The sequence below is a fragment of the Tursiops truncatus genome, chromosome 5, assembly GCF_011762595.2.
Source record: "Tursiops truncatus isolate mTurTru1 chromosome 5, mTurTru1.mat.Y, whole genome shotgun sequence".
NCBI lineage: Eukaryota > Metazoa > Chordata > Mammalia > Artiodactyla > Delphinidae > Tursiops > Tursiops truncatus.
This window is the reverse complement of record NC_047038.1, coordinates 5,624,160-5,768,338: the sequence shown is the minus strand read 5'-3', so window position 1 is coordinate 5,768,338 and position 144,179 is coordinate 5,624,160. Positions and strand designations below refer to the sequence as shown.

The window sequence follows — 144,179 nt, the reverse complement described above, 5'->3', positions numbered from 1 at the left end:
CATCATTGTTTTCTGTCACCCAATTTTTCTTCCCATTGATTGATTGGTTGATTTTTGTGTTTCCACAGATACCTAAATAAGGAAACACGAGCATAATTCTCCTCCGGTTTTACACAAGTGGTGACGTACTACACAGTATGTTTTGCACATTGCTTTTTTTTTTTTTCCACTTAATGTTGTGTTTTGGTGAGAGGTGCTTTCCTATTAATACACAGAGTATGGTATCATTCTCTTATATTCTCTTATGCTTAACATTTTATGGCAGGGTTATAAATAGTATATTTTAATCAGTATCTTATTGATGGAAATTTAAGTTGTTTCTAACTTGTACCATTTTGAGCAATGATACAGTTAACAGTCTAATAATACGTTTTTGCACATACGTACTATTATACCTACAGAGTAAATTGGAATTGTTCTATGAGAGACTATGAAATTCTGATAAACATTTTCAATAGTCCTGCATGTCTGTGTTGTAGAAATTTATATTTTCTCAAGCAGTGTGTGAAGTGCTTATTTGTCTCCCATTCTTGATAACACAGGATTATCAAACTTTCCTATCTCTGTCAATCTTAATAGGTAAGAGATGCTCTTTAAGTGTAATATTAATTTTCATTTCCTTTATTATGATTAAGGTCGAGTACCATTTCTTAGTTTTAAAGGTCACGTATATTACCTTTTTAATGAATTATTTGTTTATATCATTTCCACATTTTTCTACCAGATAATCTCATTTATTTATAGATGCTCTTTACATATTAGGGAAATTAGATCTTTTTTCGGTTAAATGAGCTGCGATTTTTTTTCCAGTTTGTGCTGTTTGCTTTTGATTCTGTTCACAGCAACCTACCTCATTTTCTAGCTGCTCATTAACTATTCATTGAACTTATTATGTCATAAATGTTTCTATATTTGCTATTACAAACAAATATTGTTGCTGTTCGACTTTGAGAATCTCAAGAGCACATATCATTTCTTATTCAATTTTCCATGACTTTTGTACATGAGCACAGTGCCAGGCACCTAAAGGTCAGCAATCACTTTTCTGTGAATGAATTGGTGTTTGCTTTTTTTTTTTTTTTTTTCTTTTGAGCTTAAATGAAGGCTACACTGGAAAGGTTAAATTGGTGTTAACTACATGTATTACATAAACAGCATTTACAGCACTGCTTTGTTGTGGCTCTCTGTTTCCTTTTCCCACTCTATTGATGCTTAACTGAACAATAACAAGCAGAAATTATTCAGCAGATTGGTTTTAACTTGGGGTCCAATTCAAAGCATGTCATGAGAGTGTGTCTGTGTGTGTGAGGGTGTGCGCACATGTGTGTGGGAGACGGAAGTGGAGGAGGCATGTTCACGGAAACATTTAAGGGCCTGAGCTTTTTTTTTTTTAATTTATAAAAGAAATAAGCGCCAGAATACAGCCTCCTGGAACACACTGAAGATTTTGTGCCAAGATTCCTAGTCCCAGAAATCTATTTAGAAATTATAGCTTTGAAGTCAATCAACAGAAAATCCAAGGAAGTAAGAGACTTGCCCTTCAGTGAATCCAACATCAGTCGGGACTACCTCTGTTTGTTCTTTATTTTCCTCCTTGCATATCCTAGATACACATTTTAAGATATCTTTTTTAGAAAAAAAAATGACAATTTAATTTTCTAGGATCAGCCACTTATTCTTATACTACTGCCTCTCAAGTGTTTCTGTGGTTGAATGAAAATACAAGGACGGGGCTGGAAGGAAGGTGTGGAATTCCACACACACGTTCACCCATAACTTTCTCTTGGGTTCAGACCTTAATGAGAAGCCAAGGTGATCCCTCGCTTCGAGGTCTCTGTGCTAGCGTGCGCTGGCTCGAGAGCAGTTCACCCAGACTCACCTTCCCTTTTCGTTTGTTTGTATCTTTTTTTTTCTCTCTTTCTGCCACCGATAACTGCAGAAAGAAAAAGAAACAGTTTTCCTATGGTGCAGTGAATAGCAGTGAAATACGCCAGGGCAAGGACCCCTTTTCTAGAAAATGAAATACAACATATGGAAGGAAACTAAGAACTCTTGTCAAAATTATTCCACTGTGAAACTAGTTACATTCCACAAGAAAATATAATCATGCCAAGGGTTTCTTTCTTCAGTGACTCTCACATAAACTGCAGTAGGAGAAAAAAATCGAATCTTCAGCTTCATAAGCTGTCAGTGCCATTGGCTCCCTAAACCCATTCATATTCGATTATTTTCAGTCCACTGCAATTTCTATACAGCCCTGGTTGATATTTCTTTGGTTCACTGAATAAAACATTCACATCAGCCTATGAGTGTGCTGTCGCTGTCTCTGCTATAATTAACACAGCAACAGATTAAAAAAATACTACTTAAAATAACTGGTGCACAGTTCACTTCCAAACAGAATACACATAAAAAAGATTATCCCACAGAGAGCTGCCAAACGTACTGTAAACTGGAAGGATTTCAATATCCCTTAAACACTCGGCTAGAAGCTAACTGAACCACGTCTCTGCTGTCAGCAGAGCATGAAACCCTGAGATCTGTTTCAGTTCCCATCCAGTCTCTGCCAGTTAAAACTAAAGACTTCCACAGGGTAAAGGCATATTTCCATTTTTACTGGCATTGTCTACTTACTCTTTTCCAAGCAATATATTTCCCTCTCAAGGATGCTTGAGTCTTTTATGAGATGACATTCTGAAAAGCACTATGGTGTAACAAACTTTCCCAACTCTGATCACTTTCCCTCGTCTCTACGAAGACTTTCTTGGGTGCACACGGCTGTGAATGGCACCGTAAAGGAAATCTAATAGACCCTATCCTTTTTCCAATGAGAATGCATCACAGAAAAACACACACACACTCTCTAGAGAAAAAGAGGGAGAAACGAATGCAGACGGTAAATCTGCTCCACTGAATTCCCATTTCTTATCAAATCAAATTCAATTTTCTCAGCATGTCATTCAGAGACTTCCACAGTGTGAGCCTAGATTATCTTTCCAGCCTATGTTCTAGCAATCTCCTGGCTGTATCTCCCACTCCTAGTAAACCAGATTACTCGCAGCTCCTGTGACATTGGCGCTTTCCCATTATTTGATCCTACATCCTATTTAAGCAGAGAATCAGGGCCGGTGGAGTCAACTCGTCTAGGGTATGGGGTGTTAGATGCCTGCTTCAAAGGGAGGGAGGCAGGGGCCTAGGAAGGAAAAGGTGTTCCTTGTAATCTTATCAACAGGCAGCTGGTGTGCAGCTAAGAAAGGGATCTGAGCCCGACCATTTCTCAGAGTCGCTGAGGAGGAAAGTCATGCAGACCGTCCAAATAAGTTGTCAGTTGAAATGAGTGCTGCAGAAATAAGGTTTCTGTGATGAAACCAGGAAGACAGAGATAGGGCAGGAGGCGTTTTAAAGCGGAGGCACTGAGATGCAATCGAAAGCTGAAGGAATGAGAGGAGAAATGAAATGACTTCCTACTAGTGACTGCTCCTCCGGGCGGCTGGGGACAGAGTTAAGGATGTGAATGGAACCAAGTGCCCCCTCAGGGCTCCTATTCATGGCATTCTTTCTGCAAAGAACATCTTCCTCCACTGGTTCCAATCATATCCAGCCTTCACAACCCATCTCAAAGAGCATCTTTTCCATGAAACCTGTTCCTATCCCTTCAGAAGAGGCCACCCCCTCCCTCTTTTTCACTTCATCAGACATGGCTGGTACTTCTTTACGGCCTTCGGTAGATTGTATATTACAGTCTTCCAGTTTACTTGTCTCATACCTTTACTGTATTATATACATTGTGAACTACTCATTTATTCTTAATATCAACTGTAGCAACTACAAACCCTGATGCTTAGTTGTTGCTCAATAAATATTGTTAATATTATTTTACTAACATCTGGGTAGGGAACAAAGATTTGCCTGATCTCTGGAAAAACGAAAAGGGTATCATGGTCCGAACATATCTCTGGGTGTCCTCCCAGCTGTCCAGTATCACTGGCATTCCCACAATATGTTTTAGAGAGATAACTAGTTACGTTCCGCTTATATGGAATATTTATCTACAGTTCCTTATGGGCCTAGTCAATCAATTTGCTAATTTGTCAGAATAAGATTATTCACTATATTCTCAAGGTACCTGGAGGGTGCTTAATAAATATCACTGCAGAAATATAGAGATGTCCGTTTTAATATTCTCTCTTAGCAGAGCCAGGAAGCCATTTCATCCCACCTACAAGTCTGATACCAAGACTAATTTAGGTTATGTTATGATTAAAATTTAGTTTGCTATTTTATTTTAGTCAACAATTATTTCTCACTATATTATCTGTTTGTTAAATTCATCATTTTGAAAATATATGCTTGAAACACATATTTCACAGAAACCAGTGGTAGGAGCCACAGGAAAAAATCTTACACTGCTATCAGGAATAAAATACTTGAATGTTGTCTGTATTAGTTGCTAGGAAGATTGAGGTCAAATTTTCAGCCAAGCTATAGCAGAGCCTATTGGACATTAGGAAATATAGTTTATGGTTAGAAATTATCCCCAGATTTATTTTACTTTTCCTACTTATTTCTCTATTTTCCAATTTTATTACTTAAAAAATTGGTATTTTACAAGTCCCTTTAAATATTTTTTATTTCAACAATGAGGGGCATAAATAATAAACACATAAAATTAATCTACTCTTATGGACACTTCGATATCCTAAAGTCAAATATATTACACAGAAGTATAATACTATTAAATAAAAAAGAAATTGCCACTTAGGTATATTTTCTTAAAAGTAGAATGATTTCAAAACTAGCTGGAGGGTTCTGGAAAAATTTATTGATCTAATTGGCTCCAAATATTGAGGGAAGCCATTTATTCATTTTTCTCTCCTTTTTTTCTCTAAAGGGTAAGGTAAATGAAACTCTTACAATTCACTTTTACAATTCTATCATAAAGTAGAAAGGTGACAAATATTGGCCACCTCACTTTTACAATTCTATCATAAAGTAGAAAGGTGACAAATATTGGCTTTCAAAATTCCTTGCAATACTCACAGAGCTGGAAGACGATAAGAAGTGCAGAGTGGTCCTATTCATTAAGGACCTTGTTTTCCAAGGCTATAGGCATGAATCAAGAAAGTAAACTATAAATATGATACATTGTTGGCCATTCAGCATTTGAAAGACCGACACCTTTAAAATATGTAGTTCTCTCACTAAAATAAGATGAAAACTTAGAAACTGAAGCTGATGAACAGCAAAGTCATTGCAAGTGTGATGAAATTTTGTCATAACTTCTTTTTATTTCCAAAACTTCCCTATCCTTAGTAATGCTATGTTTTGCTTTTATTTGTATACGTTCATTTCCAATTAAAATGTTTCAGAACTTAATGTTTTGACCAGAAACAGTCATTGAAAGGCCAGTCCAAAATATGAAGTTTCACAAAAAACAAAGTCTTTTCCTTAAAAAACTAAAAATAGAATTACCATATGACCCAGCAAGCCCACTACTGGACATATACCCTGAGAAAACCATAATTCAAAAAGACACATGCACCCCAATGTTCACTGCAGCACTATTTACAATAGCCAGGACATGGAAGCAACTTAACTGTCCATCGACAGATGAATAAATAAAGAAGATGTGGTGCATATATACAATGGAATATCACTCAGCCATAAAAAGAAATGAACTTGGGTCACTTGTAGAGACGGGGATGGACCTAGAGTCTGTCATACAGAGTGAAGTAAGTCAGAAAAAAAATAACAAATATCATATATTAACACATATATGTGGAATCTAGAAAAATGGTACAGATGAACCTGTTTGCAAGGCAGAAATAGAGACCCAGATGTAGAGAACAAACATATGGACACCAAGGGGGGAAAGGGGAGGGTGGGATGAATTGGGAGATTGGGATTGACATATATACACTATTGATACTATGTATAAAATAGATAACTAATGAGAACCTGCTGTAGAGCACAGGGAACTCTACTTAATGCTCTGTGGTGACCTAAATGGGAAGGAAATCCAAAAAAGAGGGGAGGTATGTATACATATAGCTGATTCACTTCACTGTACAGCAGAAACTAATACAACATTGTAAAGCAACTATACCCCCATTAAAAAAAAACTAAAATTAAAAATGTGTTTAAACAAACTATGAGGCTTTTTATGAACCAGTTATTTAAATGTGTGGAAGTGAGCAAATGTTATCTTACTGTTGACTCAGAAGAAGACGCTGTGTGGGCAGAGAACGCGGAAGCTGTTTGTGAGGGAAGAGTTTGTCATCTAAATTAATGTGGTAGACTTGCGTCATAAGCTATCTCCACCGCCCTGCTTTATGACTCTGCTGGGAAGAGTCAAGGTCAATATTCCACTCATTTAGAACACACAGAACCTATTTATTTACTAAGGGACTCACATCCCTTCAGGTTGTCAGGATACAATAAGACTCAGGTTAAAAGCTTCTTTAAGAAATCAATTATTCAGGGAAATGAATCAACTACTAAACTTGAACAAATATGTCAAAATCCTGCTTGCTCTCCTCTGCTACTGAATGCCACGACTAGCCTACCCAAACAGAGGAGATGGTCACCTACCAACTCAGATTTCAGTGCGGTTAAAGAGGCTCCTCCCCGCGATGCAATATGTTTCCCTCTTTATGTGTTCGTTGAAGGCTTGATTTCTATTATTTTTCCCCCAAATCCTTTAACAAGGAACAAGGCATTCCTTTGCTCAATTAGACTTAAGAATTAAACTCCTTTATGCAGAAGGAGTGCTGTACTCAATACGGCGACCATGCTCTCAAAAAGCAGAAAGTGAAAGCAGTACCTGGAGACTAACAGAGAACAGGAGACACTGAAAGTGTCAGAAATCAACTTTAGGGGGTCAACGTTTTGCTCCTGGTTTTTGCTGAAGGTAATAACATACTACATGTACCTAGGATAAGGACTGGAGAACTCGTTCTGAATATTTAGACCGATGATTTCTATTTATAGGAAATAATCATGGCTGGTCATAAAATTAACTGAATACTGAACAAATGGACTCTTCATGGCCCTGTGGGCCAGTTTCCAACAGTGAACATAATCTTCCTACCATTTTGTTCCCATAGATGCACAAAGAGCTGCTACTTCGGTTTTCTTGCCCAGAGGATTAGTCCATTCAGTTCATCCATATGGTGCCCTAGATTCTACTGAACAGTCAATGAATTATGTGGGTGAATGGCAGTGGACCACTTCTACATCCTCATTTTCTTTTCCATTATTTGGGGTTTTAAAACTTTAGTTTGAGTTCATTTTGATTGCTAATTATTAAGTCTCTATAGCTGGTTAGAATTGCTGAGAAGGAGCTGAGAAGATGGTGGAAAAAGGCAAGAAGCTGGGAAAAGACTCAAGGTTGGTATGGGCAAGTGACCAGCTGGGTTGCCCATTTCCTAGTGCTCCAGAGAGATCTCTATATTAAACCTTTTCTGCTAAAGTCTTTGCTTCAAAACCAGACTAATTCTCTAACAACTTCTTTCAGATGATTTTTTAAAAATACTCGTTCTGCACCCATTATACAGGAAGCACTGTGACAGACTTTCAATTACAAAAATATTTTTAAAAAAATAATTCCTGTTTTCACGGAGCTCAGGGTCCTTGTGAAGGTCAGCATGAAAGCAATACAGCTGAATAAAAACTATTATAAGAACTGGCGGCAGATTATGAAGAGATGCAACTGTCTCAGAGAGAAGAGATGGAAGGGTTACTTAGCAGGAAAAACAAAGATCGTGAAAAAGGTAGCATTGGAAGGAAGTCTTAAAAAATTGTGATTGAGAAATATAATGTGACTTCAACATTATGAGAACCAGGGAATCACTTCCAATTCCTCACCACCTGAGGGTGCGTAATACAATTGGGGGTCTGTGTTTCCATCCTATGCACTTTTAGCTACTTCCTATTTCTATTTATGCACCGTTAGCTGGTTGGCTGGAAACTATGCGACCACGTGTTCATCCTTACTCGTCTTTCATTCTTTATAAAAAATGACTCAACTTCTATAAGATTCTATGAGATTTTCTCATAGGTCTCTATTTCCCTATAATTTTATCATCTTTAGGCCCTTCCTTGACCATCTGTAGGCCCTATCAATTCAGCTGTAATGGGGCTCTCCAAAGGGCAGAAGTACCAGACCTGGGGCAAATCAAAACTGGTTTTCCTTCTCCCCTATGAAGTACGGTTAAAAAAACATCAATGAAATCTATGAAGGAACTAAACAGAGAGGAGATCTCCCCAAACCAACTGACATGAAGCAGAGTAAGGCCTGCTCCTTCCTCTTGTTGAGGGAACACTGTCATAGAGGAAAGAGGAGGGACTCGGCCACTGGGAGCCTCTCCCACCTTTTCTCCCTGTGCTTTCCATGTGATACAAGGCAGCTAAACCCTTGGTACCCACTTCAGGCCTGGATTCAGGTTGCATCTGTGTGCTTGTAAGAGCCCTCCATTCGGCTGGAACAGAGGAGACTAACTTAGTTGTCACAGCAGATAAGAAAGCACACGCAGTAGCAGTGGAGTTGGCAGAACAGACAAGAACACACGGGTGTTGTGGAGGGCTTTCAGCCGCCTGAAGCAGAAGAAATCAGGCCGAGCTCACACAACACAACCCGGAGCAGAAATGCTGTGTGTGTTCAGCACACATTCATCACCCTTCCCTCTCCACTCATTCATTCTTTAATAACTGTATCCTAGAAATCGATGCTCTATCTCTTCCATTAGTTATATTTTCATTTGCCCAGATGTACTTTTGCTCTCAGCCTCTTGGCGTAAGAAACAGGAGGATAGAATGGCCACTATTCTCCTGAAAAGCAGATTCCATCTTCAGTAGCTTATTGAAAGGCTGACAATAATTCATTCCTACCAACCACTTCCAGAAAGTCAGAGAAGGAACAGCCTAGCGCCCTGAAGGAGAAAGTTAATTTCTCTGGGATTTTTAAATGTACAAAAAGAAAAATCTCTCCTGCAGCATTGGCTATAAACTGCACAAACAATAAATTGTTTTGAAGATTGATTAAGCTCGCAAGAGTTGCTATGACCATTAATTAAAGGCATCAGCAAATTGTACATGACATAAACAGAGCGTTTGTGAAAAATCAACACGCACAACTAAATTTGGTTGTAATCTGTTCAAGCCATCTTAGAAATCTCACGAAAATGGAAAACAAAACAAGTATTAAATGGTACAGACGTCTAAGTATTCTGATTTTCATTACTACTGCACCAGCAGAGTTGGATCTTACATTGTAAAATTTTAGGGTAAATTTTGGTTTAGAATGTGTTCCCATTTTCAAGGATGTAGTTTTCTTAGGCCAAAAACATAGTCTGCAATAACTGTAAGGTTTTTTCCCCCTATATTTTTGTATCTTTGACAATAATACTTTATTTAACCCCTTTCCTCACCCTGTATATCTTCTACCTACCAGAACAAATTTGAGGTGAATGAATAAGCTATCCAATTTAGCAAGCATTTTCTTTTATTTTTTAAGATTTATTATTTACTTATTTTTATTTTTTTTTTTGGCTGTGTCGGGTCTTAGTTGCGGCACGCAGGCTGTTCGTTGTGGCGTGCAGGCTTCCCTCTAGCGGGCCTCTCTCTAGTTGTGGCGTGCGGGTTTTCTCTTCCCTACTTGTGGCGTGCAGGCTCCAGGGCACGTGGGCTCTGTAGTTTGCAGCACAAGGGCTCTCTAGTGGAGGCGCAAAAGCTCAGTAATTGCGGCACGTGGGCTTAGTTGCCCTGTAGCATGTGGGATCTTAGTTCCCTGACCAGGCATCAAACCCGCGTCCGCTGCATTGGAAGGTGGATTCTTTACCACTGGACCACCAGGGAAGTCTCTGGCAAACATTTTCTTTTTTAAGTCTATTTATTTATTTTTGGCTGCACTGGGGCTTCGCTGCTGCATGCAGGCTTTCTCTCGTTGCGGCAAGCAAGGGCTACTCTTCGTTGCAGTGCACGGGCTTCTCATTGTGGTGGCTTCTCTCGTTGTGAAGCACGGGCTCTAGGCACACGGGCTTCAGTAGTTGTAGCACGCAGGCTCTAGAGTGCAGCCTCAGTAGCTGTGGCGCATGGGCTTAGCTGCTCTGCAGCGTGTGGGATCTTCCCAGACCAGGGCTCAAACCTGCATCCCCTGCATTGGCAGGTGGATTCTTAACCACCGCGCCACCAGGGAAGCCCCATGAGCAAGCATTTTCAATCGTTAAAAAGCTGATGTAAAGGTAGCTGAATATAACCCAAGAAAATAGAACGGATCAGTGTAGGATTACCTGAACCGTACATCATCCTAAAGCAGAGGGGTCATCTCTAATCGTTCTTGCACCTCTTCTTATTGCCTAATACAGGACATGGCATAGAACAGGTTCTCAGAATCGCTGGGTGAAAATGGTTAGAGATGAATATTCTTATCTTGTAAGAATACAGTAAATTTTGTTACCCACCTCTTTCAAATGGCCTCTATGGAAGCAGGAGACCATCCTGCCTCTTGGCACTAAGCTTGAAAAGTGGATTTGCCAAGGTCAATGTCAATAAGGCCAGTTACAGGATCATCCTTAGTAATCAGATCTGTGCTGAAAATTTAGTTCTATATGTGTGAATTAGAAGTGATCTTATTAGAGTTTTATTTATTTATTTATTTATTATTGTTTTATTTATTTATTTATTTTTGGCTGCATTGGGTCTTACTGCTGCGAGCAGGCTTTCTCTAGTTGCGGTGCACGGGCTTCTCATTGCGGTGGCTTCTCTTGTTGCAGAACATGGGCTCTAGGCGTGCAGGTTTCAGTAGTTGTGGCACGTGGGCTCAGTAGTTGTGGCTCACGGGCTCTAGAGTGCCGGCTCAGTAGTTGTGGCGCACGGGCTTAGCTGCTCCGCGGCATGTGGGATCTTCCCGGACCAGGGCTTGAACCCGTGTCCCCTGCCTTGGCAGGTGGATTCTTAACCACTGCGCCACCAGGGAAGTCCCAGAAGTGATCTTATTAGGCTTTTAAAGTGTGAGACCTGACCGCAGTTTAAATCAAAATATCTCTTCAAGGAGGAGTCATGTATACAGGAAGAGCGCTGAGGTAGGAGTTGGCTGACAGAACTCTACCTTGACTGGGTCACTCTGAATGAATCTCTTTTAACTTCCTAGGTCTCAGCATGCTCACCTATAAAATGAAACAAGTTGAACCCCCAAATCTTCTATGTGTGTCAGGGTAAAACTTTTTAAGTAGCCTGTTGCCTTTCACCTAGTAAACCAACAATTGTGAGAAATGACCAGAACGGAGGTCTTTAAAATTTACCTTTAATAATTATTTAATAATAACAACAACTGAAATAAAAATGTGATGAAAGGGCGCCTCTTACTTGATTCCTTGCCCACGGCCTTGGCTTTCCTCATTATTTTTTCCTCCTCTGTCTGATGCTGTTAGAACCTGTGCGAGAGTGTGTGAGTGTACTTCTGGTCCCACTTGCACTACCGCGAGGGCTTAGTTTCTTGGATTTCCCCACAAGATTCTATTTGTCTGCCTGTGGTAGCACTTCTGTGATTTTTTAGTAACTGCTTCTCTAATCCTCCAACATCACCCTTCCAGAGCATCACTTCCTCAGCAAGCTCCCACATTCGTCTATAGTCTAATTTCTTCCACAAAACCTAATACATCTTTTATTCCCATGGAACTTAGAGTGGCTCTGTTCTCCTAACTGAAAGCTGATGGGTACAGTGGCATGACACACCATGGGGACCACCAATTATAGTCTCTGACTTGTTGGCATATGTTCAGTCTCTACCTTCAAATCTCTTTGTCCTCAAGAAGGTACCCCCAAGAGAAAAGGACAGTGAACTTCCCTGACAACGTGATACATACATGCAGAATCACTGCATACCTATGTACCTATTCTTTACCAGGTGGAACACAAGGTCTTAAAGATGCTTCCTGCTAAAAGGAGATCCTCGCCTATTCTGCGAGTATGAGAAGAGAAATCGTATGAAAGAGAAGTGCTTCCGGGCAGTTCTCTGTTTCAGCACCACTCCTAAAACCGTTCCCGAAGGGAAGAAGGTGTCAGGAAAATGGTTATCACGTGAAACTCTTGTCCGTGTCCCCAAGATCTTCACACATTTTAAAATCCATTCATTCTCTCCTCAGAAAACTTAGGGTAAAATGCAGAAAATAATGAGAAACTGAAAAATAGATATGAAGGAAGCATTGAGTTAATGAAAGTCAGTATCAATAGACGTAAAACATACTAAAGAATAAAAGTAAAATCCTATTTTATTGACAAATAGATTTCACATTGTTCAGTGACGCAGAAACCTAATCACTAGTGGAAGTGAGGGAAGGTAAGACCTTCATTACTTTGAAAGGCACTCCGTCTTCTTTGTCCTATTGGTTTTCTAGTCCATTTCTAAGTGCCAATGCCCTATCAGATGCTCAAATGCGAAAACTTGAGTTCAGGTAATTGGCAACACTCAGCTGGACTGTTTTTCATTCCATCTTACATTTCTAAATCATGTTTATTTCATAACTTTAAACTCAAGCCAGACGAAATCCCTTGACAAAAGAACTGAACAAGTCCAGATTGATCTCTTAACTGGATCAATAGAAACTTAACTGAAATGGATTGGGGATTTTATCAAACTTGATATAGTAGAACACTAATGAGATCACTTGCAACTCACACATACAGAACTAAATTTTCAGCACAAATTGATCTGATTATTAAGGATGAATGGTCACCTTTAATAATGGATTAAGGTGGTAAAGAATTATCTTCTTATACAAAAATCCTTTTTTTTCTTTTAAACTACTGGAGATTGCTTTAACTTTTCTTCTTATATTGAACTTTACTTGCTTCTTACACGGTCAGGTTTGAGTTTGGGATTGTTTTAATTTTCAGAATTTGACCTGAAGTTTTCAATTCAGAAATATCTTCTGAGGTATTCTCAAAAAGGAATTTTGTAACAGCCAGAAAAGTCACGGTGATACAAATGTACTGCTCCAGTAAACCACAACATCCCTAAAAGCTGTTTGTAAAATAATGCAAATAGTAGTTAATAAAGCCGTGAGTATGACAGAGGATTGTACATTTGAAGTGTTAGCTTTGTCCATTTTGTGACTATTAATATGATAATCCGGATATACATTTCTTAGAAGATCTGTTACACATTAGAATTTTTAAATATTATTCATAAAACAAATGCATGAAAATTTGATGATCAATCTTCCAGTTGGTTGGGGTAAAGACTTAATATAGTGATGAATAAAGGCCAAAAATTGTCTCTCTCTCCAATCCATTTGAAACATTAGAAGATTCATCCATCCAACATCCATCTCTTCATTTCTACATTCAGTGACTAGCTCCTGCAATGGTGTCAAGTGTTGGCTCAGAACGCTCCCAGCAAGCTTCACTTTTCTTCACCAAAGACAAAGAGTGGTACTATGAAATGGTCAGATCCTAGGAGACTCTGTTGGACACTTTGTTAGTGAATGCATGTGAATGTACCTTTTCCAGATCTTTTCTTCCTGGGACCATAGAATAATGTTCCATGACCTAAACCCCTTGAGAAAATCAGTCAGTCAATCTCTGCCTCTCTCTGTCTGTCTCTCTACTTTTCCTCTATCCCTCCCTTTCTCTTTGGTCTCTCTTCAGGTCTTTCACTCTACTGACTCAAAATCTCCCCATCTTACATTAGGTAAATAGATCCAAAGGCAGAGAGCTTCTCTATACCTAAGAAAATGTTCAAACACTCAACCAAGGCTTTGTATCTTGTTCCTGCATTCTCCTTTGCTTACTGGTGGGTGTGCTCTAAATTAGAAATTCTTAAACATACTTGTGCTTCAGCAAGGAAAGAACAAGGTAGAACATGTGGTCTACTTTTTGCTTCTAGGTTCTTAGAACATAGATGGTTTAGATGGAGAAAATCCATCTAAAACGTTCTCTGTCTTTCTGGTTCAGGATAGCTCACAAGAGTTTTATATTGCAGTAGGGGTCTAAAGGCCTAGAACTTCTGCAGTATCTTTGTCCCTTGGGATGCCTTCTCTGTTCAACTTTGTGCCCAGAAGCACACACACACAAAGGTTGATGTGTCTAGTGTAGCTCTGGATATAAATCTGTTCCTAAAACTAATACCACCATAAGGGTCACACACATCTTTCAACACTGGGAACTATAAGAAATATAAAAATGAACAAGATATTACAAATGTTCTCAAGTGACATGGAATTATCCCTGATTTCCCTGAAGTCACTCTCCTCATGCAGGACTCTTAATTTTTATGTTGTTTTTGAAAATAAGTTTATTGCATTTTTTTCTAAATGTAAAAGTAATGATGTGCTTATTGTAAAGTAAATATTTGGAAAATATAGAAAACAAAAAACTAAAAGAAATAGAAACTCATATATAGTCCCACAACCCAGAGAAAATCATTAGGCTTTAGAGAGGAACTACTCTGCGTTTAAGTTGAAAAGTTCTGGAGCTGAAGCGCTAAATTGAAAATTTCTTTCTGTTTCTAGACCAAAGCCCAAATAATGGCCACATATCTTGGATATTCAATGCAAGTAAAGGTCACCATTTCAGAAAGAAGAGTGGTCAAGATATCCAAGAGACATAGAATAGTTACCTCAATTTTTATTGAGTTATTAACTGATCCCATCCCCATTCCACTCACCCATCCTACCTGATTATGTTGGAAGGAATTCAAAAGAGAGAGATGGCAAACATAAATGGTCTAAATGAGAAAGAGGATGCTCCCAGCTACCGACAGTACCAGACCACTCCGGCCCTGCACAGAGAAAGCCCCTACCCATTTTCAAGTGGATGATAAGGCCTCTTTGGCTTTGAGCAACACATCTCCTAAAAGCACATTAAGTGGACTATTCCTACCTCTTCTGCAATAAGGAGTCAAGAGGTTCTGTGGGGAGATAGGGTTTGAGCTCCTTTGAGAGACCAAAACCATAGTCTAGGATGTGACATGAGTATGGGTAAGTAAAGTGGAGTAGTGGCAAAAGTGAATTAATGTGAGATAGTGGACAAAATGAGAGCTGAGGGTCATTGCTTGCTGTTAGATCAAATGGTACTACTTCCCTTCTTTCAGTGACCCTCTTGGAGGGATGCTTCGACATCCCCACTCTGCTGAACCTAGACTTGCTTTGGCCAGATAAATGTGTGTGAAGTGGTGTGAGTTAAAGAGATGTAGAGGTTTTAAGAGCCTATTTGTGGTTTGCCATGCCTCTTTTCTCCTTCCAGCTAGAGATGGTTCCATTACCCTAAGTTCTAAAGGAAATACAAGGAACAGAGTCAACGTGAACCGGTGAAGGATATTAACATGAGAAAAATAAACATTTATGGTTATAAGTTAATAGGACTTGTGTGTCGTTGATTACTGTAGTGCACAATAGCCTACTCTGATGAATACATGCCACGCGCCAAAGATTTCACAAACTGATGAGAGATAGATAATAACAGATGCTACCAACAAGAAGGGGTAGAGCAAACACAACTGTAAGAACTGAGCTGCAAAAGAGATTTGTTTTTTTACGTAAGAGTGAAAGGTGAACTCTGGCCGCTGCATAGGCTCAATTTTTTCACTGTGTATTCGAGTCATAGATTAATGTTACTCAACGTAATACTGTGAGCGTTTCTCCTGTTTTAAACATTTTTGGAAAGCAACATTTTTAATGCTTATGTTCTATCCCATTTATTTACTTATTGTGCCATTGCCAGTTGTCTCCTATTATATACCATTTCAATGATACTCTAAAAAATATCATCTTGATACTCAAGTTTTGAATATGTAATTTTATAACCTCAGTTGACTATGAATTTTACTTATTTAAAATCTCTTTTTGTACTGTCCCTTGCATTAGACTGTAGCTCCTCATATGCACATATTACGTTTATTATTTTCTCTTAATTTCCCTTGACATTTATTTCAGTAAATGACACAGAGCTAATACATATAGTAATTATAACTGGCCAACGAACCCAATAGTGCTACGAACATACTTTTCTCTGACTCTTATAGAGATAACTGACAAGATGGTGGAGTGTTTTCTTAACAATAGCTGCTGTATGGGTGATGTAACTGCATAAACATTTATATTTACTTATAGGAAGGCTAACTCTGAGTTTTATTCTACGTTTGATACAGATAGCCAGGCTCTCATCAAAGTTCTTTAGAAGACAAATTAAGAAAACTGGCAGAAGCCAGTATTTTAATACATCCAAATCCCTATTTCCCTTCTTATTCAATAACTAAAGGCTATTAAACACAGTAAGATTTTACAAAGTCAAGATCATGACTGATTCAAGTGTGGAATAGAAAAGTCTGTGACTGAAAGAAAAACTAAAGTCTATACAATTAATCATCCGTCGATGACACGTATTCACGCAGAAAATCTAGATAATTCCAGCAGGGAGTGAAGGGAAAGAACGAAGCTTCACCCCAATTATCATGTATGCTATACAATTAGATTCTAAATTCACCAAATGTAATGTGTGTAGATAAGATAGAGTGGGGTGATAGTTGAGAATAATAGCCAAATTTCTGACTTGAGCAATGAGGTAGATGGTGATACCATTCTCTAAGAGAGGGAAATCCAGGTTGAGGGGCTGGGTTGAAGGGGAAATGTCTCACATCGTCATGAACATGTGGAAAAAATGTGAGGCCAGGGTGTCTGACGTGTCTATCTGCATTTAACCATTTGTCAGTTTCGTGGTAATTTCTCATGTGTATCAACCTGGTTGGCGCAGGTTGATAAGTATCTACCTGGTATCTAATCCTATTCATTAGCTAGTTACATACTGTTATTTAAACTTACAAGAGAATAGAAAAGCAGTGGAGTAACAGGAAAATGTTTTACCAAGGCAGAAAAGTCGGGAAGATAAATGCTTACACAATAATATGCTTTAACTCATTTGGAGTAAGTGCTGGCCATTAAATACAGTCAAAACAGTTACCATGCTGAGAATTACAGGGTCTTAAACATGCCTTTAACTGACACTTGACATGTTAGAGTGTAATGGTGGGTGGAGAGAGGAGTATCACAATAAATAATTGAAGATAAATTCTAGGCCTCTCAGCAATGATTTCTTTTGTGTTATTTTCACTTCAACACTGAAGGAAATGACAAAGGCATAAATAGAATGAAAGCCGACTTAATGAAGTCTTTTTTTATACAGTTCAGTAATACTGAATCTAAACCAGTTTCCAGACAAGGCAATTTTGGCACCAGAGCCACATCTCAGGACTGGTTTGCTGGGATCGAAACCGAGCTGCACTTCTAGAATTGTCTTTATTAGAATGCGTCAAAAAGGTTAATATCTTCGTATCATCTACTTTTTGTGTTTTTTTGCAACTTGATGGTGTCTGCAAAACCCTTGTCAATTTACAAGATTTATTCTCTCGGTAGGAATGTGCTGCAGATCGGCGTCTACTTAGTTACATCGGAATTTTGAGAGTAGCAATAAATCTAAATAAACACTATAGCCTTTCAAAAGTTAAGGGGCCTCCAGCCCAACCTAGTCTACTTTTAGCTTCTAAGAGTATACTTCGATCTGAGCTGCCAGTGATCCAAATTCACATCGTCATTGCAAAATCAAAGCAAGTCAAAGATTATGCTGTGTTGACCTTCCATACCCCAAGAGTTGTCTCCGAACAAAAGTTGCTTCAAGAAAGGCAGTTGGCCCTGGATATTCATTCTTTCATTTAACCATTTTATTGAGGATCTATTTATTGTCAGACATCACGTTGTACCGATATAATCAAAATACTAACTGCATCTTCCCTATCTCTCTCTGGGACCTAGATACATGGCTTGAATTGCAAATTTTAAAATACTGGGAAAGTCAAAGCCTTTCTCACAATTGATATGATTCCAGAGCCCTACTTTATCTTGAAGTCATCTTTTCCCATACCCATTCATATCTGAAACTTAGCTCCTTTAACAGAAGATATACACACACACACACATCTGCCTATTCTCAAGTTTAGTAATGCTATTAAAAATACTGTATACTCCCAAGTATAGAATTATATGGCAGAATGTACAGCCTTCTCCCGTCTCTCTAGCTCCCTGTCTCTCCCCATTAAAACTCTCTCCTCTTCTCCACTCTCCTTCACCTCTCAAGACCTAAGTGGCAGTGCACTCGATGGTCCTACAGCTCTGTCTCTTGCTTCAACAGTGTTTAGATGCACCAGACCCAGGGACGCCCCTTGCTTCAGTCTCTGCCCACCCTCCAACCTTTTTTCCAGTCTCAACCTTTCGAATCAGCCACTCATCTACCCTCGGCCACCAGGACCTGCCAACACCATTTTTCGATCTTAACTCCTGATTACCGATCAACCATGAGCTCCCAGATTCATCAGAATTATTTCACTGAGGTGGAGGCTGTCGTCAACCACCTGGTCAACAGGCATCTGCGGGCCCCCTACACCTACCTCTCTCTGGGCTTCTATTTCGACCACGACCATGTGGCTCTTGCCGGCGTGGACCACTTTTTTTTTCCGCGAAATGGCCGAGAAGCGAGAGGGCGTCCAGCGTCTCTTGAAAATGCAAAACCAGCGCGGCAGCTGCGCCCTCTTCCAGGATGTGCAGAAGCAGTCCCAAGATAAGTGGGGCGAAACACAGGGTGCTGTGGAAGTCACCATGCTCACGGCAAAGAACCCGAGCTTGGCCCTTTTGGAGCTGCACGCTGTGGGTTCCGCCTGCAGACCCCGCCTGTGACTTCCGGGAGAGCCGCTTCCCGGAGGAGCAGGTGAAACTTATCAAGAAGATGGCAACCACCTGACCGACCTCCGCAGGCCGGCTGGTCCCCAGGCTGGGCTGGGCGAGCATCACTTGGAAAGACAGCCTCAAGGACAGCTAGGAGCCTCCAAAGCCCAACAGCCTTTGAGGAGCCCCTCTGGCGTCAGGGTTTCTGCCCGAAGCCCCTCTCTGCAGCCACTAGGCAGCTTTCTAACTACCCTGGAGCCCTCTCCCAAGCCTTGGACCAAATGGAAACAATAAAGCTTTTAACAGAAAAAAAAAAAAAAAGACCTAAGCAAATTCTTTTCCTAGTTGCATGCCTGACATGTGTGTCTTATTTTATTGAAATGTTCTGACTCAAACCCAAGTCTCTCTCTAGTCTGCGACGTTCTATTTCCCAATAAAATCTCTAATGTATAGAGCAAGGTTGTTCAGTAGAACTTTCTGCCGTGAAGGAAATGTTCAATATTCATCTGGTCCATAGAATAGCTACTAGCCATATGTGACTACTGAACATTTTAAGTGTAGCTAATCCAAGTAAGGATCTGAACTTTTATTTAATTTTAATTAATTAAAGTGTAAATAGTCACATATGGCTGGGGGCTACCATCTAGAACCACTCTAGATCAAGTAATCTTTGCTAAGCATTGGAGTACCTGCTCAATTATCAGGGCTATATTGGCAACCAGATCGTTAAGTGTATCTTTACAGACCTCATTTTCTTCACGTTAAATATTCCAATCTCTTAATGAAAAAATGCCAAGGACTGAATCATCAAACCAGACTCACTTGAACCAGAGTTTCAAACTTTAGTAATGATTTTGAGTTTAAAATTAATCCATGGAACAGGCAAAGAGAAATCTAGAATCCCTAGTGCAGGTCCCCTGATGCTTTCTTATCACATCAATACCTTCCAGCCCTGATGAATGTATGAGATCACTAATAATGTACGTGACTACAGTACCTACACAGAGGGGATCTATTTTAATCCTGAAATTCCTTCACTTTATACCAAATAGCTTTCATAACATTTCCTAGAAGGCCATGGCCACACATCCATAGATTTCATTCCCTGCCCCCACCCCCACAATCCACAGACCATCATAAGCGATCATGGACAGACCAGGTGCATCAGCTCAAAGTATTCCATAGATAAAAGACTCTCCCACTACTGAATGCATCAGTGCTTTCCCCAGGAGTTCTGTAATTAGAATGTCTATATGAAGATTGACTGGGTCACCTTCGTTCTTTCTTGGAGGCATTTTCCAGGTAAAGGAAGAGAATGCATTGAAGACCTGACGCTTAACCATTTTCTTCCTACTCAAGAAACTGTGTTCACTGATACTCTGTTGAGTCCTAACTTATACGCATCCAACAGTTAGGCGGCTATGGGGAGAATGTATTACTGGTTAAGCATTATCCAAGATGTACTTCCATATTTGGTCCAAGTTCCACAATCCCAGGGGAGCACTGAAAAATGAAATCTTACTATCAGCTGCAGGTTACCTGGACTATGGAAATCGACAGTTTTGATGTCCAGTATAGAAGCCACTAGCCACATATGGAGTCCTTGAACGTGGCTAGTTCAAATTCAAATGTAAATACAAAATGTGCACCAATTTTTGAAGACTTAGTATCAAAAAAGGAATGTGACACAGTACATTAATAATTTTTATGTTAATTACATGCTTATATGAAAATATGTTGGATATATTTTGTCAAATAAAACATATTATTAAAATTAAGTCTACTACTTATTTTTACTTTTTTAATGTGACTACAAGAACATTGAAAATTACCTGTGTGGCTTGTCTTCTGTGATTCACATGATGTTTCTATTGGGCAGCACTGTTGTAAAATATTCTATTTCAAAAACCCTTTGCTGGGCTTCCCTGGTGGCGCAGTGGTTGAGAGTCCGCCTGCCGATGCAGGGGACGCGGGTTCGTGCCCCGGTCCGGGAAGATCCCACATGCCGCGGAGCAGCTGGGCCCGTGAGCCATGGCCGCTGGGCCTGCGCGTCCAGAGCCTGTGCTCTGCAACGGGAGAGGCCACAACAGTGAGAGGCCCGCGTACTGCAAAAAAAAAAAAATCCCTTTGCTAGTTAAAGCTCAAAATCTCTTTGTGATCTCTTCAAACTCCCAGGTATTACATTTCCATGGCACTTTTGCCAAATACCTCCTCTATCCACACTGTCTCTGTTTTGCTCTATGTTAGCTCAGCCCCAAATTCATAACCTTTATCAGTTATTAATTTAAAGGATAGGATTTATAAGCGTAGAAACATGATTGACAATTTATGGACTGGAGTTGCATCTTAAGATCTCCTGCCTTCTCTTTGCTGCCTTTCTTTTTATTCTTCATTCATTCTTCCTTTTCCTCTCCTTTCTTCTCAGGAACAAAACAATCTCTCTCTCTTCCTCCCACAAAGCATCATATTTTATTTAAGCATGGTTTTGAGGTCTCTCTCTTTACCTAAATCCAGGCAAAATTTCTCCTTATGATGAAGCCTAGGGAATACATTTTTCTGCATTTTTTTACACTTGCAATACAAAGATGAAAGCCACTGGGGAGATCCTTAGTGTAGTCATAATCTAGAGGGGGATACAGAGAAGTTAAAACAAAAATGAAAATGGAATATGGAAAGAGCCATGATCAAGCTATGTACAAGATGCTGTGAGAACATAGGGAACCGACAACACGAGTTGTTAGTTACACAGATGGATAAACGCAATCACAGCTGTATGGTTTTGGCCACATTCACCCTATGCTCTACCAAGCGACCATGTGACGTCCATCATTCACTCTACCCCAACTTCTCTACTCTGGAGATTTTCATATTTTAAGTACAATTTTATTAAAAAGCCCCTTATTTAAATAAAACTCTATGGAAAAAATGTGAACCTATGACTCAAATAAAAGCACAGTCACTCTGATTTTGGTGAGCAGTGCGGAGTCCTATTCATTCACTCCTCTCTGCTACAGTGAAATGCAGTAATCCCTAGCGGGACTTTGAGGGGCACAGTCTGCTCTGTTGCCTTGGTTCTTGAAATATTCCCTTTACCAATTTTCTGACAAATCCTCCTTGGTCAACGTTGAGGGCTGCTCTTCCAAACAGCCCTAATGGCGGCTCCCTGTGGTTCTCCCCACTCTCAATTTCTCCCCGTGTGTTTTCGTCCAACACGGCTTCAACTCTGCTCCCTAAAGGCTGGAAACATCCAAATCTAAACTTCCAACACGGTTTTCATCCATGCTTCAGGTTCACATAGCAACATACCTGCTGGATAGCTAGACGTCTCCTGTTGGCTTGAAGTTCCACAGGCACCCCCATCTCTACGTGCCCCTCACCTCACACCTGAATGATACCCCTCACACCTGAACGGTTTCTCCTCCAGCATACTTCATCACAGTTGATGACACCTCTTTTCTTAAAGTCAGCCTGGTAAACAGCCGGGCATGTTTTACTTTCTCTTTCACTCATCCCACAGCATCTTCGTAAACTACCGAGTCCTCCTAAATATTTTTTCAACATGTCCTGTGTGGTAGACAGAATAACGACCCGTCAAAGATGCTTCCATCCTTATCCCTCAAACCGGTGGATATGTCACCTTACGTGGCAAAAGGGACTTTGTAGATGTGATTCAGTTAAGGGTTTGGGGATGAGGCTAATGACACAGGATGGTATCATCTCAGTGAGCCAACCCCAACGTGATCACAGTCATTATAAGAGGGAGACAGGAGAGTCACAGTCAGAGATGTGATGACAAAAACCAGGAAACCAATACATCCCTTATCTCAGTCTCTATGTCCATAGCCCTGGTTTGGTTCTTGTCACGTCTTGTCTAGAACACTGTCACCACCTTTTTATTATGACCCTTCTTACACACTGGTCCTCTGGAATCTAGTCTCTACGCACTATAGGGTTTTGTGAAGGCTGCCCCTTGCTTACCCCCCAAGGAATCATACAAAGATTGCTCACCAAGGCCTATGTGATCCCAAATGACCTGGCCTTTGCCTCCTTCTCTGGCTTTATGCCTTTATACCTGCCATGAACACCACCTGAGGTCCTGTCACAGAGAAGAACAAACCTGGCTCCATATTGGACCTGTTCCTTTAGCCCCATCCCTTACACGTGTGCTCTGCTGCCTGTGCTTAGTCACGCTGGCTCTGCACGTTTTGTAAAAGAATGTTGCCTAAAGCCTGAAATATACAGGATAGCCCATTCTCAAGGCTCTGATCTTTAAAGGAATAACACTTTTCCATTCATATAGAGATACAAAGTTGCAGAACAGAGAACAACATTTGTCTCGCTGGAGTTTTATAGGAAGCTTGTGACAGGCCCCACATGGATGGCTGCAAGAACAAAGGATTCCTGCAGCAAGAGGTGTGTCACAACCTGCAACACTCCCTCCCCTTTTACTATAAAAGAAGCCTGCCTGCTAACTCGGGTAAGATGATTCTTTGGGACATTAGTCCACCACCTTCTCGGTCTGCTGGCTTTCCAAATAAAAAGATGGAAAATCCATCTAAGATAGCAAATGTATAGAACAGACCAGGGTTGCCATGGTGTATTTCCAGTTTAAAAGTATAAATTACCTTTGCATTGTATGTTGCGGATAAGACTCATACTTGGTCAATGAAGGAAAAAGAGTTTATAGGATAAGCAGTAATTTAAAATCCATATTCATATTGGAACACAAATGGAAGTCTCTGGAATGATCTCCCATTGCCATATTTATCTTATATAGCTGAAAGGTTAATAAGCCCATCTCAAGGCTTCTTTTCATGTTTCATGTACTATAGAGTTAAATGTAAATTGTGGAGACTATCTTATGATTCATGTGATATTGGTATTTGAAAATTATACTACCTGGAAACTTCCGACTATTAGGTCAAAATAAATAAACTTCAAATAAACTTCCGATTATTAGGCCAGGCAAGGTGAGAAAGTGAGAAAGTTTGTTCTCTGAAATCTAGAAAACAGGACTGAACTCCCTGGAATGAAGCAGGGGATTGCAGTAATCCATGGGTGAGAGGGACTTCTCTTGCTAACATGGTAAGCTAACCATCCTTATTCTTCTTTACCTTTTACTCTCTCTTTTACGGATCTCAGATGCATAAATAACTAAGAAATCTGTGGTAACTTACAGCACGCACTGACAATTATTTCATTGGTACATGCATTTCTATCACAGCTCCTCAATATCAATTATTTCCTGTAAAATAACCCCCCTTCCATTCTAAAAACCGATTTGAATGGAACACATTCTTATTGCATGATGGCAGTTAATTTATTCAAAACTATTGTCGTTTAAAAATACTAGTAAGCGGTTTCTCAGTTCATGATCCTTCATCTTGATCAACCTGGGCAGTCTCTGTCCTGGTTTTGGTGCTGTTGTGCTGTTATTATTGTTATTATTTTCCCCCTACATCTGCATCTCCATGCTTCTTGCCTTCCAAATTTCCCTCTTAGAATGCTTTACCTTCACCTAAAACTCCTGGCTTGTTTTTGCTCTTCATTACCATGTAGTTCAAAGTATTCTGTAAAATATTTTTACTTAAGAGTTTCTTACAGTCTCTTTTTAATATTACAGATATACAGACTTTTTAAAGCTATCTTTTTATTATTAGATAATAAAAAAATTATTAGATTTATTAAAATAAATCTAATAATAAAATAATAAAATAAAAATTATTAGATTTATTAAAATTTTCTAATTTTATTACATTATTATCATAATCTCCAAGATATTGATTCCTTGAGATTTGGTGGGTTTTCACTGAGTCCCAGTAGAAACTCAGTTTTGGTGGATGGTCCGTGGATGCGCAAAAATAATATTTGCTTATTGGATATTAAATATATACATATGTAATTTTATATATAAACACAATTTGTATATAATTAAATATAATTATGATTTTCAAACATTCTAAACTTCATGTCTGTGTCTGTTAAAATTTTCAATTAAAATTCGTAATCCATCCAAATTTCCCTGTCATTCTGTCCACTGCTCACCCCTTCACCCCTACTAAAAACAAGTCCTGAAAGCAAGAAACCAAAAGGAATGTAGAATTGTCAATTAGAAGTAAAATCGTTTTTTACTAGCTACGGCCTTAGGGCAGGATTGTGGAAGTGAGGTCTGTAATTTGAGGTGAATTGCCTTACTATTGGCAGGACGTTCCAGTGGTGAGAGAACCTGGCGAATTACACTTCCATCCTTAACATCTCCCCACAGCTGGATAAGCCATCGTCAAAGTGAACATCATTATCCCACGGGTATCCCAAAGAACCAGTAATACCCATCATCAGTCCTCCTACCAGTGGAGGTTTCTTCTGCTTTTGCCCAGTAAGCAAAGAAAATGCAATGCTTAGGAACAAACTGAAAAGAAAACATTTAGTGGTTGGAGAATAGGAATAATTTTTAATAATAAATTTAATAATAAATTTAAAAATTTTAAATTTTTAAATATTTAAAAAAATTTTTAAATATCTGAAATGTTCCAGGCACTTACCATGTGACTTTTGAACTTTTGATGCTCTGGACTTAATTCCAACTTGCCTCTGTTTCTTCCTAATTGTGAGGACCTCCTAAAGTTGCCATGAGGATTAAATGAGATAGTATATAGTTAGTGCTTAGAACAGTGCTAAAGGCACATAATATGTATTTGTGAAACATTAGTTATTTTTATCTTATTCTTGCCTACATTTCACTCTTTCTATTCTTTCCAACTTCTTGAATGATTCATGCTTTATAGAATGTGTGTGTGTGTGTGTGTGTGTGTGTGTGCGTGCGCGCGCGCGTGTGTGTGTCTAGAAGCCTTTTATCGTTACTAAAATCTCCAGGAATTCTGCTTCCTCAAAACCATTCACCCATTCCGTTATGCAGGAACCTGAAAGCCATGACTGGATTCTGCTTGGGGTTAAAATTTGTCACCTGGAATTGTGACTAAAAGATTTGATTCTTCGTCTGAGTTTTTCTCTTGATTGGAAGAGATGTATAAACTCAGGCATTGTGTAACGAAGGCCAGTACAGGGAAGAATAGAAGTATAATAGAGTCACACAGAGACAGAGATAAGAAATGGAGAGAATGTGGCCTAGCTTCCTGTAGCTTTCCGGTTCCAGACATGTGTTGCTTTCTAAGGCCAGATTGCATTCCTGACAAATGGTTCTTCAAGACATGGTTACATCCATATCCCATTCCCTCTTGTGCTTCGATTACTTGAACTGGTTTCTGTTACTTGCATCTAAAAGAGTCCTAAATAATATAATACAACACATCACAACCACCTTGTTAAGGCTGAAAATTGTCTTTGATGGCTTCTGGGATCAGAAGGTAAAACAGTAATCATTGTTCAACATCTTTTCATTTACCACATACCTGAAACCACAAATCCCAGAATGGCTGTCAGCCTGACCAAAATATGAGAAATAGAGAATGACATCATTGGAAGTGTTCTGAAACTACAATACATCATGCCGTCGTCCAAAACAGACATCCCCCTAGATCCAGAGTCTTAGTAGGTTTTCCTGTTTAGTTCCCCTGCTTTTTTCCATTTCCTACCTAGCTCATGCAAGCTTACTCCATGGGGTTACACGCTTCTCCTCTTACACTCTCTCCAGTGGAAATCCATCAAGTTACATCATCTTCAACTGCCAACTTTATATTTACCCATTTAATCAAAAACTATTTGTTGGGTAATAGACATTTTCCAAGTTCCATGCTTGAGTCAGATTGTGAATAAAAAATAGAAAAGGCATGTTTTCTGAACCCATGAAGGTGCGTTTCTATGCAGAGTACTCTTTTTTTTTCCTTAATAAATTTGTTTATTTATTTATCTATTTATCTATTTATTTTTGGGTCTTCGTTGCTGTGTGCAGGCTCTCTCTAGTTGCGGTGAGCAGGGGCTACTCTTTGTTGTGGTGTGCAGGCTTCTCATCGCTTCTTTTGTTGCAGAGCACACGCTCTAGGCACACGGGCTTCAGTAGTTGTGGCACCCGGGCTCGGTAGTTGTGGCTCGCAGGCTCTAGAGCGCAGGCTCAGTAGTTGTGACGCACGGGCTTAGTTGCTCCGCGGCATGTGGGGTCTTCCCGGACCAGGGCTCGAACCCGTGTCCCCTGCATTGGGAGGTGGATTCTTAACCACTGTGCCACAAGGGAAGCCCCAGAGTTCTCTTAAATGTGATGGGCTGGGCAGAAGGAGCGATGGTTCTTTCCCATAGCTGATATTTACTTCCATGTAGAAGGCACCATGTTAGGGAAACACTCTTAGCCTCATTCTAGAAGAGTAGTGTCTTAATCTTATTGGTGAGTTTGGAAAGAAAAAAACCCAACTGTATGTCTTTTCTCTCTTGGGAGCCATCCTGACCTCAGAGGACATTAATTCTGCTGTGCTGCTCCACGTCTTAAGTTTTACAGGGGTAGAGACCCATGCGAAGAGGCCTGAAATGGTACAAGACTGCCTGCGGTGGGGTGAGTACATCTCTCTAACCCCAGAGTTCAATGTTAGAAAGCCTACTTGCCCATAGCCATGAATCACATTCTTCCATATGAGCTGTACCAGAAATAAAGGCGATATTTTGCTCTCCTATCTGCCTTCCAGTTTCGACTTCTATCTTAATTGATTCATAACTCAAGCAGGGAAGAGAGGTGCTATGTATAAGCCGCCACAAGAACATTAACGATGTGTATCTAAATTCTCTCCTCTCACCTGAGCTCTTGACCTATAATCTGATGATCAGGGGATGTGTACAGATGGAATTTTCACGACCTCAACTTTAGCACTTCGCAAATGAAAACGTGCTGTAATCTCCAATCACCTCATAAAAGGAAATCAGATGTTTACCACCAAAAACCTCTGGTCGGTCACATGCCCCTTTATTTATCAGCTCATTCAGGCCTGACACCACAGAGTCACCTATGACTTCTCTTCCTCTTAATCCTCCAGAGTGAGTCAGGCACGACGTCCTGCTGCTTTTTTTCTCCAGAATTTCTCATTCATCTGCCCTTTTATTTCCCGTCCCAATCTAGACTTCTTCACACCTGTTCACTGCACAAGCTTGCCAGCTAGATTTTGCTGAACCCAGATCTTTCCTCATCAACTCTAGCAGAGTTGACAATCTTGCTCAGTTGCCACTTTGACCATATGATTCCCTTCAGAAATGTGTTCAGTGGCTTCTATCTTCAGGTCAAACTCATTTTCCTGATATAAAGGTACTGGCATAAGTGGACATGATACAATCAATTTCTCTGTATCTACTCTCCTCAACTCCACTCAGAATTAGCTCTGTTATGAACCAAAAGCATAGTATACTTTTAATACGTACCTTCCACCAAATTGCAAAACACACACACATCATCCAAAATCAACATCTACCGACCCGACCCCCTCCTCCAAATATTTAAGAACTAATGCGAAGCCCAACACACATTGTCACGGTTAATCACACACTGTATTCAATGATGTGTTCCTGCGGTTTATTATTAGACTATAGATTCTTCTTTATCCAAGCTGAATTACTGTGAGTTCCTTGCGCTGAAGAATCAGGATACATTTCCCATACCATAAAGTTCATTGTTAATCATATAGCAGATACGAAATAAATATTTAATGACTGATCGATGTATAAATATAACAAAGTAATTGTCTTTACCTGAGAGATGGTTTGATCCAAGAGTCAGGAATTTAAGAGTGATCTGATAATCAGAATTTCTACTCTGACCTTTTTGACTTTCTCTGTTGCTTGAGGCAAGGCATGTTAGCTATCTTGAACTCATTTTCTTTATCCAAAAATGGAAGTAAGGCTTGTCACCTCTCTTATTCATAGAGAGCGGTGACGAGTATCCCAGGCAATGCAAAGCACGTGGCTGATACAAGGTTTAATAAAAATGATAAATAACATCTATTACAAAATTGAACCGTTGTTCAATTTCTTCTGCCCTTTCAGTCCTTTGATTCAATATTCTCTCACTGAAATCTGAGCGCTTTAATTTGAGAAAGCGTTTTACTAAGAATCATAGACTTTCTACATTAACCTTTTGTTATCATTAGGCACGCCTGGATGGTATCAAATTATTCTCTTAAGGAAATCAATATGTCACTATAAGTGCATAGAGAAACACCTGGTAATGGAACTTCAGATTAGGGAGACCTGGGTATGAAAATCTGCTTCAGAGCAAAATGGCAAAATGATTTCATTCCCCCTCACAGAAAGAGCAAACAGCACTGCCCATAGACAAGACGCCCTTGTGAAGATCCCAGGACGTAGGGGTGAGTTTGAAGCACCCTCCTGGACCGCAGAAACCAAGAAAAGACGCATTAGAAGGGTGACCGAGTCTCCCCTCCCTCAGGTCAGTATGCCATCACACCTAGCAGTTCTCCCCTGGCCTACAGTTTCTCCAGGGGGAAAAGGAGAGCCCAGGGCAGACAGCCAGCTTCCCCAGCATCCAGGAAGCTTCCCAGGAAACCCACTTAGGTATCTCCTCATGGGAATAACTGGGGGAACAGCTAGAGCTGGAGGAGAGAAGCAGGCTCACAGAAACGAGCGTCTAGATCTCGGCAGACAAATTTCTGCTGGCAGTGATTTTAGCCTGATCTTAGATCTCAGCCAGCAGCTCTGCCCATCTGCAGACCCAAGCCGGTGGCCTGTCTAGCCAGAGAGCTTAGTAGAAGTTCTGCCCAGTTTGGGTGCACAGCCGGCGGGCTGTCCCAGTGGCGGAGCCCCTCCTCTAAACCCACCAAGAGAGTGAAAGCTTGCGAGCAGCTCCGTTCAACGGCTAGACATAGCCTCCAGCCCTGCCTGACCCGCAAGCCCAGCCAGAGACCTTGGGCAGCTGTGACGCTCATCCTGGAGCCCAGCTGAGGCAGAGAACCAGGCTGGCAGCCCCAGCTGCAGAGCATAGCTTCCGGCCCCGTCTGCAAGGGAGCCCAAACCAAGACCCCAGGCAGCCTCCAGCCGAGCCCGCAGTACTTGGGGCTGAGCACGGCAAGCTTCCTCCTGCAGGCAGGGGGCCCAGCCCGCAACCCTGCCCAGTCACGGAACACAGTCTGTGGCCTCACCTGGACTGCAGCCCCACCCACCGCCAGGTAAAGCTGGAGACCCTGCTCCACCAGGGATCCCAGACAGAGACGTCGCCTAAGAGTGGAGCTCAACCAGTGGACCGCCCGATCCCAGGCGGCAGCCCAGCCTCAGCGGAGTCCAGCCAGTGGCACCATCCGGCTGGGGAGCACAGCCTGATGAACACAGATTCGAGAATTCTCCACAAAATCCTAGCAAACCAAATTCAACGTTTAAAGGATTTACACAATGACCAAGTGGGATTTCTTTTGGAGATGTAAAGATGGCACGGTATCTGCGAATCAGTAAGTGCGATTCATCACATGAATAGAATCAAAGATTAAGATCGTACGATCTTCTCAATAGACGCAGCAAAAGCATCTGACAAAACAGAATATCCTTTCATGATAAAAACTCTCAGCAGATTGGGTATAGAAGGAATATACCTCAGCATAATAAAGGTCATACACAGCAAACCCACAGCTGACATCATACGGTGAAAGGCTGGACGCTCTTCCTTCAAGACGAGGAAGAAGACAAGGATGCCCACTCTTACCACTCCTATTCAACATAACACTGGAAGTCCTAGCCAGAGCAGTTAGGCAAGAAAGAGAAATAAAAGGAGTCCACATCAGAAAGGAAGAAGCAAAATTGTCTTCGTTTACTGATGACATGATCACATATTTAGCAAACTCTAAATTTGCCACCAAAAAACTATTAGACAAATACTCTTTGATCTCACATACGTATTATCTAAAAAGTTGAACTCATAGGAAGGAGATTGGTGGCTACCAGGGGCTAAAGGGTGGGGGTACTGGGGAGATGGTCAAAGGGTACACATTTTCTGTTAGAAAATGAATACATAAGGCACATGTAACGTACAACACGGTGACTGTAGTTAACAATACTGTACTGTATACTTGAAATTTGCTAAGAGAATAGATCCTAATGTCACTACAGAAAAAAGTAGTCACTGTGCGAGGTGATGGATGCGTTAACTAACCTTAATGTGGTAATCATTTCACAATACGTACATGTATCAAATCATCCCATTGTACTAAACTTAAACAATATTACTTGTCAGTTACATCTTAAGAAAGCTGGGGGGAAAACTGTATCAAAGAATTCCCCATTTTCCATGGAAGTGTTCTTTAAATAATCTCAAATAATTTTTCTTACTTTATTTCCTTATTTCCTTAAATGAAATTCTTGTTCTCTTGCTAGAAAAGTCACTTTTCATCCATCGTGAATTATGAAGAGTGGGGAAAAAAAAACACTAAAAGTTCTTCTCTGTGTTTCTACAGAACCAGAAAAAATTTCAAATATCTATAGTATTGACATTTTTCACATTGCCCCACTAGAGTCAGATGAATGATACCTTTATTCATAAGACAATAACTCTGTTAACAATAGGTCATGCAAGGTAGATTTTTGTTTAATGTTTTCATTTGGGCAAAAAATAAATTTAGAAGTTAAGAATAGATTTAAAAATTATAGCACCAGAGGAATATCTCTCTCAAAAAAAAAATTACAAACCACCCTAGAGATAGTTGATGAATGTTCAACACTGTAGATCAGATGTTAATCTAACTTGGAAGAGAGAGGGGAAAACATGCTAAGGAGAGACAACAATAAAATTCCCAGAAAAAAGATTTCCCTCGTACGTTGATTACATATTCCTGTAATTACTTCCTCTTTCAATATTAGACACTGAGCCTATTGCAGTTTACAGATACCTTTGGCAGTGTGAACTAATTAGATAAAATATAGGAATAATACGAAAGTGGTAAAACAAATTATTTTTACTACTGAAAAATTCTATTTCCAATTTTAGGAGAGGGTAAGATTTGAAATTTTGATAAAGTTCAATGTTCATGTTGTGTGTGAATTTCTTTTTGTCTGTGACATCTCCATTATACTGGGTAAAGACCAAAACTTTGAACATTGCCTAATAAGTCCTCTACAATTGCTCCTCTTTTAAAGCGCATTATAGACTTTGTCCTGTGCTCTAGTTGCACCGGTCTTGCATTTATTTCCTTTAACAAACCTTGCTTTCTGTGGTTCAGGGTCTTTATCACACAGTCTGCTTTGCCTGTAACACTCCTCATCCCACCTTCCCTTTACCTGGTTAATGAGCACCCATCCTTCAATATCAGTTCATATCACATCCTCAGGAAAGCCTTCCCCAACCTCCCAGACCAGATCACATTGGGGTATACTGCCTTCTAGCCCTTGAGATCTACCCTAATTCTTAACAATACAATTGAGCGATCAAGAAAAAGTATCTCTGTCTTCAACTTCGTGAAGCACAGGAAATACCAACTGTTCAGTATTGTATTTCTAGCACCCATCTCTTTGCTTGGCATGGGGAGGTTCTTGTGGAATTTTTCTTGAATCAATAAACAAATAAACTTTGACTTTAATGCCTTGAGTAACAAATTCTTAAAGGAACATGGCAGTGTGGGAGTGAGAAGTAAACCTAAGTTTAAGGTGGAATTCAGAACATGAGAAAAATTTTATGGCATATTTAGATTTTAGGAAATGGAATACATAAAAATAATGACATATTGTTATATAATTACAATGTTAATTACTATGACAAAAGTAAGATTAGTTTCTCTTATTTTTAAGAGAAGTTAGAATAAGAGGAAAATAACTGGTTCGCTCATACCTTTCTTAGGGTTATACTCATTTATACTTATTAATTTAGTTTATTACAGCTAGAGGGGATTTCAATTTTTATAGTAATTTAACCTGAATTAACACCTTTGAAATCCTGTTTCATATCTCTTTTCAGAGATTAATAAATCTTCAAAGCTAAAAACTTAAAGGGTATGGAATCCTAATTATATTTTTATTTCTAAATTCTTTCAAACATCAAACATTTTAAGATCAGAGTTTTTAGTCAACGTCTGCTGGTGACCAGGTGTTCTTAGGCTTAATACTATAAAAACAATAAAATCGCTATGAAGACCTGACCTTCTAAGCCAGATTCCTAGAAAGTCTGCACATATAATTTTTAGGGCATGTGGAAGCAAAAGCAACAGTACAGTTATCCATGACCTGCCCACCCATCCCAGGATACATCATCATCTCAAATTTTTATAAATTAGACACAGCCTAAAAATTACAGTAGAAAATTATTAGATGTAGTTCAGCTGCAGAAGTCATTGTGAAGCTAAACCAGCATGTTTAAGAGCCTAATGAAAGTTTTAAAAAATTATTAGCCATTACGTATTATCTAATTTTTCCTATACATTTTCGTTACACTTCCAGTCATATTCATTAATTTTAAAATAAGTATATCTACATATCACATGGTTTGTATTTCTTTTCAAAAGTGTTTAAATTTAACAGGTGCAAAAGTTACGTTTCCTTTTTTATTGTTCTCCCGAAGTATGTCATCAGGAAAAAGTGCTACTTAATCTCCTATGTCTACTTCAAAGAGAAGTTTGGTCATCAGAAATATAGATTTTCTTCTGCTCTCCATTTCAGACCATTATTTGTTTTCAAGTTAGTATTATGAAAAAAGATACCTTATCAATAACATAGGAGCCCAAATGCATTTTCATGGGAAGAGATCATAGTAGGTCATTTGCTCATTTCCTCTATTCAAGACCCACCTACCAACATGAACTGGGGATGCAGAGGTGGGGAGAAAGAGACAACGAACAGGAGAGGAGAGAGTCTGAAACTCTCCAGTTTCCTTATATTCTGAAGGTAAGACATTTCACAGAATTTCACAGAAGCTAACAGATTGCTTACATTTAAAGGTACTGTAAACTACTTCGGAAAAAAGTTTATCATGAAACCTAATGAATAAAAGTCATTTGTTCATTTCTTGAATGTATGAATCTAAAGCACTGAGCACCTACTACACTTTAGTCAGTAAAAGACAACTAAAAATTGGCAAATCCAGGCAGAGAAAGGAATCGAGCATATCGATTACAATGGTTTACAGCGAGTTCTACAAAAGAAGCGCACCCCAGAAGATGGAGATGGTCAGGGCTCAGGTCCTGAACCAGCTTGGGGAAAGTTTTCGGAAGAAGTGACTTTTGAATCTCAAACTTGAATGTTGGGTAGAAGTACGCTACGCTGGGTATAGGAGATAGGAATGGTAGAAGGAAATATAATTCCTGTAGGAATCTGCACTATGTCAAATGAAATGATGGCATATTTTCCTTGTTAGACTACTAGAAAGACATTTAATATTGTGGCAGAGAATATGGAAGTGGTCACTTGTACCTGGAGAAAGAAACGTGGCAGATTACGGAAAGCCCAGTGTGCTGTACAGAAGTATTGATATTACCCACCCAGAAAAAAATATTAATAATTACTAGATGTGAAATCATAGAGGGTTTTTTTAAACATGTACAAATCTCTTTTCTTAAAATAAATTTATTTCACTTACTTATTTTTGGCTGCGTTGGGTCTTCGTTGCTGCGCACGCTTTCTCTAGTTGCGGCGAGCAGGGGCTGCTCTTCATTGCAGTGCAGGGGCTTCTCATTGCGGTGGCTTCTCTTGTTGTGGAGCACGGGCTCTAGGGTGCGCGGGCTCAGTAGTTGTGGTGCACGGGCTTAGTTGCTCCACGGCATGTGGGATCTTCCCGGACCAGGGCTCGAACCCATGTCCCCTGCATTGGCAGGTGGATTCTTAACCACTGCGCCACCAGGGAAGTCCCCATAGAGGGTTTTTACTATATTTGTGTTTCAGAAAGAACATTCTGGGGAAACATGTGAAGGCTGAATTATAGAGAGACAAGAAACGAGACTTTTGTTAAGAGGTGGGAAATAAGAAGACTGAATTAGGACAGGTGAAAAAAGAAAAGAGAAGTTGCTAGATATTTCAGAGCAGAGGACAGATGGATGTAGGCCATGAGGAAGAAGAATGTCTAGAGTGTTTGCTAAATCCGCCACCACTTTCAGTTTTTAGTACAGGAAATCGTTGTGAAGTGGGATACTTCAACAAATTCACATAATGAGTGACAGATAAATCCAATCATTAAAACCAAAGCCTTCAATTTAATGGAATGGACACTGCTAAAAAAAAGAACACAAAACAAACAAAAAACAACCAAAAACACAACGTGGTTTTTATTAGGTAAACTATCAAATGTTTATTTAACTTCCATGTCAAATGTTTTCTACTAAAAATATGTACAAAAATATATATACAAAGGTTGAAGCAACTAGAAGCATGACAGGTATACATATACATAAATACAACTGAAATTAAATTCAATGCAACATTGAGTGACGTCATATTGCACCAAAATCTATTCCATACAAAAACACGTGCAGAGTTTCCATCAGATGAAATCACACTTATTTCATAGCATCTTACCACTCACACAAATAGCCCGTAAACACCATCTGGCAGTGTGACGGCTGTACCAGAACCCTCCCTGGAGGGAAATCATTAAGCTGTAGAAAAACCCATTTTATGTCACATATCACATGCTGGTATAGGCATCAGTGCCACAGAACCCTAAGAAACAGCACAGTCCACAGATGAAAGTCCCTTGGCACCATTTATATTTTCATAGTTAATTATCTTAGTACTTCTAAGATGGTTGGAATGTAGATACAGAAAAGAAATGTTGCTCTTTAAGAATTTAGCAATAGAAGATATTGTGCAAAATTTGTATAAAATAGCACAATCCCATTTACTGAGTTGCATTATCACGATGCTAAGATGAAGAGACCCCACCACAGATGAGGACCGTGTAGGATGTCAGGCCTCCCTCTCCCTCAGCTGAACTTCTTGTTCCTGTATTTTAGAGCAGCCCCGCAAGCGCACCCGCCCCTACTCACAATGAATGGTCCAAGGTCATGATGAACCCATTCCAGATCCAAGTTAATGGATATAGCTGGTCTATAAATGACAATCTAAGCACAGATCAGAGACAGCTGCCAGAACAGCCCTTCAGGATAACCGGACTGCTTTCCCACTGGGTAAATTGATTGCATTGGCACGTATTACTGAAGCTTACCATAGACTGTGAAAAGCACTGAAATACATTCATGTATAGTACCTAGTAATATGTTAATGAACATTACAATACATACGGATTTTTCTGCCCCTTGATAGTTGAAAAAGAAATTATTGCTACCAGGTCAAATTTTAGCACAGAGCTCGCTAAACCCATGTTAATAAAGTCAATACAGATATACAGACAATAAAACAACGTCAAAGATTCATCCTGAGATGAATTCTGAGTCAATAACTGAAAACCGTGTCTATCAGTACATCACTACCATCTAATCTGCTCTCTGATAAGTAAAAACCAAGCTCTCTGAAACCCAGAGTCAAATCTTTGTCAGAAAATTAGGACAAATTAAGTTCTCGAAGCATTCAGTACAAGAAGCCATTTGTCTTGCCTCTCTGTGACTTGCACTTATTATAAAACTGCAGGTAGTCAACATTTAGCATCAGTGAAACAATTCTATCAATACACGTTTGTTCACCAGTTTGGCGTCAGGAGAAGACACTGCATTACATGGTAATAAGCAATTTTTGTTTGTTTTTTTTTTTAAAACACATCTGATGCTTATGTTCGCAAAGTTCCCCAAATGCTGAAAGGTACCCCTGAAAATTCATTACTATTGTGCTGCAATCCATCTACAAAAAGACAGAAATTTGGGGCAAATGTCTGTGTCCACAGTAAGCAAGAGTAAGGTGATATGCCACTCTCTGAACACAGATGGATACTGTCAAAAGATGAACCCTGTTTTCAAGATACTAAGTATCAACAGTTAAGTTCTAGATTTAAAGCAGTAGTAACAACATTCACAAGGAAAAACCAAAAGGAAAAAATTTCTCCAAAAAGAGGATCAAAATAATCCCAGACTTAAAAAAAAGAAAAAAAAAAAAAAAAAAAGAATCCCAGACTACTTAAAATCTTTGCAGGGGGCTTGTGTGCTAACCATAGTTATATGTACTGTTTTTGCTTCCAGAGCAATTTAAAAGTGCCCCGTGGTAGTGTCTGAAGTAATTAGCATACACAGTAGTTTAACGTAGATCATTTCTATTCTGTTATAAGCGTACGCTCATTTGAAATAATCTGTGTTTTACTTCTCCAAAGTATTTTTACTTTATATTCCATTAGTCAGGAAGTGGAAATTTGGAATGAAGGAGAAATGCTAGGGAAAAAAAGAATTCAGACATGCTTTAAAATAAGACAGCTCAAACCTCAAACCAGGGAACCACATTGCATCGCCTCCTGGTGCGCTCTGAATGTGCTTCAGAGCGTGCGCAGAAGAATATTAATCAGTAGGAATAAGTGGGCTCTAACTTCACAATCCTCAGTTCAGTCAGGCCAATCACAACCCAACCGGTTATACAGCTGTAACAACCAAAGGCCTAATCTGTCTTCCCACAAGACGCTGTACAAAATACCCTGGTGCACAAAGGACTCAAAATACGTCACTGTCACTGCTGCAAAAGAGATAACTGTGCATGTCTTTTTTTTTTTTTTTTTTTTCCTCTCCAGTTTTCAACATGGCCTTTAGAGGCTTCCACAAGAGGTAATAAGGATTCGGGAGGCAAGTCTTCTAACCAAGAAATTAATTCATTTGAAAGTCATACTTTTAAAAATAAAATCAGTAGTGTACATGTTGAGGGAAAAAAGTATGCTCACTTTCAAAACAGTGCGTCCATCTGTACGGCTGCTAGACACCTAAATGCTCCACAGTTTCTTGAGAGATTATCTATAAAACTGTTAAGGCACTTATTGATACTATAAAGGTACCCTTGATCCAAGTAGCCAAAATGCACACGTGTAACAGATAACTGTCTGGAGACTGTAACCATCTTCCACTGACATTTTAAAGCCAACGGTAAGAGAGAGAAGGGGGCAGGGACACACACAAGGGCATAACCGGAGTGGTAGTTTCAGGCTAAGAATATCAAGTAATTGTATAAAATGAAGACTCACTCCTATCTTGAAAAATATCATGTCAAAAAAATAAAACATACAGGGAACCATGTGATTAACTCGAAGGAAACAGAGAACCGGTTCAGAAAGATCAAGTTATTATCCTGACAAGATTGTAGGGACGGGCAATTATCTCACAACATATGGAAAACTGGTGAACTTTCTGTGAGACCATGATGTATGCCTCTGTGAATTTGTTATCAGACCTAAAAATAGACCAAGCATTTATTTTTAGACTCCAACTGATTTGAAAAATGCGACAAAAAGAAGGATTAACTCCCAAAACTGGCTATTAAAATATCTTTTTAAGTACAGTACTAATAATACCTAGAGGTTACACTTTTAGGTATTATATATATTGAGATAAATTAAAAATACTGTTTATGGGAAAATTAACCTAAAATACATTTATAGGTAATAATTCTTTTACCTATATATATAAATAATGTAAACAGAAGCTGCTAAGATGACTCTATCTACTCTAATTTATATCCACCATGAGCTTCTTGTCAGTCACACAACGCCATGCTTTAATTCCTGACTTCGAATGGTTACGGAAAATGTAGCTCTGTAAACATTATCAGCACCAACATACAGCACATCACGTAGGGTGAAATGAAACAAGGTTTTATTTAACTAAAATCAAATTTCTTGACTCCTCTGCATTCAAATTTCAAATCTCTCTCTATTTCTTTCCAAACTAAGAAAAAGAGATACAATTAAAATCCCATTCATTGTTCTTCTATCATTCAGAATTGACACATAAAATATGTCCAAAGTGAAACTCTCTCCTTATATACCACATATAATATGTACTATGAGAAAGCCACTTAGTTATATAGAGATATTTCAATTAACTCACAACTTTACTACTTAAAAATATATCCTACAAATACCCCACGCTTATTTCTAATAGATAAAGTAATGGGAGTACTTTGACCTTTCTCACAGGGACAGATGCAGATTTTTTTAGGGCCAGAAGTATATATAATTTTGCTAACGTTCAAGAAACGTAATACAAAATTCCTAATGAAAAATTAGGTACAGGACCTAGGAAAGGGCATGTCTAAGTAAGGGGCACTGAAGCTTACATTTCATTAGCTTTCAGGGGATTCACAAGGGCATAATCAAAGTCCCTGTGTACAGCAGACAGTTAATTTTTAATATTTCTCTGATTATATTGCATAATAAGTTAGATCAAAATATCGTTCCCTCCAATCACATACTACCTTTCATTTCCTGCTACTCTGACCTTTAGTTTTCCATCTTTTCATAACCCACTCCTCAATTATAAGAAATCAGCTATAGGTCAAAGATGCTCCCTTTCTCAGTTAGCATTACATTCATCTCAAATAGAGATAATAAGTTTCCTGAAGACTGATTCAGTTCAACATAGAATTCTATTGAGTTATGTAATTATACTCATGTTAACCATCTGATGATATATCAAATAGCAACTGGGGAAACAACTGTACCAGACACATAAAACAATGTAGAAACTTGTTTCAACTTGGATATCTTAGTGTTAGAGAAACTGCCGTGAATTGGAAATGTAATTTAATAATCTGTCCTATTTTTGTGCCAGCAGAGGCAGGGGAGATACGGTATAAGCACGTATGCAAATGTGTGCATACACACATCTAACGTTTATGTTTGGCGCTGGAGTCAGCCATCTTTTCTAGGGCAAATCTTTAATCTCCTAAAGAAAGATAAGAAGAGGGTCTACTCCTAGCTGACCAAGACACCAGTTATAATAGTCAGTTTTCTTCATTCAATCTTAGAAAAATCTCAGAAAACTAGTCTAATATTTTTTAAAAGGGGTCAAAAACGTTTACTGAAATATTCATAATTATTAAGGAGAATCACTCCATTTCTCCTAGCAAATTGTTTTAGCTTTGGAGGTCTTTACTAGATCTACTAAATTCATATTTAAATACTTGAGAATCTATGCACCAAAAGAGCGGAACATTTGAAAATAGTGTATTAGCCGTCGTAAACTATATTGGCTACTTTTACTTTTTTGTGTTACAATAAACTGATAAAATGTATTTAAACATTTGAATATGCACACTGGTACAAATGTATCACATCTAACAGTTCGATATATGAGAAAAATATATATGAGAAAAAATTTTCCTAAATATATGAGAAAAAATTACTTAGCATAAAAAAATATATACATATAAAAGTGTGTAAGAGAGTTTTCAAACTAGAATCTGCTTGACATAATACCATTCCAAATAAATGTTACGACTATTGAATGATTACAGAAGCCCTGTATCTTGTCATGATGTATCCTAAGGATAAGTAGAAATACAACTTAATCCTCATCGCTTTAAAAAAAAATTACTGGGCTTCCCTGGTGGCGCAGTGGTTGAGAGTCCGCCTGCCGGCGCAGGGGACGTGGGTTCGCGCCCCGGTCCGGGAAGATCCCACATGCCGTGGAGCGGCTGGGCCCGTGAGCCATGGCCGCTGAGCCTGCGCGTCCGGAGCCTGTGCTCCGCAACGGGAGAGGCCGCAACAGTGAGAGGCCCACGTACCGCAAAAAAAAAAAAAAAAAATTACTGACTGACTTTCCATCTGGTTAAAATGGTACTACAATGGCATTAGAAATTTAACAATGCAAAAATCATTTTTTAAAATGATGAAAATAATAATGAATATGTAATCTAGTTAGCTTGTATAATGACATAAAGAGAAATTAGAACTAAAACTAAAATAACTAAAATCAGGAGACCTATCTCCCACATTAACCTCAGGAATTAATCAGTAACTATACAAACTTCTCCATGAGACTTTACCATTTTTTTTTTCATTAGGGGAAAAAAACAATTCCAGGAGAGTTTGCTGGTTTAGATTACATGGGCCTAGACTGTAAACAAGAATATAAAGCAAATCTGTTTTCACCGATAGCAACAATTTAGTGGGGACAGATGTAGACAAATGGATATAAGCTGTACAGACTACAGATCAAATTCTGAAAATCCATGGTAAGAGAAAAAGGAAGGAATTTTTATAAATTCACTTAAAGACCCAAACACTACGTTTGGCTGACAAAATTTCAATCTCAGATAGATATTAAATTGAAATTTAATTGAATGAAATTTAATTAACTGAATTAAATTTTGAAATTGAAATTAACGAATTGAAAATTAATTAATTGAAATTGCCTCAAATTATCATCATTTCTACTTTGATCAACTGTCTATGAACTCTATATATCTGCTCTTAATGATTTGAATCAGTGTAATTCTTCCAAAAATTCTTCTTTTCAAATGGACAAAAATTACAGAATGAAAAAATTCTGGCCATGACTATTTACTCTGAGACTTAAGTAAATAATGGTTAACAAATTTCATCATTATATTATTCTTATTTGAAAATTCCACAGTATTTTCTAAACCCAGCATAGTAAATACCTGTCTGAATATATACATTTCATGTACAGTTTCTTTCAGTGAATTTATCAGTTATCTCTTTTACTTTGTCAGGAAATTAAAGCCTAGAGAGAGAAATGGAAACATTCTTAGAAACATCAGTTGTAAATCTTATTTAGCAGTGACATTTCTTCCTTAATTTTTATGTAAATATAAGTCTTTTCCTAATTGATCTGGACAGTTTTGTCCAAAGAGATATTTTAACAATATAAAATGTACAAAGAAAACGTAAAACTGTCAAAATTCATCACCAAATTCATCAATTTTCACCAATTCATCAAAATTCATTACATTAATTCATGTAAAAACAGCTATGAGATTTTTAAAAAATGTTCAGAAACACTAACAATGTATGTAGAACTATAGAGTTGGGCATAGTATTTTGGGCATTTTCTTTCTTGGTGATTTCCGTCTCCTGTTGATATTATAACTTGAAGATTTAAAAATGCACATATTTAGATGTATTTATCAAAGAGTAAATTATTAGTGAAACACATGATCATGCTTAAGAGGATTTAATACCAAACTGACTTTTGTTTTGCTCTAGGACAGGCGTTACATCCTTTCCTGATCAATTAGGCTGCCATGAAAACAAATGGCACGTAACTACGGAGCTTCCTGATAATGAGTGAAAAAAATCCTAACATAATAAATTCTCAAGCATTTTTTTTACTTAAACATAATTCCTGGATTTGCCTCATAAACAATAGCCCCTAGAAACTCTTCTTTAATGTATTCATCACAATTAGGCATACCCCTAAGCTTTTTTTCTTTTTCAAAATGCTCTGGGTATAATCCATTAAAACATGTATGATATCTAAGTTGATATCTGTGGGAAGCAATGCAATGCCAATGTAAAATAAATTTCTTTCTTTCCTCTGTCCATAATGATGACATACACTTTTTTGTTTTCCCCAGAAGAGTAGAAAACAATTTTCACAGTACAGTTATCTATAGTATATAAAAATTGTTTTTACAAAACCCATATTAAAGAAAACATCTCAGTTTTCAGTCTGAAGGTTCTTAGCCATAAGATATGTTATAGAGAAAGACCACTAAAGTAATTTCCATTCTGTAGTCGTTTTTCCTAACCTCAACAGGTAGGTATCAGGGACTCAATGATCATGTGAACTTATGGTATAATTGCGTATCAGCGTTCTATAACCACATGGAGTAATAACTAAATTTCTTAGAAGATCCATTTTTTGTTTCAGCCCTTTGGGCAGAAACAAAGCCAAGGATGAATTGCCAAGACTTCAAATGCATTAATTTATAATTTATGACAATCTTCTTCTGGTACGACTTCCAGTATTATTTGTAATGTTCTGGTTGTAATGTCTACAAAGAAATAAAGAAGAGAAATTTAAAATGCACAGAAATCAGAAATGCATAAAAACAGCAAAATGCAAATTATTGGGGATTGAATATTGAAAACTCACAACCGCCTATCTCTTTCAAGAATTACTTATTTCATTAGAATCCTATCATGCTCAATTAATTTATTAGTCACCTCTGTAACTTCCCATGATGGCTTCTCAGCAAGAATATATTAATACCGGGGCTTCCCTGGTGGTGCAGTGGTTAAGAATCCGCCTGCCAATGCAGGGGACACGCGTTCGAGCCCTGGTCCGAGAAGATCCCACATGCTGCGAAGCAACTAAGCCTGTGTGCCACAACTACTGAGCCTGCCCTCTAGAGCCCACGAGCCACAGCTACTGAGCCCACGTACAACAACTACTAAAGCCTGCGTGCCTAGAGCCCGTGCTCTGCAACAAGAGAAGCCACAGCAATGAGAAGCCCGCGCACCGCAACGAAGAGCAGCCCCCGCTCACCACAACTAGAGAAAGTCTGCATGCAACAATGAAGACTCAATGCAGCCAAAAATAAAAAAATAAAATTTACTAAAAAAAATACATTAGTATTTTGCGTTCAGATAAGGACTTTTATTCCCAAACCAGGAGGCTGAAAATATTTTGAGACAATAGGACCAAGATATAAATAAATGTTCAAAAATATACTTCATATTGAGTCTAAATTGGTTTGTTGTTTTTGCACCTATGAGAGTACATCCAACTCCTCAGCAAAATCAGAAGAATCAGAATATAATTTCCAGTCTCAAACTTGTAGTGTATTATTGAGCAAAACATTTTATCTCCTAGGGCCTCATTTGCCTCCTCTATAGAATGGGGGGGACTTGGGAGTGATGTCAGCAAGACGGAGGGCCGGGAGGTCCCCCACCCCCCAAAACAAGCAAACAGAAAAGAAAACCAAGAACAATAAACAGTTACAGATGGAAGAAAACAGCTCAGGGAAAGCTCTAGACAACAAAGAAGCAGCAGCAAAACACCTGGCAGAGCTCAAAAATCAAGGATGGCCACGGACAAAAGCAAAGGAAGCATTTTGTCCCCATCACCCCATCCCCCAGTCGGGAGCTGCTGGGCACCAGGAGGAATCCTCTCAGGAAGGTCACCACATGGGGAGAAGGAGAGCAGAAGGACCACAGCAAGCCTCGCCACTGTGGATGTCTGCAGCTTTGGGTACAAGAGTCTCTCAGTCTTCAGCGACGCTGACCCTAGCTGGTGGAGCAGCCTGTAGGACCCCCCTCTTCTGGATCTGCTCCCAGAGGCTGGAGGTGCTGCTGAGGTGAGACCTGCCCTCAGGGGTCCCAGTTGTTGCTCTGCCCGCCTCTCACACATTGGGTGCCACAGCACATCTCCACAGAGGACACCAGAGCTGCCATGGCTCTTTGCCCACCCCAGCCCCAGGTTGGGGCCTTGCTCCACCATTACCGAGGCAATCTCCCTGACCTGAGCCGTGCCTCCTGGGTCCCAAGTCGTGCTTTGGCTGCCCGAATTGGCTGTTGCCCTGTGCCTCACCCCCCCGCCCCATCCCAGGTCAAGACTTTGAAGTGTCATTGCTGAGGTGAGTTCTTACTGCCTCCCAGGTCCCAGGTCCTGGCTCTGACTCATCATTGCTAAGGGCAAAGCCACTATCCTGAGTCCCACCCCCATGGCAGGTCTGGTCAAGGCTGAGACCCTCCATTGCTGGGACTGGGCTGCCTCTACCCTGAGCTCCGCCTCCATCCCAGATCGAGGCTCTTGAGCCATCTTTGCCAGCGGTGCCACCACTGCCCTGAGCCCCGCCCCTCAGATTCCAGGTCAGGACTCTGACCCACGGAGGCTGGGACCAGGCTACCACCGCCCTGAACTTCACCCCCCATCCCAGGTGGCGGCTCTGAACTGTCATTGCCAAGGGCTTGCTGCCACTACCCTGTGCCCAGTTCCCTGAGTCCCAACACACGGCTTTAACAACTACCGGAGTCGTACTATTGCTATCCTGTGAGCGCTCCCAGCGGGCGGTGGGAGGGGTGGGGGCAGAGGTCAGACTTTGACCTACCATTCCCAGGCTGGGCTACCACTGCACTCTTGGGCCTTTTCTGCCCAAGCCACCACCGCACCTTGTCATCCCAGGGCCCCCGTCACTGCCATATTCCCTTTCACCAGCACAAGTCACAGTAGTGAGCCCTTGAGACCCCAGTACCAGTTCCATAGGATATCTGCACATGTCCATGCCCTAGACACAGTGTGGCTGTGCTCCAGGACCCTGGCACTGTGGTAGTTCCACGAGTGCCTGATCCCCGGACCTCAGTTCCAATGCTGCTCTGAGAACTCTGGGTGTCAGCACATCAGAACAGGCACCAGGAGGGGTGTCCTCAGAGGCTCCTTCCAAGAGCAAAAAAGTAGAGGAGCGCGGGAAGATGTCAGCAGCCTTAGCCTCTGAAGATACCAATAGCCCTACCTGCCACCTATGGGTCCTCTGCAGCCTTAGCCATATAAGAACCCCACAGTCTGGCCAATTTCAGCCTCAACCAGTGGAGTGGCATAGAGACTACATCGCTGTGCCTTCTCGGGAACCAAAGACACTGCATCCCAGTCAGCAGGTGCGCTAACAGCCACCTCCAGGTGAAAGTCTTTCCCTACTGAAGCCAGTCTGAAAAGACTGGAAGAGGTGACATCATTCTCAAATGCACAGATATCAACACAAACCCATCAGAAACATGAAAAAGCAAGGAAACATGACATCACCAAAGGAATGCAATACCACTCCACTAACTGCCCCTAAGGAAATAAAGATCTGTGACTAATCTGAGAAAGAATTCAAAATAATGATTTGAAGGAAGCTGAGTGATATGTGAGAGAACACAGACAGATCAATGAACTCTGGAATAGTATATGAACAAAATGAGAAATTCAACAAAGAAATAGGACCCGTTAAAAAAAAATCAGAAAATTTGGAGAAGAATACAATGAATGAAATGAAAAATGTAATAGCTTTGACGCGTAGCCTCAATCAGGCACAAGAAAGAATCCTGGAGCTTCAAGACAGACCTCTTGATATTTTCCACTCAGAGGAGAATAAAGAAATTAGAATAAAAAAGAAGAAAGCCTGCATGAACTGTGGAACATGATCAAAAGAAAAATTATCCATATTATGGGAGTCCCAGAAGGAGAAGAGAAGGAGAAAGAGACATAAAACTTATTTAAACATATAATGGCCGAAAATTTTCAAATCTGGGGAGAGATACAGCCATCAAGGTACAAGAAGCTCAAAGATCTCCAAACCGATTCAACCCAAAGAGGTCTTCACTGAGACATTCACTTCACTGAGACATTATAGTCAAGCTCTCAAAAATCAAAGACAAAAAGGGAATCTTGAAAGCAGCAAGACATAAAAGAATCATCACATATGAGGGAATCTTGATAAGCCTATCGGCAAACGTCTCAGCAGAAATCTTACAGACCAGGAGAGAATGGGATGATTTATTCAAAACGCTCAGAGGAAAAAAAACTACCACCAAGAATACTTCACCCAGAAAAGCTGTCCTATAGAAAGGAAGGAGAGAGAAAGACTTTCCCAGGTCGACAACAGCTAAAGGAATTTGTAGTCATTAGACCTGCCCTGCAAGAAACGCTAAAAGGAGTTCTTTAAGCTGAAACCAAAATATGCTAATCAGTAGCATGAAAAGATATGAAAGTATGAAGAAGAGGGAACACTTCCAAACTCATTTTATGAGGCCAGCATTACCCTGATACTAAGTCCAGACAAAGACACTATAAGAAAAGAATATTACTGACCAATAGCCCTGATGAATACAGATGCAAAAATTCTCAACAAAATTTTAGCCACCCAAATTCAACAACACGTTAAACGGATCACTCACCATGATCAAGTGGGTTTTATCTCTGGAACGCAAGGATGCATTCAACATAGTACTAAGCCAGAGCAATTAGGCAGAAAAATAAGTAAAATGTATCCATATCAAAAAGGAAGGGCTTCCCTGGTGGCGCAGTGGTAGAGAGTCTGCCTGCCGATGCAGGGGACACGGGTTCGCGCCCCGGTCTGGGAAGATCCCACATGCCGCGGAGCGGCTGGGCCCGTGGGCCATGGCCGCTGAGCCTGCGCGTCCGGAGCCTGTGCTCCGCAACGGGAGAGGCCACAGCAGTGAGAGGCCCGCGTACCGCAAAAAAAGAAAAAAAAAAGGAAGAAGTAAAATGATCTCTGTTCACAGATGACATGATCTTATATAGAAAATCCCAAAGACCCCTAAAAAACTGTTAGAAATAATAAAAAAAATTCAGTAAAATTGCAGGATACAAAATTGACACACAGAAATCAGTTGTATTACTATATATTAACAATGAATTATCTGAAAAAGAAATTAGAAAGCAATCTCATTGACAATAGCATCAAACAAATTAAAATACCTAGGAATAAATTTAACCAAGGAGGTGAAAGACCTATACACTAAAAGCTATAAGACTTTCAGGAAAGAAACTGAAGAAGACACAAACAAATGGAAAGATACCTCATGTTCCTAGACTGAAAGAAGTAATATTGTGAAAATGTTCATATGACCCAAAGTGATCTACAGATTCAATGCAATCCTGATCACAATTCCACTGACATTTTTCACAGAAATAGAAACAAACTATTCTAAAATTTATTTAGAGCCACAAAGTAATCCTAAGAGAGAAGGACGGAGCTGGAGGTACTGTAATACCTGATTTCAAGCTATATTATAAAGTTATAGCAATCAAAACATTATGCGGACTTCCCTGGCGGTCCAGTGGTAAAGAATCCACCTTACGATGCAGGGGACGTGGGTTCGATCTCTGGTCAGGGAACTAAGATCCCACGTGCAGTGGGGCAACTAAGCCCACACGCCCCCAACTACTGAGCTCGCGCGCCTCAAGGAGAGAGCCCGAGTGCTGCAAACTACAGAGCCCATGCGCTCTGGAGTCTGCGTGCCACAACTAGAGAAGAGAAAACCTGTACGCCACAACTAGAGAGAAGCCTGTGCACAACAATGAAGAGACTGCGTGTCGCAACTAAGACCCAATGCAGCCAAAAATAAATAAATAAATCTTAAAAAAAAAACAGTACGGTATTATCATAAAAACAGGCATACAGATCAGTGGAACAGAATGGAGAGCACAGAGGTAAACTCCCACATATATGGTCAACTAATTTTTGACAAGGGTGTCGAGAACACACCATAGAGAAAGGACAGTTTCCTCCATAAATGGTATCTGGGACAACTAGATATCCATATGCAAAAGAATGAAACTGAACCCCTACCTCATGCCAATCACAAAAATTAACTTGAAACGGATCAAAGATTTAAATGCAAGATCTGAAACTATAAAACTCCTAGAAGAAAACATAGGGGAAAAGATCCTTGATATTGGTCTAGGCAATGATTTCTTGGATAAGCCACCAGAAGCACAGGCAACAGAAACTAAAATAAATAAGTGTAATTGCATTAAACTAAGGAGCTTCTGCATAGCAAAGGTAACAATCAATAAAATGAAAAGACAACCTACAGAATGGGAGAAAACATTTGCAAACTATACATCTGATAAGGGACTACTCTCCAAAATATAAAAAGAACTCACAACTCGATAGCAAAAAAGAAAATAATCCAATTTAAAAATTGGCAAAGGACCTGAATAGATATTTTTCCAAAGAAGGTATACAAATGGCCAAGAGGTATTATGCAAAGGTGTTCAACATCACTAATCATCATGGAAATGAAAATCAAAATCACAATATCACCTTCACCTTAGCAAAAGGATGGCTTTTATCAAAAAGACAAGAGATAACAAATGGTGAGGATGTAGAGGAAAAGGAACCCTTATACACTGTTAACGGGAATGTAAATCAGTATAGCCAGTGTGCAAAACAGTATGGCGGTTCCTCAAAAAATTGAAAATTGAACTATGGTAGGTATGATCCAGCAATTCCGCTCCTGGGTATGTACTCAAAGGAATTCAAATCAGTATCTCAAAGGGATGTCTGTACACCCATGTTCACTGCAGCATTATTCACAGTAGCCAAGATAAGGAAATAACTTAAGTGTCCATCAACAGATGAATGGATAAAGAAGATGTGGTATATATATCACAACTGCAATATTATTCAGCCATGAGAAAAAAGGAAATCCTGCATTTGCAACAACATGGGTGGACTTGTAAGACATATGCTAAGTGACATAAGTTAGACAGATAAAGACAATACTGTATGATGTCACTTATATGTGGAATCTTAAAAAACTGAACTTGTGAAAGCAGAGAGTGCTTACCATGGGCTGGAGGGGTGGGGAAATTAAAGAGATGTTGTTTAAGGGTACAAACGTACAACTAGTAAATATATAAGTTCTGGAGATTATAGTCAACAATACTGTATTATAAAAGTTGTCAAGAGACTATAACTTAACTGTTCTCAAGGACAACAAATGATAAAAGATGTTTACCATGATAAAGACATTGTCAAGGTGCCAGCTAACGCTACTGTGTTTTATCTAATGCAATATATAAATATATCAAAATCAACACTTCCTACACCTTAAACTTCCACGATGTTATAGGTCCGTTTTTTCTTAATTTAAAAATTAATTAATAAATAAAGAAGAATGAGGGTCTTGGACTAGATCAGTGGTTCTCAAAGTATAATCCCCAGGCCAGCAACATTAGAATCATCTGAGATATCAGAAATACAACTCTGAAGCCTCATCCTAGACCTACTGAATCAGAAACTGAAGGTAGGGCCCATAAATCTGTGATTCTGATAGACACTAAAGTGCAGGGGTCACTGGGCTAGCTGATTTCTACAGTCATTTTATCTCGACAGTCTTAGAACCCTGTGACTCCACTTTCCTGAGATATTAGCTCTTGTCCACCTCTTATCTCTGTAATTGGTCTCCACAAAACCTCTTCAAACTGTTACTGGTCCTGAAGCCCCTGGTGCCTATTGTCTTGATGGTTTTCAGAGCCACATCGTCTCTCATCCAGACAGGCCATCTTTCTCCTCTTTTATGACTTGTCACCTGTAAGAGTCCCTTCCCAGCAATATTTAATGACACTAAAAAAGGCACGTTTTTTCATCCTTTATTTGCTAACAGTGTTCCCAAGTTGTTTTCCTCAGCACACTGATTTTTATAATATACATTCACTACAAAGGGTCCAGCGTCATTCTTGCAAATGATAAACTCTATGTAAACGTTTCTCGAATGAATTCTATTCTGTCCCAGCCCACTCCTGACATTGAGATCTACATGGAGCACAAGGGAGTGCTCAAGAGCAACTGAAGTTCATGTTTACAGAAAAGGGAAATGATAGAATTATCCTAGAAAAATAGACTGTGTAAAAGTAGATATCAGTCAATAGCAAGGGCGATGTGTCTTTTGCAGGCAGAGATGGAGCTAGGACTAACTGATAGCTTTAAATAACAAGAATTCTGCCATGGTCAACTGCAAAGCGGTGGGGTGAAGGTGACATGCTCTGCAGCCCTTCCTCTCCGGAGAAGTCCTGCAGTCGCTACTCGAACTAGTCTCCATAACGACGGCCGTTCTTGAGTGTGTGCGCGCGCGCACGCGTGTGTGTGACTATTTATGCAGTTGTCTACGGAGATTTTTTTTTTTTTTTAATGCAGCATCTACTCCTCCATGCCCCAAATGAAAGCCTTTTCCAAAAGTGTGCCTCTGTAATTCTGCAGCCCTCAGCTTTCTTAGACATCTTACTGACCCATGTCACAACACTGCATGGGTTCCAGACAGAGGGAGAACAACTTAAGAGATCCTGTTGCTCCGCTCGTGTGGCATTCTCCTTCCTGAAAGCTCCATTTGGATCTTCCATTCAGTAGCACTTTTGGGGCCAAAGAACCTCTCTCCTCGTTCTACACACCCAGTAATACCTCCACGCTCAGTCAGCCCTGTGGACGGTCCCTCGTGTGGCTTTCTTATGCCCTCTCTTGGGATCTCGAGATTTAAATAATTTTCAGCATGATGGAGGTTTGAGCAGAGTGACTGATTTGGGCTCTGAGTGGCTTTTGGAGTCCTACCAACTTTTCCCACCAGGTCATCTACAGCCATGGGGGTCACAGAGCGGTGCTCAGTGGACCCAAGTAAGCCTCTGAGGAAGCTTCCTGCTTGCCCCCAAAAGCTGCAGAGCATGTGGTCTCCAACTACATCCCTACCCATGTAGGGCCTCTGGCTTTGGGAATAATCAGCCCCCTGACAATATTTCTTTAAATAAAGTCGAGCCATTGAGTCTGCATTTGGTGTTTTTACTTATGTAAGCTATAAGACCAAATAGCAATGGAAATATTTTTAGCTTTGTCTTCCATGTTCAGTCGTTGTTTTGGAAATCCACTGAAACAACTACTGCCCTTGCAAAATCTGATTTATCCAATCATACCTGGTACAAGCGTGGGAACTACAGCCAAAATGGAATAAGCCTATGAAACATTAGCACAAAACCAAGCTTCCCCAGAAATCATAACCGCAGTGTCTACGTTTTTCTTTTTTTTTTGGAAAAGCCTTCAAAACCTTTTCACGTGCATGGCCCCATTTGACCCTTACAGTGAAGATGGTTTGGTAAGAAATTCAGGCAAGCTTAACTCTCGTAAAACATCGCACCTCAGTCTTCGTGAAGAGTCTGTCAAATGCCTGCGGCAGCTTTCAGTGGAGCATCATACACAAACTGATCACGACACACTGTATGCAGACCATGCTTTTAGAATTCTGGTTTTGCAAAATCTGTCCACGATGGACAACAGTCATTCTGTGGTGCTGCCCAGTATGATTCGTTATCACTAAAGATTTTGTTTAAATACAGCTGTCCTCCCCAACTCGCCCGGAGCCAGAGGGACCAACTTCCAGTCACCCCACGCACTCCCAGCTGTGATGGGGTTGGACGGATAAACAGAGGCGGCCGAGGAAAACGGCTGCGGGGAGCCCTGGCTGGGGTTTGCCGGCTCCAGCATCCCCATGAATTTGAGTATGTCGGTGGGGTATCTGTCCCCTCTTCCTTGGGTGAGAAGCTTGTGTTTCTATAAATAAATCGACCCAGATGAATTAAGCACTCCATCACAGATGGGGGAAAAAAGCTCTCTGCACATCCGAGTATTCCCTTAAGAGCACATTTTCTTTTCATCCCAGGAATGCTATCAAATGAAGCGTGGTTCAATGCTGGCATCCTGTGGCCAGAGAAATTCATCAAGTCTCTGAAACGCTCAGCTTCTCGGGTTCTGAACGTTCTCTGGCTATCTCAACTCAGCAGCCTGTCTCCGTTTTCTGAACGCTGTTCGGTGACCCTGTGTTTTTTTAAGGGATGCCCCCTGGTAAGATGTATTTTGATAAACTATCATTTCACAGGGAGGATCTGTTCAGGTATACTCGGGTGAAAATAAGTGATCAGACCAAGGCTAAAGAATGTTCCCCAGCAGAACAATTTGGTGTTAACTCTGCACACTGCTCCAAGCAGAGGCTCTCTGGCTCCAAGTTTACACTGAGTTTCTCCCTGACAACAAGGAGGCAATTGGGAGAAGAGGCGAGGTGATGGCTCAGGACTCTGCTGTGTTGTGTGTCCGTGTATGAGTGTTTTGTTTTGGCCAAAGGCTAGGAAAATACTTGCTACGGCCGCGATAAATATTATGAATTTTCTTTATTTTACTTTAAGAATGCTGCCTAAGTGGAAAATCAAACAAAATTACAGAGGATTGTTTCTTTTCGCAAACTCACTCAAAAGGCAGCTATAAAGATAAAGGGTTACAATGATCGCAGTGTCCAGGCAGAATTGCCACGCTCCCTGGTAAGACTCAATGGCGTTGTTGAGAACCAAATAACCATCATGGGGCTGCGACTTGCTGCTACTTTCACGAATGGCTAACGCTACATTTAGAGTCCTTGGAGATGTGCAAAACGCCATTGGAGACAGAAAAATAACTGAAAACTTTACAACTACATGAGCATGGAAAAACATCAAAGAAGGAGCAGGCATGAAAACCAGTAGTTGATACGTACCGGCAAAGAAATGGAAGAAAATAGGCACATGTTAGCAGAAGGAAAGCATTTTTAGAGTTGGCTGACTGCAAACAGGAAGGACAAAATGCCTACTAAGTGCGCAAGAACAGGAATTTGTTCTTTCATCATGGTCTCTCACACTGTAGTCCAACTCTAGGGCTACCCACTCTTTCTTCCTAAATTCTCATGGTTTTCCATGCATTCAGGGGTTTTAATTGTCTCTAGCCAGGATCTGAGATGGACACAGACCCGCCCCCCACAGTGGTGAGTACTAATCTACCCTGAACATTGGCAATGAGCAATCCTAATGGTACATACTGTTTAACAAGACTTGGATTTGTTTTTCAGCAAAGGCTCTCTATGTATTGCCTACAACAGATAAAACGTAACTAAAAATACTCTACCGAAAACCAGTGTGATCTAACAAGACACAGAGATTAAATACCCTGCTAGGCAATCTGTGTGCCTGTGTAAACCTTGAAGAACCTAACTTTTATAGTAACACTTCCTCTGGGAATAATGTTGCCAGCTAGGAAACAAAATGCAGGTATAAATAATAGTATAAGGTCTAAAGATATCAAACACCAATTAAAAGCTAATAGAGTACTAGCAGAAGTCTATTTTACACTTGATCTTAGCCAAAAGGCCGAGAAGCGATGCAGATGTCTATGTTAAATGACCAGCTTCTAAATGAGTTTGTGCAGCACACTAGAGATGCAATATGTACACAGAGTTGTTTGTTTTTTATTTTTAGTAACACTGACATTATTTATTAATAATTTGACCAGAAATTTCCCTGAACATTTTACTGGGCTTTAAAAAATTAATGATGGCAAAGTAAGTAAATTAAAATGAATGAAAAGAAAAAAAGTGGATTTTTAAACTCACCAACCTCACCAGCAAGAACCTATCTGCTCCTCTGGATAAAGTTCTCCCTCTCTCTCTTCCCACAGGTACCCAATCCAAAAAGAGCATGAATTTGAAGTCCAGCATACGTGGGTTCAAATCCCAGCTCAATGGTTTAAAATCTATACACTTAAATTCTCCATCTCCCTGCACCCTGGTTTTCCCATCTGGGTATAGAAATCAACCAGTTCACACGTGGATCTTGGGGAGGATTGAATGAGACGATGATGTGAGGAAAACAGCGTCACTGGCAGAGCCCCTGACAGAGGGTGAGGCTTTTGACAGAGGCTGTTCCTAAGCACCCTTCCTACCTACTGATTTTTTTTTTTTTTTGTGGTACGCGGGCCTCTCACCATTGCGGCCTCTCCCGTTGTGGAGCACAGGCTCTGGACGCGCAGGCTCAGCGGCCATGGCTCACAGGCCCAGCCGCTCCATGGCATGTGGGAACCTCCCGGACCGGGGCACGAACCTGTGTCCCCTGCATCGGCAGGCGGACTCTCAACCACTGCGCCACCAGGGAAGCCCGGAACGCTGAGTCTTAACCACTGGACCACCGGGGAAGGCCCCTCATGAGCATTCTTGCTGTTCTTATGACCCTCCATGATTCACCAATAGGGTGGTGTTATAATAATGATATTTAAGCCCTTTGCAGGCTCTACCTAACCCCCCACCAAATCTCATATCACTCATTAAGTAGTATGTTATCATACAGAATCAATAAACTACGTTCAACCCAGGATAGAAACAATTAAGTTAGTAAGGGATTCGGAAGAACAATTAGGTCGTTTACAGAACTGCTGATAAAATTCTATCTAAAAATTTGTTCTCCTAAGAAGTGATTAAAGCAACTGGAACTCAATATCCTGAAAGGATTCAGCAGCTCTACCCTCAACATCCTTCCTGCCTTTTCTTCTACCCGTTCTCATTAGAATACGGTAATGTATTCAAACTAGCAATTTCCCCACTTACATTTTCACACTTTAATGCATGCATGTTATATAGGTACACATAGATGGGTTTTCTACAACACGGTCTCTCAAAAGGTCCCGAAACTGCTTAAAAGTCTTACCTGACATTCTTCTAAACCACCTGGGTTTCTCGTCCCATATAATAAAGAGATAGTAGGCAGGGACCGCGGTCAGAGTGATGATGAAGCCAATCCCTGTACTAAATGGGTCTGAATAAAGGGAAAGGGCGACCATGAAGAGACACGTGAAGGAAAACAAAGCCGGGATGAAGAGCGGCACCTGGAACACAGCACAGAAGAAAATCACTTCAAGGGTGGTTCAAGAGACAGAAGGTGGATTCAAGATGAGCACATCAGTCATGTGATCAGGTGATACACCTTGATCACGTGACCAAGCGACAGGCACCATCCTACCACACCTTCGTACCGAAATCTCTTGCATGGGGCACAGAGACTATATTAAACACACTCCTTTAAATTAAAAAAAAACACAAAAAACTTTGGGTAGAACAACATCTAAGGATAAATAAGTGTGTTTCATTAGAGATGTTCTGTTTGAACTATTTTACTAGTTAAGCACTATGTTTTACGAGTTACGTTTTTGATTGTAAAAGATTGGTTCTCTGATAATTATGATTAGAATCCACTTTCATGTAGAGCCAGGAGCACGGGCTGCTTGTTACATGTTAAAGCCTTTCAGTGCATATCGATTTTCTGTTGGAGATTCACAATAAGAACTGACAGGGATAAAACAGGCCAACTCCTATTCAACCACTAATATAGATGTTGCCGGCATTAGGCAATGAATATAATTAGAAACAAATTCTGACGACATGACGGACAACATGATCGGTGTTATTTCTTAAAAGCAAATACATAGTAAAGACAAATCAGTCCATGAACTTTCAAGGCTAGAGGCATATGCGCCAGCCCTCCCAAAAGGAAACACTTAGCTATGGTAAATGGACATTCTATTAAGTGGTATATTCGCACATCTTCACTTTCCCTATGTATTTCACATTTCTACTCCTTCTGGAGTGTACAATGCAGAAAAGGGGCAATCAAACAAGTCATAACATTTAAGAACTCTTAAAATGCCTTTTTGTAAAGCAGCATCCTTTTTAAAGTTTGAATCAGTGATGATTTCATACATATCGGCCTCACTCTGAGTATGGTTGTCCACAACTTATTCAGCATAAAAAAAAAGAAGCAGTCTATATTTTGAACATATCAGGTCATTAGACACATTCATGAAAAATCAATATAACAAACATTGTATATTAATATCCCCACTTTTCAACCATGTGACCTACAAAGTTCGGTACATCACAAATGAGCTGATGAACTATTTTTTCAAAGTAAAATAAATCCCATATGAAGGCATGACCTGCAAGGGTTAAACATTTTATTCCAGAGGATTCTGCCCCCCTGCCCAAGCTCTTCATCATCAACTTATGACAAAGGGAGGACCAGGCATTAGGAGGAAGATTTATGTAAACCCATCAAGATCGCGGAGGTTACCTTGAAAGGACGATGCATATCTGGGCGTTTGTATCGAAGATAAATCAGCCCGGCAACCGCCAGCCCAATAAAAAGCCATCTGGCAAAACTGAGGAAATTCAAAAGACTGTAGAGGTCCCCAGAGAAGAGCATTACCATCGTCAAAGGGTGCTGGGGGGGTGGGGGAGGGAGAGAAAAACCATGCACAGTGAGTTAAAAGAGAACACACGTGATAACAAGCAATATCATCACTGCACGTTATTATTATCTTTTCCAAACGATTCTTTCTACTGATAAACGACCATTGCGCTTAACACCTATAGTCAACTAACCTCCTAGCTATACATCCAGCTTTTCTACTCTCTCTTTACACACACACATGGACGCATTATTTTTAGCTGTTTTTCATTTGAGTTAAGAGAACGTGCTTTCAAAGAGCAAAACACAGGACACTCGATGACTCAAAATTTAAAGACCCAGAGACTGAGATGGTCGGTAAATAACTAACGATAAAAGTCAAAAGCGCATCCAATACACACATTTGCAGAAAGCTCTGCGAATGGTGTCTGATGAGCCCCTGGCTATGCATACACAGGAAAGACAGCCACCTCTAGAGACTGTGTCCTCTCCTGAGTGCAGAACGTTGACCTTTCCCTCCTCCACGCTTCCTCTCCCTGGGTGCTTGCCACATGTGACCCTCAAGACCGCAGAAAAGAATGGAGCACAGAGTTCAGCATAGCAAGTCTCTACAGCTGCACAGACCAAGGACAGCATGACTGATAACGCAGGCTTACAATGAAAGCCCTCTTCACCAATAATATATTCTGTTCCCACAAAATAATACATTCTGTTCCCACAAGTGAAGTACATTTCCAGAATCCACAGAGTACCCCACCCGCCCACCGGCCTTTACAAAGAAATTTCAAGGAAACATTTTGAAACAAATGAAACCCATGGGGGGTGGAGATGGGGGTACGAAAGTGTTCAGTGCATTCTGTGGTGCGCCTGACAGCAGGAGATTGGGAACAAATGTTACCGGGAAACATTTCTGGGAAATGTTTTTGGGTTTTGGAAACGTTATTGGGAAAAAATAGCAAGTAAAAAGGAATATAACATTGCCAATGGGGATCTGAGGCCTTCTACACCTTACACAGTCTTTCATATCCCGTGTTTCACAAATACTTTTCTCTGCATAAAGAATCGTACAGCTCAAATTTAAGTTTTGGTGCTTTTATTTCTCCCATTTAGGGGTGCTCTCAAAATTCTCACTTTCAAGCACAGAATCCCTGCACTGTCTAGGATTCTGTCCACTTTTTCTATAACTTTGTATGCATTTCATGATAAGGGGCCTCTGATGAGACATCTGGGCGTTTGGGGACTGTAGTTTTTAGCTCCACTTTCAATAAGTAGAATTGGGACTTATTCCTCGACCTCCTTTTCTGCGAGGCTCTCTGTCGGTGACAGGAGCCCAGGCAATCATTTCCCTTTGATCTCACAGATTTCTACAAAGATGAAAAAGAAGGGACGTGTTATTGCTCCAAAGCATCAAATATGCATCAGATATACTGGATGAAGGGAAGCGATGGAAAATATTCTGCCTCTGCAAATCCACCAGGATACACATAGAGCACTTTAGCGATGAATGAGAACAGAAAGCACGAGCTGAAGTCAAGTTTGGAATCCTCTTTGCTAAGCTGTTCTTTGAGGTTACATCTAGAGACACATGTTACTATGCATTACCAAAACAATAACAGCTGGCAGAGGAGTGTGCTTGCGGATGTGAATCATGGAGAGAATTTCCGGAAGGTGACCCTCCCGAGATGCAACATAGAATAACCTGACAGGAGAAAAATGCATAATTAATCATCTCCAATGGAAAAAATCCAGAAATCGAAGAGAAAACTTGCATCTTCTTCATACCAAATGGTTTGACATTTCTTAGGTGATTACTTCGAATTTTATAAAATCTGCCAAAATGTTACTTTCCTTTGAGGAGAAACAGTAGCAACATCTGACTCAGCATAACTCACCCCACATATAAATAGCTGGTGGTGAATTTCGTTCTAGATTTCTAATACTGCTCGTGTGTTATCAATCCAGTGCAACTCAACACACACACACACACACACACACACACACACACACACACACCCCATTTACATTTATCTGACTGGGTTTTCATCAAATTAAAACAAAAGGGACTTCTGCATCAAACAAAAGGGATACAGATGGTGGTATGGTGATGTCTGGTGTCTCTTACTTTACTTTTTTGCTTGTCACCTTTAGAGAAACAAAAGATTTTATTGCCAGAAATAAAATGTTGTTGTTAAACTCTGTAGACATAACGTTAAAACAACAAAAAAAAAAACCCTTCATCCCTGGCTTCAGAGTAGGCTATGAGTAGACAAACAGTGCCCTCTAATGGACAGAATAGAACACGCTGTTGACACTTGGAGAAAGATTTCAATCTTGCGTTTCCCTTTAAAAACAGCAGGTTTAGAGGCACTATTTCTTTTCTTTTTAAAGTTGTCCTCATCACATCCCATCTCAGACACACAAATGCATTTCTAGAAATGCTTGAACTCACTCACCTGGAGACAGCAAACACACCACCATTCATGGAACCAAAGCAGGAGAGGGCAACAAAGATTGGAACTGCTACTGAGAAATTTCCCAGGAGCCGCTCAGAAAAAGTCTAGTGAAAGACAGAAGGAAGCAAATTAATGCTCTGGCAGAAAGTGGAATAAAATGAAACAATTTAGGCCAAACTCGCTCTATGACTTTCTGTTTACCTGGTGATCTGTGTGTGTTTTATAATCCTTGTTTTGGGTTAGGGTCAGACTAACCTCTTAGAATAATAATCAAATACCATGTCCCTGCTTGTTGCAGAATTATGGGCAATAGTCTAAACAAGCACCTTCCCTCTACTTCCAAAGAGCGATGATCCATGGATCAAATCTTTAGCAACTATGATATCTAGTGTCTCTGACTCTGGTAAATAAAAAAAAAACTCAGTACAGAAGTTCTCCTTTTAGAGACAGAAATCCTTCTGTAGAATACCTTGTCTCTCATCTGGAAAGCCACATTTTTATAGCGAAGTACAAAGGTACACTGAGAAGTGTTGCAGATACCTGTTTCATATACCAATCCCACTGTTATGACTTAAAAGCGTGGCAAAAAATAATTGAGGACTTAATCATATATATTATGGATATGAACAGTTCTGAAAATCTTTTGCCCAGAATAATCACATCAGCTGAATCTCTGTTTACGAAGTCCATCCCGCCCTCTCAGTTATCTGCCAATTCCTTCTGTAGTTTCCTATTAAAAGGCTAGAACACCAACACGAGTCCAAGGAAACCAAGCTACAGAAAATATAAAAGTTAAACAAAACTTCTGACCTTTCCTTTTGTTGCATGGCATGTGCAACATTGCAAATTTTCATGAAGGATGTATTTTCCAAAAAAAAAAAAAATGTGGGATTCTTTACTTGTCCTTGATGCAGTCGGTGCTATGTAATTAATGGACCACATTACGCTCAAAGACTTAAGTGCTGCCCTTTGTCTAGTAAGATGAGATGACGACCTGACATCAGGAAGCTCTTGCATTTGGTTGTCTGGTAGAAGTTACCGCAGTGGACAGAGTCTTTTTTAATACAGTGAACTCGTACATAGGTTCACATGAAATGAGATAATTTGTTCCCTGTGGATGTTTCTGATATGACCTAATAGTGACTATTTTAAAAGGAACTGACATCTAGTGATGGGAAGTTCTTTTTTTTTTCACCCTTCATTGTTACAAGGTCATGAATGAGTGCCCTCTTACTAGCTAAGTTTTTATACCAAAAAGTCTGTGTCACAGAATAGCAGTCCCATAACATGACCTTTGAAAGCAAAAGATGCCCCTGAAGTCAAATAAATTTTGGAAAATGCTGTAAAATTATGAGTATCCGCATCTCAGGAAGTTAAAATGCACATTAGCTTCTCTAATATTCTGAGAAGTACTATAGCAATGACATCTGTTTAACTTTGAATAACTCAGCATTTCCTCAAATTAATAATATCCTAGAACTTGTATTCAAAATGATATATATATACTAGGAAAAAAATGTTATGTGGTCCATTTGGAAATTCTAAAGTGGTACTTTGGGAAAAAGATTTTAAGTTAGCATTTGAAAAGCGTCTAAACAGGGAGGAGTACAGAATCAATTGCCATTTGCATACCCCAAAATGCATTCATTTAAACTCAGTAACTGCCCGCCTGTCTTTAAAGACATGTTGGAAGAATCATGACTTCTATTCAACATGTATGTGTGGAAATATGTTTTCAAGCAGGCATATGTGGAAATGTTTTACATGAAATTAACAGTACAGAGAAATCATATAGGAGTGTAGCTGTATCAGTTAAATGGACTATGCTAAGGTATGTTCTAAATTTTTACAATATTCGTTATCATTCAGTTAAAAAAGAATTACTGGATTTCAAAACACTTTCTGCTGGAGGGAACTACTATAAAATTGCATCATTTCATTAACCTAAATTCAAACTGGCATTTTCCCAACTTAGACTTACCACTGCCACGGCCTCTGAAAGCAACAGCTCCTCGGCACTAATGGTCGTAAAGTAGGCCACATTTGTTAGCACGTAGCCAATGGTGACGACGGCCATGGATATACATATCGCAAGGGGGATGGTTCTGAAATGCACAAAGGAATCACTGATCAGTCATCTTTTGTTAGTCATTTCTCTGCAAGCAAAGAAGATAACAGGCTCATTCAAACAAAGAACAACATGGTATATGGCTAACTACAGGCTCTGTTGGGTATGTCTAAACATTTCATCAGGGTGAAGTACCACATATTCCTTTGTAATTTAATAAAGTCCATCAGGGGAGGTACATTTGTCTTGCCTACTGCTCTACCCCAGAACATGTGGGTCTGTCCGATCCTTGTGCTCCATAGATCCTACGGCAGGGTTTCACACACTTGAGCACGTATCACCCGGAAGGCTTGTTAAAACAGAGACTGATTGCTGAGCCCACCTCAGGAGTTTCTGATTCAGGCGGATTTGCATCTTTCGCAAGTTCCTGGGTAATTCTGATGCTGCTGGCCAGGGGACCACGCTTTGAGATCCACTGTCCTATATATATGCCTTTCAAATCCTGATTCACTTGCCTTGACACCTTTCTAATACTAGTTTCCCAAAAGATCTTTCGCATTCAGTGTCTTCCCCTTCAGTAATTCCCCTTGCCATCAAATACGTGTACACTTTTGGAAGCATGCCAGCAACATATATCTACCTTTCTAAATGACAGTAATAATAACTTTGTACATAACACAAAAAGCCCAGAAGTGTTCCCAATAACACCTTTGCACTGCCCTGCTGTGAGTTCAAAGGGAGCTCAAGATCATGAGTATCTATTAAAGCAAGAGCACAGATAATCCCATGAAGTTAGAGGTGACATGCTGTGAAGTACATAGGACCGGACGGTGCTGACACCACGCGGCATCAGGAAGCAGCCGGCGCAAACACAACGTTATGTCTTCATTTAACGCACTGGGAAAGCCAGGAAGTTACTGACCCTCATAATTTGACTCCATGTTACCGATACACATTACTTGCTTAACATAATCACCTCTTCAGACTGTTTCCAGTTCAAGCAACTTAAACCTTCGGCTCCCTGCACAAAGGCGGATGGGTTTGTGGGTTTTTTTTTTTTTTAGCCATAGAGCTTATCAGCCTTCAGGGAGCCTTAACCCTGCTGGGTACCACTAATGAAGACCTCCCTATAATTTCTTCCAAGATGAAAATACAGGTCCGAACCAGGAACAAGAAAGGCACAGCCTGCCCCACTCCCCAAGCTGGGTGTGTTGAGCACACTAAGTCCCAGCTCATTACGCCGAATTCTCTATCCCCTGTTGAGAACAGGCAAACCCAGCCAGCCAGCAAATGCCATTCATTATGCTGCTTGGAGCTCGACACTTCCCCTGGTCCCCAAAGCCTTAAGCCTTGATGGGGAAACACATTGACCTCTAAAATCCTGGCATCCTGCTAGAAAAGGAGCAGATGTTCCCCTTCCCCAGTGTGAAGAGGGTCCCGTGGAACTTTCTGTTCATGCCGTACCACGCATTGCTGCTTGTGATTGATAAACGCTAAACGTAAGCAAAGGAGATCACTGGGCCAATTAAATACAGAGGGGTAAGTGGCATAAGGCATATTAAAGATAAAGGCAGCTTCTCAACCACTCACTGTATTATCAATATTTGAAACTCGAATCCTTCAGCTCTTGTAACACGCCAAATGGGGTTCTGAGTTCTTTCTATGGAGGAGAGAAGCAGAGAGAAAGAGAGGGAGGAAGACACTCTCTAGAGATCTCCTCCCAAGAGTAGGATTAAGAAATGCAAAGGTTCTGCTAATAAAAAGTGAGGTGATTTACTGTTCAGTGCGGTGAAGTCACCTAACCTGTCCGGGACAGGTAGTACTGTCATGTCACATGATGCTGTCACAGAGCACAGAGGAGTCACTCTGAAATTTGACTGTTGGCCCTGCCGGCATAGCATCTAGCCTCCCAGCCCAGCTCTTTCAAGGCAGCCTGTGTCTCCTGCCCAGAGATTATGGTCTTTCTGAGGGAGGATTTCTAAACTGACTTTAGCAGAAGGGACCTTTAAAACATTTGAAACTTCCAGGTTAGTTCTCCTTTTGTTCTTCCTCAGCTTGTCAATAACAAAAAACAGCAGATGCTGCTACTACCCACCCTTTTATTAGCTACTTTACATATTTGCCTCATTTTGTCCTTGGAAAATCCTGTGAGTTAGGAGCACAATTACCATTTTATATACGAGGAAATGAAGTCTTAGAGAGTTTAAAGAACTGTTCAAGGATACACAGCTGGTAAGTGGAAACCCAGAATTCAGCTGCGGATCCAGCTACCCTGAAGTCAAAGCATTTAAACCACTGAAGTGTATTCTCTCTCGTGCATGCGGGTCCTCAAACTCTTAACTATTACTTTTCAGAGAAATTATAATTATTGAATATAATGTTTATTGGAAAGCTCTTATCCAGGCTGTATTCCTCATGTATTCACTGAAAATACAGTTTTGTGTAGTATGAAGGAGGGGGAAAGACTTATTCCATGATTTTCATAATTTTTCTGTGTGATACGAACTATAATGTCAAGTGAATGTTTTCAAAAGTTTCAGTATTTTGGAAATACTAGTTTATTTTGAATTTAAAAAACCACAGAGGCACACTGAATAAACTTCCCTAGACAACTGTTATAGAAAAGGAGGAAAAGGAAGCATACTTATCAGACAAAATGAAACAGATCATTAACAGTTTTACTATCAGCCAAGTATAGATAGCCTATAGATATAGCCTATAGATAGCCTATAGATAGATCAGCCTAGTATATAGATACTAGAGGGAAAAAAAAATCAAAGGAGCTTAAAATATAGGATAAAAGAGAAAAGGGGTCTAACCTTGCCGCAATTCACAGCAAACCCAGTAATTCCACCCTAGGTAAAGCTAAGCCACGGGAACTGAAGAGGATGTGGCCAGACAGCCAGTAGCTTCTGTCCTTAAGGTTCCATTTCACCTTAACAAAGGGAAGGAGAAGGGTTTGTGGCTGCCTTGGCATAAATAGCAATCATTTACACCGAGGAAATCAGTTGACTTGTTCAGAAGGGCTTGGCACTGTGTGGGTAACTCCTGGATTTCAAGCAGCAACGCTTAAGGGCCACTGGGTGAGCTGATAAGAGCTATTAGGGCAAGCCAGAGCCATCTTTCTGGAGGCTTTAGATGCAGAGGGCAGATAAACACAGTTCGTAATCCAAGATTAAGGCAAATGGCACATGATAATAAAAGGAATCACAGGAACTGGTAGGCCACTGACATTTCAAAGCCCCTGTGTAATTGCGAGGTGTCCACCAATTCTAAGTGCAACAGAAGCATTGTCTTTAAGCTGAATAAAAATGACTCACACCTATGAGTTGTAATCTTTCTCAAATGTTGTGTATATATTTTTTTATGATTAACAAGACACGAATGTATTGGGAAAGGTTACTTAATCCTTAAGAGCTTTTTGTCATTATAGTCTTTTCAATTATGTATTCATGAGAAATAAGCACTAACTGAGAATCTGATATTTTTATTAATTGCAAATGGTTTTCAATCAAAAGGTCTTGGACGGTCTTCTTTCCTTGCAGGTTTATTTTAAATTGGCATCTGTAACCCGTCTATGTCACACATAGATAAATATTTGTTTATTGGAAATTATTAGATGGAAGTCTCTGGAACATCTGCTTAGAAGCACTCTCATTCTAAGGACAGAGCTCCCCAGGAATTTAAATGGCCCCAATAGGAACGGCAGGTAGCTTATATTTGTATAATCTACAAAGCACTGGCAAACGCATTTTATCTCCAAATATACACATTTCATTTCAAGTCCTTTGTGGAATAACATAGAATATGAACAAATGACAAAATCCACAACAACCCACTGAAATAGGAGGTAATACCACCATCTTCAAACAATGGAACCAAGGCTCAGAGAGGTTAAGTGACTGGCCAAGGTCGCAAAAGTAGTAAGTGAGAAAGCTGGGTCTTGAATTCAGATCCTCCATCGCTAAGTCCCACATTCCTGAAATATCTTGTCCGTGATATCATGGCTGTTTTGTGCCTACTTTAACTCTAGGTACAAAATTCCTAGGATCCTCACATGCTGACAAACATGTCCTCTATTTTATACACATGATACAAATATCAGAAGGCTGATGGTTACAACGTGACACATAGTACATTTTACTATGCACTTAATAGTCATCACAAATAATCTTGCAAATGATGGAGCACGGGAGGCATTTTTAATATACTTTGCAACTCCGTGGTAGAGCATCAGCAATGATCATTGTTTCCAGTGCTTTATGTTGGCTAAAAAGACTCCTGCCATGAAAACAGAATGAGTAGACCTAGCTTCAGAGAGTTGAGGACACATGAAGGTCGCAAGGATTTCTGAGATTCAGGCCATCCGAGTAATTCTGTAGTCACTTGTATTTAGGACATTCCTAAAATTGTTTTATAACTGGCGCAAAATCTTCTGAGGTTTATGTGAATCAAAATAAGTTTCATACATTCCCCGGTGTGGATACATCCACTGGAGACCACAGAAACCATTGATCCTGGGGCATCTAAAATTGTCTTTGAGCCGTGGGACTGGGCATGATGCCAGTTCTGCTAAAACCTTCTCTTGTGTGTTCTGGAATCTTCTAAGAGAAGTGCCTGATACTTCACATTTTCTATTTAAAAATCATTAATGTGTTAACACATGTATTTTGCATTCAGGAAAAAAGAGGGAGGGGAGAAAAGAGGAATTAAGAAGGGCAAGAAAATGACGAACTTCTTAATATGTGAGATGCAAATAAAAAAGAAAACAGGGTTTTTCAAAGAACTTTAAAATTTTTTAGTAAACTGTTTATATATAATTGAAACAAAGCCATGATTCATCTCAACATAAAGTATTTAAAATTATAAATGAGTATTTCTTGATTCTGAGTATTTATTTTAGGATCATACCTATTTCACATTGTCTCTTTGTGCGTGTGGGTGCTTTGTGACCGCCTGGAGGGGTGGGATAGGGAGGGTGGGAGGGAGGGAGACGCAAGAGGGAAGAGATATGGGAACATATGTGTATGTATAACTGATTCACTTTGTTATAAAGCAGAAACTAATACACCATTGTAAAGCAATTATACCCCAATAAAGATGTTAAAAAAAAACCCAAAACATTTTCTTTATAATGACCCTGTAGAGACCTTGAAAGCTTTTCTCTAGATCTGACCCAGAAGTGACTCAAGTACCTCTTACTTCTCTCTTTTTGCTCTACCAATTTATTTTTACAGGATTATTCAGTTTACTTTATTACCACTGCTGTTCATTTTACTGTACTCCTCAAACTTCAGTCATGTGTTACAATCCAAAAGATCAATACTAGTGTATCTCAAAGAAAATCTATCTATATTTTTCACTCACGTGATTTTTTTCTTCCATACATTTTTACCTAATTTCCCTGATTCTTGCTCATCTCAAACTTTCCAGAGACACCCCCCTGCCCCCCCGGCAAGCATGAAACTGTACTATCTGGCTATGTGATTTCTGATATTTCTAGCAGGGACTGAATTACAAATAAGGGTCCTTGATTGTTTTCCAGACTTGAAACAATTAGATTACAGATGACTGGAACCCTATGAACTGCCTTGTATGTTATCGGTGATTCTGCCCCCTTGTCATTTAGTGCTATCACTGTATCTCTAGTTGCACATTGTGAGTGGGAACCGGACTGTGAATAACAGTGTAAGAGAAATGCACTTGAAGAGACACGGCAAGTTGGGGGGGAAGGTGTGGGTTGTCACTGAAAGAAGAAAATGTAGCAAGAGGAAGAGTACATTCCATAAACCTATTTAGAAACATTCTTAAAGGTCCATGGTTCATGTTCTAACTTAATGACAATTTCTGGGCCAAGGCTGAACACAGTGATGTGACGAGCAGATTGTCACATAAAGGTACACAGTGATCCCACTGATTTCAAGCACTAAACGCCTGCCCTCGGCTTCTTATGGTACCACGGCAAGACTACAGGTGTTTTCACTGAGATGCTTTAAATTTCAATACCACTGATGTCTAATCTAAATCTCACCATTCTCCATTGTCCACAGATGAAGAACTCCATAAACAAAAAGAGAAGACAGAGGGACCTGTAGGGAGATGTAAGAAATGAACAGACACAGATTAAAAGACTGCAGCCTGAAGGAGGCTCATGGAAAAAACATACACAGAGGCATGAAGGAGACAGAAAAGTGCAGCAAAACCACGCAGAAAAATGAACTGAAATGGAAACTTATAATTCAGAAACATAGGGTCATAAGCAATCAGAAGCATGAGTCTAAGCGTTTTTAGCCCTAATAATACTTTATTTTTTTATCCAACTAGCAGAATAAATTCCTGCCTAAATAAAATTATTCAGCAAAATGGAGCTTGGGGGTAAATTTTCATTTGCTTGAATTTCAAACCAATAAAAAATCTGCATTGTCTGCATCTCATTTGTTCTCATTTTCTCAAGATTTAGAGTGTGTCGTCCAGATATATTACAGTTATCCATATTTATCATGGATGAACGTAAAGAAATTAGTAGGCAAGTTTGAGTGCGCAAACATAGAAACAAAATTGGTTTTTGATAAAATGTTAGCAAGTAAATAACTAAGAAAACAAAATATTTTAATAACAATAAATTACATTTCATACTAATGTTCAGCTCGTATTTTTTTTTTTTTTTTTTTTTTTTAGTACGCAGGCCTCTCACTGTTGTGGCCTCTCCCGTTGCGGAGCACAGGCTCCAGACTTGCAGGCTCAGTGGCCATGGCTCACGGGCCTAGCCGCTCCGCGGCATGTGGGATCTTCCTGCACCGGGACACGAACCCGTGTCCCCTGCACTGGCAGGCGGACTCTGAACCACTGCGCCATCAGGGAAGACCCAGCTCTTATTTTTGTTATATTGTTTTTATAGTATACTTTTTTAAATGTTATTTCCCTCAGGATTTTGTCTAAAGTACTCTAAGGTGATGCAACAACTCAGTGAACCTTTTTTTTTTTTATAACTGAGTTCCTGAGATTCAGAGATGCATGGCTGAGAGAATGAAGTACTCACCACAGTTTTGTGCTCCTCTTTCCAAAGTATCAGTCATTCCTGAGAAGAAGCTACCCAGATAGACCACATTTTCCAGACTCTCTGGTATCTAGGTGGGAGTGTGACTCATCCTTATGTGTCAACTGATGTGGCAGTTTTAGGCCAAGGTGGTTAAGAAGTGGGTTGCCTTGTCTGCCCCCAACCCTTTCTCTAGTTGTATAGAGGATCTATAGAGAGGCAAAGCCACAATGTGGAAGGAATCTGGGCCACAGAATCAACATGAGGAAGAAAGTCTACCGCTCAGACAGGGACACCAACAGTGGACTGTAACATGATCTAAAAACTAAACTTTCGATTGTTTAAAGCCATTGAAAATTTGTGGTTTGCTTGTTGGAGCAGCTGGCACTACCCTAACTAATAAAAGAATGAAGGGCCTCATTATATCAAGACTTTTTGTAGATCTCAGTGAATTAGTTTTTATGAGACTAAATGGGTCCTCATTCATTTTTATCTCATATTTTTTTGTTTCGTAAGAGACCAGTATAAGATATAAAGTCTTTAAAATAATGTCCCAAAGGAGATCCAATTGAAACACTTACATTGGCTAAAGTTAGAACAGTGAAAATTCTATTATTCCAAGTTCCCAGAAACAGAGCAAACATAGACCCCATTGTTCACTATTTTGAAATATAAAATCTCCTGCACATTTGACAACTGCCTCCGATCCAACAAAGATCAAAGTATAATCGCCTCTTGTTTTGGCCAAAGATACATAATAAAACAATGCAATGTTAAATAAATATACTCTTATGCTAAGTACAAGGCAAGGTAAAATAAACATACCCACTTGGGTATAATAAGTGGGAATTAGAGTCAAAATTTCCTCTGGTCATAAACACGTGTCTTAGAAGGAACTGATAACACTTCTCCTACTATAAACCCATAAATCAAATCCAGTCACATTTCTGACCAGCTGCACGATAAGAAATGGAACAGGTACATATGGAGACATTCAACCCTGACAAATGAACTACTGAAAACCGCTTTCAATATTTGTGACCAACAATGACAAGTCTAATTATTAGAAATCATTTTACTTTGACATCTGGTAGTCAAGGAGACACCAGGGTAATATGGGAATCAGAATAGAAGATGGACAATTGATAAGATTAGAGGCTAATCTGTCCTCACTCACTTCAACCAGATCAGTCCTCTCTTCCTTGTTTTATGTATTGATATACAACTGAGGGGATCCAGCGCTTTCAAACAGTTTTAACATCCCTCCACTAGATGCTACAAGTCAAATTATGTCTTTAAATACTTTTTTGGGACTCAATGCTGGCTTCCTAAACTACGGTTTTCAAACTCTATGAATTGGTTTCATAAAATGCCTACCTACGAATGATTAGAGAGGTATGTATGTATGTATATATATTTTGATCCTACAAAGTTGAAAATAATTTTTCACTGCAACAAATCCTATTTATAGGTAATTGAGGGAAACATTTATAGTAGGAAAGGTATAAGGTTGATAGGGGAGCCAACAGCTATGGCCTGGCTTTAATCAAAGTGGTAAATCTGCATGGCTGGGCCCCAGAGAACACGACACAGCAGATAATGGAGCTGCAGAGAAAGGTGAAGATGAGAAGAAATTGAATGGATGGGTTAAATACCTTTCCAGTTGAGAGAGATGATATGTCATTGTCAAGAAAGTGATGATTTTGACTCCTGCTTGGAACAGTTGACGGCTCCCTGCAAAGGTCACAGAGGCCCCCAGAACGGCAGAACCTCCTGTAAGTTCCCCTCTCCTCTCCTTGGGCTGTCCATTAACAAAGATTCATATTCCCAGCAGAAACGGAAATTTCATGATCTTTCATCTTTCAGCTCAAAAGTTAAACTTTTCAAAAAATAAGCTTTGTGCTTTATTTTATATTTGCTAATGCCTTTTCTTAGACTACAAGGATTCGTAGGCAAATTTCTCCCCAAGGATACTTTAGCAAAGTCAAACACAACACGCGATGGTTGAGGGACTACCTGCCCCAGAAAGAGAAGTGGTCCCCGCATTCACCCACCCTGTAATTTCCCTTCTCTTTCGTATTTTCCCTCAGCCCCATCCCCAAATTCCTATAACCAAGAAAAAAATGTGTATGTACCATCCCAAGTGTAAGTTTTCTTTATGCAACATTTTGTCTCTGATGTTTGCCTTCAGTGTTTGTTTTGATTTCATAGAATTATGAACATTCTCTGGACTCCAATCTGAAAGCTGGGTCCAGTCATCTTCCAGTCACTGGCAGGAACCCAGGAGATCACTGGACCTCTCTAGGCATAAACTTCCTCCTTAGTTAAAGAGGGTGCTGAATTAATGAAATCTAACGTCCATTTCTCTTGGAAGTTCATTATTCAATCACTTTAACAAATAAAGCTGATTTTTAAAGACTGTTTAACAAAACTTTGAAAACTTAGTTCAGTCCTTGCTCATGTAACAGAGCATCCTACGGAAGTGCCTGAGTCTGTCCTGTTCTGTCGCTCAGAGGAAAAAAACAGGACACAGATTTCACCAACTCTTCTCCTGGGTCTTGAGGTGATGATCCTATCCTCAATCACGAATACCAGTACATCACAGTACCTTCATAGTATCAGTCTGGCTGATAGCAGTGATCATTACAGAAGAGCATATAAAGGAAGAGTGGTGAGGGACCTTCAAAACGGCAGAGGAGTAAGACATGCAGATCAGCTTCCTCCCCACAGATACACCAGAAATACACCTACGTGTGGAACAACTCCTGCAGAACACCTACTGAACAGAAGACTTCAGACTTCCCGAAAGCTTCCCAAGAAACTCCCCACGTACCTGGCCGTGTGGCTGACAGGGTCGTGGTGCTCCGGCCAGGTGTCAGGCCTGTGCCTCGGAGGTGGGAGAGCCGAGGTGAGGACATTGGTCCACCAGAGACCTCCTGGCTCCACATAATATCGAACGGTGAAAGCTCTCCCAGAGATCTCCATCTCAACGCTAAGACCCAGCTCCACTCAACGACCAGCAAGCTACAGTGCTGGACACCCTATGCCAAACAACTAGCAAGACAGGAATATAGCCCCAACCATTAGCAGAGAGGCTACCTAAAATCATAATAAGGTCACAGGCACCCAAAAACACACCACGGGACGCAGTCCTGCCCACCAGAAAGATGAGATCCAGCCTCACCCACCAGAACACAGGCACTATTCCCCTCCACCAGGAAGCCTACACAACCCACTGAACCAACCTTAGCCACTGGGGGCAGATACCAAAAACAACAGGAACTACGAACCTGCAGCCTGTGAAAAGGAGACCCCTAACACAGTAAGTTAAGCAAAAGAAGAAGAAAGAAAAACATACAGCAGATGAAAGAGCAAGGTAAAAACCCACCAGACCAAACAAATGAACAGGAAATAGGCAGTCTACCTGAAAAAGAATTCAGAATAATGATAGTAAAGATGATCCAAAATATTGGAAATAGAATGGAGAAAACACAAGAAACATTTAACAAGGACCTAGAAGAACTAAAGAGCAAACAAAAAATGATGAACAACACAATAGATGAAATTAAAAATTCTCTAGAAGGAATCAATAGCAGAATAACTGAGATAGAAGAACGGATAAGTGACCTAGAAGATAAAATGGTGGAAATAACTGTCGGGGAGCAGAATAAAGAAAAAAGAATGAAAAGAATTAAGGACAGACTCAGAGACCTCTGGGACAACATTAAACACACCAACATTCAAATTATAGGGGTCCCAGAGAAGAAGGGAAAAAGAAAGAGACTGAGAAAATAGTTGAAGAGATTATAGTTGAAAACTTCCCTAATATGGGAAAGGAAATAGTCAATCAAGTCCAGGAAGAGCAGAGAGTGCCATACAAGATAAATCCAAGGAGAAACACGCCAAGACACATATTAATCAAACTATCAAAAATTAAACACAAAGAAAAAATATTAAAAGCAGCAAGGGACAAACAACAAATAACATATAAGGGAATCCCCATAAGGTTAACAGCTGATGTTTTACCAGAAACTCTACAAGTTAGAAGGGAGTATCAGGACATATTTAAAGTAATGAAAGGGAAAAACCTACAAAAAGATTACTCTACCCAGAAAGGATCTCATGATGGAGAAATTAAAACCTTTACAGATAAGCAAAACCTAAGAGTATTCAACACCACCAAACCAGCTTTACAACAAACGCTAAAGGAACTTCTCTAGGCAGGAAACACAAGAGAAGGAAAAGACTTACAATAACAAAAACCAAACAATTATGAAAATGGTAATAGGAACATACATATCGATAACTACCTTAAATGTAAATGGATTAAATGTTCCAACCAAAAGACACAGACTGGCTGAATGGATACAAGAACAAGACTTGTATATATGCTGTCAACAAGAGACCCACTTCAGACTTAGGGACACATACAGACTGAAAAGGAGGGGATGGAAAAAGATATTCCACGCAAATGGAAATCAAAAGAAAGCTGAAGGAATAATTCTCATATCAGACAAAATAGACTTTAAAATAAAGACTACTACAAGAGACAAAGAAGGACACTACATAATGATCAAGGGATCCATCCAAGAAGATATAATAATTGCAACTATTTATGCACCCAACATAGGAGCACCTCAATACATAAGACAAATGCTAACAGCCATAAAAGGGGAAATCGACAGTAACACAATCATAGTAGGAGACATTAACACCCCACTTTCACCAATGGACAGATCACCCGAAATGAAAAGTAAATAAGGAAAGACAAGCTTTAAATGATACATTAAACAAGATGGACTTAATTGATATTTATAGGACACTCCATCCAAACACAACAGAATACACTTCTTCTCAAGCACTCATGGAACATTCTCCAGGATAGATCATATCTTGTGTCACATTTCAAGCCTTGGTAAATTTAAGAAAATTGACATCATATAAAGTATCTTTTCCGAACACAATGCTATGAGACTAGATATCAATTACAGGAAAAAATCTGTAAAAAATAGACACACATGGAGGCTAAACAATACACTACTTAATAACGAAGTGATCACTGAAGAAATCAAAGAGGAAATCAAAAAATACCTAGAAACAAATGACAAGGAAAACACAGCAACCCAAAACCTATGGGATGTAGCAAAAGCAGTTCTAAGAGGGAAGTTTATAGCAATACAATCCTACCTCAAGAAACAAGAAACATCTCAAATAAACAACCTAACCTTACACCTAAAGCAATTAGAGAAAGAAGAACAAAAGAATCCCAAAGTTAGGAGAAGGAAAAAAATCATAAAGATCAGATCAGAAATAAATGAAAAAGAAATGAAGGAAACAATAACAAAGATCAATAAAACTAAAAGCTGGTTCTTTGAGAAGACAAACTAAATTGATAAACCATTAGCCAGACTCATCAAGAAAGAAAGGGAGAGGACTCAAATCAATAGAATTAGAAATGAAAAAGGAGAAGTAACAACTGACACTGCAGAAATACAAAGGATCCTGAGAGACTACTACCAGCAACTATATGCCAATAAAATGGACAAACTGGAAGAAATGGAAAAGTTCTTAAAAAGCATAACCTTCCAAGACTGAACCAGGAAGAAATAGAAAATATAAACAGACCAATCACAAGCACTGAAATTGAAACTGTGATTAAAAATCTTCCAACAAACAAAAGCTGAGGACCAGATGGCTTCACAGGCAAATTCTGTCAAACAATTAGAGAACAGCTAACACCTATCCTTCTCAAACTCTTCCAAAATATAGCAGAGGGAGGAACACTCCCAAACTCATTCTATGAGGCCACCATCATGCTGATACCAAAACCAGACAAAGATGTCACAAAGAAAGAGAACTACAGGCCAACATCACTGATGAACATAGATGCAAATATCCTCAGCAAAATACTAGCAAACAGAATCCAACAGCACCTTAAAAGGATCATACACCATGATCAAGTGGGGTTTATCCCAGGAATGCAAAAATTCTTCAATATATGCAAATTAATCAATGTGATAAACCATATTAACAAACTGAAGGAGAAAAACCATACGATCACCTTAATAGATGCAGAGAAAGCTTTCGACAAAATTCAACACCCGTTTATGATAAAAACCCTCCATAAAGTAGGCACAGAGGGAACTTACCTCAACACAATAAAGGCCATATATGACAAACCCACAGCCAACATCGTCCTCAATGGTGAAAAACGGAAAGCATTTCCTCTAGGATCAGGAACAAGACAAGGTTGTCTACTCTCACCACTATTATTCAACATAGTTTTGGAAGTTTTAGCCACAGCAATCAGAGAAGAAAAGGAAATAAAAGGAATCCAAATCAGAAAAGAAGAAGTAAAGCTGTCACTGTTTGCAGATGACATGATACTATACATAAAGAATCCTAAAGATGCTACCAGAAAACTACTAGAGCTAATCAATGAATTTGGTAAAGTAGCAGGATACGAAATTAATGCACAGAAATCTCTTGCATTCCTATACACTAACGATGAAAAATATGAAACAGTAATTAAGGAAACACCCCCATTTACCATTGCAATAAAAAGAATAAAATACCTAGGAATAAAGCTACCTAAGGAGACAAAAGACCTGTATGCAGAAAATTATAAGACAGTGATGAAAGAAATTAAAGATGATACAAACAGATGGAGAGATATACCATGTTCTTGGATTGGAAGAATCAACACTGTGAAAATGACTATACTACCCAAAGCAGTCTACAGATTCAATGCCATCCTTATCAAACTATCAATGGCATTTTTCACAGAACTAGAACAAAAAATTTCACAATTTGTATGGAAACACAAAAGACAACAAATAGCCAGTTTTGAGAAAGAAAAACGGAGCTGGAGGAATCAGGCTCCTGGACTTCAGACTATATTACAAAGCTACAGTAATCAAGAGAGTATCGTACTGGCACAAAAACAGAAATATAGATCAATGGAACAGGATAGAAAGCCCAGAGATAAACCCATGCACATATGGTCACCTTATTTTCGATAAAGGAGACAAGGATATACAATGGAGAAAAGGCAGCCTCTTCAATAAGTGGTGCTGGGAAAACTGGACAGTTATATGTAAAAGAATGGAATTAGAACACTCCCTAACACCATACACAAAAATAAACTCAAAAGGGATTAAAGATCTAAATGTAAGGCCACACAGTATAAAACTCTTAGAGGAAAACATAGGCAGAACACTCTGACATAAATCACAGCAAGATCCTTTTTGACCCACCTCCTAGAGAAATGGAAATAAAAACAAAAATAAACAAATGGGACCTAATGAAACTGAAAAGCTTTTACACAGCAAAGGAAACCATAAATAAGATGAAAAGACAACCCTCAGAATGGGAGAAAATATTTGTAAATGAAGCAACTGACAAAGGATTAATCTCCAAAATATACAAGCAGCTCATGCAGCTTAATAATAAAGAAACAAACAACCCAATCCAAAAATGGGCAGAAGACCTAAACAGACCTGTCTCCAAAGAAGATATACAGACTGCCAACAAACACATGAAAGAAGGCTCAACATCACTAATTATTAGAGAAATGCAAATCAAAACCACAATGAGGTATCAGCTCACACTGGTCCAAATGGCCATCATCAAAAAATCTGCAAACAATAAATGCTGGAGAAGGTGTGGAGAAAAGGGAACCCTCTTGTACTGTTGGTGGGAATGTAAATTGATACAGCCACTATGGAGAACAGTATGGAGGTTCCTTAAAAAACTAAAAACAGAACTACCATACAACCCAGCAATCCCACTACTGGGCATATACCCTGAGAAAACCATAATTCAAAAAGAGTCATGTACCACAATGTTCATTGCAGCTCTATTTACAATAGCCGGGACACGGAAGCAACCTAAGTGTCCATCGACAGATGAATGGATAAAGAAGATGTGGCACATATATACAATGGAATATTATTCAGCCATAAAAAGAAACGAAACAAAATTGAGTTATTTGTCGCGAGGTGGATGGACCTAGAGTCTGTCATACAGAGTGAAGTAAGTCAGAAAGGGGAAAACAAACATCCTATGCTAACACATATATATGAAATCTAAGGGAAAAAATGGTTATGAAGAACCTAGGGGCAGGACAGGAATGAAGATGCCAACGTAGAGAATGGACTTGAGGACATGGGGGGTGGGAAAGGTAAGTTGGGATGAAGTAAGAGAGTGGGATGGACTTATATATACTCCCAAATGTAAAATAGATAGCTAGTGGGAAGCAGCCACATAGCACAGGGAGATCAGTTCGGTGCTCTGTGACCACCTAGAGGGGTGGGATAGGGAGGGTGGGAGGGAGACGCAGTGGGAGGAGATATGGGGATATATGTATACATAAAGCTGATTCACTTTGTTATAAAGCAGAAACTAATACAGCATTGTAAAGCAATTATATTCCAATAAAGATGTTTAAAAAAAATTAAAAAATAAAGGACAAGTGGTCTGTCCATCCTTCCAGATTCTAAAACAGTGTCTGTAGATCAGATCAGACCTCTGGATGCCACATTACATGGACCACATTATCACAGACACTCATATTTTCTGCCTTTATTTTTTATCAAAACTGTATTGCAAATATATTTTTAAAAATCATATGAATTTTAGGAGGACATCTGTAGTAATATTATTAAGGAAATTGTCCTTTATCAGAGTCCTTTATAAAAATTTCATTTCACCTCCGTTTATCAAATATCTTCTTTATGCTAGACATTATTGTAAGTAAAGTGATAAAGACATCAACTACAAACGAAAACTCACTTGCTTGTGGAATCTAAAATTCAAACAGGATAAGACATGGAGCTCCCTGCTCTGATTCTTCACGTGATCATCTCATTCCTTTCACTTAGGCTTAAATCAAAAGTCTCCTCCTCAGAGAAATCTCCCCTCCTTTTCTAAGTATGCCCCACGACCCCTGTACTCCTCATTCTCTACTATTTTTAATGTGAGGAAAACAAAACCAAACATTTTCTAACTTCAACAGTCTTCTCAAATATCTTTACATATTAATACTCACCAAATTCTATGGAGAAATTAAGTATATTCAACTGAGCACGTAATGTGTCCCGAAAATATATCCTCTAAATCTCTCGGGCAAATTTTTTTTTTTTTTTTTTTTTTTTTTTTTGCGGTACGCGGGCCTCTCACTCTTGTGGCCTCTCCCGTTGCGGAGCACAGGCTCCGGACGCGCAGGCTCAGCGGCCATGGCTCACAGGCCCAGCCGCTCCGCGGCATGTGGGATCTTCCCGGACCGGGGCACGAACCCGTGTCCCCTGCATTGGCAGGCGGACTCTCAACCACTGCACCACCAGGGAAGCCCTAGGGCAAATATTTTTGAGAGGAGTTGTCAGAACTGTTTGCCACCCTTAAGGATAATTTCTGCTTTTTATTAGCTTGTAATCACACATGGAAAGAGTTCCTGACCTCTTTGGCCTCTGTTATTTATTTATCTATTTATTTTTTGCTTTTTTATCAAACCTTTTATTTGTAAGACATGTTTTATTTTATTTGTAGGACATGTTCTAAAAGAAATAGCTCATTAAAATAGGGAGAGAAGATAACTACTTTGGAAAATATAACTTGGGATTAAAATAATTAAAACAGAAGTGCGTTTATAATAGTGGTGAAAAGACTCACAAAACTTACCAAATTTAAATCACTTCAACCAAACTAAGCTATCGTTTTGACTCTTCCTTTTACAATATTTTCATAGCTTTGAGGTAAATCTGTACAAACCTCCCAAAAGAAGACTTTAAAAAAATAAATAAATGGAAGCAGCAAAGAGGAAAAAGGAAATAAAAGGTTAAGAGGCAGCTTTAACAGAGAAAAGTAATGTTTATTCCATCAAAACCTCATGTGAATTCTAAATTATTAAATCTCTGAGAACACCTGACTTATGAACAGGATAACATGGCCCCTAGCCAAAATCATTTTTAATAAAAATCAGGAAACCTCCTGAAGTTCATCTCAGATTTAATATGAAATGCAGCAGCCGCACATGAACATCTCCCCATAAAACACGAACAAACACAGCACGGCACAGTCAGCTGGCCGCCATCGGCAGGGAATCAACAGTACAAACAAACAGGGTGTCCGAACCATGGAAGGGATCAGGCCTCACAACCTGGGGGGAGAAGCCAATGGAAATGGAACACAGACTAAAATGACGTCATTGAGGAAGGAAAAGGGCACAAGGGAGACTCATTTCTAAATACACAATAGCAGCTGACTCACTCTTGGTCAAAGCACTGAGGTTCTCGATCGACTATTCGATCGAGAGAGCAACACAATTGTGTCTTGAGTTGATTTCTGTGCATACATTTGGAATATACCAGATGAATTGGAACCAGCATGAGAAAACAAATGCTAGAAATGACATAATCCAATATTGTCATTCTCATTTTGTAAGAAAAGTAGCAAATGTCTAAGAGATGCATAAGACATGATTCAAATATTTTCCAACAGATGTTTGGTTCAATCCTAAGAAGGATATCAAGGAAAAAACTTATTCTGTCTAATGTATGTTGCTTAGGAATTGTGTTTATTACCATGTTAATAATCTATGTAGCAAAGGATTATTTCTCAGGAATATAAACTCAACTATTTGGATACATACATAATAATTAAATTCATTCATATTTAATCCCTTACAGGGCAGTTTCACCAATTACAAGGACCATAAAGAAATAATTTTTTTGCATGTTTCCATTGATATTTCCACTAATATTTTGGCATTTGGTATTTTGTTTAAAAATATTCTGGAAAATAGAAAATCATTATAAAAGGTGCTTCATTAGTAGAGCTCAGAGGTTAAAAAAGAAAGGCTGAAAGGGGAAAAAAGTAAGACTAATATTATCAGAAGATATCTTGTAGGTTACTTGAATTAATTAGTATTTTTAAAATCTGATAGAAGTAAAAGAAGAAACCAATTAATCATAATATAACCAATATATAGAAGTCAACAATTAACCATAGTACACAGCAAAAGAAATTTCTGGAGTACAAAGGATTTAGTCATATATGAAGAATATATCTTTATACGATACAGATTATGAGATAATACTACCAAGATAATCTGAAAAACTATGAGCTTTAAATTGCAAAGCACTGTATAGATTCTCTTCCTATGCATGAAAAGCTGAGAGTAAACACTGCCTTCACACAAATAAGTTATACTCAACATTGATTTATTTAGAGAAAAAGAATAATACTTAAGGCTACCTTTCCCTCCAGATTAAAGAGTATTAAAACTTTTAATAATAAAAATTGTATAGTAATTGGCTGATATATCAATAGAAAGATAAGTGGAGCAGAATAGATTACCTTGAAATAAAATCTAGTATATGACATTAAAACTTAATACATAATATGATGGGTAGTAAGTATTATAAATTAAGTAAATACCATAAGCTAAGTGGTATTATGACTGTTCAATAAATGATGGGCTATTGGGAAATCTGGGGGGAAATCAAGAGCTTACACTGGATGGAGCACACTCAAAGAAATCCATTCCAGATAAGATTAAAAGTTTAATGGGAAGGTTTCCCTGGTAGTGCAGTGGTTGAGAGTCCGCCTGCTGATGCAGGGGACACGGGTTTGTGCCCCAGTCCGGGAAGATCCCACATGCTGCGGAGCAGCTAGGCCCGTGAAGTTTAATGGGAAAAGAAATCAGGGAAAAACAAACAAATAAAATATGAGTGAGATTTAAATGATCTAGGGATGTAGAAAGATTTATGGTATAAAAGCAATATATGGAAAAATTTTTAAATGGTTACATTTAAATGTAGTAGTTAAATTTAAATATCTAACTTATTAATTACTATATTTAAATTTAAAGTTCTATAAGCTGAATCATAAAGAAAAATTTAGTTACCTGAAAAACTGATGAAATGTTTACAAAAAATATAGGATATAAAGAATAAGAGCTTCCCTGGTGGCGCAGTGGTTGAGAGTCCGCCTGCCGATGCAGGGGACGCGGGTTCGTGCCCCAGGTCCAGGAGGATCCCACATGCCACGCAGTGGCTGGGCCCGTGAGCCATGGCCGCGCGTCCGGAGCCTGTGCTCCGCAACGGGAGAGGCCACAACAGTGAGAGGCCCGCGTACCACAAAAGAAAAAGAAAAAAAAAAGAATAAGTGCCTATGATCTACAAAGAATTCTGCTGAATCATGAATATTCATGCCCCCAAATGGCATCCACACACAGCTACTAGACATGGGAGAAGTATTAAGCCTCATGCATGACCAAAAACTGCAAATGAGGTATAATTTTTGCTTTCAGTTAACGAAGATTTTTGTTAATAATGACACACACTGATTAAATATTCTTTTTTTTTTTCTTTTTGGGGTACGCGGGCCTCTCACTGTTGTGGCCTCTCCCGTTGAGGAGCACAGGCACCGGACGCGCAGGCTCAGCGGCCACGGCTCATGGGCCCAGCCGCTCCACAGCATGTGGGATCTTCCCAGACCGGGGCACGAACCCGTGTCCCCTGCATCAGCAGGTGGACTCTCAACCACTGCACCACCAGGGAATCCCTGATTAAATATTCTTAATTATCACTGATGGCAAAGGAAACTGATATACCCATTTTGTAAAGCAACTTGGTAATACAAAAAGAGACTTTTTAAAAGTTCATTGCCTTTGACATAGTAATTCTCTTTCATCAACCTTCTCAGAAAATCATTGAATATGTACAAAGATTTATATATTAAATGAGTAACAGCATTATTAGACTAAGAAAAATTGGAAACATTTTCAAATAATGGTACACCTACCCAATGAAATATTATACCATTAAAAATGGTGTTTACTTAAATTTTAAAGATCTAGGAAAATCTAATGAAATGACATGAAATGAAAAAAGGATAGATCTAGATGAACAGGAAGAGCTAGAGCTAAGCTCGAGATACAGCACATCTAGATGGCAGAGCAGATTTTAGGGTACCTTCAAACTGCTAGGGATGCAGCAATGAATGACACAGGAGAAACTGACAATAAATAAGCAAACAAGTAAATACATACTAAATATAATGCCAAGGTTATGAAGAAAAATGCACATGTACATTCATCTCAAGTAATATAATGCAATACACACATGCATGGCACAAATACACACACATATATACACAAATGTGAAAAAAATCAACAATGAGTACTTTCATTTGATCTGATTATGAGAAGATAGGTGACTTTAATTTTCTTCTACATTTTTTTTTTTTTTTTTGCGGTACGCGAGCCCCTCACTGCTGTGGCCTCTCCCATTGCGGAGCACAGGCTCCGGACGCGCGGGCTCAGCGGCCATGGCTCACGGGCCCAGCCGCTCCGCGGCATGTGGGATCTTCCCGGACCGGGGCACGAACCCGTGTCCCCTGCATCAGCAGACGGACTCTCAACCACTGCGCCACCAGGGAAGCCCTCTTCTACATATTTTTGAATATTCTAAACTTTGATCATCTAGTATTATTAAGAGAAAGGGGGAAAGGCTACATATTGTTATCGAAAATACTGAAAATCATAAAGTTTGACTTTGACTTTTCCTGGTAGGGTACAGAAGCCATAGAAAGTAATTTTCCTTCTATCTCTCGACTAAATCATTTGACTACAACTAGAGATGGAGAATTGTGTCCTAGCCATTTAAAAAATGGAATAAGCAAGGTGTGTCTATTAGGAGAAATATGAGAATGAAATAACCAGGATATCCTGTGCTCCTAGGTGCCCCTCGATCAGCCATGTGGAGCTGTGAGGCCAGGCTGAGAGGTGAGGGACTTTTGGGAGGAGTCGCGATAGAAATGCCAACGGCAGGAACGGAATTAACACTATCTTTTAGAGAACAGGAAACTGCCGCTCTGTTCAGTTCCTGACGTGCATCATAAACTTGACGGTTTGAAAGCACCTACGTATCCAAGCAGCAGCTCTCTCGCTCGCTGCCGTTCAGAGTTCAGGCTGTGGCTTGACAGCAAGACAAATAGCTTCGTGGCCCAGACAGAGACGTCACTGAGTTCAATTTGCAGCTGCTTTGCCCCCACCTTTGCTACTCGCTCCACCCCTCCATCCTCGGCAAGAGTACAGGGCATTATGGGGACCAAACAGCCAAACACTTACATACATTTAAAACACATTTAACCTTTCCTCCATCAGACCCTGAGCAGCTACAAAACAGCCTTTTAGAACCATGACCTCCTCTTGCTATCTATCTCATTCATTTCTTTTGTCATTTCCTGGCTAAAAAAAAAAAATTAATTGCATCTTCTATCTCAATTTCTCTTTTGCCTGCCTCAGGCCAGAATACAGGAAGGGAGGGTTTGATTGTTTGACAATATCAAGACAGGGAAATGAAATATTGTCCCCTCCCCCAGAGACAGCAGAGCTAGTTTAAGAAGCAGTCTCTCTGTAAAGATGTTAGAGAAAATAAAAAGCAACTATTTCCTGAGAAGAGCCTAACCTTTTAGCATTTGCTAATCATCAAATTTCTGTTTTAATCTTGTAACTAAAAGACCTTCAATAAACGACCTGGAATAGAATACTTAATTCAAGTTAGCCTGGGACCTCTTTCATTATGTGTGTGAACAACAGTTGTAGAAAGTCGAATGCAGGCAAATGTTAATGCTTTTACACGTTTTTAAAAGCAGTTTTGTGGTCTTCTCAAATGACGTACGGGTCACGCCTAATGATTACATTCTCCTCCCAGCTAATTTCAAGGCTACGATCTCGCCCTAGCCATCTCTCTTAGATGTGTGTTCAAACAACATTAAGTATTTAGAAAGAGGACTGGAAAGGGTTCAGGATTTTAGCTCGTAAATATAGACAAATTAATCTATCTCTATGACTTTGATTCTTTTATCTTTACAAAGAAAGGGTTGTGAAATTTGATGGCCACTTCCCCTCCAATTCTAACACCCCAGGCCTTTGTGATTTATTTTCCCAAGGTCAAGTTCGTTGTGTTGTTAACTGTGACAGTGAGTTAGTCTAATAAACTAGGCCACCCCAATGCCAATGTGTGAATGGAAGAAGGTAAATGGGTGGAGAAGTATCTGTACACAGAGGTAACATGAAAATTGAAACAATTTAGACCTTTAGAGACATTATTACATCCTTTGCCATCTATCCATGAGAGAATGACCATGATGGTAGAATGTTGGGGAGGAAGAAAAAATGGCATCATGAAAGGCCAACAGGTGAGACACTTTGGATGAGGTGGGACATGAGATGCCTATAAAAAGCACTGTGTGATGGGTAACCTACCAGGTTCTAGAAATGACTGTTTATAAAGCCAGGAATTATAATCTTTAGTCTCTTTCTCATTTTATGATATATGACTATATATTATAAGCCTTACTTTTCCACATATTATGAAATATTTGAGTGCTATACTATAGACTTAATTTCATAAACTATCGTCCATATAATATTGTATATCTCACCATGTAAAACAGTGGCCTCTGTATTTCATCACTGCATTCTCAACTAATTTGCATTGGTATTGATTACTGTTAAGCTTTGGGCAGTTCTATTTGTTCCATATGTAAAATTTTAAGAAAGAGAGAGAATACAAGGAAAGAGGAAACTTAGAATATGTCACAGTAGTGAACAGTCAGTTGGGAAAATCATTTGATTTTTAAAAGCTATGAGCTGGTCTCCTTAGAAAATGAATGAAATACTATGAAATGTTTTTGGAAAGCAAAATGAATGAAAACAAAATGAATGAAATGTTTTTGGAAAACAACCTCCAAATTCAAAGATGAGAAATGCCTAACTCTGAGACTGAGATAATTTCTGCCTCCCATGGCAAAGTGTTTCAGAAAGTGTGTCTTTTACCTTGTCACAGTGGACCGCAAACCCAACACTTAAGCAGGACAGAAGAGAAATACTTTGCCCAAGTTTACAAATCCTGATCTGATAATCCCTATTGGATTACAAATGAGCTAATGACATGATGTTTGATGACAACAATGAAAAGTAAGTTGACTACCATTAAATAAGCATCTATTATGAGCAAAATAATGTCAGACACATTAGTGTATTATTTCTAATTCTCACCAAAACTCTGCAAGATAAGCATTAGAATACCTACTTAATAGTTGGGTAAAGGAATGCATATACACTCTTGAAAGTTATTACCAAAATCTCTCTTTCTTTCTAACTCTCTCTCCCTCTCCTTCTCTCTCTCTTTCTCTCTCTCTCTCTCATTCTTTAGGTAGGCAGTATAAAATTATAAATAAATCAATAATTCTAATTGGATTATTGGAAATGTCTTATGCTTAAAGTAGTAGACCTATCAGAGAAGATACCTCCCTGCATAAGTAATTCCCTCATAATATATGCTTAGACTCTTGAGAAAAATAAACACAGTAAAAGGTTACTAGGAACATCCTGTACCACTTTATAGACCATTTTATGCCTTCTGTAGGCATATATGATAAAAATAGTAAACAGGATCTAGGATTCATCATCAGAGATTACTGATCATCCTAACAAGTGTATTAGCATCTATATTCCTCCTGGAACACGCCACATATCATAAGATCCTGTACTTAAGGTCACCCCACTGCATCAGAGTCCACAACTTGGACTAACCCTAGATCTTCAGATCTAATAATTAAGTTTCCACATAGAGAGGTGCCAATCTGGCTTTATCCCCACCCCCCCATTTGTCCATCCAAATTTCTTACCATTTTCTGAAATAACTCGAAAAACTTTAGCCCTGTCTGATCTCCAAATCATCATGAAATCTAGAAACTGGTCACAGAATCCCTTTCTCTGTGTCTGTGTACTTGACACTTTTTCTTCCTGAGATAGATCTTGTAAGTTTCATCCCTTCGCCATGCTTCTACTTGTCAAACTAGGTACTTGTGTGTCACCTACAAGAATCATAGAACATACTAGAGTTGACAGAAAACTCAGAATTTGCTACTCTACCATTCCTTTTCTGCAGACGAAAAATCAGCAGCTCAGAGGGGTAAAGGATGTAGCTAACGTCACAAAATTAAATATTTTCAGAAGCGGAACTAGAACCTTACTCACTCACTCCAAGCTCAGAGCTCTTTCTACAACACCAGTGTGAATCTCACTGTGGCTGGCAGTGCCAATTACCTCCCAGCACAACTCTTGTCCTGTACTGGCATAGCTATTTCCCTCACCTCCTTATGCCCCCTTCCCCTGGAATATCAAATGTTTGAATGTCAGCTTTTTTAACACATCTTATTTAAAATATTTCAAAACTCTTTGACCTTAAAAATCTAACTAAGGATTTTTGGATTTCCTTTATCTTCCTAGTATGTGATACCCTCCCCAATAATATAGACCTGTGATGCAGTATATGCTTCCCCACATTGATTCCTATGTATTTACTAACCTGAAAAGGGAAACTTTATATTACAGAGCTAGAAGCAAACGTAGGCAACGGTCTCTCCCTTTTCAACCTGAATAAAGAACTGTGGCTAAATTATAACCCGTTCTATCGCTATTTTGAGAATTCCAATGCTTAACCAAATTCTCTTACGTCAACACATTTGCATATAAATTTTATTCTAAAATGAGCTCTCTTCTCATTTAATCTCACTTGCTCTTCTACTGGCATGGAGAATAAATGATACCACCTTCTTCATTCATTCATTCAAAAAAAGACAACTCTGTATATTTTCGGAGAGTTATGTGAAGGCTTCGTTGACTCACTCCTTTTCTCTGAGCAGTCTGTTTAGTCCGTATCTTTAAGCTAGGACAGTGTACAGATTATGGTGCTATTTCCTAGAATTTTCTGCCACGTAATTTGTCACCGTGTCTGACTCCAGCAATGGTTCAAGTACAGGAAACAATTACGTTTTCTGAGATACTTGCTTTCATTAAAAATAAACTTATAAAAGATTGAAATGTGACTTCTTGGACGGTAACTCTCTTTAAACTGTATATATGTCACAAAAAGAAAATCCACTGGTTGTGCCATTGGGGTCGTCTTCCCCAAGCACTGCTTCACACATACCAAAAACATACAACACACCTGCACCCGTCCCATCCCACGGGCTCCTGGATCAGTTCCTGAACTCCTGTAATGGAAGCTAAGGCTCACCCCATGCCAGCACCCGCATCTTAATTACCCCCGTGTCTTCTATTCCTCTTCACAATCTTTTGCTTTAGCTACAGCAGTCTACAGAGTTTTCCCTGAAACCACTGAACAGCTCCACGGCTTTGTGCATGCCCATCCCCTATCTGAGATGCCTTTACTTCTCTAGTCTACCTTTCTAGGTTCTGCCCTTCTCCCAACTTCCTCTTCCACAGCCAAGTTACTTCCTTAGTCAGCCATTACACTACCTTGCATACCCATGGATCATTTCTGCTCTGCCTGCCAAAGAGAACAACTGGCATTTGGAAAGAGCTCTGATGGATGGATCTAGAGGTGATCGTATCAAGCAAAGTAAGTCCGAAAGAGAAAAGTACCATATGATATCACTTATACTTGGAATCTAAAGTATGACACAAACGAACTTCTCTACGAAACAGAAACAGATTCACAGATTTAGAGAACAGACGTTTGGTTGCCAGGGCAGTGCGGGTGGGTGGCGACTGGAGGGATGGAGTGGGAGTTTGGGATTAGCAGATGCAGACTGTGATATACAGAATGGATAAACATCAAGGTCCTACTGTAGAGCACAGGGAACTACATTCAATATCCTATAATAAACCATAATGGAAAAGAATATGAAAAAGAATATATATATACACACACACACATACATATATACACATACATATGTATAAGTGAATCACTTTGCTGTATACCAGAAACTAACACAACATTGTAAATTGATTATACTTTAATAAAAAAAAAAGAAAAAGAAAAGAAAATCTCTGGAGCCAGACAAACAGTCCATGCGTTATGTCTAACATGGATTATAATCCTAATTTCCTCACATACTAATTACACGGCCGTGAGGAGTGAATTCACCTCTATGCACTTTCTCAACTGAAGAATGGAAATAAAACACATCATATTTTCAAAAATAATGAAGTGCTACCCTGTCATCCATCTCTTACTCAGGTAACAAGTATCATTTATATTTTTAATAATGCATTTTTAAATTAGACAGAAATTCATTAAAAAAATCATTTGGGGCTAAACTAACACTTGTATTCTCCTGTTGTGTACCAATTCTATAGCTTCTTTCCTAGAAATAAAAATAACAATTTCAATACATGATACCAGCCACTCAGATCAAGACCTTGTTTGTCAGATTTCATAAAGGAGTTTCTTGGTAAGACAGTGAGCCTAAAAATAGGTGACTGAAGCGGAAGTACAAATAGTCCATCCATTATAGCAGCACCACTGGCCAACAGTGTGACGTGGCCAGTATGGGTGTGGCTATGCAAATATTGGTTCAGAAGGAAAAAAAAACTGCCAAGAAATTCATTCTGATTATGATGCGTGAGCATATTACCACCTGAGGGAGGTTAGAGACTATTAAATAAAAAGCAGTTCTCATCATCTTCTGAACCTTTTAACTACCGATAATTGGGTACTTTGCTGATGGTGCAGAACAACTTTTCAAATTGATTAATAAGTCATGTGTGTTGAAAAGGCAGCCCCGTTCCTAAAACAATTAGGCTAATCCTCTCATTTTTTCCAAAGATTATGAAATATTCTAATCTTTGAAGAACATAGGTTTGGGTTGCAGACGGGTTTGTATATTACTTGTCAGGCTCATTAACATTTTTGATTCTCACATATTTTATCCTCACAACCCCATGAGAACTGCAATATAGGGATTATTACCCTCTATTTAAAAGGGGTAAACAAAGATTCAGAAGCAATTTAGAGGTCTGCCCAAGGTCAAACATCTAGTTAAGAGGAGACAGCATTAGAATGTTTATTTTCTGAACAAGTGCTATTTTCAAAGACTCAGTAAGTATTTTTATAGTTCACAAAAGCGAAGGAAAATGTCGCTTTACTGGAAAGTCTCAACTTCACTGGGTTCATTTTAGATGTTTACATTATTGGTAACACAGCTTTAGCTTGCATCTACACGAATTCCAAAGTGGGTCATTTTCCCGAGTTGGTCGGTAAGCTGAGTCAGTGTTTGAATACGACTAGAACTAAATTACCAAAATTACTTCAGTGCATGGCGAGCACACAGATAACGGCCTAGACGCATCGTCTCTGCCCATAAGGAACAATGTGGGATATTATTCTATTTTTGTGAGACTCTTAAACAACACTGTTTCATGAATGAATGAATACCACGCAGCAGTCCACAAACTAGATATTAGGGGGTCTAAGAAGTTTTTCACCAATTGTAACCCAGAACGTAAAATTTAGTTACGAGCCGCCTGTTGGGTACAATCATTTAACTTTCCAATTCAGGAATAGAGAAGGGTAGCTTATTTGCATAAAGCAGAATATGGAGGAGGGGACCTACTAAAGTGTGAACTCAAAAGCGGGAGACAATCTAATGACTGACTTACTACTTCTAATTGCAGGAGGTGCTTCCTTTCAGATAAGAGGATTCTAACTCTGCGACCTCTGGTGTATGAGAAATTCAATGACATTTGGGTTGTACCTATTTAGTCAAGACATTTGGCTCCCCCTATGCATGCCAGCCAGCCAACAATTTATCAAAGTTTGAAATGGTTACAGAAATTAGCAGGTTGGGGGGCGGAGTCAAGATGGTGTACTAGGAGGACACGGAATTCGCATCTCTGCGAATCACCTCGCAGCACAACTAGGGCACCCACCAGGCACCGGTGGAGAACCACAGACACCTAAGGGGACGGGAGGAACCCCCAGCGACTGGGTGGGACGTGGGGCGTACGGGGAGTGAAGGGGGAGGAGAAGTGGAGGTGGGACGGGACTGGTGCCCCTGAGGGGCGGCTGGGGGAGGGGGAGGGATCCCACGCCTGAAGGGGTAAATTGGGGAACCACTGGGAGGTCAGAGGGTCCAAAGGGAGTGTGGCCAGGTTTCCCCTGCCCACTTGGGCCCCCAGGAATCTGCTGAGATCCCAGGCCTGATCCTCTGCCCACCAAGGCCCCTCCAGCCGTGCAGGTCCTGAGGGAGTGGGAGGGAGGGAAGGGGGAGCAAAAGTAAAGGCCGGACCTCTGGGACCGGCACCCTTGAGGGGCGGCTGGGGGAGGGGAGGAGTTCCTACACTCAGCAGGACCCACCCACAGTTAGGGTTCCAGCGGGGACTGGAGAGACCCTGGGGGAGAACTGGGGGTGAGGGGGCATGGAGGAACGGAGGGGAACACAGCCAGCGCTTTCCCTGTCCACTTAGGCACGGGGGAGACTGTTGGGGTCCACGGCGTAATCCTCTGCCCTCAGAGCCTCCCTCCTACTGAGAGCCCAAGCCCCGCCCCTACACCCCAACCCAGGGCCCTCTACACTCGGAGACACGCCCCCCCCACCCAGACCCCCTCCAACGCACTGGGCCTAAACCCCACCCACACAGCCTCACCCAGGGCCTTACCTCCAAACTTTGGAACTCCACACTCCAGAGGCCCCCCTTTGGACGTGCTGCCTCTCCGCTTCCGGGCAGGTCTTAAGCAGGTCTCCTAGGCCCTAACCCCCAGGGCCTTTTCCGGCTACGTGGGCCTCCTGAGACTACAACCCCGCCCCCACCCCCCCACCCCCGCCTAGATCCTGTCCCACCCGAAACCCCGCCCCTGCTTAACTTCCACCCCTGCCTAAACTCCACCCCCCACAGCCAAAGATTTTTTTTTTCTTTTTTCCTCTTTTAGATTGGGATTCTGTTTTACCTTGTTATTGATTCATTGTTGTTGATTCATTTATATTTTTATTTTTTCTAATAAATCTTTTATTTTTCTAATTTTATTTTATTCTTTATACTTGGTTATTGTACTGCTCCTTTTGGCTTGTTCCCCTTTTTCTTTTTTTCTTTTTTCTGTGTGGTTTTGTTTTACTTGTTGCAGTTGTTTCAATTATATTTTTATTTTTCCTAATATATTTTTTATCTTTCTAATTTTATTTTCTTTTTTATTCTTTGTTATTGTACTGCTCTTTTTTTTCTTTTCCTTTTTTCCACGTCATTTGGCTTGCGGGATCTTGGTTCCCGGGCTGGAGGTCGGGCCCGAGCTCCTGTGGTAGGAGCTCCGAGTCCAAACCACTGGACTAACAGAGAACCTCAGGTCCCTGGGAATATTAATCGGACTGAGGCCTCCCGGAGGTCCTCATCTCGGCACCAAGAACTGGCTCTATCCAACTACCTGCAAACTCCAGTGCTGGACGCCTTAGGCCAAACAACCAGTAACACAGGAATACAACCCTATCCATCAAAAAAAAAAAAAAAAAAGAAACGACAAAAAAATATGTTACAGACTAAAGATCAAGGTAAAAACCTACAAGAACAAATAAATGAAGACGAAATAGGCAATCTACCTGAAAAAGAATTCAGAGTAATGATAGTAAAGATGATCCAAAATCTTGGAAACAGAATGGAGAAAATATAAGAACATTTAACAAGGATCTAGAAGAACTAAAGAGCAAACAAACAATGATGAACAACACAGTAACTGAAATTAAAAATACTCTAGAAAGAATCAGTAGCAGAATAACTGAGGCAGAAGAACGGATAAGTGAGATGGAAGATAAAATGGTGGAAATAACTGCTGGGGAGCAGAATAAAGAAAAAAGAATGAAAAGAATTGAGGACAGTCTCAGAGACCTCTGGGACAACAGTAAACACACCAACATTCGAATTACAAGGGTCCCAGAAGAAGAGAAAAAGAAAGGGTCTGAGAAAATATTTGAAGAGATTATAGTTGAAAACTTCCCTAACATGGGAAAGGAACTAGTCAATCAAGTTCAGGAAGCACAGAGGGTCCCATACATGATAAACCCAAAGAGGAACATGCTGAGACACATATTAATCAAACTATCAAACTTTAAATACAAAGAAAAAATATTAAAAGCAGCAAGGGAAAAGCAATAAATAACATACAAGGGAATCCCCATAAGGTTAACAGCTGATCTTTCAGCAGAAACTCTACAAGTCAGAAGGGAGGGGCAGTGATGAAAGGGAAAAACCTACAACCAAGATTACTCTACTCAACAAGGATCTCATTCAGATTCAATGGAGAAATCAAAAGCTTTACAGACAAGCAGAAGCTATGAGAATTCAGCACCACCAAACCAGCTTTACAACCAATGCTAAAGGAACTTCTCTAAGCCGGAAACACAAGGGAAGAAAAAGACCCACAAAAACAAACCCAAATCAATTAAGAAAATGGTAATAGAAACATACATATCAATACTCACACTGAATGTAAATGGATTAAATGCTCCAACCAAAAGACACAGACTGGCTGAATGGATAAAAAACAAGACCCTTATATATGCTGTCTACAAGAGACCCACTTCAGACCTAGGGACACCTACAGACTGAAAGTGAGGTGATGGAAAAAGATATTCCATGCAAATGGAAGTCACAAGAAAGTTGGAGTAGCAATACTCATATCAGATAAAATAGACTTTAAAATAAAGAGATAAGGAAGGACATTACATAATGATCAAGGAACAAATACAAGAAGAAACCATAACAATTATATATATTTATGCACCCAACAGTAGGAGCAACCTCAATACATAAGGCAAATGCTAACAGCCATAAAAGGAGAAATTGAGTGTAACATGATAATAGTGGGGGATTTTAATACCCCACTAACACCAAGAAACAGATCATCCAGACAGAAAATAAATAAAGAAACACAAGATTTAAATGACACAATAGACCGGATAGACTTAATTGACATTTTCAGGACATTTCACACTAAAGTGAAGAATACACTTTCTTCTCAAGTGCACACAGAATGTTCTCCAGGACAGATCACATCTGGGTCACAAATCAAGCCTTGGAAAATTTAAGAAAACTGAAATCTTATCAAGCATCTTTTCCAACCTCAACACTGTGAGATTAGAAATCAACTACAGGAAGAAAAAGAGTAAAAAACACAAATACATGGAGGCTAAACAGTGCATTGCTAAATAACCAAGAGATCACTGAGGAAATCAAAAAATACCCAGAAACAAATGACAACAAAAACATGATGATCCAAAACCTATAGGATGCAGCAAAAGCAGTTTTAAGAGGGAAGTTCATAGCAATTGAAGCTCACCTCAAGAAACAAGAAACATCTCAAATAAACAACCTAACCTTACACCTAAAGCCACTAAAAAAAAAAGAACAAAGAAAACCCTAAGTTAGTAGATGGAAAGAAATCATAAAGATCAGAGCAGAAATAAATGAAATAAAAACAAAGAAGACAATAGCAAAGATCAATAAAACTAAAAGCTGGTTCTTTGAGAAGATAAACAAAATTGATAAACCTTTAGCCACACTCATCAAGAAAAAAGGAACAGGACTCAAATCAATAAAATTAGAAATGAAAAAGGAGCGATTACAACTGACACTGCAGAAGTACAAAAGATGATAAGAGACTACTTCAAGCAACTATATGCCAATAAAATGCACAACCTGGAAGAAAAGAACAAATTCTTGGAAAAGTACAAACTTCCAAGATCGAACCAGGAGGAATTAGAAAATATAAACAGACCAATCACAGGTAATGAAATTGAAACTGTAATTAAAAATCTTCCAACAAACAAAAGTCTAGGACCACATGACTTCACAGGAGAATTCTGTCAAACATTCAGAGAAGAGCTAACACTTATCCTTCTCAAAAGCTTCCAAAACATTGCAGAGGGAGGAACACTCCCAAACTCATTCTATGAGGCCACCATCACCCTGATACCAAAATCAGACAAAGATATCACAAAAAACGAAAATTACAGACTAATATCACTGATGAACATAGACGCAAAAGTCCTCAACAAAATACTAACAAACAGAATCCAACAACACATTAAAAGGATCATACACCATGATCAAGTGGGATTTATCCCAGGAATGCAAGGATTCTTCAATATACGCAAAACAATGTGATATACCATATTAACAAATTAAAGAATAAAAACCATATGATCATCTCAATAGGTGCAAAAAAAAAAAAATTCAATACCCATTTATGATAAAAACTCTCCAGAAAGTGGGCATAGAGGGAACCTACCTCAACATAATAAAAGCCATATATGACAACCCCACAGCAAACATCATTCACAATGGTGAAAAACCGAAAGCACTTCCTCTAAGATCAGGAACAACACAAGGATGTCCACTCTCACCACTCTTATTCAACATAGTTTTGGAAGTCCTAGCCACGGCAATCAGAGAAGAAAGAGAAATTAAAGGAATACAAACTGGGAAAAAAAGAAGTAAAACTGTCATGGTTTGCTGATGACATGATACTATACATAGAGAATCCTAAAGATGCCAGCAGAAAACTACTAGAACTAATTAGTTTGGTAAGGTTGCAGGATACAAAATTAATGCACAGAAATCTCTTACATTCCTATACACTAACAACGAAAGATCAGAAAGAAAAATTAAGGAAACAATCCCACTTACCATCACAACAAAAAGAATAAAATACCTAGGAATAAATCTACCTAAGGAGGCAAAAGACCTGTACTCAGAGAACTATAAAACACTGATGAAAGAAATCATAGATAACATAAACAGATGGAGAGATATACCATGCTCCTGGATTGGAAAAATCAATATTGTGAAAACGACTATACTAGCCAAAGCAATCTACAGGTTCAATGCAATCCCTATCAAATTACCAATGGCATTTTTCACAGAACTAGAACAAGAAATTTTACAATTTGTATGGAAACACAAAAGACGCCGAATAGCCAAAGCAATCTTGAGAAAGAGAAATGGAGCTGGAGGAATCAGGCTCCCGGACTTCAGACTATACTGCAAAGCTACAGTAATCAAAACAGTATGGTACTGGCACAAAAACAGAAATATAGAACAGGATAGAAAGCCCAGAGATAAACCCACACACGTATGGTCACCTTATCTTTGAAAAAGGAGGCAAGAATATACAATGGAGAAAAGACAGCCTCTTCAATAACTGGTAATGGGACACCCACATGTAAAAGAATGAAATTAGAACACTTCCTAACACCATACACAAAAATAAACTCAAAATAGATTAAAGACCTAAATGTAAGGCCAGACACTATAAAACTCTTAGAGGAAAACATAGGCAGAACACCCTATGACATAAATCACAGCAAGATCCTTTTTGACCCACCTCCTAGAGAAATGGAAATAAAAACAAAAATAAACAAATGGGACCTAATGAAACTGAAAAGCTTTTGCACAGCAAAGGAAACCATAAACAAGATGAAAAGACAACCCTCAGGATGGGAGAAAATATTTGCAAATGAAGTAACTGACAAAGGATTAATCTCCAAAATTTACAAGCAGCTCATGCAGCTCAATATCACAAAAACAAACAATCCAATCCAAAAATGGGCAGAAGACCTAAATAGACATTTCTCCAAAGAAGATATACAGATTGCCCACACACACATGAAAGGATGTTCAACATCACTAATCATTAGAGAAACGCAAATCAAAACTACAATGATGTTTCACCTCACCAGTCAGAATGGCCATCATCAAAAAATCTGCAAACAATAAATGCTGGAGAAGGTGTGGAGAAAAGGGAACCCTCTTGCACTGTTGATGGGAATGTAAATTGACACAGCCACTATGGAGAACAGTATGGAGGTTCCTTAAAAAACTATAAATAGAATTATCATATGATCCAGCAATCCCACTACTGGGCATATACCCAGAGAAAACCATAATTCAAAAAGACACATGCACCCCAATGTTCATTGCAGCACTATTTACAATAGCCAGGACATGGAAGAAACCTAAATGTCCATCGACAGATGAATGTATAAAGAAGATGTGGCACATGTATACAATGGAATATTACTCAGCCATAAAAAGGAATGAAATTGTGTTATTTGTAGTGAGGTGGATGGTCCTAGTATGTGTCATACAGAGTGAAGTACATTAGGAAGAGAAAAACAAACACTGTATGCTGATACATATATATGGAATTTTAAAAAGTGGCACTGATGAACCTAGTGGCAGGGTAGGAACAAAGATGTAGATGTAGAGAACGGACTTGAGAGCACGGAAGGGAAGGGGAAGCTGGGATGAAGTGAGAGCGTAGCATTGACATATATACACTACCAAATATAAAATGGATGGCTAGTGGGAAGCAGCCGCATAGCACAGGGAGATCAGCTCAAAGCTTTGCGATGACCTAGAGGGATGGAATAGGGAGGGTGGGAGGGAGGCTCAAGAGGGAGGGGATATGGGGATATATGTATACGTATAACTGATTCACTTTGTTATACAGCAGAAACTAACAGAACATTGTGAAGCATCTATACTCCAATAAAGATGTGGAAAAAAAGAAATTAGCAGGTTGATAATAAACATATGCAGATAAAAAATATTGGTAGCCCAGTCGAAGAGGTTATAGTAAGTTTCTCATTGTATATTACGTGAATTATATCTGTTTAAAGATATTGTGGAGGAGATTCGTGCATTTGGTGAAAAGCTAGATTATACAGTGTCCAAGGTCCTCCTCTAGTTCTGAAGTTCTTTGATTCTATTCACTTGTGGTCTCATATTTTATGGATAATTAATGGGATCAGAAACACAGGGTAGAATTAAATCAGCCACTATTACTGCTCCTAAAACACGAGTTTATGATTCTAGACTCAAAACATAAACTTCAATAAAGCTAAAATTCAAATTTAGAAACAACTAATGTAAAAGGACGTAAAGCAGTCAAAAGCACTGACCTTCAAATTTTTGCCTCATAATGGGGTTAGAATCCTTAAAATTTTTTAAAAACTATCTAAATGTCTTCCACAAAGCATTGAAGGATTAATATCTGTCTTCTTTGATTACTGCCTGATAAAATACTATAACATAATCCTGTAATTTCTGCACCACTTATTTGACATTTCAGCCTTACAGGAACAAACTGTGTTTGAGCCAGACATATTTTTTATGCATATGTGAAGCTGAGAAATGCAAGAATTTTGATCCCAGGGTACATCAACCTCATGTTCCATCAGTGAGAAATTTTCAAACTGCACAAAGGCAGAGTAACTTGGTGACCTTGTTGTCTGAACATAGAATCATTTCTTCTCTGTGTCATCTGGACAAATTCTGATCTTTTGTCTGCCTCAGTGGCTCAACCACTATATTTAAAAATGGATTTACCAAATTTTTCATATATATATATATTTCCAGAAGAAATGCATAAAATAGAGTGATTTTAATTTAGGTTTCAATTATTTCAACAACTGAAGAGAAACACTGTCACATATTAAGATAATCCTAACAATGTCTTGTTGTCATTAATAAAGAGATGCCTCATTTTGCCAAAGAAATCTTTGTAAATTTTGGTATAAATTCAATTTTACAAATTAACCTGGTTAGGAGATGTCATTTCTAAGAAGTTCATTTGGCAAATTAATTCTGTTTAATAATCCCTGTTTTTTTCTATCTACATTTATCTATAGTGAGGTAACTATGAAAATCAGTTTGCATACCTTAAGAACATATAACCCTTGAGTATTTGTAAAAGACACTTTGAAAATATTCTAAGAATGTAGTAGATAACATTACTTTTTAATAAAAAGGTCACAAAACATAGTATTACTGTAATCTGCACATGTATACATTATATGCTATTTTCTAGCAACTGTTGCATTAGAAAGCTGGAAAGCATAGAAAGCAGAAGATTTGCCTCTCATAGAAAACTGCATCCTTAAAATGCCAATATGCAAGATAAAAGACTTCAAGTCAACTTTTCATATTCTGTCATGCAACTGTGCTACGGCACATTTGGGCAAGATTTTTAAATTGCTTTGTTTTGCTGTGTTTTTAATCATGTTAACGGTTGTATATGTCCTATAAGCAGTAGGCCTTATAAAACAGTAAAATATTATTAATAAATGCCTTTACTCTGGCTTAATATAAGTCAGTGAGGATTAGAACATATATGCGATGAATTTAAGACTGCACCATCTGAACGGAATGCAAGCAATGTGATAGTGGACCATTTATGAGCCCCTGTGATCGACCACAGACCTTAAAGGTTTTGGGGCATTTTTCCCAAACCAAATTTCTCTTCTTCTAAGTTATCATTGGTGCAAGGTGTGATGACTTTCAGGCATCAATTAATATAAATTGAAAGCAGGCCAAGTATTAATTAAACATGACACCCTGATTATTTAAACCTTCTATTAAACTTGATTATTCACAGAGAGTTGATAGCCTGCTCTTCAGCAATGACGGATGATATCAAGGTTTACTGCCTTCCTTCAAGTCTAGCGTTTCCAACTATTCAGAACAGAAGGAATAAATGAAGTGAGAAGAACGCTGGAACGAGTCTGATAGACAGACTGACTAATCTCAGACCCCCAAGGTCAAAGTAAAGCAATTCATCTCTTGGCTTTCATGAACATGAGACATGATTTATCCATCTGAGAGCAGAATTACAAACATTATACATCTCAATGATAGGTTCTTCACACCGTGTAACTTTTTGAACAGTGATCGATTGCACAGTTGCCACAAAATTAATGTCATAAAGCAAAACTCATTATATTTGCAAATAAAAACACTGATTTTTAAGAACAAATGTACACATTAGCAATTATTACCACTACATACTTCATTTGGGGGGAAAATAACATTTTAAAATTCATATATTCCTTGAAATTCTATCACCTTCATGGTCCAAACTTTGGATATATGTGCTCCTCAAAATACTATTCTTACTCTAATATTTATTGTTTGTGGAGCCAGTTAGCATGCTATAAATAATTATTCAATGAAATACTTTTACATTTCTATAAAACTTCAATGATAATCACTGTGTTTTCAAATAAAAACGTTAAATACCTCGTAAAGGGTAACTACTCCCTTAGATCCAAAGCTACTCTTAGAGAAGAAAACACAAATTATAAGACAGACCATGGGAACATTTTTTAACATTACAAATGTAATCACAGAACAGGAATTTTGCCCAAATTTTTAGGATTAGTGCTTTACAAGCTTTAAAGAATAGATGAAACTTAAGAATAGAAAAAGCCACGAGCTAGTTATTTGGATTGCATTAATCTCCCAGTTTATCTCCCACTTGTTACGGTATTAAGGAACTGTTCTGTAACAGTTCAGAATAGCAGTTCAGAAATTATTCCATAAAGTAATGTTAGCTAATTTGAAAGATTTCCACTGAAATTAAATTATATGTAAAGGGTAGCCAATTGTGACCATGAAACCTTATTGCACATCCTATATATTTTAACGCACATTGCTGTTTTCACTGATCTAAATTAATGATCCCTTTTTCTATCGGGTCACAATTTTAGGGAAATTTTATTGCCTAGGTGGAGAAGTACAGTAAAAAGGGTTGTATCCTCAGCTGATGATTCATTTCACCAGCTGCTGAATGCTGCCCATTACAACACACCTGGACACATGCACCCGTGACTGATGGGCAAACACATTTATCTCGGCACGTCACAAAGGAGATGGAATTATAATTATTCTCCCTTGTATCTAAAGGTATTTTGGAGCCGGTCTCCCTACAAAATAATACAAATTACACATCTGGACGAGGTCCACATAATTTTACCATCTATTCTCAATATTCGATCATCAATATTTCCCAAACCATTCTCTGTGTTTAAGAAATAAGATTTAGTTTTACAAGACCTGGAAAAATTGTCAACATTTCAGGGAAATGCTATTTTTAAAATTAAGACATTGAATAAATTGCTCAAAACCCTGAATTTCTTTGGTTGATAAATACATAGTACAAATTTAAGCTTTACTTTCCATTAAGGGGATTTCTCGTATTCTGATTTTGAGAAAATAAACGTGTTGTCTGAGTTTTACGCAGACTCCTCCATGCAAACATCGAATATCTGAGTACCTAGCATAAAAGAACCAAAAGGGGGCTTCCCTGGTGGCGCAGTGGTTGGGAGTCCGCCTGCCGATGCAGGGGATGCGGGTTCGTGCCCCGGTCCGGGGGAGTCCCACGTGCCGCGGAGCGGCTGGGCCCGTGAGCCATGGCCGCTGGGCCTGCACGTCCGGAGCCTGTGCTCCGCAGCGGGAGAGGCCACGGCAGTGAGAGGCCCGCGTACCGCAAAAAAAAAAAAAAAAAAAAGAACCAAAAGGTATCAGAGGTTTCTTTCTTCAAGTTGTCTTGGCGGTTACTCATTATCTTGACCTAAAATCGAGAGATTTGTACTCTCTCCTGAAAAGTTCCTAAGTTTAAGAGCTTAAAATATAATTTTAAAATTAAAAGTATTCTAGGAATATTTAATGAAATTTGCAGAATCATGATTTCCAGAAAATGACAATATTTCATCCACTGTAACCAGTGATAACAATCTTAGTCTTATACAACAGGCTTCAATATGGTGTGAAAATGTTTTTGCATTTCTTTCAAAAACACTGAAGAAAGAGAATTGCTTAGGATACTGAAACCTAGGAAACACTCTGACGGGAGTAACATTTTACCTTGCTCCTAAAATAAGGATATGATAACAGTAGCAACAACCAATTATGTAGAGATTAAAAAGTAACAGTCACTAATCTACGTACTCACTAGCACCGCCCAATGAAGTAGGTGCTATTATTCTTCTCACTTTTTGAGACGAGGAAATTTCTTTGCAACAGCGGACAACAAACCCCGAATCAACACATCCCTGTTCTTTAGTAGTTGTATATCTTGATCATGAACATCATCAATGTGTGAAACTAAGCCTCTTAAATTAAGAAGAAGAAAGAGGGAGAGAGAGAATCCTAAACTGGCATACCTCTCTGGCAGAATGCATCAGAAATTCAGATCAAGCTAATAATGGCATAGTTTGAATATGCTTAATATGCACAATAGTATAATTGTACATATTGAAAACAAAATCTATGCTTAAATTATTAAATAACATTAAATGAGAATATGAACTATCTCCATGCCACTGGTGTACCATGTAATAACTGTTCCATTATAGGTCACGTCCACAGACCTACAGTTTGCCATTCTTTTCATAAGAAATAGTCTCTGATATTGGATTTTAGTAATTGGTCTCTTTAAAATGTTTGTAGACTTAAAAAAGACAGTCATAGGGCTTCCCTGGTGGCGCAGTGGTTGAGAGTCCGCCTGCCGATGCAGGGGACGCGGGTTCGTGCCCCGGTCTGGGAAGATGCCACGTGCCGCGGAGCGGCTGGGCCCGTGAGCCATGGCCGCTGGGCCTGCGTGTCCGGAGGCTGTGCTCCGCAACGGGAGAGGCCACGACAGTGAGAGGCCCGAAAAAAAAGATAGTCATAAACCATAGTAATCTCTTTCACACAATGGAGACTCAAAAAATAGTTTACATAAAATCTAGTAAGAGGAGTCTTTCCTCCTCATTGCCACTTACACACTAATTATTTGCAAAAAATTAAAAGGCAGGGCAACCCATTTATCTCTGTAATCAGCGGATTTAGAGTCATAACGTAGTTTACCACTTCAGAGCCATGCTAGAAAGAACTAGTTCCCGGTCAATGTATGTTCTCTACCACAATTCCAGGTATAAATACGAAAACATTGCTAGAAGTTTATCATATTTCTCAATAAAATAACCATTTCACATGTTTAAATTACATAGTGATTTGCATAATGGTTAAATCAGATAGTATGAAACACTATTTGAACCTCAATTACTGGTTTGCATATTCAAAATTCTGACAACTCTGGTACTTGGCCAGATCTAATCGGCTACCTATATACTCGCTGCCCGAATTTTAGTCTACCTTAATTTGAATTGTCAACCCTTAAGCATGTTCTCTGAAGTCCAGGCTACTTCATACTGACTCACCTTTGTACTTGTTTCCCTTTCTTGGAAGTTTGTCCCTTCCTCTCCCTTCTCTCACTCTCTCTCTCTCTCTCTCTCCGTCTCTCTTTCTCTCTCTCTCTCTCTCTCTCTCTCTCCTATAATTACCTAAGGAACACCTACTTATCATTTGAGTCTCTATATAAGCAACATCTCCCTAGATAAATATTTTCCCCTTTCATCTCTGTCAAATGGGAAAATAATCTACTATGGTACCAATCACACCACGTTAGTTATTTGTTTACACATTTGACTCAGTGACTAGACAATGGAATCTTGACTACGTCTTATTCATCATGTCAGATGGTGCACAATAGTTGGAACATGGTATAGATATTTCATAAAAGTCAGATGAATTAAATAACTCTAAAATTCTGTCTTTATCTTACACTGTACTACTTAAAATTTCCCTTTTCTGGCTGTAGATTATGTGATTTTCCTGTAAAAAGTCAAGTTTTTAGACGAATCATCAAAATAATTCAGTTTCCAAAGTTCTAGGTTAAAAATAGTTCATTCTGAAACATTATATAAATCATCATCAAATCACCTAATCATCAAAAGGATGATTTTTACCAATAACAAAAAGGAAAAGCAGTCATCCAGCTCCCCAAATTTACAAGTTCCTAGAATATTCTGCACTTATTTATAGGTTTTCATAACTACTTGTTCATTAATTACATTATTCCCTTTGATTGTATAGCTCTGAAAAAGCTCACATGAATTACTAGAAATAATCAACTTTCGGAGTTCACGTTTCATAGCACGTTTGTGAACATCCAAGAGTCCGTTTTAAGTTGTATGTATGTTTTTATGAAATGAGTTACCTAAAATGTAACTCTATTCTTTTATGCTTTCAGGTTACCAGACAATTTTATATTGGATGTAGAATATACAATAAAGTTATTTACATCTAATTTATGATAAAATCAAGTAAGTTTTACTGCCCAAGAGAATGCTGATAGTGAGAAAGCTAATTAGCCCTCACTGAATTCCTTCTTTAGGTCCACTTTTTTAACCATACAACCTTACATTTCATTCCTTATAAATATTTCAGAGTAATTATGGCTACTTACTTTTCAGGATTTTCCACTTCTTCAGTAACAAAGTTGAGATAAAACCTAAAAAGACATCCATGAATTATAAACCATTAATATATTTTATGATCATCACCCAAAGTTTGAAATTTTAAATATTTAAAATCAAACTCAGAATCATAAAAACTTTATAAACAAATAACCTAAGATGAATATCTCCAGTACCCAAAGCTCCCACAATTCATTTTTCTATTAAGCAGTATTTATGGAGCTCTTTTTTATTTCTTAACTTTTTCATAGAGGTATGTATAGCACACAAACAGTAAAGTGAACAAATCTTAGTATACAGTGATAAATTTTTACATATGTATACACCTATGTAACTGACAAAAGGATTTAAAGGTACAACATTTCTAGCACCCTGGAAGGTCCCCTCAAGGCCCTTTGCAATCATTATCATCTCCTCCACCCTCCTTGTAAAGGCAACCACTATTCTGATTTCTACCACTATAGATTAGCTTTGCTCGTTTCATTACAATAGACTAATAATATTTGCTTGTATAACTATTATACAATATTTATTCTCTTGTGTCTGGCTTTTTTGCTGGACTTTATGTGTGTGGGTCTCATCCATGTTGTTTGTAGTAATTCATCATTCTTTATTGTTGCTTTTCATTGTATGAATGTAACACTATACACTCTACCACTGATGGATATTTGAATCGTTTCCAATTTATAGCTATTATGAATATAGATACCATAAATATGCTTGTATATGTTCTTTTGGGGACCATGCAATCATTTCTCTTGGGCATATACTCAGAATAGGGTCACTGGGTCAGAGTAGATACATGTTTATAGTCAAACTATTTTCCACCATTTTTGCATTCCTACCAGCAATGTATGAGATTATCACATGTCAGTCACTGGGGAAATAAAAGTAGAAAATCTATAATCTTTCTTGTCAAGGAGCTCATAGTTCATAGAATGGTCCATAGAGTGGTGTGATACAGCACAGAAGGCAATGTTAGAGCATGCCCAGGTTACCATGGAAGCCAGGGCTGAGGTCTAAACCAGACTGGCAGGTCTTGGAAGCTTTCTGAGAGAAGGCATCACCCAAGCTGAGTCTTCAAAAATGCTTGAAGTTTAGCCCTGGTCAAGTGGCGTGAGGACATTCCAGGCAGAGTACGGCACAGGAGCACGGGGGTGTGAGCACCAGCGTAGTACTCTGCAGCACAAAGCGTGCCCTGGGAGTGAGAACAGGATGTAGGTACAAGGTGGCCTCTGGCGTCTGGGAATCAGCTTTTAGTAGGCGTGATAAAAACTTGCAGGACAATAGAAGCATGATAATAGCATTTCTTAGTTTTAGGGGATTGGCTTCTGGATATGAACACAGAAGGCACACAGGAAATAAAAATGGGATAAAGGATAATAAATTCTCAATTTGCACTTTTTTTTTTTTTTTGGCGGTACGCGGGCCTCACTGATGCGGCCTCTCCCGTTGCAGAGCACAGGCTCCGGACGCGCAGGCTCAGCAGCCATGGCTCACGGGCCCAGCCGCTCCACGGCATGTGGGATCCTCCCGGACCGGGGCACGAACCCGTGTCCCCTGCATCGGCAGGCGGACTCCCAACCACTGCACCACCAGGGAAGCCCGCAATTTGCACTTTTTCCTTTCAACTCACTGTTTTCCATCCAAATAACCTCAAGTCGTAAGGCAACTATGCCTTATGCATAATAGCAACGGTGAAGTTGCTTTGCTTGCGTGTGCGTGTGTGTGTGTGTGTGTGTGTGTGTGTGTGCACGTGTATTTAGGCAGCTAATTTTAGGCCCACTGTTAGTCATTACACTGTAAGTTGATAACTAAAGGGCAGAACACTTTGAATATTTCCCCCAGATCCTGGACACTTTTGTCATCTCTTACATGACAAGAAGCATTGGAGGCACACAATATTTCACTTTCAAGTCCCATAGGATTACACATATTACCCTAAATTTATGGCCCTAGAGAAATTCAGATTCCTTTCCCTCACTTTATGACATTACTTATCCCATCCAGGCATGTCAACTGCCTTGCATCCTTGACTTCTTTTTCTAATCTAAAGTGACTTCTCGAGACCATTTAAAGCCCTTAAAGTTCTCTTTCAAGATTCCAAGATGTAAAATGGAGGCAACTCCTCAAATAAGCACACAGAGATAACGGGATCATGAAGATGGGAGAACTAAGGGATCGTAACGAAGAGAACTAGACATACAAAGACCTTTCTACTTCTCCATTTCAGAGGCTTAGAAACTTTCCGCAAAGTAAAAAAGTCATATTTCCATTGTATTCCTCTATACTCTTATTATTCCTTAGAAGATAAAATAGCTATTATATAGGTCCACAGAAGCATGGTTCTACAGGGACAAATTCTCTATCATCTAAAACCAAGAGGCTGGAATATTAGCCCATCAGCCTTTAATATAATTAAGGTATCTCACACCTTAAAGCAAAGATGAGAAAACCTGTCTTATTCCACCTTTATTCACAAATAGGCAGTTGATGTTCATGGTTGTAAAACAGAACAAAACAAAACAAAACACAGGACAACAGGCCCAAAATGGAGTCGCTTATGCTAAGCCTCGTGTCACCAAACCAAACTGTAATTCACTTAAAGTTTCAGATCTCCCAGAAATGGAATCTGAAACCAGTCGATTAGGAATTGCATTATCTAAGCATTCTGCCTGACAGACGCCTGCCATCCCCTAAATGAAAATAACTTTGTAATAACCAAGCTGTTTTATGGCTTAGTATAACTTCCCTGTTCTCACCGCCTTCTGCCTATAAAAGCCTTCTCTTCTGTACAGCTCCCTGGAGCTCCTTTCTGTCTGCAAGACGGGATGCTGTCAATTCATATCGATTTTTGCTCAAACTCTTAACATTTTAATATGCCTCAGTTTATCTTTTAATAAAGTTCAGGTGTCTCATACTGTAAGGACCATGTTCTAAGTAGAAATATTTGAATACCTGAGAGAAAACAGTAGCACCAAAGGTGATCTAAAAAGTCAGCAGAGCAGCCAAGTATATTTTTTAATGACTAGAAAGTAAGTTTCTAAAATTAGAGGTTGCAGTTACACCAGGAATGCAAGCAACAATCAATACTTATATCTGGAATATGCACTCTGAGGGATCTGATGTGTTTGCTATAAGCCCAAGGCAGTGGGAAGTACAGGAAGAAAATGAACAAAACAAAAAACCTAAAAAAAAAACCCACGCAAAAACCACACACACACTTAGAAATATTTCCAGGCTTCTCACTTCAAAAATAACCAGTTCCTTCTAAACAGTTGTTTTAGAACTGGTCTTTTTCCAACAATGTTAAGGCGAGAAAGGAAATATGAAAAAAGAACGCAATTGCAAATATTTTGCCATAGAGAAAAGGAAAGGGCTTGGGACAGGGTGGGAGGTGGGAAGGAGAAAGCTTCTTATTTTGGTCCAAACATTCACTCCTGTGGGAAATACACCTTTACGCTCTCTAAGGCTCCAGCCATGCGTCCATAGCCCATCTCCTCAAGTTCTCTAGAGAATGTTCATAAGATCCATTGTTCCAGCTTTTCCGTGATTGTGTAAAAAAGGCACTGCAAAGCTGGCAATGCATTCTGATACCCAACCATGTGAATTATTTTGAAACGAAGCTTATTCTTTAGATTCGATTTGACACAACGCTACAAAATAATCCCAGCGGGTGCTTTAGAAAGACTAAGTCCACTGAGGATAGGATTTAAAAGGGAGAAAAAAGACAGACCAAAAAACTATTTTCTATCACACAATTCAAAAAAAAAAAAAAAAATCCCACCAAGCAATATTTAGCTTTGGATCAGGATATGGGACTGAAATTGATTGAGTTCCCCCGGGCCACCAGGGAGACTGGAGGACGTATTTCTCTGAATGCAGACGTTGGCAATCATACAAAAGTTGTTCTGACCCAACTCTGTGGCCTGGCTGGGTTAATGATTTCTTTCCCCCTAATCATGTTTCCGTGAAGGAGTTTTCATCATTCTACAAAGGTCCAGCACTCCTGGTAAACCAACAGCCTGCTCTATTCAGGTCCGAGGTCTGGCTGCGTCTTGCTCCTATTCAAAGCATAGGGGGTGACTTACTAACGGAGCAGGGCCTCCCAGACAACAGGGGTCTTGCTGCGTTTACTTACACCCTGGGTGGTTAACTTCTGAGGACGACAGCTGCTTCTGTCTCCTTATTTGCAATGCGCCCTACAGCCTCTTTTTTTTTTTTTCTTTTTTTGCATCAAAGATTGTCAGGGCAGCAGCACAGGGAGTGGAGGCTCATTTCTGGCGCCCAATTTACAAGTCCACAACCCAGTCTTGTAATTCCATCGTGAAAGACAAAAAAAGGTCAGAGAGGCAGGATCACACTTGGAAAGTGCCTGAACACCCCCTGCTTTGGGAACTCTTTTAGTCTCCATCTTGTTGCATTTATATCCAGATATTAACTTTTTCCTCCGGCACTCCAAACCAACAGACTAGTTCTTCTACCCACAGCTCCCTTTTTCTAAGACGGGTGGCCACAGATGAACAAGCAGATGATTTCTACCTATCCACAAAGCAGCATGCAGGTAGCAGAACAGCCTGTTGGAGACATACGGTTACTTATCTGCCCCCTTACATTAACCATTGGTAACGCGTAACAGTCCATTGAAAATCCTGGCCTTAATTTCCTACACTATGATCGAACCCTCTAGAATACAAGAAAATCAACAGTTTCCTGTTCTTTAACCTAGGATGTGGACATGAGGATTCGACGGGTAAAAGTATGACCAAAGGTTCATATAAACCCCATTTACACTGTAAACAGAGTATTGAAATATATTTCTAGGCCCAAGATGGCTCCACTCAACCTCCAAACGCCAAGCCACCTCTGGGGTCTATAATTATTTCCTTGTTTCATACTCATTTTCTATTTTTCTTTTCTTTGCTCCTTACTCTTCATCCTATAAAAGCTTCCTGTCCTCCTCCCCATTCTGCAGTTCTTTGGACTCGTTTACTATCACCTAAATTGTCATTTTTAATCATTTTAACAAAAGTAACGTTTGGGGTTCAGCATCAACAAAACTAAAGATTAAGATAATAAGATCATTCAAAATGAAAAGAGTCTTTCTACTTGGAGAAATCTACCAGCCCTCAAAAGCTTACAGAAGTGGAGAAGATTTGCTCTCCATAAAGCAGGTAACCTGAATATTCAGCACTTAGAGTAGGGGAGTGAGTTGGATAGAAGAATACTGTTAAGATGCCGTGGGAACAGATGCATGGTACTCACAGGCTAAAGAAACTTCATTCAATAGAATTAATCAAATCTCCCTCGTGATGATCTCCACATTCCGCATTCCTGATTGAATACCGCCAAGCCCCCAACACTTGGCTCTAGCTGAAAGCTTCTGTCACCTCCCCCACTTGCTCTAGTGTCTCTTGGTGACCCTCCCAGGGCTTGGCTGGGGCCCCGGGGTGCCAGAGCTGTGATCAGGCTGAATAGCCATAGAATAGATGATTCTGCTGCTAACCCTGGGAGCACAATTCCGTTCTATTTTTTGTTCAGCACCACGTTGTGCTTTGGACAAAAATAAAAAGACTTCAAAAATACTAAGAGTAATGCTTACACGCAATGGCTATCAAAATATTTCGAGAATACACAAACATTTTACACTAGACATTTTAGAGCTCCAATCGTCTAAGAACTTCAAACATTTTACTTCAAATACCATATTAAAATTTTTAGTTCCTGTACTCTCCTAATTCTCCTCTATAATTCAGTGAGATTAACAGGGTAAAAATATCTTTATATTCCATGCATTAGCTGGAAGGTAAGATCCTAAAAGCAAAAGAAACAAAAGGAAATTGTATTTGTATTTGAAATGAATTTACATAATTTTTGAGCTAGTGTAGTTCATTATTTTTAGACTCATAGAACATTCTCACAGCAACTGTACAACTATTAGCTCTATAAATAATAAAAAAGAAATATTGCTAGTAATTATTCCAAAACAATGAAATTTAATTGCATTACAATTATTTTGATGTTTAAGTAGTATTTTTCTACCTAATGGGATTTCTTGCAGTAGTCGCTTCAACTAAATCTTATTAGGTCAGTAAAATTTAATTAGGAAAAAAATCCCACTCCTGGCCATGATTATTGTCATTCAAGTTCCTGAACAAAGCAAGACATAAATACAAAGCTTTAATGCTTCAACCAGAATGGCATCACAGTTGGACAGGGATTTAAGGAAATGTACTTGTGGCACAGTAATTTTATTCATCCTTCCTGCATTTTTTTTTTTTTTTGTTTTTAAGTGTTGAGGAAATTTTAAGGAATTTGTAAGGTCCTTTAAAATGTAACAGATTATCTAGTACACCTGATTTCACTATCCCTTTTCTCCTCCCTGCCTTTAGAGTACCATTTTACCTCCTGGGAACATCTTATTTCTGTAACTGAATTATTTCCTTCTCATGGGAAGGTGGAGTAAATCAATTAATCACTATTGGGTACACCTCCGTAGCTTCTGCTGGGAGGCTTTCTGACAAAGTATCAATACTAATCTTTAATTTCTTGTGGCGCTCTTATGCCCTTACTGATCCATACTTATAAGTGATTTGTACTGGTTCTCAAGACCCAGCATTTGTTTCTTTTTTACATTATCAGGTTAAATCTGGTAGTTGCCTTGACTGGAAACCTCAGTGATGTTTGTGTTAAGTTGTGTGCACGGTAATTGGCCTGGTGAAGGGAGCCACATCATCTTTCTCACTTCAGGTAAAGCATGTCACACTGGATTATCCCTGTTCACATTTGCCTAGCACCTTGCTTGGCACTTAAAGTACTTGAAGGAATTAATGAACCACCCAAATCACCTGTTGATAGCGATATCAACTTACCAGCCAGCGTATGCATACATTCCATAATAAAAGGCCAGTGGCAATCCCATAATACTTGCATCTCTTCCTGAAAAGGCATCTTTAAAGTGTTGTGTTTGCCCTACAATAAGAATAGAAAGATTTAGGACTTTTCAAAGAATTGGTTATTATTCATTCTTTAACCATAAACCTGAAGGTGGGGGTGGGGAGGGGGATTGGGAATGAACTATACAGTTTCAGACCTAGATTTCTTACTCTCTGCTCATTCCCAACTTTACTAATGCTGTATCCATTCTACAGAAGGAGTCCCAAAAGTATACTGATTGCCACTAACACTACCTCACATTTATTTTAATAAAATCATGGCAAAGAGGAAAATGGCATTTCAAAAACAATCTCTTTTTTAAGCATGCCTCTACTCGTAACAGAGTTTGACCAGGAAAGAAGACTAAAGGATAGTCTGTAAACTATAGTTTTTAGGAGTGTGATATAATTCTTAAAAATGATGGTAATATAATGTTTGGGAAGAAATATTCAAGGGTCTATCTTCAATGAGGAGGCATGAAACCCAAGAACCACCTTCTCAGATCATTTAACTTACTTTCTGCTTTCTCCCTATAGTTCATTAGATACCAACAGGGGTTGGAAAACCCTGTGGAACCAATCTGTTCCGCACCCCCAAGCTTCTTTTGTAAAGAAAGATTTATTGGAGCACACTTAGGTCCACTTATTTACCTAGGACTGATACTATCAGTCTATGGCTAATTTCACTCTCCAGCGGAGCTGATAGTTGTGGCAGAGACCAAATGGTGCACGAAGTTGAAAACATTTACTATCCGCCCGTTTACGGAGAAAGTGTGCAGACCCTTTCCTAGAGAATGGCATGCTTTCCTTCTAGAAACAGAAAAGAAACTATACTGAACTCTAAAATAAATAGGTTTAAACAAATTTTTGCAGCAACATGTGAACTGAGCACTTTTATTTTTATTTTTATAAATTTATTTATTTATTTTTGGCTGCGTTGGGTCTTCGCTGCTGCGCGCGGGCCTTCTCTAGCTGTGGCCAGCGGGGGCTACTCTTCATTGCGGTGCATGGGCTTCTCATTGTGGTGGCTTCTCTTGTTGTGGAGCATGGACTCTAGGTGCACGGTCTTCAGTAGCTGGGGCACGCAGGCTCAGTAGTTGTGGCGCACGGGCTTAGGTGCTCCACAGCATATGGGATCTTCCCAGAGCAGGGCTCGAACCCATGTCCCCTGCATTGGTGGCGGATTCTTAACCACTGCGCCACCAGGGAAGCCCTGGACTGAGCACTTTTATGCATAACAGTTTTCTCTACTTTGTAGAGACTTTTCCTGTATATCTTTTGGATAATTAAAAAATAGAAATTCAGATTTACTTTAGTCAATCAGTATTCAAAGTTAGGCATGAAAAGTCTCTATTTCCCAAAGAAAACAGCAAATGAGATGATCTAAATGGGAAATGTGACTTGTTTCAAAACTGGCCTTCCCGTAAGAAAATAAAAGGCGGATGGGAGGTAGATGATATACATAAGACCCTTTTTCTCTTCACTCAAATCTCAGTTTTTGCCTGCATTGTACAGGCAAATATAACGTGCAAGTTTTGAGACCCAAAATGGAGAATATTGAGTTATCCACTAAATGACTTCCCCTCAAAGCATCCAATTCCTAAATATAGTTCATTTTTTAAAATGCTACTGTCAATTCAGAAATACCTATTTTACAAAAACATCTCTTATCCTCATAGAAGGAAAATATAAATACTGGAAACCCTGTAAAAACATCCGTTGCATATTGCCTTACCATGATCTGTAGTCTACTTGGCCTTAAGGGACAATATTCCTAAGAGTGCAGCACTGAATAATCAATAAAAGATATCAAATTTTTTTTTTTTTTTTTTTTTTTTTTGCCGTACGCGGGCCTCTTACTGTTGTGGCCTCTCTCATTGCGGAGCACAGGCTCCGGACACGCAGGCTCAGCAGCCATGGCTCACGGGTACAGCCGCTCCGCGGCATGTGGGATCTTCCCGGACCGGGGCAGGAACCCGTGTCCCCTGCTTTGGCAGGTGGACTCTCAACCACTGCGCCACCAGGGAAACCCAAAAGATATCAAACTTTGCAAAGACTGAATCCCAAGCACAGATCCTGAAAAGGGCCATTTTGAGAGTATTACGAAAGAGAGGTGTTTCTAAGTTTCAGGAATATTTCGGCTGCATAACAGAGGTCTCACAAAGATGAAAGTTATTATATTCAAAGGAAAGTTTAACAAATCCTCATAAGAGAATACAGAACATACAGCTAGTTTCTGGATCTCATTAGATTAGAATAAATGCACAATCTGTATAAGTAAAATTTCTCTCTTCTTGAAGTTTCATATTAATGTGAGAAATATGTGATAAGTTAGAGACAAAGAGAATCACTGTTTTATAATAATAGAGTAAATAAACCTGCTAAGAATACTCTCCAAAATATTTAATTTACTTTAAATGTAGTAAAATTCTCAGGTCACTTCTCTGTTAAGCGAGATATAAGGAAACATGGTCACATTAAGCACTGATATTGAAACTGAGCAGGACCCTGTGGGGCCTTCCCCATGTCCCCTGCCTCTTGTTTGTAGAAAACCTTTAACCTTCTAGGCCTTCCCTGAGTTCCAAAGAGCAATTTTAGTCAGAGAAGTGAGAAAATGCAGAAACAAAGGAAAGCAGTCAAACAAGACAAAACAAAATAGTAATAGTTTAGCCGTAAAACAAACTCAAGGTCTTTTAGTTACTCCTCAAGGGCTATAGATAACATCCTGGGTCACACCCTTGAGTTCTTTTCCAGATACTAAAATCCCCACCAGGTGGAAGAAGCTAACTGCATGATCACCGCAGTCTTGTGGCCCCAAACTGGCTGTAACCTGAGGATCGATAATGCTGACCTCTGTGACCTTACCTGTTACCTCCTCATCAACCAATCAGAGAATGGTGCATGAGCTGATCATGAACACTGTGACCCTCTCCCCCACACTGTCTTTAAAAAGCCTTTCCTGAAAGCCATCCAGAGGTTCAGGTCTTTTGAGTATGAGCTGCCCATTCTCCTTGCTTGGCCCTGCAATAAACACTGTACTTTCCTTCACCACAACTTGGTGTCAGTAGATTGGCTTTTCTGTGCATCGGGCAAGCAGACCTAAGTTTGGTTCAGTAACAATACCGTAAGTATTAAAGGATCATTCTGTTGTAATGTCAAAAAACAAATCTAAACAATCTATCATGACTTTTGCTCTCAAGGAATTTGCAATACACTACCACTTGGGCAACGTCACCTCACACACATATATAAATAAGTGGTAAAAACTGACTACAGTCTTACATTACATCAAAAAGAAAAAAGAAATGAAAAAAAATCTTTGTTTTAAAGGATAGTATATCATCTTTTGGAACCTAAACTAGAACAAAAGAAGGGTCCATGACCCAGAGTTTCTGCACTTTCCAAAAATGGAAGAAATTCCTTACGGAAGTCTAAAGAGTTAGCCCAGAAAAGGAGAGCAGCAGCAAAACAGATTATTTTCCCTACATTTCTGACGGGTCAGATAAAATATGGGCAGGCCAGCTCTGTGGAGGCCAAGGTGAATTAGAAGAGTGAGCCCACATCTTCCCTTCAGTGTAAGCTATAGTGTTAAACATCTTCATTGTGTTTACGTTGGCTGATGTTGCTGGATTTGATGCAAACATTCAGCCAGGAGAGCTCGAAGCTCTCCCACAAGGCTTATTAAATGGACAGCAGCAGCTCCCTTTCCCCAGCTACAGAATGACGCATCGTTCCACTTTTATTACTGTTTAATGCCTCTACCATCAGCAATGATTTTTTTGCTTAATTTTGGCATTTCCTTTTGTCTTGTGTAATTCTTCTCTTGCCACTTCATTAAATTTCTCTATAAATTCCGTTTCTTGGAACAGACAATATCAATGTAAACATTAAATACTTAACATGCCCAAGTTGTATGTCAGTCCTTTACAATTTCATCTCACTTTCTTATTTCCTACCATTGTGCCCATTGGTAGTTAAATAACTCACCTGGACCTCCTTCTCATCCAACAACTTCCCCTGAATGCAAGCAACTGCCTGTGTCTTCTTACCTAGAACAACTGAAACTCTAAATGACATCACCCTCAACCATCTCATCTTTACTTGTTTAATAGTCAAGTCTATAAGGCAAATACTCCCAGAAAATGGTGTTACATCTCCCCAGAAATGCAGATTTTACATAAAAAATAATGTAACAATAAAACTTACATTTTTACAGCTATCTTTATTGTCAGATAATATTTGTCTTTTTGCGAACGCTATTCCCATATCTGACTCTCCTTCTGTCAAGAATCTATTCTCAAGGTAAAAGGAATAACAACCGTAAAAGAATTATTCATTATTTTTCATTATTTTCCAGATATCTTTTTCTCTCTAATCTTTAACACTGTGGTTGAACTACTTTAAAGTAAAAATAAGAAGACATATTTATCTGTAGTTAAAACTAATGGCTTATTTTTCTTTCCCCCTTTGTGTTTTCGCTACAAATAGTTTAGACCAAGAGAAAATTCACTGATGCCTTATTTTGTTGCTTGGCTCAGTCTTAATCCTCTTGTTGCCATTCAGCTGTAAATACCAACTCAGCCCCCAATGTTGCAGGCTTTCAAATCAATTAGGTGACGGTACAGAGCCTAAGTTCCATGAGCAGAGAGTCTAATTAAGGGATTCTGCTAGCACAAGTGAAAGTTAGTGTTAGAAGAGACCAAAAGCAGAAACGTATTTTAAAAAGCATTTACTTTTCAGTCCCTACCTTTAATTAGCTGCATCACTCCAGGGACTATAATTATCAGAATTGCTGTGAGCTTGCAAAAGGTTAGGAAAATCTGGATCCGGGCGCTCCAGCTGACACTCATGCTATTTAGGACCATCACCACAGCTGCAAACAAATAGATGAAGTTAGAAAAGGTGAATCATCATTGGTATGAAGACGTCTTAGGTTGTGGCTCTTCGAAGTGCCATCCGTGAACCAGCAGCGTTGCCATTACCTGGAAGCAGTTGAGAAATGCTTAATCTCAGGTACCACACCAGACCTAAGGGCTACAAATCTATCTCAGCAAGATCTCTAGGTGATTTTTATGCACACTGAAGTTTCAGAGGCTTGGATGAAACCTGTGAACAGTAAGAAGTTCTCTCTTGTTCTTTGTATATGTCAGTAAGAGCGGACAAATACGGTAGCGCCCTAATAATCATATAAAAATACCTTCTAAGCAAATCCTGAAGTCATCACATGCAATGAGATTGTTGAATGCAATGAGATTGTTGAAGTCATCACATGCAATGAGTCATCACATGCAATGAGATCTTCAGCTTGATACAGCAGGCAACTCTTTCCTCGTTCAATGATTGACCTTGTGCATAGCCACCCGCCAGCTGGGCATCACACTCAAGAAGGGGCAATGTGTGAGCTGGGATGCGATTCTTCACCGTCAGGACTAGCTGTAGACAGCACTTTTTGCATTTCCTTTCCACTGTCCAATCAGCACAGTCAGGAGTGACTTTCAATCTACCCTAAATGTATAGGCTTCCCAGATACGTTTTGGAACTTGAAAAAATGTTACAAGGGATGAATCCAAAAGAGTTCATAGATGCACAGTGGGTCTGAAGCCAGCAGAATTTCCCTTTCTTGGTGATACTGTCCACAGTGTCCCGAGTAGTATTCAACTATTCACTCTCCCCGCACTGTGGACCATGAGAACCTTGAGGGCAGAAGAAGCATTATTCATCTCTGTCTTGCTAGTATCCAGCTGCATCCCTGGCCCAGGAAGATCGTCAACATGGTTTTGTTGAATCAATGAATGAGGTGGATCCTCAGTTTTAAAAAACCAACTTCAGCCAAAGAGGAATGAAATGAATGGTGATATTCTCAAACCATGCCTCCTATACTCTGCTGGAGTGACTTATTCTAGACAGTGGATTTCAACTTTATGCTCTTTCTAAAACTTTATGCTTAGTGTTAACTTGCTCCCTCCCCCACTGCCCAAAAAGCTACTTCATACCTGATATTTGTAGTTATTATCTATAAGCTTTATTTTTAAAAAGGTGTGTTCTCCCTAAACAAATAACAAAAATGTATGAAAATACTTCTTGGAGGATAAAACCAAACGCAGAATTCTTACAGTTCAGGTTGCAATAGGAAGCTTTCCATATGTACAATAATGAGTCATCTTCATAGTTCCAATTGCCTGATACAATCATTAGCTCATTTCAGAATTTAAGAATTGGAGCAAATGTATCAACACAATGTATAATAGCAAAATTTTTAAAATAACCTAGCCCCCGAAGGAAGGCTAATTAAGGTATACCTTTTTAAGGGTTTACTATGCAGCCATGTAAAATCATGATGCAGTTAAATATTTATTCCACGAAAGATTGTTCATGACGTTTTACTGACCAATACAGCAAATTACAGAGAGATGGGTAGATGATAAATTGTTAGGTAGGTAGAAAGATAGATAAAGACACAGAGAGAAAGGAACGGAAAAATTCTGAATGAGTGTTTACTAAAACATTAACAGAAGGTATCTACAGATGATAGAATATTGAATAATTTTCAAGTTTAAAAATTTATTTTTCTGCATGATTTAAAATAATTTTTATAATGAACATGAAGTATTAAGTAAAAACTCAATAAAAGCAATTTTCATTTTTGAAAACAACTCAAAGATGGGAAGAATAAGGGACCATGAAAATTTAGATAGGAGGTTACTAATGAAGAAATATTTCAAAGGAATAATGATGAGAATGATTAGAAAGGCTGGAGCCCTGAATAAGCTACAGGGGAAGCTAAGAGAAATATTTCATCTGTGTTTGAAGCTGGAAACATGAAGAAATAGACAGGTCTATTGTTAATCACCAAGTGCATTATTTTATCAGTGAAAAGATAAAAAATAATTATTTTTCTCTCCCCTATACAAAGCACTTATATACTGAAAATAATTTAATGCAACTCTGTGTTCATCTCCATCACCCAGTGATTCTTTTCCTTTTTCTATGTAAATTACTCTGTGATAAATGAGTCATGATAAGAAAGGGATTATTTTTTTAGTTAAGGAGATTCAGCACTGATCTGAAGATAATTGGGTGCATGTTCCCACCAACAACAAAAGAGCACTGTTTTCTTTTAACTAGACCTCCTAAAACCCCAAAGTATTTTTGAGAGTATTTTTGAGAGTACTCCACAATAGAAAACAGCTGTTGTAAGGAGAGGAGGGGAGAAAAACGAGGAAGGAGAAAAAGGAATAGAGGGCGGGAGGGCAGGAAGGAAGAAACAGAAGAAAGGGAGGGAGGGAGGAAGGGGGAGGGAAAAGAGAGAGGCATTCTCATATTTAGAACCTCTATATATTTGCAAAGAGGAAAGAAGGTTTGTTACGTTCATAAAGAGCGTAGGCATTACATTCAATGCCTATTGGAACAGAAAAAAAATGAGTTTTGGGAATTTTATATTTTGTAAAGTTTTCTTAGAAAAATGGAGGACAAAATCAAACAAATATTATGAATGGATAATCTCACCTTGCTTTCCTCTCAGACAGCTGAAATAAAAATTCTGGTTAAGCCTGATTTCTCTCAAAGGTTTCTCGAAACCCTGCTTTATCTGAGCATCCAGACATTGCCCTCGTTATTCCGTAAGCCAAATTCCAGCTGAGATGTACCTCTATGACCCTGAAGGGATACAGCTTAACAAGTAACAAGGTAGCCAGTACGGAGGCACTGTGTAGGTCCTCAAGCGGCTAGAACTGCTGTCTCATCATGTGTCTCTCCAGAGAAATTTAAGTCTATGTATATTGCTTATCCACCAATACTGAAAAGGGATTTGGGATTCACTAAATGCAAGTTTTCAGAGCTTCTGAAACAACATCTACAAGACTTTGGTTTTTATACACTATCTATCCACATTGTAATCATCAAAGAAACGTGAGCAAGCTTTCAGCCTAGCTTTACTTCCTTTGAGTAATGATGGCTAACTTCATGCATTAAGAATTACCTGTATCAATTTGGGCTTATTATTATTGCTTACCTTAAATGTTACCAAAATGAAAACGGAAGGACGTACAGTTTTTATTTACTTATTAATGATGCCATTTCCTAAGAACTGAAATGCAGCAACAAGGAGTGTTGAAAACTGGTACCATGATTTAAGGACTGGTAAGTATTTCTTTCTGCACTTCCGTCATTCAAGTCTGTCTTTTATTTTGCAGAGTGAGATGACCGAGCCTGGATATATTGGGTTCTCTCCCAGGTTCAGGTTCTCCCTGGCTTCTGGCTTCTGACTGCTCTGTGCTAAACTGGTAAAATATATGGACGGTATATGGACGCGACATGGTGAGCTAAGGTGAAATTGCTCCACTGTTCTTTGTAGCAGCTGCCTGGGTCGCCTCTGTCTCTTCGCATTCACTTCCTGGATACATTAATTTCAGCAATAAACAACCTTTATAAAGCAGAGAGACTATATCTAGGATCTCACTATTGGGAATAAAAATGGTAAGCCTTAAATAAATATATACTATTGTTATATGACAGACAGTGCGCAAGGACCTTACGTGGATAATGTTATTTAATCTTATCTCTATGACGTGGTTACCATCACTGGTGTTATTTTTCTGATGAGCAGGTGAGAATCCAGATATTACTTAACTTGCCCGTGTTCACGAAGGTAAGGTGCAAAGATAGGACTGAAGCCAAGTAAGCTGACCCCAGAGTCCACACTTTTACCAGTCGTTCACAGGTAACAATGCAGAAGTAGCTCAGAAGACACGTACGATCTCACTACTATACCTAGTTCTTCCAAACTCCCAGTGACGCTTCCTCTCTGCTATGGTTCATGGTTATCTTGGCTGGGATTTCAGGACACTTTGATTCCACCTTTTATTTCTCATCCTCCTGAAGGGTACGGCTGCTGTTCTGCGGTCCTTGTATATTTCAACACAACATGTATTTCCCTAAGAATTGCTTGTCACGGTATCTAGTTATGGTAGAAAAGGAGCAGGGATAGTCCAGTTTCAGATTTATAGAGAGTCACTCCATGTACAATGTCTGAGAAGCAAGCACAGAACTGGGCCTAGAGTTTCTTTCATGTAATTTAATGATGCCAGGAAAGGACAGTTCTAGAAAAGAAAGTACAGTACTGCATTTGTAGAAATGGCTATTCCTTTTTCCCACATCGCCATCATTACTGTTACTTTGTTTCCTTCCCCCAATTACTCCCACAGGTTATGGGAAGAAGGTAGGGCTCTTTACTCACCTACGTAAACTAAACTAGTAAGAAAATTGAGATGGAGAGAGACGCTGTTAGGGATGCATCTGAGACTAGATCCCACATTTTATTTTATTTTATTTTATTATTTTGCGGTACGCGGGCCTCTCACTGTTGTGGCCTCTCCCGTTGCGGAGCACAGGCTCCGGATGCGCAGGCTCAGCGGCCATGGCTCACGGGCCCAGCCGCTCCACGGCACGTGGGATCTTCCCGGACCGGGGCACGAACCCGTGTCCCCTGCATCGGCAGGCGGACTCTCAACCACTGCGCCACCAGGGAAGCCCTAGATCCCACATTTTAAGGAAAGTATTTTTATTATAATATTCTGCCATTCGAGTGTATACTTAAACAGGGTCTAGTTTCAGGAGTGCAGAACCAAAAAACTAAATATCATTTCAAGTATTGAACATACTTCAATGTTTATTGAAGCTACAAGGAGAGTGAAAATTCATGAGGGAGTAATGTCAGTATTGGGCTAGAGGAGAGAAGACAAATGTGAATATATAAGATTTCCCCGTTCAACTTCCATGTGCCTGATACGTTTACCAGAATGGACAAGAATTTGGGGTAAGCAAAAACTTCTCATTTTTATTAATTTGACAGAAACGAGGTAGAGTACTTTTAAAAGGGTAGGGGGTGAATTAGTATTCAGTAACACCCCCCTACCACCCCACTCTCATTTCTCAAGTGGTTGGTTAAGGCACTCTGCTAAGTCTTAAAAATCTGACTAACTTCGCCCTTCCACAGCCATTCAAGATAGATGATCTTTTCACAGGTGTTTTACCAATAAATAAAAACAATGCTTAAAGAGGTTTAATATTTAGCCCTAAATCACATAACTAAGAAATTATGACACTAACTTTCAATTCCAGGTCGTTTGCCTCCAGAGCCTGAGTTATCACCACTACGCTAAGATGGTTCAAAAAGTCATGGTGTTAGATCGGGGCAAACTATTTACCTCCATCTTCCTGCTGCCTGAGAGACCTGAAGATGTGTAATCCTCCAAGTTTAACACACAGGCATTCCATTGGCTTCTCTACTAGAGAAAAATTCTTAGACCTCTTCTCATAAAAATCAGTTGTCAATAAATATTTACTGAGCGCAAACGACATGCTAGGTGCTATGGGAAGGGCTGAAAACACAGCAGTGAGTAAGCCCCTGGTCTCACGGAATTTGATGAGATGTTTTCCTACAAGAGTATAAAGAGCTACCATTTGTAACTTCATTCTTAAAAACTTTCTGGCATTCTCCAAAACACTTTATATACATTGTCTCTTTTACTATCGTTTCATCTTCACAAGACACCTGATGAGACTGGGCACGATTTAAAGGTAAGAACACGGAGGTGCAGAAAGTTGAAGTGATGTGTCCCCGAGTCTCACATCGGTAGTATGTTATCAAGGGCAAGGTGAATCAAGAACACCATTACCTTTCCAGAACTCAGAAATGTCTAATTCGAGTATTTTTCTTTGCCTCCCTTCAAAGATTTCGCCGAACAATTATTTGTGTAGGTTCCATGAATGAAGGGGGAGAATCCAGGATGAACCTACTTAGTTCAGAAATACATGTACCCAGCACTAGGGATATTTTAAGTGCAATTCCTAACTCTTTCCTGCTAACTGACCACTCACCCCTCTACTGTCAAATGTTCATGTCTCTCTTCGTTGTTCTATTGAAATACTTCAGTCATGTACAACCACAAATTCTTTCATGGGTATGCAGTTCAATTATTCCTGGGGAGCTCTCTATCTCCAAGTAGGTCAGACTTCATCAAGTGGGATCATATTGATTCTGAAAACAGTGATTCAGTTAGTATCTACAAGTACGTGATCATCTCCCATTATATTTAAGAGTTTGGAATGTCGACTCTTATAACAGGAAGTTAGAGTCATATTGGGCTTCATATCACTTATATCATTTTGGTCATGTTCCTCTTTTTTAATTTCCTTTTTTAAAGAGAGTTCTAATATCTGTGCCCATTGGTGAAAATGAACAACTTCCTAATTTAGAGACAATAAAGAAGACTCCTAGTTGAGGAACATTACTAATAATCAAATACTGGAGGAAGGCTCTTGTGACCATCGATGGACAGCTAAAATCCTAACACTGAGAGTGACAGCTGCCAACACCAGAAAATGCATGGACACTACACACAGCCAACACACAAACACCATTCCATGAGGCTAAGCGCGTTCTAATTCAACACGTTATCGGTGAGGAAGGATATTTTCCAATACAGAATCCATTTAAAAATTGGGTTTTCATTTGTAAACGTCTCTCTTTATGTACAATCCAGTTACTATTTTACTAACAAAGTGGTTTTGTTTGCCTATTTTAAAAGCTTAGCCGTCAGAGCTACTGACCCGGTGCAAAACGGGCATGTAATGTCATATCAGGTATCACTCCACCTCCTTATTCTTTTCTTTGTTTTCCAAACACAAACTTGGCACTGAACTGTAAGCAAAAAGAACACCATGTGGGAAGCAGTCCCACCACACAAAAAGTCTTAAGAGACTTTGTCTCCAATCCCTGTTGTAGGGACTTTTTTCTCTCTTTCATATGTACACCTATGATACTCACTTATGCCCACAGCTGTAATGAGCTTGACTGCAAGTTCAGGAATTTCACACTGAATGAAAAATGGTTCCAGAATGTACCGTCCAAAGGCCAGAGATATCACAGCAGTGGCTGCAGGGCTAGAAAAAAAAATACATATTTAGGTTAACTACAGAAAAAGAAAAGAGCATCTTCACTCAACTCGTTCTACACTGAGGTGCTATTATTCAGCATGTGGAACATATTAAATACGGAAGTCCGTGATTTTCAAAAGTCCATATTTGATTAGGTTGTCATAGACGTTCCGAATGAAATACTGTCTACAACTCTGGGGGCTCCTTTTTAAACTTCACATCTCCTTGGGTACAAGGCTGGGTACTGTCAGTTACAAGGCTGGGTACTGTCAGTTTTGCCCCTGCCTTCCCGTATTTGAATTTTTCTTAAAAATTGAGTTTATTTCTTGAGATCCTGACAGAGGTGGGCTTCACAAGAAGCAATCTTCTTTCTCAGTAAGTCAACAATTGCACTCCAGCACAGCATGAATGCATTAACAGTGCAGGTCTAATGGGTTGGGTCATGGTCAGAAAAGGAACACAAAACTCACCTCAAAAAAACTAGTACTAATAAGTGTTCATTGCAAATATATGCTTATGTGCTTGATATTGTATCAGTCTTGGTTTTCCATACAGACCAAAACTTGAAGAGCCAAGTGATTATTCTTAATTCCACAGAAATATTTAGATGCAAAGTATACATTGAAAAATAAAAGTATTCTTGTAATTTTACAAATGGAGAAAACATGCATGAAATAAGAAAATGCAATAAGTTCAGGTATATAGTGAAATAGGTAACAGACCATTCTGTCTTAATTTTTCCACTATTTCTATGCAAAGATTACAGATGCCTTTCAGTTTAAATATATCTATATATGAATGCATATTTGTTAGAGACACAGGTAAGTCCATGATATTATCTACTTTGTCCTGCCTGTCTTCCCTTTCAGCTTATCTTCCTTCTCATGGTTATACCACACCCATGTCCAACTCGTAACTGTCAGAAAACCAACCACCATTATGTGTTCCAACCTTGACCTGCCAGTACTAGCATGACAGATTTCTTGATTTTTTTTTTCTTTTCCAAGAGAACCTCTTCCTCACCCCAACAAGATTATTTTTCTCAGTCACCATCATTTATAAATTTTTGACGTATAAATTAAAATCTGATCATGACATCGTAGTGCTTTCAAAACATGCTCAGGATATGCAAAAACTCTTCAATTCAAGGCTCTATCTGCTCTAAGCTTTTCCTTCCTCTTCAGTGTGCTTCTTCCCACACAAGGATATGAATACCCTTTGCCTGAGGCCCCTGCAACTCACTGACGGTTTCTCATACCTCAGGTCTTAGTTCAGTCTTTTGCTCAACGAAGCTTCTCCACTCCCCTGATCGAGTTAGATCTCCCGGAGTGTACTCTCTTCCGGAAGCTCACGGCTTCTCTTTCACAGTGTGTATCACAGTAGTAACTTTATATTCTCTTATGTGATGTCTTGATTCATAACTATTTCCCTCATTTGACCCTGAGATCCATGAGTACAAGGCTGTGTCCAACTTAATCATTATTTCATCTTCAGTGTATAGTATAGTGTCTGTCATACAGTAGAAACCCAATGAATATTGAATATACAGTCAATGTGTGAATTCAATCAAATGACCCCTGATGTGTGATTTTTTTTTCCCTTAAGATTTGTTTTTACAGACTAATTCTGACAAGAGTGTCTTAACCTGATGTACAATTTTAATAGTAAGTATTCAGGTACCATGGGTGTTTTCAATGGAAGAGAAATGTTAAAGTACCTAGGTATCTTGTCACCCCTCAAGCCATTCATGACTCTGCCTATCTGAGAAACCAGTTGAGTCCATTATTACAAAGAAATATATGAACCCATTAAAAAAGCTTCTAGAATATATCTAGGTAATTTCTTCTGTAAACACACACGCACACACACACACACCACGAAGTAGCTCTCCTGTGATTAAAGTAACATTTGATTATGAGCTGCTTGAGAATAGGAACCGTGGCTCACTCCACTTCAGGTCTCTTTAACGTGCCATTCACCATTCAGTAGCCGTTTGTGGAATGAATAAGTGAACGCATAAGCACCGTATCGGTGCTACTGCTGCAAATGGAATGACCATGCTCATCACACCGCCAATACAATCAGCCAATGCAGGACTAAAGCAGGACTCGAGTCCAGCTACATCAGGTTCCAAAAGCCTACTGTCCGGACAGGCCAGCACTCTAGATAAGTAGTGTAGCCATCTGAATGCTGAGTATGTTGTATTCAAAATATTATAACCTTAATCTTTCAGTTACTTGTTCAAAAAGAATTTAATATCTGATCAACAGGGCACTGAATTAAGTGGTATAAGGGTTACAAAAAGTGTGAGACTTGGTCTTACATGCTTGAAATGCTTGCAGTTTTAACAGGGAAACAGAGCCCGGATTCCTAAAATATTAAGTAAGGTTATAGGACATCATGTTCAATGTCAAATGAGAAGAGGAGACTGCATTTTTCTCAGAATTATTAAGAGAGGAAAGACATACTATAAACTAGGGTGAACAGGAACTTGACTGTGGAAATGACAGAATTTAAGTTGACCTTTGAAGAGTAATATTCAGATGATCAGAAAAGAGTGGAAGGCGCATCCCGGGCCAATCCCAGAGTTTAGAAAAGGAACAAAATACCTCTTTATCATTATTTCATTATAACAAACTTTAAATAATGCAGAATTGTCTAAAAGGAGAACAGATTTCACAAAGAAGTAAATACTACTCAAAGCTCTTTGATAAAAAAGAGACTCCTTAGAACTATAAAAACCAAGATTAGTGTTAAGTCAATACTTACTAGCTCTGCATTTGCCACTTAGGCCCACATGACAGGATAAAAGCTCACAGGAGCTCTCAGCTGTGTAAGTTTGATAAGTTTACAGTAAGAGCAAGTTTCTCTACTTACTCATGTTAAACTCCGCAATCAGAATGTGTTAGTCACATTTCAGGGACGCCATCTGCCTTCAAGATACTTTTAAACTTCTCAGGTGACATCATAAGTTTCCCACAAAGTTGGAGGAAATTTGCCGCTCAGGGTGACTTAGCATTATTTGGTTTGATTTTAAACCAGGGCTATCAGGAAGAGGAACGTATTCTTACAAAAATAAACTCAAAAAAGCTTTTGGCAACAGTAGTTCACTGATTTGTTTAAGATGAGGATATGAGTCATCTGTGACAAGTGAAGTTTTGTTCTTTTATAGAGTATAAAACTTGGTAACGGGCTTCCCTGGTGGTGCAGTGGTTAAGAATCCGCCTGTCAATGCAGGGGACGTGGGTTCAAACCCTGGTCCAGGAAGATCCCACATGCCGCGAAGCAACTAAGCCCATGCGCCATAACTACTGAGCCTGCGCTCTAGAGCCCGCATGCCACAACTACTGGGCCCACGTGCCACAACTCCTGAAGCCCGCATGCCTGGAGCTTGTGCTCCACAATGAGAAGCCACCGCAATGAGGAGCCCACGCACCGCAATGATGAGTAGCCCCTGCCTGCCACAACTAGAGAAAGCCCACATGCAGCAATGAAGACCCAATACAACCAAAAGAAACAAAAACAAAAGCAACAACAACTTGGTGACATACTAAATTGTTAGGAACAGAAGCTTCCTAGTCACGAAAACTGAGTAAACTAAGATGGCTTAATGGTGTAATCTACAAGAAGAAAAACTCCAGTTCCTATAACGTAACATTTAATTTTGTCTAATTATGATTTACAATCAAACAAAAGGTCTGATTTACCAAGGTAGATTTTGATGCTTCTTATCGTTTTCAAGTCAGCATCTGTCCTGAAAATGTCATGGAAAATAACTGAATATTAACAAAAAGCAGATGCTTTAAAAGTTTGAGGGTTGGCAAACTACCGCCAGTGGCAAAATCGTATTAAACACATTCATTGAGAAAGGTATTCCATCCCAGATTTTATGTCCTGAAGTAGACACGTTTACCATATAATCACATGACATGTATATTTCTAACTACTTAAAAATAATCAAGGTGATTAAAAAATGGTATAATGAAGGGCTTCCCTGGTGGCGCAGTGGTTGACAGTCCGCCTGCCGATGCAGGGGACACGGGTTCGTGCCCTGGTCCGGGAAGATCCCACATGCCGCGGAGCGGCTGGGCCCGTGAGCCATGGCCGCTGGGCCTGCGCGTCCGGAGCCTGTGCTCCGCAACGGGACAGGCCGCAGCAGTGAGAGGCCCGCGTGCCGCAAAAAAAAAAAAAAGGTATAATGAATAGGTTTATTTTTCCTTAATTTTTTTGTATGTAGGCTCTTACCGTATAATGAGCAGTTCTACCCAGACTCGCACAAAAGCTGGTAACGGGCCAAAGACTTCCAGAATGTACGTGTAATGACCACCAGATTTCTTTATAGTTGTTCCCAGTTCAGCATAGGACAAGGCTCCTGTGAAATATTTATAATAAAAAGGTGAAAAGTTAAAATATTACCGAGTCATCCAGCAGTAGAATGGATACAACAATGTTTCTGTTGTGTGAGATGTTACTACCTCCTTTGATCTGAATGACATCCTTTTTCAAAATTAATAACAGTCATCGAATTCCTAAGAGCCTCCAGATTCCTCTTGTAACCTCCTCACATTTGAGATCTAGTTCATTCTATTCAAACAATGTAATCTGACCTGAAATAGTAAGGACAAACTTCTAAAACAATATCATATTATTAAGAAGTTTGAATCTCAAACCTGACAAGAGAAAAGGAGTAGATGGATGCCAATATTACTAACCTATTTTTCAAAGAACTTCACATCAAAACAAGGAATTATCACAAACTGACCTCATTATATTGAGAAGCCTTTTAATAAATGATATTTCTGTGGCATGTCAAAATAAATAAGATTCATCTGTTCTCCAGAGAAGTATGGACTCAAGGCTTTGGAAGGCTTCATTTAATTTGTAGGATATGTTTTGCTCGTCCACAAAATGAATTTTGACGCAGCTATTCTGCTTTTAGGAAAGTTTTTCTTGCACGTCTTCGAAGTACACACTCTGTATGGTTGAAATAACACCTACTTTTAAAAAAGAGGTGCTATGGCGTATTTACATACGTTAGGTAAAATTAACTATAGGCCAAATTTTAACATTTAGCAATAAACTTCACACAGAGTTGAGCAAGTTCTATAATCTCCCCAAACCTCAGTTTCATCCTCCGTAAAATAAAGAGCTTAATTCTCACATCACAAGGAGTTTGTGTGTTTAAATTTGAAGTGGATGCCAAGGACAGCGTTGAGCCTGCCACGGAGAAAGCAGAAAGCACCTCGTGAAATACAGCTGTATCTACTAACGTGAGCAATGAATTTCCAAGAAAATGAAAAATATATTTTGACATTATGTGAAAAGTTCTCTCCATACTGCCAAGTACTCGAACGTAAGACGTAATTTCTGCCTGGCCTGCTCGGGGGACTCAAAGTGTGGGAACTTATTACTAATCAGTAAAGCTTCAGGTAGAACTGTCCAACATGAATGTAATTCGGATATTCAGCAAAATCTTAGTGTCAGTTACCGTATTCCTGTATCACTTCTTGTATTCCTGAACCTAGTACTGGATCAGAGTCACCCGGGGAGAATTTTTTATTTAAAAACAAACAAAAAACAAATGCTAAGGCTATACCCCAGACCTACTCTCTAACCAAGAGAGGCCAGACTGTCCAACAGAGGCATCCAAGAAGATCTATTATTTTAAAATTCACACAGGTTAATTTTAAAGTAACTAGTCTTTAAAGTAACAGATTGATATTTGGGGATCACTGATATGGCCTATTTATAACTAATTGGAACTAGTTGCAATTCACTCTCTGTTGGAAACCAGTCACCATGTTGGTAGGCTGTACAAAGAAGCAGCCGATATAAACTGTTATTGGAAAGTGTCTTAAGTACCTCAGAATTTATCCCCCAAGAATCAATACCTAGACCTTTGTATGCTTTGCTGAAACTCCAGGATAGTTGCCCCAGGTTTAAATTGAGTTCTGGAGAAATGAAATTTTCATTTAAAGGTCTCAAGCTCTATAACCATTTTACCCAGATGAAAAAAGTTCAGAATAGGTTGTAAGAATCCATGTATTGACCCTGGCTTAAAAAACACCTGTAAATCCAATACACAAATTCTTTACTTTTAGTCCCAGAGTTCTAGAGTTCTAAGACAAAGGATTTTTTTCCTTATATTTTGCTTTGCTTCCTGTTAAGAAGGTACTCCTATCAAAAGTTCCTAGTAACTTAAGTGATAAATGCAATGCAAATATAGATAAGTAGGTTAGTACAGGAGCACACTCACTGCAGTTAGTAATCAAAGACTACCAACTCAAGTATAAACTTAGCTAGTCCCTTTAGCTTTTTTTTTTTCCTGAACTTCTTGAGATGATATACTTATGCAGAAGCATATTTTCTAAGTGCAGGTCAACATCACTTTCATCACTTTAACTAGTTAATGCTCAGAGCCATCCATTTTATTATATCTGAATAACCTTTTATTGTTTACGAAAATGGAATCTCATAGTGGGAGCTGCACGCACACAGTATGCAAAATCCAGGAAACTGGTTATGGTTTCTCCCATCAGACACTGATTTGTTCTGAATATACCACGTGTTGGAGAAGATTAAAGGCTGAGGAGGCATAGTCATTTAGAAAGATCAACAGTTACGTTTCTCTTTGTTCATCTATAAACGTACATGCCACACCATATGAATACCATGAACCCTTTGTAAGCTAAAATAACCCCAAAATAATTCCTCTGTAGATCTTTCTATGCAGCTTTTTTTAAAACAAGTTTTATTTAAAATACCTTCTTCCTAATAACGGAAGTTGGAGTTCTCTTGATGAATGCTCAGACCAACGCTGAAAACACTGCAAGGCCTTAAGAATAAACGGATTGGTCCTTGTAGGACGAAGAGTTAGTACTTGGTCCTAGAGTTTGGACAAAGAGTTAGTACCTTTAAAGAACAGTATCTTTTGAAATCAGAATACACTGTTTGCCAGAGAAGAGCAAATATGTCTTAGACATGTTTCCCATAACATAAATAAAATTTCATTTTCTTGACCATTCACCAGTTTTTGTCACCTTCACAACTAACCCAGGTAGCTTTCTAGTAATGTGCCCACCTCATGAGGGGACATTTATTACCTCTTTACTATTAATGATCAAGTCAATAAAAGAGATCTAGATTTTGAAGAAAAATTAATAATCATACTTCTTCTACCAGTTCTGTTTAGACTAACTCAGCAGACAGGTGGGCCAATGACCTGTGTCTCTGAAGACCAAGTGAACTAGAAATGAAGAAAACAGAGCTGGGCAGACACAGCAAACTAACACCCAATTCCAATTTTACAATTTATATTGCAAAGGTTTATGGGTACTGGGGAGAGATGAAAAGTTGAAAAAACTGTGAACTAGGCCCAGACCCTTGCAATATTCTCATTTACAAAAGGAATTCAATTGTATGCCATCACACTTCTTTCCACAATAAGGACTTCTGAAAGAATACTGGGAACTGACAAGCGCCTGAAGTTAAAAAATTAAAAAGGAAAAGACTGCCACCCATTTGTTTAGCCAATAAAAAGTCAGTAAAACTTCTGCTGAACACTCAGTTCTGTGTCTAAACAGGCCACACCGGGTTTCACTTCACAGGTGTTTCATTCAGTGCGCCAGCTGCCAAGATGCCCCAAACACAGGTAACTGGGCACAAATGCCTGGTACAGAAAGCTTGCCTGTGTTTTCCTGGGTCATCAAAGCTAGCCTTGACGTTCATTGCCACAGGGAAAAATCAGAAAATAATCTACCTGAGTCAGCAAAAGCGAGCACAGCCTACAGGTCGCAATTTCAGGGAATTCAGGATTCTGCCAACAGTGGAGAGTGTGCGTGGACAGTTCGCATACCTCCCCCCAGATCAGAAAATCTGGGGGAGCCCTGGCCATTCATTCCCTCCTTAGAAATCACCCTCTGTTCTCCCAGAGAGCACGGCACCCAGCCCCACAGACACACCCCCAGAGAAGCGGCAACACTCACCAAACAGTGACAGGACCCCGCACACCGTCCAGACAACCAGGGACAAGCCCACGCTGCCCGTGTTCTGGAGCACGCCCTTAGGAGAGATGAAGATTCCTGCTCCGATGATGGTGCCGATGATGATGGAGATCCCTCTCAACAGACTGATCTTCCTCTTCAGCACAACTTTCTCCTGCCCAGGTGGCTCCTTGCCACCCAGGGAAGACAGCCTCGTGTTAACACTGCCCTGCAGGTAACCCCCATTGGAGATGGTGGATGCCACAGCCTTTCTGACCATGGTAGTGACCCGCAGGGTAAAAAGCAAACAGAGCAAAAGAAAGAAAGAAAAAAAAAAAAATTAAAAGAATAAAACCTCCAAACTTTCAACTTTGGTGCGTCTTGGGGTGACTGACCGATTTGATCTCTTCCTCTTTGCCTTCGGATTCCTTCTCAGCGCTAGTGTGCTCCCAGGTAAAAACTCTAAGGTGTATGTTCACCTTCCGCAATCTAATTGCTCACAGGAACACCTGTGTGCTCGTTCATGGTGTTCTGGCTTCTCCACTCCCCGACTACCTCTGCTGCTGAGGCTGCGGCTGCCGCCCTATCATTACAGCCCAGCTCAACTTCCTCATGGGCTGGTATTTAAGCTGCTGCCTGTCTCACCAACTTACTCCAGCTAGATGATGATGCAAATTCTCCAGGTTTGCATCAGCCACATGAGAAGGCTCCAGCATTACTCAGCTCTTTTTTTTTTTTTTTTTTACCACGAGCCGCAAGTTGCTCAACTGACCAAAGCTTTCAGAGAACAAAGCACACTCTTAACAGAGATCTTAACCAATCCAGAAGTAGTAAATTCGGAACAGACCTTCCGAGAGATTTCAAGCAACTCCTAGTGAGGGACAAAAGCTCTTCACTCGAAAAGAAAATGAAAAATGAAACAGGAAATGATCACTGTGTTGAAAGGAGTTTCTTTTCTTTAACGTACAAATAAAATCGTTTATACCAACCTTTTGATCACAGAACAGAACTCAAAGCTGCATTGTTTATAACAACAAAATTTAGATTTCGTGATGTGTCCTGCTTATTTAAATTTCCTTTTGGGTTTCCTAGCAACACGGTCAAATCTAATATTTACAAACCTAGAATGATTCTGTATAGCTGCTGTCACGCACATAACAACTGTTTTACTTAACATTAAAAGATAAAAATTATTTCTTACTACCCATAATAACACCGGTACTTAAAATTGTCATCTGAGTGTGACTACTTCAAAAATTACAGTGACTCCAGAAAAGAGTCATTTTCTGATTCTCATAAGTGCTAGGTGATCTCCTAAACTAAGTAAAAGATAGGTTCTTCATTTGCATGTTGTTCCAAAAAATTACACACACACACAAATCTAATTTCAATATTAAGCAAAATTTACAATGATATAAAAACATGCATATAACAAAGGCTTGAGAAGGGATACACAGAATAAAATCGAGGAAAGTGTTAAGATTATGTAGGAATTTTTTCTAAAGTATAGCAACTATTGTTATATTATGATTATAAACAGAATGAATTAGAAATATAAGCTAAGATTAAAATGTTTAGTTTGCTAATAAGGACCTACTGTATAGCACAGGGTACTCTACTCAATACTCTGTAATGGTCTATATGGGAAAAGAATATAAAAAAAGTGGATATATGTATATGTATAACTGAATTACTTTGCTGTACACCTGAAACTAACACAACATTGTAAATCCCCTATAGTCCAATAAAAATTTTTAAAAAATGTTTAGTTTGAAACAGTAAGAAAGGCAAACATTTTAAAACCCTATTAACTTTCTTAACCAAGTGTCCATAAAACAAATACTGAAAGAAAAGAAATCCTAGGTATCACTTTTGGCTGTGGTCATAGGTGGTTTTGGATTCAGTGAGAAGAATTACACGCTATCATTACCCTGAAGCTACATTTGCAAACGAGATTAAATATGCTTCTGAACAGCTAAGCAAAGACAACAGGCAGAAAACGTGTGTGCAAGGTGGAGGTGGGGATGGAGAGGGGGTCAGGATGACACAAGAAAGGAACAGCCACTAGAAAGTAACATGGAGAAGGTCAGACTGTTTTCTGTTACGTTGGCACCTGAGGAAATGATACCACGTCAGTGCTCTATCATCCAGATAACTGAGGCTACATCATTTCTTATTGGTATTATGTAGCTAAACCCTACGTAATTTGCTTTGAGTATACCAAGTTAGGGTTTTTATCAAGCCAAAATAAATACTTTTCCCAGCTGCATGGCTTTCAAAAAATAAAGATGGGTAGTTTTCCTCATCCAACCTTGTTGAAATGCCAAAAAAAAAAAAAGAAAAGAAAAGAAAAAGAAAAAGCTATAGGAAAAAAAAGGAAGATTCTGTTTCTCTTTCTCCTCCTACGAGTCCTTCAATCACACAATTCTCTTGATTAATGCACATAATGAAGAGAGGAGAGGCCTTCGTTTCCCAAAAAGATTAGCCCTGAAGAAATACGAGTTAAAAGTAGAACGCAAACTAACGCAGAGCCACAGTTCAATTTTAAATTTTGTGCTAAATGACTAAACTCATAAATTGAGAGTAAGAGTGCATTCAGACAGAAGTTAGATACATTCTAAAGGAGGAAAAATATTCTTTAATATCAAATGACATTCTCCTCCTTTGGAGTATTTTTTTTTTTTTTTTTTTTTTTTTTTTGCGGTACGCGGGCCTTTCCCTGTTGTGGCCTCTCCCGTTGCGGAGCACAGGCTCTGGACGCGCAGGGTCAGCGGCCACGGCTCACGGGCGCAGCCGCTCCGCGGCATGTGGGATCTTCCCGGACTGGGGCATGAACCTGCGTCCCCTGCATCGGCAGGCGGACTCTCAACCGCTGCGCCACCAGGGAAGCCCCCTTTGGAGTATTTTTAAAAATTATTTACAAAGAAAAGTTACTGAAGTTAGAACAATGGCCAAAAGGATTGTACTATCTATATAAAACACAGTCACATTCAAAACCTCTGCATAGCTGCAAAACAGTTACCGAAGACACCAGTATATCTCATCCAGTCACCCAGAAATTTACCGAAAGTGTAGTTTGTAAAGAAAATATTGAGTTACCTTCTGGGTTACTTTATAAATCAACAGTCCTAAACTTATAAATTAAAAAATTGTATGGTCTTCAAATATGTGTGTATAGTGAAAATTAGTTCCAAGCAAATGCATTTATATCCTCCGTCCTGTTTAGGCCTTTTTTTAAGCATTCCTGTCAAATTGGGAAACTATTCGAGTGCTATTTACAAATATTAATTTAGTGCACAAGAAATAGCCCCCGTTCCCTAAAAGCATTTCATGGAAGAAAAAGATGTGATATATCATGGTAGCTTCCCTTTTCTGGTAATAATTTCTGTTCCATGATTATAACTATGGGCATATAATGAATGACCGGGCCAAATATAATCATCTCCCCAGCTGCAGGGTATAGGAATGTGGCCTGAGCTGGGATATTTCTAAACAGAATTAGATTTATTATTTTTTTCATCTGTCAGAAGTTGTAAAGATGTGACCCTAGAACAACTGGAGGCCATGTCCCCTGCCATGTTGAGAAAATCCTTGCAGAATAAAAGAGAATAAGCAGAGAAGAGAGATACGTAGTCCCAACATCATCAAGCCCTGTCTTCATTCCTAAGGAACTCAGATTGGCTCTGGATCCTGAAGGTCTTCCTTCAATTCTATAAGCTACTTAGTTTCCTGGTTAAGTATGCTACCTCATGCTACACACGAGAAAACAATTGCATTTGGGCGGTCGAGTTAAATGTAAATGGCATATCATTAAAACCTCTAAACTAGGTTAATATGGCATATTGACAGCCACATATGATAGCCCTTAGACACATATGGGTATCAGCACTTGAAATGTGCCTGGTCCAAATGGGGATGTGCTGTCAGTGTGAAACAGCCACTAGAATTTGAAATCTTTTTTTTAAAGAACAAAAAATATCTCCTTAATAATTTTGTTATCCCTATTCATTTCTCCAGCTTCATTATATTTTTAATATGGCTACTTAAAAATTTAAATCATATGTGTGGTCCAAATTTGTGGTTCACATTGTTTCTAATGAACAGTGCTGATCTACAAGAAAACATAGACTGTATTTCCCAACTTGGTATAAGTGGGGATTTCTTAAAAGGGACACACGAAGTACTAACCATAAAAGAAAGGTACATTGTAATATATTAATATTAAGAATTTCAGTTCATCGAAATATACGATCAAGAGATTCATGATACAGGGTTTCCCTGGTGGCGCAGTGGTTGAGAGTCTGCCTGCCGATGCAGGGGACATGGGTTCGTGCCCTGGTCCGGGAAGATCCCACATGCTGCGGAGCAGCTGGGCCCGTGAGCCATGGCCGCTGAGCCTGCGCTCCGCAAAGGGAGAAGCCACAACAGTGAGAGGCCCGTGTACCGCAAAAAGAAAAAAAAGAGATTCATGATACAAAATACATTATCAAAATACATAATCAAAAGTGAACCATAAGGTGGAAGAAGGTATTAACACCTGGCAAAGATCCCATATCCAGAATAAATAATACATTTCTACAAATCAATAGGAAAAAGACAGATAACCCGGTAGAAAATGGGCAAGAAATTTGAATACACTTGATAAATACATTTGATGTGAAAATCTACAGTAAATGGACATCTTTTTGGAAAACAAATAGATACTGAAATGGCCCTGAAAAATAGAAAAATTAAGCAAATAGAAAAAATTGAATAACCATTTAAGGTGGTAATCAAGGATATCCTTGGCTTAAAAAAACAAAACAAAACTAAGCTTCATTTGATTTACAGATGAGGCCTACCAAATTTTTATAACTAAATAATCTTTCTTAGAAAAGTTATTTAAGAGAATGGAGAAAGAAGAAACATTATCCAACTCATTCTTGTGAGTCTAGTGTAGGAGTTGGCAAACTTTTCTGTAAAAGGCCAGGTAGTAAATATCTAGGCTTTAAGGCCACACGTAGTCTCTGTCCAGTGTTCTTTGTGTGTGTGTGTGTGAGTGCATGTGAATGCATTTGTGGTTTACAACACTTTAAAAATGTAAAAATGATTCCTAGCTCTTGTGTAGTTTGCCAACCCTTGGTCTAGTAATACCATGACTGCAGATAGGATAAGGTCACGCAGTCACTGCACTAGCTATGACAGATGACTTTGTAAATAATTTTTTATTGAAGCATAGACATGCCCACTTATTTGTATACTGTGTTTGGTTACTTTCACACTACAACGGCCGACATGAGTAATTGCAACAGAGACTGAATGGACCACAAATTGGAAAATGCTTACCATCGGCTCTTTACAGAAAGTGTGCTGACCCTGGCCTAAGAGAACACGCAGGAACTGCCAACCCATTTTTTTATTTTATTTTGTCTCTTCCTAGTAACTGTTCTTGAGTATTCAGAGCTTGCTAGTCCTACAAGATAGACATGCTGCAGCCTTAGGGCATTTGCAATTGCTATTCCCTCTGCCTGAAATTTGATTCCCTTAATATCTACATGTTTCATTCTCACCTGCTGTACTAACTTCTATCACAAATAATCATTCTTCTTCAGTTAGTTTTATTAATTTTCTCTGTACGTCGTTAGATTGTGAGCGCTGTCATCTTGGACTGAATTTTTATTTCTGCATCTTGAGATGCCTACCCTGTAATGTGTTACAGACTAGTAAGTACTGGATATGTATTTGATAATTATTAACTCCCAGAAACATAAACAATATTATTCTATAGCTCTACTGGGAGAAAAAAGGGGTGGATTAAGGGGAGAGAGGAATAGCCAAAGAGACAAGTCATCATCTTTCATAGCAGAAAGCTGATATATAACATACAAAACAATAACTGTAACCTAACAGGACACACATATTATTTAGAGATATGGACACAAAGAATAGGAGAAAAATCAGGTTCTGGGGGAACATGTTGTGTCTGGGGAGCACCAAGAAGGGTAGGGGAAGGATGGAAAGGGATATAAAAACAGGAACACCAATCGTGTTATAAGCCTTATAGAATAACTTGAATTTTCAAACTGTCTTCTTATCTTTGATAAAAATAAGACCAAAAAATAAAATAAAATTTAACAAAATATAGCTAGATTTGGATAAAATAACATAAAAATGGGAAGTGGTTAAAGTAAGATTACTAAGGCCTTTTTATTTGAGCATAGGAAGGTAGAGGTATTAATCAATTAGATTATATAAAGTTGTGTATTCATGTGAATAATTTAAGAGTAATTATAAAAAGGGAAGAAAGGAAGGAAGGAATAAATGAGGGAAGGAAAAAAAAGAGAAAAGAAAAAAAAGAAGTGATTCATGACTCCCAAATCCAAAGAAAGGAAAAAGGAAATAGAAAAACCTCAGTTATTCCAGACTGCAATCAGGAAAGAGAGAAAAAAGAGCCAAGTAAGGGCAAGCTAAACAAAACACACAAAATTAGATGATAAAATATATCCAAATATATGAATAATATCTATAAATTTAAATGGAGTAAAAGCACCAGTTAAAAGACAAAGATTTAGATTGAATTATAAAAATTCCACATTCAGTTAGGTTCTACTTACAAAGAACACATGAAGTTAAAACAAAATAACTTTAAGATAAAAAATTATTATGGATGAAGCCACTGTGCAAATAAAACATATTTATGCACCTGAAATATAGACACAACATAAGTGAAGCAAATTTGATTGAATTACAAAGAAAATCTGATACACAATTGTTGGCAACATCAACACTCTTATGTTATTTTAATTTTATTTATTTACTTATTTATGGCTGTATTGGGTCTTCATTGCTGCACGCAGGCCCTCTCCAGTTGCAGCAAGCGGGGGCCACTCCCCGCTGCAGCGTGAGGGCCTCCCACTGCAGCGGCCTCTCCCGCTGCAGAGCACAGACTCCAGGCACGCGGGCTTCAGCAGCTGTGGCACGCAGGCTCAGTAGCTGTGGCTAGCGGGCTCTAGAGCACAGCCTCAGTAGTTGTAGTGCATGGGCTTAGCTGCTCCGCGGCATGTGGGATCTTCCCAGACCAGGGCTTGAACCCATGTCCCCTGCGTTGAGAGGTGGATTCTCAACCACTGCACCACCAGGGAAGCCCAACACTCTTATTTTAACGTTTGTTGAATGAATAAGAAAAAGTTTTATCCATTGTAGCCAATTATTGATGTTCTATCCAAATTTCCTCATGTCACTATTTTTGTTTCTGTGTACCTACTTCCTGGCTTGTGATTTTGCTTTATAAAGCCATAGCTGTGACTCTTCTCAGAGGACTGCCCACGGACTAATGGAGTCACTTCCCAGGTTCACAAAACAGGAAGTATCTGGGAGTTTACATCTCTTACGAGATGTCAGCCAATGACCCACTGATCTGATTATATGAAAGTCCAATATCCTTGCCTTGAGTTGAGAAAAACTCTAAGGTATAGTTTACCCTCAAGAAGTTCTTCCTGCAGAATCAGGCTGGAATGTTACCTGAAAAGTTGTATAACGAAAGTTGTATAACGAAAAGTTGTATATTTGCTTGTCTTCTTCCCCCTCCTTGCCCTGTTTTCTGTATTCCCTTACAAGTTTTCATGAAAGCATTTCTTTAGAAAATCACTTGCATATGATTCCTCATCTCATGATCTTTATAGAGAATCTGAACTAAGATGGTTGATATTGAATATAGTCTAGAATGTAAACTCTAAGAAAGTGATAGTGTAGTTTACTCACTCATCTGTCAAATGGCAGTAAGGACCCCATAACTAACAGCAAGTAGAGCAGTCATAGCCCCTTTCAGGCTGTTGTATTGCAATTACTAAGGCTTTCACCTGAGGTGAACTGGAAAAAAACACAGCTGGAAAGGGATGCACTGCCTTGTGCAAGTTCTTTGGTATCTGAGAACACAAGAAGCATTCCTCTTAATGTCAAGAATAACTCAAAGAAAATTTTTGTTACCATTATTTAATATTATCTATGAGGTACTAGCCACTGCAATTAGAGAAGAAAAAGAACTTAAGTATTTAAAAATAAAAAAGAAAAGGCAAAAATGTTCACTATTTTATGATTAATTACATGTAAAAAACAGAACATTCAACAATAACAATAAAAAATTCCTACCAGAATCAAAGAATTTATAAGGTAATTAATAAAAACAAATAAATACAGAAAATCAGTAGATAATAAGTATATATATCTACAAACAAGTTAAATGAAATAATGAAATCAGTTATGTCATTTATACTAACAATGATAAATTTAAAATCAAAGAATGAACTTAATAAGAGACTTGTAAAACTTATATTTTAAAAAGATCAGCTTCACCACATGGAAAGGTATGTCATGTTCTTGGATAGGAAGACTAATATCATAAAGCTGTCAATTTCTTAAATTAAATTATAAATAGAACATGATCCAGAGGAAAATGCCAAGAGTTTGTTGGTTTTTAAGTGATTCTGCACTTATACAGAATACAGTTTTTAATTCTGAAAAATAAGAGCATTAAGGGAATACTAGGTTATCAAAATATACTACAGTTATTCATTAGTTAAAATTTGTGGCATCAATACATTAAAAACCAAGTAATAGAAGAAAATACAAATCCCAGTATTGACCTAAATACATTCAGGACTTTATGATAAAAGTGTCATCTCAAACTACAGAGGAAAATATGGACTACTCAATAATGATGTGGGGGAAGCTGGATAACCATTTAGAAAAAATAAACTTTTATGTTTTACACACCATATAAGAGGAATAAAATCCTAATAGGTCAAAGGTATAAGTGTAAAAATAAAATCATAGAAGTCCTATAACAAAACATGTTATAGAATTCCTTTAGAATCTAGGAGTGCAGAAGGTTTATCTAACTGACACAAACTCCAGAAGTCATTGAAAAAATGATAATGTTAAGAGGATACAAATTTTAAAATCCATATAGCAATAACCCCCCCCAAAACTCAAAAAATAAAATGGGCATGATATATTTAATATTACAACCAAACATCTAGCCTCTTTAAATTTAATAGTTTTATACAAGTAAATAAGAAAAAAAGACAATCCAACAGAAAATGAGCAAAGCATATGAATAAATTCTTCACAGAAAAGGAAACACAAATGACTTTCATAAATATGACCAGATTTTCAACCTTACTCATGTTGAGAGAAATGCAATTCCATAAATCAAGAGTGTGCTCAATAATGAATAGAGCTGGTTGAAAGAGACTCTTTCTTGAAGCAGCTCTTATAGTCCAAATTTGGTAATTTGAGCATCAGGAAAGATAATGATTGCAATGGATTATAGCATGCTTTTATAATGGTGTGTATAGTTTACTTAGGAAAGGCGGGGAGAAGGAAAAGAAGAAGAAAAGGAAAGTTCTCTAAAGAATCACCACTAACACATGTCAAATGATTCATGGATAAACAGAAATTTTGAATGCTTCAATAGTTAGAAATTAATCAGCAGTTTAAAAATCATGTATAACAAATGGACAAAAAGCATACTGGTAGTTTTATAGGAAAGATCCGTAAATAATCAAAGAACACATAATTCATGTCTTAAGCAAACTGTCACCCAAAGTAGTAAAAGAGAAAAAACTCCCAACTCTTTAATTATACTCCCAGTGTATTTAATAATTCATAATTATCATCAGGCTATCTCAGTAATATAAAGTAGTTACCCTGTTTTATTTTTCATCATAACAATTTATTTTTCATCACTGCTGAGACAGGGAATTTCCCAAGACCTAGTACCTAGCACATAGAATTCCCTTGATAACATATTTAGAATTATAAAAATACCAAAAGAATTTAAGTATTTATAAATTTATCACATTAAGTTGACATTTTTCTGTACATTAAGTTGACATTTTTCTGTACAGTAAAAATCACCGTAAACATAGAAATAGGCCATATCTGAAAGTTAATATTTATATTTCCAATAAGAGAAATACTTAAAGTCTAGAATATATAAATTTGCAAATCTATGAGAAAAGATAATCCAAGACAGAAAGGATTTAATCAAACTATTCCAGAGAAGAAAACCCATTTGGCAGAAAACATAAAAATGTGTACCTAGTCACTTTATTGACAAATGGTAGTAATAAATTTGACTGGAAGACCAGCACCACTTAGGAAAATCAAATGAGGTTTACTAAAGCACAGAGAAGGAAGCAAATGCACTCAAGGTATACCTCAAAGTTCTCAGCTACATTCTTCAGCACAGACAGAAGTTCAAGTTCACCAGGTGTAGACCATAAGATATGAATGAGATGAGCGAGGTCCCCCTGGCTTTCTGTTAGCATGACGTCTACTCTCCAGATCTAGCCTTACATAATCCTGGAGCAATTGTGCATGTAAACCAGTCTGAGTAAGTGCCAAGATCACCTGATCTGGGCCAGGTTTACCTCATCAATCTCAGAAGTGTACAATCTACAATTTGATTACAACTTACCCTATGTTTTACTCCTAGACATGAACAAACCTTCTCATCCAGCCTCCTAAGCCTTCCTGGGGTCAACATAGTCTCATCCAAGACAGAATCAGAAGAAAAAAACACATTCTTCTCAAATACACATGGAACAGTTATCACAGTTGACCATACACTAGGCCATAATACAAATCTCACAACTTTTCTGAGAAAAGATATCATACAGATTATGTTTTCTGACCACAACACAATCAAGTTAGAAGGTGCAAATAAGAAAATTAAAATCCACATGAAAAAAAAAATCATTGGTCAAAAAATAAATGGTAAGCAATTTAAAAATCCTTAGAGATTAATAAAAATGAAAGTACTATACCTAGATTTGTGGAGAATACTTAAGGCCTTTCAAAGAGAGGAACGTATAGCCTTAACTACTCACATTAGAAGAGAAGAAAGATTAAAAATTAAAGAGTAAATGTCCAACATAAGAAATTAGAAACAAACAATAAGCCCAAAGAAAGTAAAGAAGGAAATAATTAAAAGTATGAAATGGAAGTAAAGAAAGGAAATAATTAAAAGTATAAAATGGAAGATGAAGATGAAATAAAGAAGTCAATAAACTCTAAGTTGGATCTTCGACAAGTGACAAAATAAAAACTAGCCTCTGGTAACACAGATGGATGAAAAGAGAGAGAGTGCACTCATAATTTTATGAGTGATAAAGGAGACATAATGCTAATGATGTAAGTGAACTTTCAAAAGATAGTAAGTAAACATTATCAGCAACTCTATTCAAGTTTCATTGAAAACCTAGGTGAAATGGAAAACTTTTTAATAAAAAGGTAACCTAACAAAACTAACCTGTGAAGACAGAGAACGCCTGAACGGCAATATATTTCTTATTAAAGAAATTGAAGAGTTGTAATATGTTAACAGAGCAACACAGATGGTTTTACAGGTGAATCTTACCAAAACTTCCAAGATGAGTACAGTTGGAAATTTGCTCACCCTACAACCCACCGATTCTCCCCATAGCAATTTAACTAAGAGAAAGGCTGACACACACACTGCGAGAGGTCCTCAAGAACAGCTAGAAAGCAAAAATTACAAACAACCCAAATTCCCTTCCACTGCAGAATTGTTAAATTATGTTTTATCTACACAATGGAGCGTGAAAAAAAAAAACTATAGCTGCATATGACAACATGGCTGAATCTTACGTAATGTTAAGTAAAATGAAGTCCCCAAACCCTTCAATAGGATACTCTTTTCATGAAGTTTAAAAACAAGCAAAAGCAAACACACACACACACACACAATTCCTAAATGGCAAGGAAATGATAAACACTTTAAAATTCAGGGTTATGGGATGCAAAGGGAGAGGATTTGAGAGTTCCTATGTGTCCATGACATTATTTATAAACAAACAGGTAAATAACAATACGGCCATGCATGGTCTAAGATGGTTTTGCATCTTGAACCTAGGAATACAATGAATGTAATGCTTGAGATCCTAAAGGAAATAAAAGAAGTAATTGTACCTTCTGGTCTCCTAGTAACAAACCTTAACCAGCTAATTTACACAGGGCAATGAAAGAAAAACTAACATTTTACCCCTCTCAGGTTGACAAATATTTACGATGGATAACAGCCACGTTTGGTGAGGTTATGGGGAAAAAGAAACCTAAATATTGATCTGAGAGTGTAAATTTATACAAGTCTAGAGAGCAATTTAGAAATATCCAGAAAATGTAAAGTTGCACTTGCCCTATGAGTTACGAGTTTCACTTCCGGAAATCTACCGTAAAGAAATTCCGATACAAGTGTTCAAAGGAGACAAGCACAGGATCTCTCATCGCAGCAATGTTTATAACATCAAAAGTGTGGAAACGACCTAACTATTCATCATAGAGCAATGGATTAACTGGCTTATTCCTATAAAATGCGATAAAACTGGTAAAATGTATGAACCAAATGTGCATGTATCAACATCTCAGTGGAAAAAAGCAAGTCGCAGCAGGAGACACACAGTGTGATTCCACTTACGTAAAGTTTAAAAGCACACAATACGATTTTGCATAGCGTTTATGAATCCATTCCACATGTAGTAAAAGAACAAAAAACACAAACGGATATAAGCAACTCCAGAAGAGTGGTTACCCTTGAAGAGGAAAGAGAGGGAAGAGTTACAGGAACGAAGCTTTGTTGGACTCGTTAATGTTGTATTTCTTTCAAATAAACTGTGATCTCCAGGAAACACCACATCTGTTAAATAACGTCTGTTAAGTCCAAATTGTGCACCCTGTGTTTGTTACATTATTTTCTAATTTTTCTGTATGTTTGAATGATTTCATCAATAAAATTTGATTGAATTATATGACAAAATAATCTATTTTAAACTTTACCTGAAGTCCCAGTGAGCACCGTCATGTCCAGGAAGGGTTCATAGCACACACCAGTAAGGGAATCGTTGGAATCTGTGGAATGGTAAGATGTGTCTGGTCTTGCTTGTAATTATTTTACTTAACTAAGCCTAAATTGTGACTTGAAAGAGATTTGGGGAAGAGTACTTAGCCTCCCGTAACATACATTTTTATCAGTCATCAGGGAATGCCTGAAAGCACTCTTTTGTAACAGATGGTTGAGGTTACGTTAAACCTAAACAAACTAAAATCATTCATAAATGAGCAATTTCAAAACACCTAGCGTAATTAAGAGCTTTAATTTTTTGTACTGTGATTTTTTTGGAAAAGGTGTGAACTCCAGAGGAAGTATTCAGAAGCAATGAAGGAAAATTATAAATATAAGTTATAAATACGTGCAACTGAAATATCATGATTCTTACGGTATTTCCATTTCAAAAACTCAAGCTATAAATGAATCTTGTGCTTTAATTTCAATCATAACATTGAGTCATCACAATATAAGTACAGGCAAGTCTCAACTTGGATTTCTACTCTTCGTTCTTTTAAGAAGCAGGAAATCTTATAATCTCTGAAAAGGATACACCCATCACCACTACTGACAGCACACCTACGATACGATTTATGTCAACATTCAGTGGTATAATTTGTTAGAGGTCCCATACTTCATACTTTGTACCAGGAATGAGCTTATTAAAGGAATTTTCCAAAAGATAGTTACAAACAAAATCATTGCTGAATGGAAGGGAGGGTGGAATCTTTGTCTCTAACATAGACCAATTCACACATTTTATCTATTAAACAAAGTAAGTTAAAAACTGTGAATTGAACCCTAGTTAATACAGTCATGAGTTATATGAAAATCTCACTGTGAAATTCAGGCCAGAATTCACCAAAATAATTTCTATAAAATGGCTAACTCACTCTCACAAGTGTCACAAAGAATGAGAAATAAATCGTAAAATCAAAAACTAATAATATAAAATTATTTTGCTGAAATTGGATTCTTTTCAAATCTGTTTGTTAAGTATTTGAATTAATTTTGCCAAGCAAATTCTCTTTCTGCTTGAACATGCTGTGAAAGTATAAAGATGAGATATGAAGTCATATACCTGACTGTATGTAGCCCTTAGATGAGAACATCCACTTTGGAAGAACCAGGCCAATTCACTGACCTCTTTAATCTATGCTTTTCCCCTGTGCATCTCAAACATGTAATGAATATTTACCAGGGGCCAGGCATTATATTATACAAGGTGGGAATATTTAGTAGTTAATAATAATAATAGTAATAATAATGTATGTACTTGGAACTGAATAACCACTTTACAATCCCTTCCTTCACGAAGTTTACGGTCTAGTAGGGAAGAAGCAGCTAATGAATGTAGTTCAATTATAATAAACAATTAGAAGGAATCCTATGGGAATCTAAATGACAGGGAGATGGTCTGAAAGTCAGGGATGATGTTGGTGAGAAACCACAGGAACAGACAGTACACCACACCTCCTTGTCTTGCCCCACTTGTCCGATACTGCTTTTCTCCAAACACCCATGCCGTACCCTGTGGACTTCACTCAGCCTCTTCCTACCGCTTCCCCTTTCTCTCCCGTGTCCTGACTTGCCCTTAATAATAAGCTCATACTTGGCCTCCATCTCCATATTTAGGCAAATATCCTTCATCCCACTGAATATGCAAAGACTCACAGGAGCACACATGTGCAGTTATTTCCCTGCATCAAATAAGCAAACCCAAAGAGCATGCAGGAATTGCTGATTCAAAGCTACCTTTTCCCCAAATTCTTACATCGCTTCTAATTCGCAATCCATTCTCTTTCCTTGCAAGGAAGAAAATGAGGGCAGGAAGGAGGAAGGAATAAAAGAAGAGAAAAAAAGAACAGAAAGAAAAACTGGAAGAGAAGGAAAGGAGGAGGAGAGAAGGGCACCAGCAGAAAGTTGGTGATCAATTTTGAAAGCATAGGAGAACGCTAACATGCCTTTTTCCTCCCTCTCCCTTTTTCCTTCTTCCTCTTCTTTCTTTCACCTTTCTCCTTATGTTCCTTGTTATCTCCTTTGGCCATCGATACACACAAATGCACAAATTACATAACCTACATCATGCGATTAATATAGCCAGAGTTCCTTCCTACATGCAGATGACACTGCAATGCAAAAGTCAGTCCCTGGATATGAGGGCTGCATAGTATTGAGGTCACCTCTCTGACACTGGAGAGTTTTGCCTGGTCATCTTCCTTCCAGAGAGAATGCCAACCGTTGGAAAGTTACCCAGTGGCTAGTTATCCCTTAGCTACTTTCATATCTTCTCTCTCATTCTCAGGCTGCCTAGAGCACCTCAAACTTCTTATTTGGCCACCAGAGCAATTGGTTTGCCTTTGCCTCACGCCTAGCCCAGCCTGTTCTTACACCAAGAGACATCATTCCACAAACCAAATGGCCCATCATAACACTTGTCTCAAGAAGGTGTTTGCTTCACCAAAGAGGAATTGTTTCCTATTTTTTAAACTAACAGGTTCTTTTCTCTTCCTGTCTATAATTTTGAAAGTGTAATTGTGAATTAAAATAAAAAGTAAAGCAAAAGCAAACAGAACAAATCAGTCTCAAAGGAATAATATTGAAAGGTAAAATATACTGTCAGAAGTATGTTTAAAAATTCTGGCTAGTATCTTATAGAAACAGTACTTCACGGAAGCAATTACAATAGAATTCTCTCCAACAAATACAAGTTTTGTTCAGTTATACGTGTGTGTGTGTCTTTGTATCCAAAAGTCTCTAAGATAGTAAGAAACAGTCTAATATGTGGCATACCACGCTGTGAGGACAAAGAAAAAAAGAATTAAGACTTCAGGGAACAGTCAAGCAGCAGAAACCTCAGAAATATAGGCACAGTATTGGTACCGAGTCCAAG

General features: G+C 39.0%; 1 protein-coding gene and 1 long non-coding RNA gene across 6 annotated transcripts; one reads left to right on the top strand and one right to left on the bottom strand.

Moving 5' to 3' along the window:
* Positions 1 to 34,863: 34,863 nt before the first annotated feature.
* SLC7A11 (solute carrier family 7 member 11) lies at positions 34,864 to 138,727 on the bottom strand. 4 transcript variants are annotated; one of them, XM_073804830.1, is made up of 13 exons: positions 138,600 to 138,725; positions 128,404 to 128,668; positions 124,664 to 124,790; positions 120,309 to 120,424; positions 113,229 to 113,354; positions 108,419 to 108,518; positions 101,537 to 101,581; positions 60,476 to 60,599; positions 58,495 to 58,598; positions 57,644 to 57,740; positions 55,925 to 56,074; positions 54,506 to 54,683; positions 34,864 to 42,506 (listed from the first exon to the last, which is right to left on the bottom strand). In XM_073804830.1, the coding sequence occupies exons 1-13, from the start codon at positions 138,708 to 138,710 to the stop codon at positions 42,439 to 42,441; spliced, it is 1,611 nt and encodes a 536-aa protein (XP_073660931.1). In that variant the 5' UTR covers positions 138,711 to 138,725; the 3' UTR covers positions 34,864 to 42,438. The 4 variants fall into 4 exon arrangements, with proteins under 4 accessions (XP_073660931.1, XP_073660932.1, XP_019783504.2 ...); XM_073804831.1 differs by lacking the exon at positions 113,229 to 113,354 and having other exon boundaries at positions 138,600 to 138,727; XM_019927945.3 differs by lacking the exon at positions 138,600 to 138,725 and having other exon boundaries at positions 128,404 to 129,786.
* On the top strand, positions 62,465 to 66,991 carry LOC109548778 (uncharacterized). 2 transcript variants are annotated; one of them, XR_002174927.2, is made up of 2 exons: positions 62,465 to 62,589; positions 66,613 to 66,991. It is a non-coding gene; the product is annotated as an uncharacterized lncRNA (long non-coding RNA). The 2 variants fall into 2 exon arrangements; XR_012331859.1 differs by lacking the exon at positions 62,465 to 62,589 and adding an exon at positions 62,773 to 62,794.
* Positions 138,728 to 144,179: the final 5,452 nt, after the last annotated feature.

Bases quoted from the DNA above. Each gene is read 5' to 3' on its own strand.
- SLC7A11 (XM_073804830.1), bottom strand. From the start codon at position 138,710: ATGCTAACAGAAAGCCAGGGGGACCTCGCTCATCTCATTCATATCTTA. The intron at 113,355-120,308 runs GTGAGTATCATA...ATTTGTTTGCAG, and splicing joins CATTACAGCTGTGGGCATAA to CTGTGGTGATGGTCCTAAAT. The intron at 42,507-54,505 runs GTAAGACTTTTA...ATTTCTTTGTAG, and splicing joins GTGGTTTAGAAGAATGTCAG to ACATTACAACCAGAACATTA.